The 127,404-nt window shown below is 41.4% G+C and overlaps 8 protein-coding genes across 13 annotated transcripts in view; 3 read left to right on the forward strand and 5 right to left on the reverse strand.

Annotated features, from left to right (window-relative positions):
- The window catches only part of LOC106590300 (ATP-dependent zinc metalloprotease YME1L1), a 22,288-nt gene extending 2,236 nt beyond the window's left edge, over window positions 1–20,052 (forward strand). Inside the window, exons 3-18 of one of the 2 annotated variants that reach the window (XM_014181151.2) lie at window positions 3,596–3,761; window positions 5,645–5,746; window positions 10,174–10,280; window positions 10,691–10,844; window positions 11,555–11,662; window positions 12,036–12,209; window positions 12,628–12,780; window positions 13,001–13,133; window positions 13,288–13,350; window positions 14,600–14,712; window positions 15,092–15,247; window positions 15,677–15,828; window positions 16,631–16,757; window positions 17,050–17,123; window positions 18,031–18,117; window positions 18,322–20,052. In XM_014181151.2, the coding sequence (XP_014036626.1) occupies window positions 3,596–3,761; window positions 5,645–5,746; window positions 10,174–10,280; window positions 10,691–10,844; window positions 11,555–11,662; window positions 12,036–12,209; window positions 12,628–12,780; window positions 13,001–13,133; window positions 13,288–13,350; window positions 14,600–14,712; window positions 15,092–15,247; window positions 15,677–15,828; window positions 16,631–16,757; window positions 17,050–17,123; window positions 18,031–18,117; window positions 18,322–18,465 (2,013 nt within the window). In that variant the 3' untranslated portion in view covers window positions 18,466–20,052. The remainder of the gene's footprint in view (window positions 1–3,595; window positions 3,762–5,644; window positions 5,747–10,173; window positions 10,281–10,690; window positions 10,845–11,554; window positions 11,663–12,035; window positions 12,210–12,627; window positions 12,781–13,000; window positions 13,134–13,287; window positions 13,351–14,599; window positions 14,713–15,091; window positions 15,248–15,676; window positions 15,829–16,630; window positions 16,758–17,049; window positions 17,124–18,030; window positions 18,118–18,321) is intronic. The other variant, XM_014181152.2, reaches the window with a different exon arrangement.
- A 1,077-nt stretch (window positions 20,053–21,129) lies between these two features.
- Window positions 21,130–28,883, forward strand: pks1 (polyketide synthase 1). Its single transcript, XM_014181150.2, has 6 exons — window positions 21,130–21,187; window positions 21,280–21,433; window positions 21,601–21,761; window positions 22,639–22,842; window positions 22,943–23,124; window positions 23,270–28,883. Exons 1-6 carry the CDS (start codon window positions 21,130–21,132, stop codon window positions 28,751–28,753), a joined length of 6,243 nt encoding a protein of 2,080 aa, XP_014036625.2. The 3' UTR covers window positions 28,754–28,883.
- A 1,104-nt stretch (window positions 28,884–29,987) lies between these two features.
- Window positions 29,988–37,353, reverse strand: ptchd3a (patched domain containing 3a). Of its 2 annotated transcripts, XM_014181148.2 has the most exons (5): window positions 37,314–37,353; window positions 35,735–36,435; window positions 34,774–34,895; window positions 34,489–34,634; window positions 29,988–32,904 (listed from the first exon to the last, which is right to left on the reverse strand). In XM_014181148.2, exons 1-5 carry the CDS (start codon window positions 37,324–37,326, stop codon window positions 30,944–30,946), a joined length of 2,943 nt encoding a protein of 980 aa, XP_014036623.1. In that variant the 5' UTR covers window positions 37,327–37,353; the 3' UTR covers window positions 29,988–30,943. The 2 variants fall into 2 exon arrangements, with proteins under 2 accessions (XP_014036623.1, XP_014036622.1); XM_014181147.2 differs by lacking the exon at window positions 37,314–37,353 and having other exon boundaries at window positions 35,735–36,700.
- A 907-nt stretch (window positions 37,354–38,260) lies between these two features.
- Window positions 38,261–50,216, reverse strand: LOC106590247 (phenolphthiocerol/phthiocerol polyketide synthase subunit C-like). Of its 2 annotated transcripts, none has more exons than XM_014181050.2 (7): window positions 50,166–50,216; window positions 49,920–49,995; window positions 48,966–49,119; window positions 47,305–47,465; window positions 44,976–45,182; window positions 44,327–44,508; window positions 38,261–44,231 (listed from the first exon to the last, which is right to left on the reverse strand). In XM_014181050.2, exons 2-7 carry the CDS (start codon window positions 49,975–49,977, stop codon window positions 38,676–38,678), a joined length of 6,318 nt encoding a protein of 2,105 aa, XP_014036525.2. In that variant the 5' UTR covers window positions 49,978–49,995; window positions 50,166–50,216; the 3' UTR covers window positions 38,261–38,675. The 2 variants fall into 2 exon arrangements, with proteins under 2 accessions (XP_014036525.2, XP_045566824.1); XM_045710868.1 differs by having other exon boundaries at window positions 50,150–50,170.
- A 30,397-nt stretch (window positions 50,217–80,613) lies between these two features.
- On the reverse strand, window positions 80,614–90,732 carry LOC106590296 (patched domain-containing protein 3-like). The gene is made up of 4 exons (XM_014181145.2): window positions 89,791–90,732; window positions 89,440–89,567; window positions 89,075–89,220; window positions 80,614–82,901 (listed from the first exon to the last, which is right to left on the reverse strand). The coding sequence occupies exons 1-4, from the start codon at window positions 90,481–90,483 to the stop codon at window positions 81,142–81,144; spliced, it is 2,727 nt and encodes a 908-aa protein (XP_014036620.1). The 5' UTR covers window positions 90,484–90,732; the 3' UTR covers window positions 80,614–81,141.
- A 540-nt stretch (window positions 90,733–91,272) lies between these two features.
- Window positions 91,273–94,879, reverse strand: LOC106590246 (patched domain-containing protein 3-like). Of its 2 annotated transcripts, XM_014181049.2 has the most exons (4): window positions 94,037–94,879; window positions 93,667–93,800; window positions 93,378–93,523; window positions 91,273–93,097 (listed from the first exon to the last, which is right to left on the reverse strand). In XM_014181049.2, exons 1-4 carry the CDS (start codon window positions 94,742–94,744, stop codon window positions 91,566–91,568), a joined length of 2,520 nt encoding a protein of 839 aa, XP_014036524.1. In that variant the 5' UTR covers window positions 94,745–94,879; the 3' UTR covers window positions 91,273–91,565. The 2 variants fall into 2 exon arrangements, with proteins under 2 accessions (XP_014036524.1, XP_045566892.1); XM_045710936.1 differs by lacking the exons at window positions 93,378–93,523; window positions 93,667–93,800; window positions 94,037–94,879 and having other exon boundaries at window positions 91,273–93,358.
- Window positions 94,880–98,094: 3,215 nt separating this feature from the next.
- Window positions 98,095–114,135, forward strand: LOC106590295 (highly reducing polyketide synthase 40). Of its 2 annotated transcripts, XM_045710626.1 has the most exons (7): window positions 98,138–98,287; window positions 99,858–100,011; window positions 100,254–100,414; window positions 100,516–100,722; window positions 101,203–101,384; window positions 101,794–102,123; window positions 113,624–114,135. In XM_045710626.1, exons 1-7 carry the CDS (start codon window positions 98,230–98,232, stop codon window positions 113,630–113,632), a joined length of 1,101 nt encoding a protein of 366 aa, XP_045566582.1. In that variant the 5' UTR covers window positions 98,138–98,229; the 3' UTR covers window positions 113,633–114,135. The 2 variants fall into 2 exon arrangements, with proteins under 2 accessions (XP_014036619.1, XP_045566582.1); XM_014181144.2 differs by lacking the exon at window positions 113,624–114,135 and having other exon boundaries at window positions 98,095–98,287; window positions 101,794–108,513.
- On the reverse strand, window positions 110,826–121,641 carry rdh12 (retinol dehydrogenase 12 (all-trans and 9-cis)). Its single transcript, NM_001141104.2, has 7 exons — window positions 121,467–121,641; window positions 120,967–121,082; window positions 117,804–117,959; window positions 114,464–114,568; window positions 113,146–113,355; window positions 112,685–112,877; window positions 110,826–111,111 (listed from the first exon to the last, which is right to left on the reverse strand). The coding sequence occupies exons 1-7, from the start codon at window positions 121,475–121,477 to the stop codon at window positions 111,009–111,011; spliced, it is 894 nt and encodes a 297-aa protein (NP_001134576.1). The 5' UTR covers window positions 121,478–121,641; the 3' UTR covers window positions 110,826–111,008.
- Between the last annotated feature and the right edge of the window lie 5,763 nt (window positions 121,642–127,404).

A 127,404-nucleotide genomic window follows, 5' to 3' on the forward strand; every position in this document is an offset into this window, starting at 1 on the left:
GCCAGTACTTGTGAGCTGGCCCTAGTGATTGGCCCTGTTTAACAGGTTTGTCTAAGCACATCTGCTCATGAAAAACAAGTAAGCATAGGTCCCATGCAATAACAAAATTAGCAGCTAATTTTGCAAGTCCTTGTTATTGCAGCCAGTCAGTAAAGCTGTCAGAGGAACTGTTTGCCACAGAGAAGTCTACCCAGATGACCTGCTGTGGAAGGTTAAATCTGTTAGCTACCAGGCAAATCTGTTGAGGAAATGATTTCCTGAACATTTTGAAGGTCTCCAGAAGATTTGTTCTCACCCACTGTTTCCTATCATAGCTTTTTCATTTGTATTATGGATAACATGTTTATTTGATACTGATGCTCTGCTTCAAACATTTGTTCTTATCATATCAGTGACATTTGTTTTTTTATCGTGGATAAGACGTTTGTACATTATGTACCTAAACAAATAACTTTTCTTTTTTTTCTATGTTATTTAACTAGGCAAGTCAGTTAAGAACAAGGCATTTAACAGTGGGTTAACTGCCTTGTTTAGGGGCGGAAGGACAGATTTCTACTTTTTCAGCTCGGGGATTCGATCTAGCAACCTTTCGGTTACTGGCTTAACGCTCTAACCACTAGGCTACCTGCCGCCCCATTATTATTTGTTTAATAACATCCGTTATTAGACAGTGGCAATGCGGAACATGGTCTTTTGCCTGGTAATGCCTGCAATGCAGTGAAGAAAACGATATGACAACAATAACGTCTAATGTAACTGGCCCCTCTAACAGTACAACTGGCCCCAGCTTGGCCCCCCCAGTTGAAATGGTTTAGAACTGCCACTGACCCCAATTCGGCGTGTGCTGCCCGCGAGTTGAATCTCCAATTTGCCGCGTGCGTCTGGTACTCTAAAAAGTTGGACAGGGTTGGCAGGTCTGCAATATTTTATTTTCCAATTAAAATTAGGTTAGGATTAAGGTTAGGGGTTAGGTTAAGGTTAAAGTAAGGTTCAGTCATAGATTTTGGCTAGTCAGGCTATCAATCAATAGGATGCTGGTTAGAAAAGGCCCCTTAGTCTCGCCCATAAAATAAGCCTACTTCGTGGCAATCGTAGGTGGTAAACAGTTCTAAGGGATTCTTCTTGTTATACCCTCTGCCTATTTCTGGCGAAACACTGTTGCAGTTCTCCCTCTGACTGGAGAAGCCTCTCAATTTACACAAGCTGTTTCAACCTTTGTGCTGTAGCTTGCATGAAAGCAGCTTAACTACACAACTAGCCCAAACCCCATACACAATCCTCAAGAGCCCCAGTTTGACTTTGGACTGACTAACGTGTAACATGCATAAAAGGTTTGTTTTTTTTACTCCTGGGGTGTAATCATTAGTCTAAAACAAGTTTCTATGGGACAAATTCAGGTAGGTCCCTCCCCGTTTTGTTCCGTTTGCGTCCGTGTTTGTAATGAATACGCCCATGGTGTGTGTGGTGCCACCAGATCTTACAGGCTCGGCGTAGCTCCCCAAGCGAACACGTGTCTATGTTGAGGTTAAAGATATGTGACGTTCACTAAACGTATCAATATCATGAGACATGGACACTGAGGATAAGTTACAGCATCATTGCAGATATGTCACTCACAGCTCTCCAATGTGCTGGTGTTATTTTGCCTCATCAATTGGCTAGAGATGATTATGGCCACCGGAGTCAAACATATTTGCAGATGTTTGGGCTCGTACAAGAGAACTTTCTTTATCTGTTGTAACTTGGCCTGAGGAAAGTCCCTTAGAAATGCAGCAGTACATCATTTCAAAGCCTGGCTTGCGTAGGTGGCGATACTCTCACATCACTGCTAGACCACGACCTTGTATATTTATAGCATGGAACAACATATACGTAACTAACGCTCAAACTCGGGGCGGCATTCTACCCTCTCCCTACAGTTTTCAGCTATTAGCTTCGCCCACAACTAGCTCACGTGACCTACAATCCCGTCTCTTTGTTAAAACGTTTACAAGCGTCAGTAGTCATCACTTGCGATGTGGCTTTTTAAAGCATATGGCCCTTATTTTTCATCAGGGAGAAAAGAATGCTTCAAATAAAAAATAAACTTAATGTAGCAGTTTTGCACAGATCCATACAGCTATGGATGCCTCCATCTGACAACTACATTTCTGCTACACTGCCCGTGTTATGCTTACACACAGGTGTTCGGAGCATGCTAGATGACTAATTCAAATCAAATGTATTTATATAGCTCTTCTTACATCAGCTGATATCTCAAAGTGCTGTACAGAAACCCAGCTTAAAACCCCAAACAGCAAGCAATGCAGGTGTAGAAGCACGGTGGCTAGGAAAAACTCCCTAGAAAGGCCAGAACCTAGGAAGAAACCTAGAGAGGAACCAGGCTATGAGGGGTGGCCAGTCCTCTTCTGGCTGTGCCGGGTGGAGATTATAACAGAACATGGCCAAGATGTTCATAAATGACCAGCATGGTGAAATAATTATAATCATCACAGTTGTCGAGGGTGCAACAAGTCAGCACCTCAAGAGTAAATGTCAGTTGGCTTTTCATAGCCGATCATTGAGAGTATCTCTACCGCTCCTGCTGTCTCTAGAGAGTTGAAAACAGCAGGTCTGGGACAGGTAGCACGTCCGGTGAACAGGTCAGGGTTCCATAGCCGCAGGCAGAACAGTTGAAACTGGAGCAGCAGCACGGCCAGGTGGACTGGGGACAGCAAGGAGTCATCATATCAGGTAGTCCTGAGGCATGGTCCTAGGGCTCAGGTCCTCCGATAAAGAAAGAGATAATTACAGAGTGCATACTTAAATTCACACAGGACACCGGATAAGACAGGAGAAATTCTCCAGATATGACTGACCCTAGCCCCCCGACACATAAACTACTGCAGCATAAATACTGGAGGCTGAGTATTATTAGCACAGGTCTTCTGTCTGTTTGCCATAAACAAACGCTGTAACATGGAGATTATGGCAGTGTGGGAACACTAACCCTATCAAGGTGTGTATCAATTTAAATGTTTGATTTTTGAAAATAATTTCTCGCTGATATATGCTTCCAAAACCGTTCCGTAAGCGACACTTGTTAATGTTCAAATTGAGCATTGGGGCTCTTAACAAAACTCCCCTGTACAGAAGATGCCTTTGTCCAATGACTCTTATGTGTAATGTAATGAAACTGAATCATGATCAAGGGCTTATACATAACATAGTTCCCCAGCATTGAGTACTGTCTTGTTTCACTTGGATGAGTGCCAACATATGTGCTATTTCAGCCTCTTAGGACATTGGTCAAGAAGCCTGATTTCAGTTCAAAGGGTTCAACTTAGCCTTGATCTCATGACTTTATTCTATAGCCATCTTTTTACTATATTCTGTCAAACTGTACTGGATTGCCATCAGACCAAATTATCTTTGACCAGTCCCTTTAAATTACTATTAAATGAGGGAACAGTAAGCTAGGGTACGGGTTGTAAAAGGCAACCCCTGTGGTGGTGAGTTGGCTATGCACACACCACTAACAGATCAGGGACCAGGCTAGCTAACGCTAGGTCATTACGCCAGTTGTCTCCTTCACACTGACTTCCTGTCCCCACAGCCCTCTGTGAACCTGAGGGACCTGGGGCTGTCAGACCTGAGGGTGGGTCAGTTGGATGAGCTGCTCAACAGGTTACTGCCATCACTGGGCTCGGAAGACGGCCCAGCCACCTCAAGATGGAGGACGTCCCATGTCTCCACAGAATCTTTTTTCCACAACAAACATGGTGAGGAGGTTTGTGGTTGGGTGTACACTGAGTATACAAAAGATTAAGAACACTTGCTCTCTTCATGACAACTGACCAGGTGAAAGCTATGATCCCTTATTGATGTCACTTGTTAACCTCTTGGGGCTAGGTGGGACGCTAGCGTGCCACCCGTGGTGCACTCCATCAACAGCAGGTGCATTTCAAGAGCGGCAAATTTGAATCCAAATAAATGTCAAAATTCAAATTTTTCAAAAATACAACTATGTTACACCATTTGAAAGATAAACATCTCCTTAATCTAACCACGTTTTACGATTTCAAAAAGGTTTTACGGCGAAAGCATACATTTAGAGTATGTTAGGACAGTACATTTACAAGAGTTGTGTGTAATGTTTTGTCAAGTCAAAGACAGGGTCACCAAAACCATAAAACCAGCTAAAATGATGCACTAACCTTTTACAATCTCCATCAGATGACACTCCTAGGACATTATGTTAGACAATGCATGCATTTTTAGTTCTATCAAGTTCATATTTATATCCAAAAACAGCGTTTTACTATGGCATTGATGTTGAGGAAATCGTTTCCCTCCAATAACCGGCAGTCAAGTCAGCGTAACAAATTAAATAATTAAAATTAGAAAACATTGGTAAAATATTATATTGTCATTTAAAGAATTATAGATTTACATCTCTTGAACGCAATCAACTTGCCAGATTTAAAAATAACCTTACTGGGAAATCACACTTTGCAATAATCTGAGCACTGCGCCCAGAAAAATACGCGTTGCGATACAGACTAGACGTCATGTTGGGGAGATCTAAAATCGAAAATACTATGTAAATAATCCATTACCTTTGATTCTCTTCATCAGATGTCACTTCCAGGTATCACAGGTCCATAACGAATGTAGTTTTGTTCAAAAAAGCTCATCATTTATGTCCAAAAATCTCCGTCTCGTTAGCACATGATGTAAGCCAGCCGGACTTCTCGTCATGAACGAGGGGAAAAAATATATTTCCGTTCGTTCAAACATGTCAAACGTTGTATAGCATAAATCATTAGGGCCTTTTTAACCAGAACATGAATAATATTCAAGGTGGACGAATGCATACTCTTTTATAACGTATTGGAACGAGGGTACCCAACATGAACTCGCGCGCCAGGTGTCTAATGGGACATCATCGTTCCATGGCTCTTGTTCGGTCAGATCTCCCTCCAGAAGACTCAAAACACTTTGTAAAGGCTGGTGACATCTAGTGGAAGCAATAGGAAGTGCCAAAATATTCCTAAACCCCTGTGTTTTTCAATGGGATAGGTTTAAAGTCAATACAACACATCAGGTATCCACTTCCTGTCAGAAAATGTCTCAGGGTTTTGCCTGCCAAATGAGTTCTGTTATACTCACAGACACCATTCAAACAGTTTTGGAAACTTTAGAGTGTTTTCTATCCATATATAATAAGTATATGCATATTCTAGTTACTGGGTAGGATTAGTAACCAGATTAAATCGGGTACATTTTTTTTATCCAGACATGCAAATGCTGCCCCCTAGACCTAACAGGTTAAATCCAATCAGTGTAGATAAAGGGGAGGAGACAGATTAAAGAAGGATTGTTAAACCCTGAGACAATTGAGACATGGATATTGTGTGTGTGCGCCATTCAGAGGGTGAATGGGCAAGACAAAAATGTATGTGCCTTTGAACGGGGTATGGTAGTAGGTGCCAGGCACAGCGGTTTGTGTCAAGGACTGCAACACTGCTGTGTTTTCACTCTCAACCATTTCCTGTGTGTATCAAGAATGTTGGTATATTTGCAGTCAAATTATAACAAGCAGTCATTAGCACTTGTGTATTTTTGGTAGTCTTATGTTGACCTTTTGTATTCATTTCCATAGGGTTGTCAAACACAAAGTTGGGTGTTTTTGGATCGCCAATGTTCCACAGACCAAACCAGAGTCCTCTACAAGTCGTCTGTTCAGAGCTCCAATGCTGGCCTGGTAAGGAACCATAACTGTGGTCCTCATCTGTGGAATGTACCCAGCAACCCTCATGAGAATTTTCAAATCAAACAATACATTTGACTTATTTTTTACCAATCTAACAATACTGAATAAAAATAATTACGCAACATGCACACATTTCAAAGATTTTACTGAGTTACAGTTCATAGGAGGAAATTGGGCAATTGAAATAAATAAATAAATTAGGCCCTAATCTATGGATTTTACCTGACTGGGCAAGGGTTGCAGCCATGGGTGGGCCTGGTAGGGCATAGGCCTGGTAGGGGATAGGCCTGGTAGGACATAGGCCCACCCACTGGGAGCCAGGCCCAGCCAATCAGAATGAGTTTTCCCACACAAAAATGCTTTTATTACAGATAGAAATACTCTTCAGTTTTACCGCAGGTGAAGAAGCTGTGGAGGTCCTGGGCTGGCGTCGTTACACATGGTCTGAGGCTGGTTGAACGTGCTGCCAAATTCTCTAAAATGACATTAAGAGGCAGCTTATGGTAGAGAAATTAACATTAAATTATCTGGCAATAGTTGTTGGACGTTCCTGCAGTCAGCATGCCAATTGCACGCTCCCGCAAACTTGAGACATCTGTGGCTTTGTGTTGTGACAAAACTACACATTTTAGTGGCATTTTATTTCATGCTGTTTTAATCAGCTTCTTGATATGCCACACTTGACAGGTGGCTGGATTCTTGGCAAAGGAGAGAGGCTCACTAACAGGGATGTAAATAAATTTGTGCACAACATTTTAGAGAAATAAGCTTTTGGTGCATATGGAACATTTCTGGGATATTTTATTTCAACTCATGAAACATGGGTCCAACACTTTACAAGTTGCGTTTTATATTTCTATTCAGTATACATCATTTTTATTTGAATGGTAAATCTCTTGATAAACTGTGTAAATTAAGACGGTATAGGCCTTCTTACAGGTGAATGCATATTCAATAGCAGTGTCTGCATGCATTGAGTTATTGAGTTTGTTTTGGCTGTCAGTGGAGTCTATGGTGCTACAGATGACAATCTGTTTCCCTTCCATTTGGGACTTACATATATGTATACTGAGATCATGTGGCACTTAGATTGCACACAGGTGGACTTAATTAGTTAAATAATGTGACTTCTGAAGGTAATTGGTTGCACCAGATCTTATTTAGGGGCTTCATAGCAAAGGGGGTGAATACATTCATTCACCCACCTCTTTATATATTTTTTTATTTTCTATTTTTTTTAATCAAGTTATTTTTTTCACTTCATCAATTTAGACTATTTTTGTGTCTGTCCATTACATGAAAGCCAAATAAAAATCCATTCAGATTACAGGTTGTAATGCAAGAAAATAGTACAAACGCCAAGGGGGTGAATACTTTTGCAAGGCACTGTGTGTGTTTGTATATATATATATCTTTCTCTCTCTCTCAGCTAAAAAAGAACCCTCTCGCTGTCAACTGCGTTTATTTTCAGCAAACTTAACATGTGGAAATATTTCTATGAACATAACAAGATTCAACAACTGAGACATAAACTGAACAAGTTCCACAGACATGTGAAACAAATGGAATAATGTGTCCCTGAACAAAGGGGGGGGGTCAAAATCAAAAGTAACAGTCAGTATCTGGTGTGGCCACCAGCTGCATTAAGTACTGCAGTGCATCTCCTCCTCATGGACCACCAGATTTGCCAGTTCTTGCTGTGAGATGTTACCCCACTCTTCCACCAAGGCACCTGCAAGTTCCCGGATATTTCTGGGGGAAATGGCCCTAGCCCTCACCCTCCGATCCAATAGGTCCCAGACGTGCTCAATGGGATTGAGATCCAGGTTCTTCGCTGGCCATGGCAGAACACTGACATTCCTGTCTTGCAGGAAATCACGCACAGAACGAGCAGTATGGCTGGTGGCATTGTCATGCTGGAGGGTCATGTCAGGATGAGCCTGCAGGAAGGGTACCACATGAGAGAGGATGTCTTCCCTGAAATGCACAGCATTGAGATTGCCTGCAATGACAACAAGCTCAGTCTGATGATGCTGTGACGCTCCACCCCAAACCATGACAGACCCTCAACCTCCAAATCGATCCCACTCCCGAGTACAGGCCTCGGTGTAACGCTCATTCATTTGACGGTAAACGCGAATCCGACCATCACCCCTGGTGAGACAAAACCGCGACTCGTCAGTTAAGAGCACTTTTTGCCAGTCCTGTCTGGTCCAGCGACGGTGGGTTTGTGCCCATAGGTGACGGGTGATGTCTGGTGAGGACCTGCCTTACAATAGGCCTACAAGCCCTCAGTCCAGCCTCTCTCAGCCTATTGCGGACAGTCTGAGCACTGATGGAGGGATTGTGCGTTCCTGGTGTAACTCGGGCAGTTGTTGTTGCCATCCTGTACCTGTCCCGCAGGTGTGATGTTCGGATGTACCGATCCTGTGCAGGTGTTGTTACACGTGGTCTGCCACTGCGAGGACGATCAGCTGTCCATCCTGTCTCCCTGTAGCGCTGTCTTAGGCGTCTCACAGTACGGACATTGCAATTTATTTCCCAGTTCACATCTGCAGTCTTCATGCCTCCTTGCAGCATGCCTAAGGCACATTCATGCAGATGAGCAGGGACCCAGGGCATCTTACTTTTGGTGTTTTTCATTGTCAGAAGAAAGGCCTCTTTAGTGTGCTAAGTTTTCATAACTGTGACCTTAATTGCCTACCGTCTGTAAGCTGTTAGTGTCCTAACGACCGTTCCACAGGTGCATGTTCATTAATTGTTTATGGTTCATTGAACAAGCATGGGAAACAGTTTAAACCCTTTACAATGAAGATCTGTGAAGTCATTTGGATTTTTATGAATTATCTTTGAAAGACAGGTTCCTGAAAAAGGGACATTTATTTTTTGCTGAGTTTATATACACATACATACTTTTTTAGAATATACCTTTATTATTCCCTGCAAAACCTACCACCCCTCCCCCAATTGGAGTAAACTAATAAACAATAACACTTAGGCTTCTACCTTCAGTTTATACATATTATACACATTTTACAGACAATTTATTTTACCTTACTTATATTTTTAGTTTTTCGTCCTTCCTCTATTTCTGATGTCCTTCCAGTTTGATTTCTATTTGTAACTGTAACATTTTACAGACCCTGTATGTTTTACATTGGTTACCTTGTTGTTATTAGTGTTAACTGTTAATTACTGTTCACAAAACAATGTCCATACAGGCTAAAACACTTGAAACGCATGCAAGAAGATACAGGTAGCTTCCAGTTTGTAGGCTAACTTTCCTTGCTAGCTATCAGCTGAAGCAAACATCAACTGACTATCCTAGTACTTTGTCTGTGATAATCTGCAAACCATAATGCAAAATATGCTGATTTGCAAGCTGATTGCATTGCTATCAAAATGTTATTAATTTGCTGTCTCAGTCACGTCATTCCCAAAGATGATCTATTGCCTCAGCAAACAGGGCTCAGACGGGCTGCCCCGCTCTTGCCTCGTGCATGTCATTACTGGTTAGAGGGCACACACTTTTCTAAAGTGACCTACTTCTATGCAAATGTTGTTGATCAGTACATTAAGTCCCCAATGGAAGTGAAACCAATTGTTTGTCATCTGTAGCCCCATGCAGTCATCCAAAACAAGCTCAGTAACTCAATGCATGCACACACATGTATTCACCTGTATTGTGAATAGGCCTAAGTTGCATCTTTATTTACCAATAGATTTACCATTCAAATAAATGATTACTGTTAAGTTATGTAGTTTGGTAAAAACAATCAAATGGATTGTGTTGTAGAATTGATTCATTAATGCGTATATGGCTGTCTCAAAATGTTGACGTGAAAAGTGTAATGATATTGAACTCAAGGCCCAATGGTTGTCGTTTCTGTTTGGGTTAAGTGCCATTCTGTGACTGGCATGTATATGTATGCATATATGTGTGTTATTATTTTTTGCGGTGTCGTGTTGCTGTCCACATCAAAGTCAAAATTCTGGTATCGTGACAACTCTGAGTAGGGCCTTGTGCTTTGCATAATCATGACATGCACCATCCTCAGACAATTGCTTTAATTTTTTTTTTGGTGTAATTGTCATTTCTGTATAAGGTTTACTCTTACTATGTTACATGATTGCGCAAAACACAGGGCTCTACACTGATATGTTCTGGGACAAACCACATTCCAAGATCCTGACCTAACTTGTATTGTGTTTGTTTTGCAATGCTGGTGTCTTGGGTGGGAGTAGTTTGCACATTTTATAGCATTCCATTGGTCCTGAAGTGAAATCTCCACCCACCTGGGGCACCGGGCGATGCGCAAACAAATTCGCCCCCCCCCCCTCTAAAAAGTGATCATATTTCCCCCCTGTGACATAACATAGTGAAATGTAATTTTGTGTTTGATCTCTCGCTCTCTCAGTAAGGGTCCAGAACCGAGGCTTCAAGACTCTGAGGAAGAGCAGACGCGTGCAGTCTGGTTATGCGGGGCCTGCGGAACCGGAGGGATACACCACAACCTTCATGAAGGTTAGCCAGTGTTGCACTACATAAGTCACATATCCACTCTCCAAATGCCCTCTTGGACAGAGTTTGGCATGAACCCACTGTATCTGTTCTGTTGTCTTCAACTTTACCGAACACACTAAAAGTGCAAAGTGAAGATGGACTTGTACTGGGATATGTTATAAAATTGTAACACCGTTTTAGAGGGAGTTTCATAGGCAAAACCCACTATCTCTGTGGCAGTTGTTCTTTATGGTGTAGTGGACATTTTCACTTATTTTATTTTTAACTGCGCTCCCTCATGTGGAAAGACCCGTTTTTATGTCTTGTGACCTTTAATCCCATTGTTTCATGTTCAACCTCTGCCCCCCCCTTCTTACACATACATTATGCTCTCTTTCCCACTCTCTCACAACACACACACACTGTCACAGGGTCTCCTCCTGAGACCAGACAAGGCCCCGGAGGCAGAGAGTCTGGACCAAGTGGTAAAGCTGAAGAACCTGCCAGGTGACCAACAAGATTCTTTCAAGTCTGGCTTCACAGAGGGCTTCATGAAGTCCCAGGCCTTCACTCAGAGGACACAAGGCACGTCGCACAACTCTCTTCATACATCACATAAATACATTTACTTCTTAGTCGCTTAGCATTATGCCCTTCCTAGAGTGACAAACAGGAAGTTTATTTTGCATATATATATTTTTTTAAAGAGGCAAAGCTGAAACAATAACAAAGATGACACGCCGCCACTGTTTTTAGTAAACAGCTGAGGGATGGGGCTGGAGAAATGTAACCACTCAAATTCATAGAGTATAGATGCAAGGACTGACCATCCATGACATCAACATTATAGTTTTAACCATGTTTTGAGGCTATACAGGATTTTACAATTATTGTTTGTAAACAATGGAATAAAACAATCTTATATTTTGGGTTTTGATGCCGTACGACAGTTGAACTCAGCTCATGAGGCATTTATAAGTTATATTCTTCAAGAATGAATAGGTAAATATGATTATTTTAAAGGTAAAACATGTGATGTAGATTGACCCTTTTTAAAGGAAATGTTAGTCATCATTGAGAAATATTTTAAAGTGAAGACAGCTAATTTTAACCATACCTTAGCTCCTAGCAGATGTGTTCATGCTTTATGTCAATCATGACTGCCAGTTACAGTGAAGCACTAAGCCCATGGTCACTACTAGCAGTTCCACCAAGTTTTCACAAGGTGGCACTGCAGAGTTGAACTAAATCACTTAGAAATATATAAATGTGATACTTCCATCTTCCATTGACAGACTCACTAAGGAGGACCAGGCTGATTCTATTGGTCCTCCTCCTCGTGGGAATCTACGGCCTGTCAAGAACCCCGTTTCTCTCGGGTAAAGGCTCCTTTTCTGATGCTGGTTTGTTTTCAATTCAATTCCTACGCTTGCATGAATCACCCTATTGTGATTTTTGTGTTGTGCTTCTTCATCAAGAGCAATAGTTGTAAGTGCTGCTGTTTGCCTGATCATGCTGAAAAATATACTTTAAATTATCAGTCAGCTGTCTGGAATTAGCTGGACTATTTAGCAGAAATGTAACCTTTGGTCATTAAACAATGAATGATTGAATAGTAAATGGTTATTTCAATTCATTTGTGTGGAAGATGAAAGTGGTATGAACAAAAGCAATAGTTCATGGAAAATTATAGTCTAGCATTGTTTCCATGATGAATAGAGATTCCCAGGTTTTGTCATTGGTCTGACTAAGTTGCTGTGGGTCTGTCCTGTACAGTGAGGTTCCGCACCACATCAGGCCTGGACTCGCAAGTGGACCCAGTCCAGGTGAAGAGTGTGACGTTTGAGCACGTCAAGGGGGCGGAGGAGGCCAAGAACGAACTGCAGGACGTGGTCGAGTTCCTCAAGAACCCCCAGAAGTTCACTGTGCTGGGAGGGAAGCTGCCTAAAGGTAGTCTGTTGGTCTGTCTTTCTGTAAATGCTTAGAATACACTTGAGGTTAGTGTCCGCCCTAAGATTGTAATGTTGGGATTTCGATCCCCGCCTGAGGCCAAGAACGAAACACAGACGGCAGCTCTTACCAAAGACAATAAAAATGGGACCTGGTGCGTCTCTGCTTGGCACTCCGAATTAAGGAGATATGTTTTGGGGTAAGGCCTTGCGATAGACTAGCGTCCTGTCCAGGGGGTGTACTTGTACATCAAGCTGCCTCACTCTACAGAAACGGGCTCCAGCGCCAGCTCACACAAGCTTCTTTCCTTCTACTTATTTATTGCATCCTGATCTGTAGGGTCCTTCCCTTTACCCATTGTTTCATTCCTTCAATGTGTCCATGTTGCACTCATTTGTGGCCTCTCTCGTTCTGTCAGGCATCCTCCTGATCGGCCCCCCAGGCACAGGGAAGACACTCCTGGCTCGGGCTGTAGCCGGAGAGGCCGACGTCCCCTTCTTCTACGCCTCGGGATCTGAATTTGACGAAATGTTTGTTGGTGTTGGAGCTAGCCGCATCAGGAACCTCTTCAGTAAGTCCCAGAAAAGGTTAAAAGCTGTGTCAATACACTGACTGACCATCCTTCACCCTGTCACTCTTGATGATAGCTGATTGGTGAAAGGACTTGATAGGTTTCCACCACATTACTTTCACATATCAAGTCCTTTCTGATCAGTGTCCACGAACGAGAAGAATTGAGCAAAGGAAGCTATCAAGACACCTAAATCTCTTTCCCGCTGTTTGGTCTGCAGAAGAGGCAAAAGCCAATGCACCTTGTGTTATCTTCATTGATGAGCTTGACAGTGTGGGGGGAAAGCGGATTGAGTCTCCAATGCACCCCTACTCCAGACAGACCATCAACCAGCTACTGGCAGAGATGGATGGGTAAGAAAAATTCTGAATATATATATATATATGTATGTGTATGTGTGTGTGTGTGTTGCATCGGAGAATTTGATAAATGAAGTTGGACTTAAGTTTCCCTGTTGCTAATCACAAGACTCGCATTGTCGTTATTCAATGTGTTGATATTTTACAGGTTCAAACCAAATGAAGGGGTCATCGTTATTGGCGCTACAAACTTTGCAGAGGCTTTGGATAAGTATGTTTACAGTGTGTAGTAACTGGTGTTTCTATGGGCTTTTCACCAGCCAGTCGGCTTGGTCCCTTTGTCAGGATCTGGCTGACTGGCTGGCCGCCAGGTCTTAAAGGTTCTACGGGTCGCTTTTACACTGCTGGATTTCAGCAGCTCAGAGATGCAAAATCACACATGAAATGTGGGTCACATGGGAATAAGGCTGGTGCTTAAAGGGATACTTTGGGATTTTGGCAATCAAGCCCTTTATCTACTTCCCCAGTCAGATGAACTCATGGATACCATTTTTATGTCTGCATCCAGTCTGAAGGAAGTTGGGGGTTTGCGAGCCAGTGCTAACAGTTATTATAGACTTCCGGTCATTGTGCTAATGCTAGTTAGCAATTGCGCAAAAACTAGCTAGCAACTTCCTTCAAAGTCCACGGTGAGACATCAAAATGGTATCCACGATTTCATCAGACTCTGGGGAGGTAGATAAAGGGCTTCATTGGCAGTCCTGAAGTATCTCTTTAAAGCGGCAATCAGCAGTTGAAATGATAACAAAGCGTTCTCCCGAGCAAGCTTATATTTTGGTTTCTGATGGGGTACAACAGTTGAACTAAGCGGCATAAGTTATATTCTTCAATAATCAATGGATACATTGAATTAATGAGTCCAAAAATGGATGTAGCTGCTGCGGTTTGCCCCTTTTAACTGAAGCAAATTGCACAGCGGGAACTACACTTCCCATGTGGCCGGAGATCAGATGCTGCCTTTGGCCATGATCCTCCTCGACGTGAATGATGTTGTTGGTGAGATTACTGGAAAAGTCGCCCTCAAAGTTCTCTCCTTGAGAGCTGGTCACGGGGCCGGAAAAAAGTGGTGTAAATGGAACAAACCCATTTTGAATGGAGTCGAAAATAGAGCCGCTCCTAGGGCTCTATTCAATCCGCATCGCTGAAGTTCAGCTCTACAGCGTGATTTAAATTCTAAAGACAATGTTCCCGTCTTAGCAGAGACTGCATTCACGGTAAAGGTTGCATATGTCGGCTCAATCGAAAATGACCTTTTACATTTTTATAGTGGAATCTGTAACCGTTAAGCTTTACAGATTGAATAGATTTCTTAAGCTTGCTCCATTGACAGAGAAGCTTTTCATTTGATTGTAGAATGCGTTTGTCATTGACACACTTCAGATTGGAGCAGTTACTTTGTTCTAAATGTATACAACCTGTCAGCAATGGAATCATTAACCCATTACTCCTGTTTTTGTTAGTGCGCTGGTAAGACCAGGGAGGTTTGACATGCAGGTGACTGTCCCTCGGCCCGACGTGAAAGGACGCACGGAGATCCTCAACTGGTACCTTCAGAAGATCAAAGTGGATCCTAGTAGGTTTCTTGTCGGTTGCTTAGACCAGCGGTTTTCAAACCTCTCTTCTGGGATCCCAAGATGTTTGACAGTTTAGTTGTAGCCCTGAACTAGCTCACCTAGTGAAGGGCTTGATGATTAGTTGACAAGTTGAATCAGGTGTGCTAGCTGTGGAATAGTTAAAATGCATGGAGTGGCTGGGGGTCCCGGAGGAGAGGTTTGAAAACCCCTGGCTTAGACAGTATATCAACTGACTCATGTATTTTAGCCATGGTAAACCTAGCAACCTCATTGAGAGGTTCCAATCACTTGGTGTCACGGCTGCCCCCCTGAATTCCTGCATGAAAGAGCCCACTGTTTGGGACTGACATTAGCCTCCTTTTGTCTCTGTTCATTCAGACGTGAACGCAGAAATCATTGCTAGGGGGACGGTGGGGTTCACTGGGGCGGAGCTGGAGAACCTGGTGAACCAGGCGGCCCTGAAGGCAGCGGTGGATGGCCTGGACCTGGTCACCATGAAGGAACTGGAGTTCTCCAAGGATAAGATTCTCATGGGTGGGTAGTCACACATGCATGTAGACACTCACTCACTCACAGAAATACAGATTCAGAAACACACACACACACACCCTGCCATGTGAGAGCGCTTAACGTTAGAGACATTCTAATCTAGACAGTAAGAATGTCAGGTCAATGAACGTCCGGTCAGGATCCCCCTTGTTCTCTAGGACAGATATTTTCTGAGGGATAGGTGGGCTTTCCTTCAGTTTGTTCCATACTGTTATAGGACCTACAGTTTGATAACTATAATGCTTGTTGTTAGGATTAGGAGCAGTCCTATCTCTCTGGTTGGAATTCAGTTAAACATGCTGGAGTAAACCTGCACCTCAGTAATGTGAGTGATGTTGAGTGTTTGACTTAATCAAAGGTGGACTCTTGAACTGTTAATGATGGACTAAATTGCTTTCTCTCTGTATACTGAAGGTCCTGAGCGCAAGAGTGTGGAAATCGATAAGAAGAACAAGCAAATCACAGCCTACCATGAGTCAGGCCACGCCATTGTGGCGTATTACACAAAAGATGCCATGCCCATTAACAAGGCCACCATCATGCCCCGAGGACCCACTCTCGGCCATGTGAGTAGGACTGGGCATTGCATTTTGATTGGCCAAAAGTGTTTGACGCCCTGGTATGTCTTCATGAAATGCTTGCACCTGCGCTGACATGACTTCTCTGATTAGCGATGCCATTGACAAATTAACAACCAGCATGTAAGATCAAAAGAAAAATGTTGATTGTTAAATTTCATACGTGTTTCGATTTGCTAAGCCATTTTCTTTATATACAAGGATCCCAGAATGTGCTCCATTGTACAGGAAAATACCTTGCAGAGTAGGTGCATTGTCCCTCTACTGTTACTTAGCCCAGGGGCTCCCCAAACTTTTTCACTTGGGTCCCCCCTTCCAGCATTGATTAACATCCCGCGCCATGAATGTTTCTATGGGCATAATCAATGTTCATGACATACACTTTTCACACCCCTCTTGTTGGTGGAGAGAATTTTGCAGGTTTAAAGCTGCAAAGTTATAAACAAGTTATAAATAGCTCTTTAAGGTATGCAATGACTGACATGACAAGAGGAACTGATGATGTACTACCCAATTTCCAAATTTCACCTTGTGCATTCTACTATTACAACTGTCAAGAGTAAGTTTATAGCTGGACTGAGTTCCCTTAAAAAAAATAAAAATAATAATTTGTGGGCAAATTTTGGGAACCACTATATTTCGAAGTTGGCAGCACTGTTTGTAGCTCCGGGGGGCTTCCGGGCCTGCCTTAAAACATTTCAGGAGGAACAGAGAAGTACTATTAAGCAATGGTTTACCTAAGATGGATGGTCTGTCTCTAAAAGGAATTTGTCCTCATCTGTCTGTTCAGGTGTCCATGCTCCCAGAGAATGACCGATGGAGCGAGACACGTGCTCAGCTCCTGGCCCAGATGGACGTCAGCATGGGCGGCCGCGTGGCCGAGGAACTCATCTTCGGCGACGATTACATCACAACCGGTGAGGAAAAGCTTTGATATATGCCATTTAGTAGGTGCTTTGTTCCAAAGTGACTTACATTCATGCGTGCATGCATTTTACATACGGGTGGTCCCAGGAATCGAACCCACTATCCTGGCGTTGCAACCGCTATGCTCTACCAACTGAACTACAGTTTAGAGCAGTTGTTAAATGTATTGCTAAGTCTGCTATGAAAATACCTTTTGCATGATCGATATTTCTATGATTCAACCATTTAAAAAAAATTGCTATCTCATCCTTACTCTTGTATTGTGGTGGCTCTGTTTTCCAGGAGCATCAAGTGACTTCGACGGGGCAACTAAAATAGCCAAGATGATGGTGACCAGGTTCGGAATGAGTGACAAGGTAAGGGATTATACCTCATGTGCATAAAATGTTGGATTGACGACAGTTATTGAAGACAAAAATCGTTCATAACTATTCTAGTAGTCTGCATATTAGATAATGCATTTAATATCGCGTCACAAGGCTTTTTCACCAATTCACCTAAGGCCCATATCTGTAAACCATGAAGGTAGCATTTGCCTTTGTGCAGAAATGCCATTCTCAGGCTTTGCACATGATTGGAGGGATCTCAGTGATGTGGCTGGTGTGTATGTGCCCACACATTCCAGACTTTCGTCCTAATCCTTTCCTCAGCCCTGTGTTCCGACTCAAAACGGAGAGATTTAATCTACTACCCACCTCGTATCCACAGTCCATAGGTCTACTGAGGTTATGTGCAGCTCAAACAGCCCAATTCTTGGTTCAAATTTAATTTTGAAGCACATAAGGGGGATCAATTTCGTAAGCGGGACAGACTTGTTTTTTGTCGATAGCCTAAATCTTCGCGGGTCATTTATCACTCTCCTCCAGCCGTCTAACTCTTTTGTTCCAATCATATACTTAACCTTCTCCGCCGACCATTAAATGAGGGATTTATTTACTGTGCCACAGACCTGGCAACCCACGCCGCCCTCCGCTGTTTATCCACTGTTCATAACGGAGCAGCTGTTGCATAAGTGTTCGTTTTTACATTTACTTTTCAGTCATTTAGTGGACGCTCTTATCCAGAGCTACTTACAGTTAGTGCATTCATCTAAAGGCAGCTAAGTGAGACAACCACATGTCAAAGTAAGTCAATTTTCCCCCAGTAAAGATGCTATCAGCAAAGTCCATGCTAGTAAGAAAAGACAAGTGCAAGAAAATCAAAATCGTTTATGATTTTTTGTTGTTGTTGCCCATAACCTAAGACTAAACTCCATTGTTTCAGCTTGGTGTCATGACCTATGCTGACCTGACTAAACAGAGCCCTGAGACTCAGGCTGCCATCGAAAAGGAAGTGAGGGTCCTGCTCAAGGTAAGCTTCCCCAACCTCCCCCCACTGCTCATGTAAGACCACATTTTAAATTCTATTTAGTTAAGGATCGTATTTACCCATCAATAATCATTCCACATTCTGAAGAGTAGTATTCAATATTCACTCTTTCTTTTGAAAATGTAGATTTTATAGGCTGCTCAGATTTTCTGTCCACATTCAATGATCATTCTCTATCTTATTCAGGACTCGTATGAGCGAGCCAAAAACCTCTTGAAGACATACAGTGACGAGCACAAGACGCTGGCTGAGGCTCTGCTAACGTACGAAACGCTGGACGCCAAAGAGATCAAGCTGGTCCTAGAGGGCAAGTCCCTGGACCCTAGATGACTCTGTGGCTGAGTCAGTTAGACATCAGGGTTGGGTTTAATTCTAGTTAATTCAGAAAGTAAACCAAATTCTAATTCCACATTTTTTTTTTCCTCAATGAAAAGCATTGACAAGAATTAGAATTTCAGTGTACTTCTTGAATTAACTGGAATTAAAATGGAATTGACCCAAACCTTGTTGGACAAATTATATGTATTATATAAATATGAAAATGTGCAATGGAGTGGAGGCCTTTGTAGTATTTTCTCTTTCTCAATGTAAATGACACACTGAATTTGTGTTTTAGCCAAAAATCACATTTTATTTTATCCATCTTGATTTTGACACCTCAAAGACATTAATGTTGGGCAGACATTCCCATATGGCAGCTTGGTCAACAGAGACAAACGCCTGTCGATAGATTATTTTTAACACCCCAAACTCAGTGCCCCCCTTCTGTTGCCATTTATTTGAGAAATATTGTCCTCATGCCCCCCCCCACACACTTGCAGTCTGAGATTGTGAGTTCGCCCCCTTTAAAAGTGTAAGTTGTTTCAATCAAGAAAGTGCTGTAGCAGTTTTGGGCATGGAAGCCTCATGCATTTGATATGTTATCAAAGTTATGAGAGGGGAAAAATGGTTGCTATTGGTCGCAGTCAAGAATGTAGTGGTGGGCGAACTCTGATCGCAGTGAGTAAAGTAACGCTCCCTATACTTTCAATGCATTCTTCCGCAAAAGGTGGGTAAATGCTTGGCCAAAATAAAAAGGTGCCTAAACTGCGTTCACCCTCCACTACACCACTAGTTGCAGATCTTATCCTACTAGACCTATAGCCTTTTCACTGCAGAATATTAGTGGTATTAAAAACCCATATGTTTTGTGGTAGGTGGTATCATTAAAGTGACAATCGGCAGTTGAAACGACCAAGCATCGCCCCTGTTTTAGTAAAAAGCTGAGGGATGGGGCTGAAGTGTAACTGCTCCAATTCATAGAGCTATGGATGCAAGGACTGACCATCCCATTGTATCAAAATTCTACTTTAAACAATGTTATCAGCCTATAGTGTTTGTTTACATTTACTTTGGTTACAAACATTGGAGTTAAACCCGCTTATGTTTTGGGTTCTGACACGGTATGACTGTTGAACTAAGCTCACAAAGCATTTAGAAGCTAAATTCTTCAAGAATGAATGGGTACGTATAATTAATTTAAAAGTCCAAAAAACTGCAGATTGTCCCTTAAAAATGTGTTTAAAAAAATAAACTTTCATATACATATAGAATGTAAATACAGAATGGCTGTAACAGTGTTCTGACCCCTTTATGATGCCTCAGTGAAATGTGGAACTGCTATGGTTGACTCTCTGAATGTGAAGTAATTCATCTGCATTCACTTTATGTAGTTTTCATTTATGTATGTACCCAAAGTGTGCCAGATTTGCCCTCTTCAGCTGTTTTAGGCCCACGTGCCCTCTTCTGAGCCCAATATGTAAAGGAAATATGAAGGGGGCTGTGTATATATGTGTGTGTAAGGTAGATATACTTCATCTCTTTCTCGTCATTGTAAATGGATCTTGTGGATGTTGAATAAAAGTTATTCTAAAATCATGCTGTTTTTCTTGACTGACTTCTCAGCTCTGGTTGTGAGATTTTGGCCGGGATTAATTCAAACCATTGTTGCAGCACTGCGCTGCTCATGTGCCTCACAATTTCCTTAAGGTTTGCATTCATGGTCAACACTGTGGATTTCAGCTCAAGTGCAAACTTTGAAGGTAGAGTTGGCGATGCAGGAAGTAACCCGCAATATTGGACTTCTGTAAACAACTCGGTGCGAAGCACAAAGCAGAACTTCGGGTGTTTTGGTCACGCAGTTATCATGTTGCAGCGGAGTGCACATGTACTGTGAGTGCATTGTCTTTCTATTCTTTGACCTTTAACAAACTGATGTTGGATATACTGACCTGAGACTGCACTCTTTCTGTTAGCCAAATTGCCCTCAATCACAAACAATCTTGGATGTCTACCATCACTTCCTGTCATCTTAGTATTGGTTCCCCTTGAGGGAGAAGCCTAGCTCTCCTTCCCCTCGTTAGATGCAATTGGTCTGATATTCTATAGATGACGATGGAACCGTATAAACCGTTTTAGTCACCACATCCATTTTTTCCGTGTAGTCTGTCTAGGTTTTGTAATAATGATAACTGAACAAAGAGATTTCAATAAAAAGTCTGGGCAACAGAAGAGAACATAAGCATCCATTGTATGCACCTGAACAACTTAACCTCATCTCAAGCCTGCAATTAGTGACTTCTGTTTCAAACTACCCTAATTAAAAATTGCTCAAAAGCTTCTCTAACAAATCAATCTATTGTTGGGGCCCCTGCTCCCTTTGTGTTGATGCATCTGACTGTGATCAGTGAGACGTTAGTTGATTTATAAAGAGGACCAGGGGTAGAATACGAAAGTTGTGGCCAGAGGACAAACACAGCTCCAACAGGAATGGTTCAGCTGCCAGTAAGGACTGGTTTGCAAAAAAATTGCGTTCGACAAAACTTTGAGGGACTTTGAAATGGCATCCTCCATTCATCAGTCTTTGGATAGGAGGTAAAACGCATGAAAGACTGTTCTCAAGGTCAGATGATTTTACATTTTGTCAAAGAAGGTCGGTTGTAATGAGGTGCAAAGATGGAGGACAACAAAGACGAAATTGCCATAGTTGGGATAGGATGCAATTTCCCTGGAGGTAAGAATGGATCAGATAAGGAGTTGATACATTTTGTTTGTCTAAAGATAACACAAGCCAGAGTGATTCCAAGTTTTGCCCTTTTGTTTTAGGTGAGGGGCTTGACAATTTCTGGAAGGTTCTATTGGAAGGGAGGAACTGTGTAGTAGACATTCCAGGCGAGAGGTTTGACAGCACTTATTGGTATGATCCTGATGATAGCAAACCTGGGAAGACGCAAACAACCAAAGCTGCTCTCATAGATGGGTAAGATATTAAGACATTCTTGCTCTATTCACTTGAATAGTTGTGAAGTTGCATGAATAATATTGAAAAATGTAACTTTCAAAGTGTTTGTTATATTTTACATTGAGGCTTGTCTTAATGGTAAGGTAAAGTAGAAATCTGTAATGGGAATATTTTTTATCTCCCAGGTTTAATGAGTTTGATCACAAGTTCTTTGGCATCACTGAGGCTGAAACGGATTTCATGGACCCTCAGCACAAGCTCCTACTCCAGTGTACATACAGGGCATTAGAGGATGCTGGAATACCAATGGAGAAAGTCAGTGGGACCAGAACAGGTGTTTACATAGGTAACCATCATGTAAAAAATTGGTCACTAAAAAAGTACATATCCATAAGAAAATGTTGTGCTTTCTATCTTGTTTTAAAGTATTTAGGGTTGTGAAATAAATTGTGGTAGTGACTGCAGTAGTAGTGGAAAAAGTTGGTAGATTGAAAGATTGATTGATTGGATAAGATAGGATAGCCTGAACATGTGAAAGTTGGTTTGGTTTCACTAGCTTGAACGTTTCAAGACTTACTGTTGGCAAGTTATTTAATGGACATTTATTTATTTATAGTTGCAAAAAAATATATAAGGATTTGAAGTTAGGATAGCCTTATTAATGTTTCAATGGTCTTGTAGCTTAATTGGCCAAGGAGCAGGACCATTTTGATTAGCTACTTATGTGCAGTATTTCTATGGTTCTCATTCAAACCCATGTTAAATTATACACATTTTAAATGGTTATAGTTGGAAAAGTATATATAGTATCAAAAATATTTTGGCAATCAATCTAAGTAGGGTCAGTCTCAACATCTCAATATTAATTTGGAGTTGATAGCTTAAACGGTCTATGGGCCTAGTTTTCCATTGAAATGCATTGGGAGCTCATTTAAATATTATTATAGTACAAAAAGCATATTGTTATAGTACAAAAAGTATAAATGCTACCAAAAATATTTTCTCAAGCAGACTACGTTGTCAGTCTGGGCATTTGGAAGTTGGTTTCGTGTTTATAGCTAAAATCTTTTAAGCTCCTGAGCGGGCGGAAGAAGTGAAATAATAATAAGTATGTAAGAAATCTACAGTTTTGCTTTGTCTTCAGCAAGCACACTTAATTGCATTGACACAATATAATGTGGGAGGACAGTGAATAACACTCTGCAATGGATGTGTTCTCACAGGTCTCATGAACAGGGACTATGAGACCCTCCTGAACAACAGACCCAGCACCATAACCCACTACAACGGCACAGGGACGGCTATGAGCGTGGCGGCCAACAGGATATCCTTCATCTTCAATCTCACTGGTCCCTCGTTTGCCATAGACAGTGCATGTTCCTCCTCCTTGGTGGCTCTCCATTCTGCCTGCCAGGCCATCAAGCAAGGTAGTTGTATTCATAATTACCATCAGAAGGACATATCATTTTTTGGCATATTTCAGTCATATTATTACCACTTAACTGTTATTCAATCTGCTTTACTCAGGAGACTGTGAAATGGCTCTCTGTGGCGGTGTAAGCTGTATCATAGAGCCGCGAGTCTTTGTCGCTCTCAGCAAGGCAAAGATGATTTCACCTGAAGGCACCAGCAAACCTTTCTCCAGCAGAGCAGATGGCTATGGCAGAGGAGAGGGCTGCGGGATTATTCTGCTGAAGCCACTGAAAAACGTAAGAGTATAATGTTTACTATGTTTTAAATTGAACTAATTTGAAGTTGTTTAATTTTGAACCACATAAATCACTAAGTTCCATTTTGTACCATAAATAAATAGTAACATTACAGCTAATGGTACCAAAATGTGTCCTTGAACAGGCTCTGAGGGACTTTGACAAGGTATGGGGCATAGTAAGAAGAACTGCAGTAAACCAAGATGGCCACACTGTCACTCCAATCACCAAGCCATCCATGGTCCAGCAGGTAGAGCTACTACACAGAATCTACTCGGCAGAGTCTGACCTGTCAACTGTCCAGTACATAGAGGCTCATGGGACTGGAACTCCAGTGGGGGATCCCATAGAAGCAGGCAGCATCTCCAAAGTCATTGCCAAAGCCAGACCCCCGGGTTCAGAAACACTCCGCATCGGCTCTGTGAAAGGCAACATTGGACACACAGAATCTGCAGCTGGAGTTGCAGGTCTAATCAAGGTACTCCTAATGATGAAGCATGAAATAATTGTCCCTTCACTGTTCTACTCTGAGGACAGTGCCAGTATTGACGCTAAAGCGCTCAATGTAAGAGTTCCGATCAAAGCAGAGAAGTGGGAAAAAACAGAGCCCATGGCAAGGCTAGCTGGCATTAATAGCTTTGGATTTGGAGGGACAAATGCCCATGCGATAGTAAAGGAGTATGTGCAGGGCAACAACACCAGATTGACTACTTATGACTGTCCCAAGTTGTTTGTTTTGTCTGCAGCCTCAGAGAACTCATTGGCAATGTCTATCACAGACACACATCAAAGACTTAGCAGAGATAAGAAAACTGACATACTCACTTTGATGTTTACCTCAGCATGTAGGAGGAGCCATTTGAGACACAAATACAGGAAAGCATTTATGACATCCTCTGTCCCCGACTTAGAGAATCAACTGCAGTGTGCGATGAACAGGAAGCTTGAACCATCAAGGTCAGATAACAGGTTGGTTTTTGTGTTTTGTGGGAATGGAGTGACCTACAGAGGAATGTGTAAGCAGCTTCTGAAAGAGGAGCCAGTTTTCAGAGAAAAGGTCAGAGAGGTTGAGAATCTCTTCCAGAATTACAAAAGTACTGGCATCTCACAAAAGATAGCAAACAATTTTGACAATGATGATTATACCAAGCCAGATGTTGTTCAGCCCCTCCTCTTTGCCATTCAGGTTGGCATTGCCAGTCTCTTCAAGCACTGGGGCATCAAACCAGATGCCATTCTTGGCCACTCTGTTGGAGAGGTTGCTGCTGCCCACTGCTCTGGTCTGTTGTCCCTTGAGGATGCAGTGAAGGTGATCTACTTCCGCAGTACTCTGCAGAGTAAGGTAACAGGAGGGAAAATGCTTGTGGTCAGTAACATGGCTGTGTCAGAGGTCCTGAAAATCCTTCCAATCTACTCTGGGAAGGTTTGCCTGGCTGCCTTCAACAGCCCACAGTCCTGCGCCCTCTCAGGTGATGCAGACGCTATAGACAATCTCCATCAAAAGCTGACAGCTTTGTTTAGAGGTAAGAATCTGTTCCTCCGTGTACTGGATGTACCTGCTGCATACCACAGCCATATGATGGATCCCATAGTGGACCATATTGAGGAAAGTATTGGTTCTTTGACAGCGAACAAAATGGATTGTGAGCTTTTCTCAACAGTGACCGGAGACATGTACACCCATGGAGACTTTAGCACAGGGAGATACTGGGCTAGGAATATCCGAGAGCCAGTTTCATTTGAGCATACAATGAAAGCAGCGACCAAAGACCAGAAGAATGTGGTCTTTGTGGAAATAGGCCCTAGAAGGGCTCTGCAAAGGTACATCCAGGAGACTCTGGGAAATGACACTATAGTTCTGTCCTCAGTGCAGCCAGAAAAAGATCATGAGACAATGCTGACCACTGTGTCCAAACTGTTTGAACAGGGGGTCCATGTAGACTGGGACAAGTTCTACGAAGGCTGTGAGGCATCACCAACACCTCTTCCAAGATATCAGTTTGATAATCTGACAAAAGAGGTGTATTTTGAGGCTGTAAGACAAGGAAACGAAAAGACAGCTTCCTCTCAACACCCACTGATATCTCAGACAAAGCATGAGAGCAAAGAGCACAAATGCAATCTTTCATCAGATACTGCAGCATATCTCTGGGAGCACAAAAACAATGGTGTTGCCATTGCTCCAGGTGCATTGTATGTTGAACTGGCTTTTGCCTCAATAATGGCAAGTTCAAGACCAAAGATGCCTATTTGCTCGATGCAGCTAAGTGTAACTTTTCAGAGCTTGTTTACACTCAGCACAAACTCTCATCATTTGAAAGTGGTACTGGAGGCAACAGAGAATGAGACCATGTTTAAGATACAGTCTCCCTCAGCAACACATGCATCAGGCACCATTTGTTGTCGAAGTGGGCGAACATTGGTTGAGGAACAAACCATTTGCCCCGATGTCATTTTCAAAAGGTGCAAATCAGTGGTAAAGAGGGAGGAGGTCTACTCATTCCTCTCCCGTGCAGGTTTTGAGTATGGTCCTATTTTCAGACAGCTGGATGATGTACATTTCGGCGGTGAATTCAAGGAGGCAGTGTCAGCAATTAAGGTCGCAGGTGAGGTGCTGAAACAGCTTCATGAGTACTTCCTTCACCCTGTGGTGTTGGACTATTTTCTGCAAATGACTGCTATGGTAGCTGTTGGAGGACTGACTACCAGGCCAGGTTTCCCATCTGCCATTGGCAGTGTGGTAATAGCAGCACCTCTGCAGGAGGACATGATTATGTATCTGAGAGCAATTCAAGAATCCTCAGACTACTTAGATGTATGTGGTTGCTTTTCCAATAAAGACGGACGTGTTTTAGTGGAACTAAAGCATGTGAGGATCTCGTTTTTAGGAAATTGCTCACACGTTGCAGAGTCATTCTTCTTTCACAATGAACTTTTCACCATCACTGACAATACCCGTGTAAGCTGTAAACCCAAAGCCTTGATCTTTGAGGACATCCTGGGAGTTGGCACAGCATTGAGGCCATACCTACACCAAACATCATTTTTTGTCTTGAACAGAGAGTTTGGGTCCAACCCACAAGTTCGAGACTTAGTGTCTCACTCTCTTCAAGGTGATGCTGGTGTAGATTTACAGGAGGTACTGTTCATGTGGGGTATACAAGACCTCAGTCATCTGTCGACTGAGATGGCATTGGAATGCTTGGTTGACTGCTGTGAGCATTATCGTCAGATTGTTCTTGCCTTGAAAGAAAACAAGTGTTCCTGCACAATCCGAGTCATAACCTACCGTTCAGCAGAGACGACCGTAGACCATGTCAGTCCTGGTTTTGTCCTGTCCGGCATGGCAAGAGCCTGTGCTGCTGAGATACCAGGCCTCTCCTTTCAGCTGATTGACCTTGCTTCTGTGTCAAGTGAAGACATTCAGGCATTGGTTCATGTGATTAACACCAGCAAACACCCAGAGGTCATGATTAGCAGGGGCCAGATATATTCAACAGTGATAGTCCGTACCCCCATAAAAGGGATTGCCAGCTCTGAGGGAACTGTCTACTCTTTGAGTTCTGGGCAGTTCATCCTTCAAACTGCTGATCCATACAGAATGACTAGCTTGTCTGCCATGCCTTGTGATGTAAAGGATAACCACATCCAGGAGAAATCAGTTGAGATTCAGCTCAGTGAGATTTGTGTTCATTCCTCAGACTACTTTTCTGTCAGCGTCTCTGATCTGAACTTTGGCCAGACAATGTACTGGAACAAACATGCATCTCAGAAACACCAGCTTTTGGCCCTTGACTTCAGTGGCACTGTCACAGCTGTAGGGAAAGATGTGAGCAAAATGAAAGTGGGAGAGCATGTCGTTTCATGTTATCCCATTGCTGCATCTTCTAAGGTTGTGATTCCTGAAGCAGCATGCTACAACCCGAAGAGGCTCCCATTTCTGAAGGAGGCTCCATGTGTGTCCTACTTTTTGCTGGCATGGGAAATCTTGTACAGAGCGTTATCCAGAGTCAAACAACAGAGGAGGTTGGCCATCATCTCCTCTGTACCTGACTCTGTTCTGCTGAAGGTCTTAACCCAAACGGCAAACAAATCAGGATGGAATGCCATCGTTCTGCCCCAGTTTAGTGGACAACTCCTGAACATTGATCAGTGTAATACATTTGTTGTATTGCCTCCCTTTGATCCATCTGTAGTGGTAAGAATAAGCAGCGGAGCCACAGCAAAGAATATTGTTGTAGTCTGTGACAACCAGGTGTCATCCTCAGCAAACATTTTTGCACATGAGAGTGAACATACACACATCCAAACACTTCACGTGTCAAATGTTTTCCAGAGAGCCAATATTAAGGCACAGAAAACAAAGATCCACAATTGGCTGAGGTCATTACATTTGGATGGTGTATCGCAATCTCTGCAAACCATTACCTTTCAATCGACAGACACAAGAGATCCTCAGCCCACTGTGCACTGTGAGTCCTACTTCAGAGCTAAGGCTGTGTCTCAAGTAGTTTTGGGTCATGCGGATTCAGAAAATACAGTATCTGATATCCCTTTGCTAATGAGACCACGGCAGCTCTTTAAGAAGAGTTGTGTGTACATTGTGACCGGAGGGCTCTCGGGTTTGGGACTTGAAACTGTGAAGTTCATTGCTCACAGGGGTGGCGGATGCATTACAACCCTCTCCAGAAGTCCTCTGTCAGCTGAGATGAAGTTTGAGATGGACACTCTCCAGAGGAGATGTGGGGTGTCTATCATGAGTGTCCAATGTGACGTGTCAGTGTCAGGGCAGGTTGTGAATGCAATCACAGCAATTGTACAAATGTTTCCCTCCTGTCCAATCAAAGGAGTGTTTCACAGTGCAGCTGTGTTGCATGATGCTTTGATCGAAACCCTTGACCGATCACACTTCAATAAAGTTCTTCGACCCAAAGTGAATGGGGCATTGAATCTTCACTATGCAACACTGCACAACAAATTGGATTACTTTGTGTGCTACTCTTCCATCTCTTCTTTCATTGGCAATGCTTCGCAGTCTAACTATGCAGCAGCCAATTCGTTCCTGGACACATTCTCTCATTATCGGCGAAACCTTGGGCTTGCTGGACAGTCCATCAACTGGGGGCCTTTGAACCTCGGTCTCTTGTTGAACAAAGACAATTTCCAAAGGTTTCTTGAGGCAAAGGGCATGATGATAATGGAGGTTTCAGAAGTCCATGAGGCCCTTGAAAAGTGTTTGTTGATGAACAACCCACAGCAAGTCATTTGCAAATTCAACTTCAGAAATCTGAGCAACCACGTTCTCTCCCAAAACGCATCTCTCAGAGGCAGGCTGACAGCTTTGGTCGAGCAAGAACTTGAGAACACCAACATGACAGAACCCATGGTCCAACAGCTTTCACCAGCACATGAGAATGTCAGGGCTATGCTAAGTGAAATCACCAATGTTAGCATAGATGAGGTAAATGACGACACTGCCCTGTATGCACTGGGTATTGACTCAATGTTGGCTATGACTCTGCAGAATTACATCTTCCAAGAGAGCGGTGTGAATGTTCCCCTGGTTAAACTACTGGATCCAAACACCACACTGTCTACATTGGTAACACTTCTGAAAGAGGGTGGGTAAGACAGCAAAGTGTACTAGCAACATTTAAATATTTGACTGAGTATTCTGGATTATAACACTGTCTAATATCATTTGTATTGGTAAATGTTCAGTTTATTTTAAAGGATGATACAGTGCCTTCGGAAAGTATTCAGACCCTTTGACTTTTTCCACTTTTTGTTACGTTAGTCTTATTCTAAAATGTATTAAATTGTTTTTCCCCTCATCAATCTACACACAATACCCCATAATGAGAAATGAGAATTTTTTGCAAATTTATTACAAATAAAAAACAGAAAAACCTTATTTACATAAGTATTCAGCCTCTTTGCTATGAGATTCGAAATTGATTTCAGATGCATCCTGTTTCCATTGATTATCCTTGATGTTTCTACAACTTGATTGAGTCCACCTGTGGTAAATTCAATTGATTGGACATGATTTGAAAAGGCAGGATCGAGCCAAAGATGAATGGAGCAAAGAGATCCTTGATGAAACCTACTCCAGAGCGCTCAGGACCTCAGACTGGGGCGAAGGTTTACTCCCCAAATACAGGTATTCCAAGTTTGTAGCGTCACACCCAAGAAGACTTGAGGCTGTAATCGCTGCCAAAAGTGCTTCAACAAAGTACTGAGTAAAGGGTCTGAATACTTATGTAAATGTGATATTTCCGTTTATTTTTTTATTTTTTTTAATTAGCAACAATTTCTGTTTTTGGTTTATCATTATGGGGTATTGTGTGTAGACTGATGAGGAAAAAAACGATTTAATACATTTTAGAATAAAGCTGTAACGTAACAAAATGTGGAAAAGGTTAAAGGGTCTGAATACTTCCCGAAGGCACTGTATGTTAACATTTTGTGAAATGGAGAAGGTTTAGAGTTTTGTTGAGTGTGGCTTAAAGTCTAAGTTGCAAAAATACCCCTACTCCATTGATACGAAAAGCTCATTGAATTATCCAGTGACATAATCAAAGCCTGAGGTTTTGTCAACTATATTATACTATATTACCAAGAATAAAGGCACATTTTCAGTCTGCTCCTGTTTTCTTTTCATTTTAGATCATTAAGCTCATTTTGCAGCTGCTTACATAGTCTTTAGCTGTAAACCTTGCTGCATAAATAATGAAAAGTTCCGTGCCATTGTCATTCTTCTAAACAGAGGCGTTAGCAAGTATGCAAAACCCACAGAATAAGTAGAACATTAAAGGAAGTACTCACATTTTGTCATTTGAGACAAAAAAAGTGCAGAGGAATATCCGTAAAGGATATGGTTTATTGGAAATAGTCTGAAAGCAAGTGAGATGATTTTTATTTCAAATGCATAGTATAGTACTCCACAAATGTTGTTTACAAGAGGTGTTACAGAAGCCATTGAGTATTATGAGGTCAAAATATAAACTCCTAGGTAATAAATTACATGGTGAACAAAACAAATATCAAACAATTAGATATCAGCACAAGTTTTCTTCACTGCATGTATTCACATTGCCACCTTGTGGTTTACAAACATCACCTGTAGAAATCAACTACCTAAACCAAGGGTAAGCAAGGACAACATCATTTATTTTAACATTAGAAATTGAATAAATGTGAAAATGAGTAAATACTGTTTTATTAGGTTTCAATACATAGTATAGTATGTGTTTTAACAGTATCAATAATTAACAGATGACAATATTAATTATCAATTGCAAACCCAACAGAACTGATAATGTTTCTAGGAAGTGCTATTGTAGTTATTTTAACATTCTATATCCTTTAAAGACATTGAGAGAAGAAAGTTAAATCAATTTCATTTTATACAAATATATTGGTAATAGTACACAATCTCAAATTGTACAGATCATGAACACTATTCTAATGTATCAGTAAAGCTTGGGATTCTTTAAATACAAATATGAACATGCTCATGGGGGTTTTAAAATCCATCAACAATGCCACATATATATAGTAACCCATCAACACCGATGCATTGCTGCGAAGTTAAATAATGTGTTTTGTAGAACTTTAACAGTTAACCAAATTGTATGGATATATTTTACATGATGGCCACTTGAAGCTTATATGTATGAGTGCCATCAACAAAAATCCAGTCAAAAAGGTTTAAACCATAAAGCATTGTGATTAGGGCTTTACGATTGACATAAACCTCATTTGTAAGATACGCCGCATGAAACAACAACACGTGCTTTATCACACAGTGGGGTGTTCAAGGAACAGGATCTGCAGAATCAGAGCAGTTGATAACCGGGGCATTACACTCCTGTAAAACTGGTGGTTGGTTATTTCCAATCACACAATGATGTTCACCAGACCCTAGATTTTGGTTGCAGTTGACCGTGACAGCGTCATTACTAGCTGTGTACATCTGAACTTCATATGTTTGACTATCAACTCTGAACATGGGAACTGTGCTTGCCATGCACATCTGACCACTTTGGGTGTGATGGGTGTTGACAGTCAGTGTCCAGACTGAGGGACAGGGCTGTGTCGGGAATAATTGTTGATTGTCTGGCAGGAAGGTGTGATTGTCATAGATTTGCTTGTCATGATCAATGGCTTTCTCTTGGATGTTTTTGGGCTGGCAGTTGGTCATGGCTTGGTTTTCCAGCGTCCTTTTCTCCTGAGGGCTGACATTGCCTGCATTGCTGCTGCAAAAGTCAAAGAATGTCAAAAAGACAGGGATAAAAGTTATGCCGTGGAACAGTCCGAAAAAGATGACAAGGAACATGATCTTGAAGAAGGTTCTGAAGATGTAGTTCTTGGAAGCAGACAGCACTATCACGCCCAGTATGGTTGACAAAGCACCCTGAAGTATGGGATAGCCCAAATGGAACAGCGCTTCCACGGCTTTCTCGTTTGCAGTCGGCTTCTTATTGGAAACAAAGGCATAGGAAATGTGTGCGGAGAAGTCCACGGAGAATCCAATGCAGACAACAAGAATGATCATGGATATGGTGTCTAAATTAACATCCCACAATGCCATGAAACCAGTGACGCCCACAATGACAGAAGCGATGGAGAACGTCACCCACAGGCAACAGAGAGGGTTTGGAATCAGTAGGAGGGAGATCAATAACATGACTGCTGTGGTGACGGAGATATTCTGAACGGTGTTACTCACTATGACAGCATACTGATCATGGTATATAAAGACAGGGTGATATACCAGTAGAGGGACAGAGCATCTCCTAGCAGTGTCTCGCAGATTGTTTAACATGTTCATTTCATCAAGGGCAGTAGTGATATTGACAGTCTGGATGAAGAAGCGTGAGGCGCGGATGGAATTATTCGTGAAGTTTACATCTTGCTTGAAGTCAGAGTAGGATCTCAGAAACGAACTTAGGTTTGTCTTGAAAACATTTTCAACACTCAAATTCAGATTTGTATGGTGCCCATAATATTTATACGATTTCAGCCAGGATGTAAAGATATCTTTCTCAATAAAGGACAGGTTTTTGAAGTCCTCTACACAAGATTCAAGATCCAACATATTCTTTTCCTCCCAGTATGCAAATTCACCCCTTATGATTACCATGATATTTGGCCCATACTCATAAAAGTAGGCTTTTTCGTCATCATAATACCTATTCACATATGAATCATCAGCAGCTAAATTGCGAAGGTCAATACCTTCCTGTATCTGGAAGCATCCATAAATGCTGATGGACAAATAAACTGAATAGAGCAGGATTACACACACCTTGGTCCAGGGCTTTACCAGAAAAGGGCCGTAGTGCTTCTTAAAAAACTGATTCATGGGCTGTACTTCCTCTGCTCCAGTATGGCGGTCGTAAGCTCCTCCCACACAGCACAGGTCGTACCATTTTGAGCGACCCACGGGGCAATCCTCTGGGACCTCCTTGCACGTCAGCCAGTGCTTGTTGCTGTTCTCACGCCTCCCATTCAGTACGAGGAACGCCCCGAAGAAGGTGATGCTGTAAAGGAAGCAAAACAAGATGGCCGTGCTGGTGTACAGGCAGAAGGATTGCACAGAGCGGAATGGAGTCATGAGCCCGATGTAGAACGCTAACACATCCGTCAGGGTGGTGATGGTAATAGAAATGGCCGCCTCCTTGTATGTGTCTGCTAAGCGGTCTTCCACCCGGGCGTGAACGTTGGTCTGCTGCCAGCAGGATATGAGGATGAACATGTCATCAACACCAATACCTGCAGAGGAAATATAATGTATACAAAATATAATATATACTGAATAAAAATAGAAATGCAACATATAAAGTGTTGGTCCCATGTTTCATGAGCTCAAATAAAATATCCCAGAAATGTTCCATATGCACTAAAAGCTTATTACACATTTGTTTACATCCCTGTTAGTGAGCCTTTCCCTTCGCCAAGACAATCCATCCACCTGACAGGTGTGGCATATCAACAAGCTGATTAAACAGCATGATCATTACACTGGTGCACCTTGTGCTGGGGACAATAAAAGGCCACTCTAAAATGTGCAGTTTTGTCACACAACACAATGCCACAGATGTCTCAAGTTTTGAGGGAGTGTGCAATTGGCATGCTGACTGCAGGAAAGTCCACCAGAGCTGTTGCCAGGGAATTAAATGTTCATTTTTCGACCTAAGCCACCGCCAACGTCGTTTTAGAGAATTTGGCAGTACGTCCTCACTCCTTGCCTCACAACCGCAGACCACCTGTAACCACGCCAGCCCAGGACATCCGGCTTCTTTACCTGCGGGATCATCTGAGACCAGCCACCTAGATAGTTGAAGAAATTGTGGGTTTGCACAACCAAAGAATTTCTGCACAAACTGTGAGAGACCGTCTCAGGGAAGCTCATCTGCGTGCTCGTCGTCCTCACCAGGGTCTGACCTGACTGCAGTTTGGCATCATAACCTACTTCAGTGGGCAAATGCTCACCTTCGATGGCCACTGGCACGCTGTAGAAGTGTGCTCTTCATGGATGAATCCCGGTTTCTGTACCGGGCAGATGGCAGACTGGTGTCGTGTGGGCGAGCGTTTGTTGATGTCAACGTTGTGAACAGAGTGGTGAATGGTGGCGGTGGGGTTATGGTATGGGCAGGCATAAGCTAAGAACAACAAACAATTGCATTTTATCGATGGCAACTTGAATGCACAGAGATACCGTGATGAGATCCTGAGGCTCATTGTCATGCCATTCATTCACCGCCATCACCTCATGTTTCGGCATGATAATGCACGGCCCCATGACGCAAGGATCTGTACACAATTCCTGGAAGCTGGAAATGTCCCAGTTTTTCCATGGCCTGCTTCCTTACCAGATATGTCACCCATTAAGCAGGTTTGGGATGCTCTGGATCGACGTGTACACCACCGTGTTCCAGTTCCCACCAATATCCAGCAACTTCGCACAGCCACTGAAGAGGTGTGGGACAACATTCCACAATCAACAGCCTGATCAACTCCTTGCGAAGGAGATGTGTTGCGCTGCATGAGGCAAATGGTGGTCACACCAGATACTGGCTGGTTTTCTGATCCACACCCCTACCTTTTTTAAGGCATCTCTGACCAACAAATGCATTTCTGTATTCCCAGTCATGTGAAATCTGTAGGTTAGGGCCTAATGAATTTATTTCAATTGCATGATTTCCTTATACGAACTGTAACTCTTTGAAATTGTTGCATGTTGCGTTCAGTTTTATTATATCTTCCATTTAGCTGAAGCTTTTATCCAAACCGACTTAAGAGTCATGCACCCAGGATTTGAACAAAACAATATGAAAAGTATCCATAGCTCCTTACCCAATATCAGGAAAGGGGAGTTAGCCACAGTCATTACAAAAGGCACTCCAATATGCAGCATCATCCCGAAGGCAGACAGCACAGCAAGCCCTGCAGATAAGACTCCAAAGGTGGCCACCCATACCTTGTTCCTCACACAATCAAACCTGTTGAAAAACAACCACATACCGGTCAGACCTTGGGCCTATGTGAATCAAAGAATCCTCAAAGGTCAGTCACTGATGAACGCCATAATAGTTTTGCTGTGTGTTGTATGTATATAGTATGTATATAACACATACATACCTTAAGCAAGACACAATGGAAAAGACTATGGCGATAACATATGTGATGGAAAACAAGGGGATAACGTCCCTGGTGTTGGCCTCGAATTCCACCTGCCTAGACAGTGATGTAGAATGTGTAACCTGGGGAAGATGAAATGCAAAATTAGTGCATGTCATCATTTATGCTGTCAACCTTCCCATCCAAACACACACGCACGCACACACACACACACACAAAGACATAAACCCGTGCCATAGGATTACTCTTCCATACAGTACAGTACAGTATAGTGCTGAAAAGCAATGTACTCAATAACAGTATACACTACTGGTCAATAGACGCTGCACTAGCTTGCTCTCTTCAGCAAGTGAACTGGCGGATCTCCCTACCATCTTCTCTCATCTCTGGCCTGCCGCCAAGAGACCCATCCAAGTGAAGGAAGAACAATGGCTATTGATTTATGTAAGACTTGGCCGTGCTGAATGAGCCACAATCATGCAATAGAGACCGCTTATGTGCAAGCAGTTCAAAGACAAAGATAACGGCTATTCAGTGTGCGATTAGTCATGCTTCATGGCCCATGGAATTCTGTCAGCACTACCCTCTAAACGAGCCACAAGCAGACTAATCTGTGTGAGTTTCTGTGGTACTCGTCATCATACGGTGGAGTAATTCTGGTGCAGGATCATTTTAACTCAAGAGGAAATATTCCACAAAACAAATGCGTTTTTTTTTTTCGTTGTTGTGTGTCCCATGTGTTAATCTGTGTGAAAGACTATGAGATGGGGATGCATATCTTACAAATGGTGCACAATCTCATGTTCGACATTTTATTTCTATAAAAACGAAGACATACTAATTAGGAGGTAGATATAGGAGGACCAAAAAGATTCAACATTCCGCCAATAAATAAATACATTCTATATTATGTATTAAATCCATGTCTGGCTACATTGTTATATGGCCTAGGCCTACTTACCGTGATGAAATTCAGTGACTGGTTGGAGGGGAAAACCTTGAGGAATTCGTTTAGCCACAGATCTGTTGTAGAGCGGTTACCTTCTTTCAGACAATAAAAAAGTCGTATTGCTTTAGCACTCTTTATGACTGTTGAGCTTACATTAACTCCACCGACAGAATATCCTAGAAATATTGTTGTGAATCCAAAACGGAAAAATGGAAAGGTGAGTTCAGTCTGGTCAATGTTGCTACCATAATGATTCATGATATCTAATATTTTATTGGGAATACATTTATTGGATTTTCTGGCGCAAAGTCCTTCATATGTAAGCTGTTCATGACCTCTCGAAAGTTTTATTTCCCGGACCTTCTTGTCTAAACGTAATATTTCTTTGATGGCTCCATCGGTGAAGATGTTGGGATCTCTTGAGACCGCTATGAAGGATGCAAATTCCCCCATGGTGTACAGTCTCTGGTTTGAATACACCGAGTTATTCAGCGGAAAGTTCTCTTCTACAAATTTCCTCTCAAGTTTTGCGGGTCCGTTTACTGGTGTAAATTGGTCCTCAATGTTGTTGGCCTCCATGTCCTCAAGAAAATAAAACCCAGTCCCGAGCGCCGTAGAGATGACCAGGGGACAGATAAAGAACCACCAAGGATGCCTTCCCACGAAACGGCCGAATTTCTGAAATCCAATGGAGAATGGCTTCTCAACGCAGTCTGTCCGACACCCAGCCATATTAAATACCGGCATTTTGGAGAGGGAGAAAAGAGGCAAAACTTATTAGTTTGATGTCTTGTTTGACATAAGGAATGAATTACACTCCCAACAAGACGCGACTTCAGTTTTGGTTTCCAATAGCTGATTTTAGGCTACTCAAACTTTATTCCCGACGAAAACTTCATTTTACCAGAGGCTTGAATTCATAATAGATTCGGACATTAGCATTTTCTGACGCACTAGCCTATGAAAGTACTGTGAAATCAGCCTAGAGCGACCACTCTTGGGAGCTCATAAAAGTGTCCCTGAGGGTGTGAAATTCACACGATACCCAGTTTTACATAGAAAATAATCATTGTTTTAATCGAGAAAAATCTTTCCCAGTTCATTATAACATTCATATGACCATGCTGAAGTTGGCTATTCCTAGATAGACTAGAGTCGGACTAACCATAATAATAACAATAATAATAATTATTATTATTATCATCATCATCATCCTCATCACAACTAGCTAAAGTGGACAAATATTGGCCTACATAGCATATACTGATATTACAGTATATGCTATGCTATGATTATATGATCATAGCATATACACTGATTTATTACACTGATTAGACACTCATAATTAATAAATTATGTATATTAATTTATCCGGTTTCACGATTTGAATATGCAAAAGAATAGGTTGTTTTTTTCTCTTAAAACCTTTCGACAGCAGGGACAAGGACAAATGTGTAATTTCTTTGAGTAGGCCTTTAGTCAAGAGATGTCCCTGTTTCAGAGGTTATGTCAGTTATATATAATATTTTACTATGTATATATTTATCTTAAGACATCAGCAGCTAATAGAAATCAATGAGGATATACTCACAGCGCCAGCGCATCTTGACGCGTCTGTCCTCACTCCAGCCAAATGCTATGGAAGATGGTAGGGTCATAATATTCTGAACAGGAACATTAATGAGAAGAATAACTCATTCATGGCTACAAAGTATGTGATTCAATTATGACGGTGAACTGGAGTTTGCAAGGCCAATAATTATTTTCAGCAACGTGATTTGGCAATCAATTCATTGGGCCAAGCATAGTTTGCTTGTGGATAACAAGTGCTTGCCATCACTGAATAGAAACTCACGAATCATCTATAATAGATTCCACTAAATAATACGTTATTATAAGATACATGAAAGTATAACACATAGTCGTCTCTTAAATTATAGGGCTACATGGATGTAGTTTCAATATAGGCCTCTCATACACATTATAGGCACACTAAATAACACAATTAACACATTTCTTTCGTTTAAAGGGGCAATCTGGGATGTAAATAACAACAATCCCAAAGAACGGTTTTTGTTTCAACCCCGTCACTTGTTGGTAAACAGCTGAGGGATGGTGCTGGCCACCCTCAAATTCATAAAAAGTATTGTTTTAACCATGTTTTGAAGCTATAGTGTTTGCTTGCATTCTTTACTAATAATTCAGTAAAACAAGCATATATTTGGGGTTCTGATGTGGTAAGACAAGCGAATGAAGCTCATGAGGCATTTAAATGTATTCTTTAAGAATCAATAGTATTTATTTTTAAAGTCAAACAGTTGATACCAATCCCAGATTGCCACTTTAACAAAAAACTTCAGATGATTTATGTGAAACATTCTGTCAGACTACTTAAAGATATCTACAGTATGACAAAGGTCAGGCCTATAACATTGTCATTACATGATTGTGCCCCTTCCCAGATATACAATTTTGAATAGTGTTTGATCCAAAAGCAGGAAATTGAGCACACCAAAAAATTGAATTTCCAGGGGCTGGTGACTGGTTCATTGGAAATACAATTTTATTTGACATTTTACAATAATACAATGAAATACAGTACACATTAGCACATGTGGTTAAGATTAATATAAGAATACAACAAGATCCAAACTTATAAACATGAAAAAAACACATTCTAAAATTGAAAAAAAAATATATTTTGTAATACTACCAAAACATTGCATAACATCTTCAACAAATATTATTAAATTTAGTGATAATTAACAACATATTTACCTTTGTTTCAATGTTATGTGAGGACCAGGTCATGCCAAAGGTAATTGCAGTCTTGTGCTAGTATTGTTTTCATGATATGTGTAATGTTTCTAAATGTTATCTGATCGAACATGCAAATATAATGGGAAAATCTGATATCTACATCTTTATTATCAATATTCAGCTTTTGAAATCTCTATAGTCTTGTGAACATGTCATCTATCATGCCCTCTTTCTGGTCATCATTCTGCGATTCACCCTCAGTGCCCTCCATCAGGTTTGATATCAATGTCGACAGTGTGCTGTTTGGGTCCAGCAATTTAACCAGTGGCACATTCACACCCCTCTCCTGAAAGATGAGGTTCTGCAAAGTCATGGCTAACATTGAGTCAACGCCTAAGGCAGAGAGAGGAGAATCGTCATTCAACTCATTCTTGTCAACACCGATTGTTTCACTGAGTATAGATCTGATATAACCACTTGGGGAGGAGGAAGCAGCATTATGTCCAGACCGGGACTCTTTCAATTTGGCTTTTTGCATTGCCTCTTCCACTAATGCAGTCATACGCATGGTCAATGAGGCATTTTGAGACATGACATTGTACTTCATGTTTTTGAAGTTGAACTTGCATATAGCCTGTTGAGGTTTGTTTAGCTGGAGGCATTGTTCCAGACTTTCGCGAATCTCTCTAACATCCATCACCATCAATCCCTTTGCCTCAAGAAACCTTTGGAAATGATCCTTGTTCAGCAAGAGACCAAGGTTCAAAGGCCCCCAGTTGATGGATTGCCCAGCTAGTCCAATATTCCGTCTATAATGACAGAATATGTCCAGGAATGAATTGGCTGCTGCATAGTTTGTTTGTGAGACATTGCCAATGAAAGCTGCAACAGAGGAGTAGCACACAAAGTAATCCAATTTGCAGTGTTTCGTGGCATGGTGTAGATTCAAAGCTCCATTCACTTTGGGCTTCAGGACTTTCTCATACAGAGATTTGTCAAGGGTTTCAATCAGGCCATCGTGCAGGACAACTGCACTGTGGAACACTCCTCTGATTGGACAAGAGGGAAACTTCTTGCCAATGAGACCAATCGCTTTGAGCACATGCTCAGAGACAGAGACATCACATCCCATACATATGATATGGGCACCGTATTGCTTCTCCAGATTGCAGATCTCCTGCTGTATGTCAGGTGTGGGGCTACTTCTGGAGAGTATGACAATGTACTCTCCACCTTTCTGAGAAATGAATTTCACAGTTTCAAATCCCAGCCCAGTGAGGCCACCTGTGACAATGTACATAGAATTCTTTTGGAAAAGCTGATTTGGTTTAGGCAACAAAGGAATTTTGGACAGTGTGCCTCTGGAATCATCTTTACCTAGTGCCACAACAGGCAGGGTCTTTGAGCTAAAATACGATTCAGACTCCTCAACAGGCAAGATGTCGATGCTTCCTGATGTCAACCTTTGAAAGGTAGAGTGTTCTAGAACAAATGACTTCCTGTCCAAATGCATGGACTTGAGCCAACGATAAATGTGTGGCTTCTGGGCAATGAGTGATCCCCTTTGTATGATGCTGGACATTTGAAGGGTTTGCATTCGAACACTATCCTTCACATTTTGGAAAACGCTCTGTGCCAGTAAGCACTGGGACTGGGATTCACAGACAATGACAATGTGTCTAACACCAGGGAAATTGCCTGCTTTTGCCAACAGAGATTCGTCAAATGGCGGAAGGAGGACAAATGCATCCATTTTATCAGCTTTTACAAACAGCCCATTGCACTGTGTCCCTACAATGACATTCCATCCTGATTTGTTTGCTGTTTGGGCTAAAACCTTGAGCAGACCAGAATCAGGAACAGAGGAGATGATCCCCAACCTTCTCTGTTCTTTGACTCTAGTTAACGCTTTGTACAATATTTCCCATGCCAGCACAAAGTAGGACACACATGGAGCCTCCTTCAGAAATGGGAGCCTCTTTGTTTTGTAGCATGCTGCTTCAGGAATCATGATCGCAGAGGACGCAAGTACAGGGTAGCATGAGACAACATGGTCTCCCACTTTCAGTTTGCTCACATCTTTCCCAACAGCTGTGACAGTGCCACTGAAGTCAAGGGCCAAAAGCTGGTGGTTCTGAGATGTGTGTTTGTTCCAGTAAATTGTCTTGCCAAAGTGCAGATCAGAGACACTAACAGGAAAGTAGTCTGAGGAATGAACAGATATCATACTGAGCTGAATCTCAACTGATTTCTGCTGGATGTCCTTTTTCTTGACCTCACAGCTAATGGCAGACAAGCTAGTCATTCTGTAGGGGTCAGCCGTCTGAAAGATACATGCCTCGGACATTGAATAGGACATACTTCCCCCAGAGCTCTCAATGCTTTCCATGGGAGTATGCACAATATCAGATTTAAAAATCAGCCCATCTTTCACAACCAACTCCTGGTATTTGCTGCAAGGGTATGACTTTAAGACCTCAGACAGAGCTTTGATGTCCTCTGTAGAGACAGAGCTTATGTCAATCAGCTGGAAGGAAAGATCTGCCATTTCTGCAGCACATGCTCTAGTCATGCCTGAGAGGACAAAGCCTGGGCTGATGCGGTCCACTGTGTTCTCTGCTGACCGGTAAGTAATTACTCTGATGGAGTTTGGGAAATGACTAGCCCTTAGTTCCAGGACTATTTGACGGAAAATCTCACAGCAGTTTACTATATTCTCCAGAACAGTCTCGGTTTTGACTGAAGTGAGTTCTTCCTCACCCCACATAAACAAGACCTCTTGAAAGTTTTTCTTGATATCTGAGATATTAAGGTTTGCCAGAAGTGTTGGAAATCCATGGTTTAAGAACTCCTTAGCATGTGCAAAGGGAATGTATTTAGACATTGAGCTCAAGTGTGGCTGCATGGCTTTGGAAACTCCTACCTGGTCAGAAAAGACCAAGGCCTTTCGTGCCCGAGAGGACTTGATGTCCTCAGAGACAACCCTGAAGTCATTGTGGAAGAAGTATTCCTCAACAACACGAGAATGGCTCCCAAGGTACTTGATCATCACATGCTTAAGCTCAACCAATATTCTTCCCTCTTTGTCTGTAAAGCAACCACACACTTCAAAGTGATCAACTCCTACATCAATTGCTCTCACATAAACAATCATTTCCTTTTGCAGAGGTTCAAAGACTGTCAAGCTGCCTATTTTGGCAGGAAACCCAGGCCTGGAAGAGAATCCGTGTGCTACTGTAACAGGAGCGAGTTGCATCAGGAAGTCTAGAACTACAGGGTGAATACAGTAGTCGTGCAACTGAGACAGCAATTCCTCTGGAACTGTGACAACTGAAAAAGCCTCCTTAAACTCTTCACCATAGTGTACATCACCCTTGTTCTGGAAAACAGTGCCGTACTGAAACCCGCCATGACCTATGTTGTAAAACTCCTCAGAGCTCACCACTGACTTGCACCTTTTGTAGATAGAGCTTAGCAAAATGTTCTGCTCTTCGACTAGTCTTTCTTGCTTGCACACTATTGTGCCTGATGCATAGGTTGAAGAGGAAGAATGTATCTTAATATGTGTCTCATCTTCTGCTGGTTCAAGTTGCACTTTCATCTCTGGTGCATTTTTGGTGAAAACAAATGGACTTTGAAAGCTGATGCTGATTTGCAGTGTGTTGAGTGGTACTTTTGGTTTGGCACTTAACATGAAAGCAGACAAACCCAACTCAGTATAGAAAGCACCAGGGACAATGGCAACACCATTGTGTTTATGCTCATGCAAGTAAGATACTGAGTCAGAAAACAGATCACAGCTAAAGCTATTGCCCTCACTTCCTGTCTGAGTTAGCACAGGATGAGTACCTGCTGTATTTATCTTTGATGCAGTAATGATAACATCTCTCTGAGTGGAATCAAACTGATACACAGGGAAATGTGTTGGTGATGCCTCACAGCCTCTGTAGAATTGATCCCAGTCGATCTGAACCCCAGACTCAAACAGTTTGGATACAGTGGTCAGCATTGTCTCATGATCTTTTTCTGGCTGCACTGAGGACATAACTATGGTGTCATTTCCCAGAGTCTCCTGGATGTTTCTTTGTAGAGCCCTTCTAGGACCTATCTCTACAAAGACCACATTCTTCTTGTCTTTGGTTGCTGATCTCACTGCCTGTTCAAATGCAACAGGCTCTCGAATGTTCCTGGCCCAGTACTTGCCTGTGCTGAAGTCTGGCTGCTCTACCTCCTTCCCTGTCACTGTGGAGAACAATTCTGTCTCAACATGATTCACCTGTAAAGAGCCAATACTGTCCTCTATTTGAGAGAGGATGGGATCCATCATCTGGCTGTGGTATGCAGCAGGGACGTCTAGAACATGGAGGAACAGATTCTTACTCTTGACTGAACTGCTTAGCTTTTGATGGAGACTGTCTATAGCATCAGCATCACCTGCAAGGGTGCAGGACTGTGGGCTGTTGGAGGCAGCCAGGCAAACCTTATTTAAGTAGGAGGGAAGGAGGTTCAAGACCTCTGACACGGCCATGTTACTGACCACAAGCATTTTGCCTCCTGTGACCTTACTCTGCAGAGTACTGCGGAAGTAGATCACCTTCACTGCATCCTCAAGGGACAACAGACCAGAGCAATGGGCAGCAGCAACCTCTCCAACAGAGTGGCCAAGAATTGCATCTGGTTTGATGCCCCAGTGCTTGAAGAGACTGGCAATGCCAACCTGAATGGCAAAGAGTAGGGGCTGGACAACATCTGGTTTTGAAAAGTCCTTACTCTCAGACTCATTCTCAAGTCGCTCTAAGATGCTCATGTTATTGAACATTTGGAAAAGTATCTCCACCTCCCTGATCTTCTCTCTGAACACAGGCTCATGTTTCAGGAGCTCCTTGCACATGCCTTGGTAGGTCACACCATTACCACAGAAGACAAATATTAACCTTGGATCTGAGTATGAGGGGTAGGGAGTTTTACTCAAGGCAGACTTGAGTTGATCTTTTAGATCAACCAGAGAGGAAGTTCTGAAAGCCTTCTTGTATTTGTGTTTTAAGTGACTTCTCCTACAAGCGGATGTGTATGCAAGAGCTTCTAAATCAACTTTGTTGTCTTTGTCTATCTGTTGAATTGTGTCCTCCATCATCATACTGATAGACTTTTCCGAACTCGCAGAGAGGACAAAATACTTGTGTGCTTTTCTACCACTCTTTCTAAAAACCTGTGACTGCTTGTGTTGCTTGACAATAACATGTGCATTTGTTCCTCCAAAACCAAAGTTATTTATCCCTGCAACCCTTTCAACAGAATCTCCCCACTTTTCTGCTTCAGTGGGAACCTTTACATTTAAGGCTTTAGCATCTATACTGGCACTATCCTCAGAGTAGAACAGTGAAGGGACAATTATTTCATGCTTCATCATTAGGAGTACCTTGATTAGTCCTGCCACTCCAGCTGCAGATTCTGTGTGTCCAATGTTGCCTTTCACAGAGCCGATGCGGAGTGTTTCTGAACCTGGAGGTCTGGCTTTGGCAATGACTTTGGAGATGCTGCCTGCTTCTATGGGATCCCCCACTGGAGTTCCAGTCCCATGAGCCTCTATGTACTGGACAGTTGACAGGTCAGACTGTGAATAGATTCTGCGGAGCAGCTCCTCTTGCTGGACCATGGATGGCTTGGTGATTGGAGTGACTGTGCGACCATCTTGGTTTACAGCAGTTTTTCTTATGATGCCCCATACATGGTCATTTTCTTTGAGAGCCTGGGTAATTAATACATAATCAGTGTGAAATATCACGTGTAGCCTGTCAGAAACATTGACAGCAATTTTGTGACAGTTAAACATAAAATATTTACTTGTTTCAGTGGCTTCAGCAGAATAACCCCACAACCCTCTCCTCTGCCATAGCCATCTGCTTTGCTGGAGAAAGGTTTGCTTGTGCCTTCAGGGGAAATCATCTTTGCTTTGCTGAGAGCGACAAAGACTCGTGGTTGTATGATACAGCTGACACCACCACAAAGGGCCATCTCGCAATCACCTGATAAATGAAAGCATATAAAATACCTAAGATTATATTTACGCAACAAGGCCCAAGAGGTTATGGTATATTTAAGCAATAAGGCACGAGGGGGTGTGGTATATGGCCAATATAGCACAGCTTAGGGCTGTTCTTACGCACGACTCAATGCAGAGTGCCTGAATATAGCCCTTAGCCGTGGTATATTGGCTATAAAAAAAAAAATCCAAAGTGGCTTATTGCTATAAACTGGTTACTAACATAAAAAGAATAGTAAATAATTATTTTTGAATCATACCCGTGGTATATTGTCTGATTTACACACGGCTGAAATGCTGTTTCAGACAGTCATCCAGGACCCAAACTCCCCGCTTTATAATTTGTAATGAGATACCGACCATGTTCTTTTAGTATTGAATTATGTCAGGTATAATTTTATTGACAAAAGGTCCCATGCACGTGCAATGTAAATATGATACATTACCAACCTTGTCTTATGGCTTGACAAGCAAAATGAAGTGCAACAAGGGATGAAGAGCATGCGCTGTCAATGGACATTGAGGGTCCAGTGAAGTTGAAGACGTAGGAGACTCGGTTGGATGCTAAACTCATAGCTAGTCCAGTGCCGGTGCAGTGGTTGATTATATTTGGGTTGACACTTCCAGCAGATTGTTCATAATCTCTGTTCATTAGCCCTTCAATGAAAATAGACATACTTTGTTACAGTTTGTTGAAAATAATAACATATTTTAATATTTTTCTAAATGGAAACATAAAGTTATCTGTGGTATGTTAATACTTGTGCATGTCACATAATGCAGTGTTGACTTTTGGTGTTTGCATGTTTGTTTTTTGTGTAAAACAATCAGTAAAAAAACTATTATTGTTCTGTCTTAAAAGTATGAAAATACACACTACCGTTCAAAAGTTTGGGGTCACTTAGAAATGTCCTTGTTTTTGAAAGAAAATAACATTTTTTGTCCATTAAAATAACATAAAATTGATCAGAAATTCAGCGTAGACATTGTTAATGTTGTAAATGATTATTGTAGCTGGAAACTGCAGATTCTTTATGGAATATCTGCATAGGCGTACAGAGGCCCATTATCAGCAACCATCACTCCTGTGTTCCAATGGCACGTTGTGTTAGCTAATCCAAGTTTATCATTTTAAAAGGCTAATTGATCATTAGAAAACCCTTTTGCAATTATGTTACCTGAAAACTGTTGTGTTGATTAAAAAAGCAATAAAACTGGCCTTCTTTAGACTAGTTGAGTATCTGGAGAATCAGCATTTGGGGGTTCGATTACAGGCTCAAAATGGCCAGAAACAAAGTACTTTCTTCTGAAACTCGTCAGTCTATTCTTGTTCTGAGAAATGAAGGCTATTCCAAACTGAAGATCTTGTACAACGCTGTGTACTACTTCCTTCACAGAACAGCGCCAACTGGCTCCAACCAGGTTAGAAAGAGGAGTGGGAGGCCCTGGTGTACAACTGAGCAAGAGGACTTGTACATTAGAGTATCTAGTTTGAGAAACAGACACCTCACAAGTCCTCAACTGGCAGCTTCATTAAATAGTACCCGCAAAACACCAGTCTCAACATCAACAGTGAAGAGGCGACTCCAGGATGCTGGCCTTCTAGGCAGAGTTGCAAAGAAAAAGCTATATCTCAGACTGGCCAATAAAAAGAAAAGATTAAGATGGGCAAAAGAACACAGACACTGGACAGAGGGACTCTGCCTAGAAAGCCAGCATCCTGGAGTCGCCTCTTCACTGCTGACATTGAGACTGGTGTTTTGCGGGTACTATTTAATGAAGCTGCCAGTTGAGGACTTGTGAGGCGTCTGTTTCTCAAACTAGACACTATAATGTACTTGTCCTCTTGCTCAGTTGTGTACCGGGGCACATTTGAGCATTTACGACTATGTAGATATTCCATAAAAAATCTGCCGTTTCCAGCTACAATATTCATTTACAACATTAACAATGTCTACACTGTATTTCTAATCAATTTGATGCTATTTTAATGGACAACAAATGTGCTTTTCTTTCAAAAACAAGGACATTTCTAAGTGACCCCAAGCTTTTGAACGGTAGTGTAGGTGTAATTACTATTACTATAGTTGCCATGATAATTAATGATTTACATATTACTTCCAAATGTTATTATTGAGCATATAATGACCGTGGTTCATAGTAGCAGTACTAAACATTACAATTATTGTAACTACACTCTTAAAAAACAAAATATGCTAGAACCTAAAAGGATCATTTGTCACGACTTCCGCCGAAGTCGGTCCCTCTCCTGGTTCGGGCGGCGTTCGGCGGTCGATGTCACCGGCCTTCTAGCCATCACCGATCCACCTTTTATTTTCCATTTGTTTTGTCTTGTCTTCCCTACCACCTGGTTTCAATTCCATAAATTACATGTTGTGTATTTAACCCTCTGTTTCCCCCATGTCCTTGTCCGGAATTGTTTCTTGTAGTGCTTATGTACGTTATGCTGGTGAATACCGGGTTTTGTTTGACCCATTCATTGATTGTTCTGTTTACGGTGGTTTTTATGTTTATTAAACGACACCGTTGTAAATCAGTTTTCGCTCTCCTGCGCCTGACTTCTCTGCCGCCAGTACGCATCCCGTTACATTATTTGGCTGTCCCCATAGGAGAAAAGAGTTCTACCTGGAACCAAAAAGGGTTCTCCTATGGGGACAGCCAAAGAAACCTTTTGGAACCCTTTCTTATAAGAGTGTGATTTACTTTTAAAATGACTAAATGCCAGTTGTATAAGAGAACAGAATATTGTTCACCTTACCCAAAAACACCCCTGTCCTGGTCCCACTGGCCTTCTCCATTGGCATCCCAGCATTTTCTAGAGCCCTGTACGTACACTGAAGAAGGTATTTTTGCTGGGGATCCATTTGTTCCACTTCCGTTTCAGTGATGCCAAAGAACTTGTGATCAAACTGATTGAACCTGTGAAAATGATTGGAAATGTAAAGTTAGTTTGATTTAAGTCTCTGGTGACAGATTGCTAACATAATTGGGACTAGCCACTGCTACCTACTTCTGATAATATTCAATGTCTGCTTTTTTTTTTTACCCATCTACCAATAGGTGCCCTTCTTTGCAAGGCATTGGAAAACTTCCCTGGTCTTTGTGGTTGAATCTTTTTTTTTTAATTCACTGCTTGACTGAGGGACCTTATGTGTGGGGTACAGATATGAGGTAGTCATTCACAAATCACGTTAAACACTATTATTGTACACAGAGTGAGTCCATGCAACTTAAGTGACTTATTAATCACATTTTTACTCCTGAACTTATTTAGGCTTGCCATAACAAAAGGGTTGAATACTTACTGTCTCAAGACATTTCAGCTTTTCATTTTGAATTAGTTAACATTTTGAAAAACATAATTCCACTTTGACATTATGGGGTATTGTGTGTAGACCAGTGACAAAACATTTAATCCATTTTAAATTCAGGCTGTAACACAACAACATGTGGAAAAAGTCAAGGGGTGTGAATACTTTCTGAAAACACTATATCTACCATCTATCACTCCAGTATCCCTGCACATTGGAATTATAGTATTGGAACTGACTCTGAATATAGCTTCTTACTTTCTTGTGTTCTACCTATTTCTTATTTTTATTTCACGTGTTTTTGTTCTACCTTATGTTATTTTTAGTGCTACATTGATATTGATTAATGCATTGTTGTGTTTGGAGCTTACGAGAAAGGCATTTCACTGTACTTGCGCACGTGACATTAAAACTTTAATTATAGAGGGTTAAGTTGCTTCCTGAAGGGCACAACGGCAGGAAATGGTATCTAGGATGATGCCTTATCTTAATACCAAGTATTTCAATTGCCATAATAAATAGATACGCCTCAATATGACATAATATCCAAATGTCAACATTTTTGCATGTGGGGTTGCTGCACATGAACCTGTTTTATTAGAGATTTTGATTAATCAAATCTAAACAGCCATTTTCAAATTCTGCTCTACAAATGAAGCCATCATTTTTTAAATTTGATTTGACATTTTTAATGTCTTATCTTATAACTGATGTTTTGGGGGAAATTGAAATTGAGTTTCTGAGGTATTACAAAAAGAGTAGCTAGAACTGTGTTTCAATGTTGATCCTGGGGACAAATGCACTTTTTGTAATGAAATTTGCTCCAGCTAAGCATTAATTATTTTAAGGGCTCTCAGTTGGCACAGTGGTCTAAGGCACTGCATCTCAGTGCTAGAGGCGTCACTACAGACCCTGGTTTGATTCTAGGCTGTATCACAGCCGGCTGTGATTGGGAGTCCCATAGTGCGGCGCAGAATTGGCCCAGCGTCATCCGGGTTAGGGTTTGGCCGGGGTAGGTCGTCATTGTAAATAAGAATTTGCTCTTACCTAGTTAATTGAAAATGATTTCTTATTTATTGAATGCAAGGAACAAGGCAAAAATGCATACCCATCAATAAGTGCAGCCTTCGCTGTGCGCGATTTCCCCACTTTGTTGTCATCAGGGTCATACCACTGGGAACAGTCAAATCTCTCAGTTGGGATTGGCACTGCACAGTTCTTCCCCTCCAATAGAACCTTCCAGAAACTGTCAAGCCCCTCTCCTGTACAGACACATAAATGTTTCATTCAAAGTTGGAAAGTTAATATCATGATAGTTATTTCATATTTCACATTAGAACTACTATTGCACCAGTGATGCAGCCGGATGGAAAGCTGGCACAAGTTAGTGTTCCAAAGTCAAGAGATCTTTACATTTTGGACAGAATTTGGATTAAATTAAATTCAGATATAATTGTAAATAGTGATCGGTTGGTAAACTCTGATCCCCGGTCACACCTAAAAAACACACCAATACCATCAATTCATTTTTCCGCAACATGTGGGTACAGATGTAGGATCTTAATTTGATCACTATTATGTTGTGAGAATTGTAAACTTGTAGTGTATTTGTAAGCTTCTAACGTGTGTAATTTCAACTTTGAAATGTTTGACTTTATAATCCACATAATAATTCACATTTCCTGTTGCTGCAGGATTATTTTCCTACTGTAGCAAACTGGCTCAAATTAAGAAACCTTCATCTGTAAACTGTTATGCAATCAATAAAGGTGGGTAAACTGCATTTACTTACATTTACCCTCCACTGGTTGTAAACATGCACACCAAAACAGTAAGACAAATAATTAACACATACTAATTACATACTATCACTTTGATGTCTCAAATTAATAGATTTTTGTCTGTTTTTGTCAAATCAATCTCAATTGAAATAGAGGGAACAACTTTAAGTAATCAGACAATGCCAAATGTGACATTGCATGTCCTGTAGTGATTTAACACATCAAGATTATTTAGATATTTTTTCAGAACCCTTTTTTTATGCAAAAATGTAAAGTTTTACCTCCTGGGAAATTGCAGCCAATACCGACTACAGCAATGTCGTCCTCATCATCTCCCATCTTTACACCTGTCAGAAACTGCAAAGAGCGAACTGGCATGAGTTCATGATCTTCAGGAAAATGTTATTGACTATGCGATCAAACAAAAAATAGTTGATGTTCTTGCAATAAAATATAAAAACATTGCCTTCCAATTGTATTAAAATAGTACTATTCAGATCAATGAACTTACTTTAACATGCACCTACCTCATGAGTCTTGAATCTTCATTTGGCAATAAAATCAATGTCTCAGTTTAACTTTTTATAGTTTTTCTTTCAGTCGTTTTCATAACATCTTAGGTTAATCATTACCTAAATGTCTAAAAGATTTAGAACTTTCACCCTTACATTGCTTCCTTCAAATGGTGGGAAAGTACCCTAGGACACAAGGAAAGTGCAATTTTAGATAAGAGAACTGATGTGAATTCGGATTTTATCTTTGTTAATAATTGCTACATGCAAGTAAGACGTTGGATATGATCTGGACCAACACACTACAGGTGAACTCTTTGCTCTGAAGGTCATTGGGAAGCAAGGCCGGACTACTGCATTTGGGGCACCGACATCCCCGAGTTATCTGTCTGGTTATTTTAAGGAGCATGGCTGGAAAAAGCTCTTTCCTTAACACTGGTGCAGAGGAATGGAATGGTGCACCAACCAACTAAAAGTCATCCTTTTGCTAGGGAGTTTTAAGGCATACCTTAAGAAATGGTTAATGGGCAAAATGCTTTAAGACAGAACAGGCTAAGAGAAAGTATAATAGTATTAATGATTGTTACTTGGTCATCTGTTTGATACATTGGACTCTTTCCTCCCTATTGATGAGATGACAGGGTTTCTTTCTGGATCAAAAAGGGGCTTAGGGGCCTCCCGAGTGGCGCAGCAGTCTAAGGCACTGCATCGCAGTGTTGCGGCGTCACTACAGCCTGGGGTTTGATCATGTTTCAGAGGATGCATGACTCGACCTTTGCCTCTCCCGAGCCCGTTGGGGAGTTGCAGCGATGAGACAAGATCGTAATCACGAAATTGGGGAGAAAAGGGGGGTAAAAAAAATAGATTAAAACAAAAAAGTGGCATGGCAGGGCTGGATTTGAAAGATCATGTTTGAAGCCTCCATCTTGGCGGTGTAGAGACATTTCTGAATATTTAAGCCAATTTCCTGCAATTCTACGAATGTATCTATGGAGATGGGAGAAATGGTTTCAGCTTTAAAGCTAATTTCCAACAATTATACACATTTTCCCATGGAACTGAGAGAAAATCTTGCAGTTTTTAAGCTAATTTCCTACGATTCTATATATGTTGGCATGTAGTTGATACACATGGTAAAAAAAAGTGATCTGCTGAATATTGACTGAACTTTAATAAAGCTTAATATTGTCATTATATTTAAAGGTTTAGAAAGTAAGATTTTTGTTGTCACGATCATCGTACAGAGCGGACCAAGGCGCAGCGTGAGTTGAGTTCCACATCTTTATTTAAAGTGAAACTTAAACAAAAACAATAAACAAACAACGAAACGTGAACTAAGTGGTGCTGAATGCACTCACACCAAAACAATAACCCACAAATGCAGGTGGGAACAGGGACACCTTAAGTATGATCCCCAATTAGAGACAACGATAATCAGTTGCCTCTAATTGGGAACCATACTCAAACCCAAACATAGAAATATATCAACTAGAACACCCCCTAGTCACGTCCTGACCTACAACAGGACGTGACAGTACCCCCCCCCAAAGGTGCGGACTCTGACCGCAAAACCTGAAACCAAGTGGGGAGGGTAGGGGGGGTGACTAGTGTCGGTGGCGGCTCCGGTGCGGGTCGTAGACCCCACCCAGAACCCGGATCCGGCCTTGGGGCGGTACTGGATGCCGTGCCTGGACTGGGCACCGGCGCAGAGGAGGGTTCCAGCCATGGAGCTGGGTTGGACGCTGTGCCTGGACTGGGCACCAGCGCAGAGGAAGGCTCCGGCCTTGGAGCGGGACTGGACGCCGTGCTTGGACTGGGCACCGGCGCAGAGGAAGGCTCCTGCCATGGAGTGGGACTGAACGCCGTGCCTGGACTGGGCACCGGCGCAGGAAGCTCCGGGCCGTTGACCGTCACTGGAAGCTCTCTGACTGAGTCTGCGATACCTACATCTTTCAAGCAGACTACCATAGTCCGTGTGCCCAAGGAAGCGAAGGTAACCTGCCTAAATGATTACCACACCGTAGCACTCACGTCGGTAGCCATGAAGTGCTGGTCATGGCTCACATCTACAGCATCCTCCTGGATACCTTAGACCCACTCCAATTTGCATACTGCCCACACTCCACACTGCCCTTTCCCACCTGGACAAAAGGAACACCTACTTGAGAATGCTGTTCATTGACTACAGTTCAGCGTTCAACAACATAGTGCCCACGAAGCTCATCACTAAGCTAAGGATCCTAGGACTAAACACCTCCCTCTACAACTGGATTCTGGACTTCCTGACGGGCCACCCCAGGTGGTAAGGGTAGGCAACAACACATCTGCCATGCTGATCCTCAACACTGGGGTCCCTCAGGGGTGTGTACTTAGTCCCCTCCTGTGCTCCCTGTTCACCCACGACTGCGTGGCCAAACACGGCTCCGACACCATCATTAAGTTTGCTGATGACACCGCCAACGATGAGACAGCCTATAGGGAGGAGGTCAGGGAAATGGCAGTTTTGCGCCAGGACAACAACCTCTCCCTCAATGTGAGAAAGACAAAGGAGCTGATCGTGGACTACAGGAAAAGGCGGGCCGAACAGGCCCCCAATAACATCAATGGGGCTGTAATGGAGCGGGTCGAGAGTTTCAAGTTCCTTGGTGTCCACATTACCAACGATCTATCATGGTCCAAACACACCAAGACAGTTGTGAAGAGGGCACAGCAAAACATTTTCCCCCTCAGGAGACTGAAAAGATTTGGCATGGGTGCCCAGATCCTCAAAAAGTTCTACAGCTGCACCATCGAGAGCATCCTGACCGGTTGCATCACCGCCTGGTATGGAAACTGCTCGGCATCTGACCGTAAGGCGCTACAGAAGGTAATGCGTACGGCCAAGCTTCCTGCAATCCAGGACCTACATAATAGGCGGTGTCAGAGGAAAGCCCATAAAATTGTCAGAGACTCCAGTCACCCAAGTCATAGACTCTTTTCTCTGCTACCGCACAGCAAGCTGTACCAGAGTGCCAAGTCTAGGACCAAAAGGCTCCTTAACAACTTCTACCCCCAAGCCATAAGACTGCTGAACAATTCATCAAATGGTCACCTGACTATTACATTGACCCCCCCATTTGTTTTGTACACTGCTGCTACTCACTGTTAATTATCTATGCATAGTCACTTCACCCCTACCTACATGTACAAATGAACTCTAACCTGTGCCCTCGCACACTGACTCAGTACTGGTATCCCCTGTATATAGCCTCGTTATTGTTATGTTATTGTGTTGCTTTTTATAATTTTTTACCTTAGTTTATTTGGTAAATATTTTCTTTGGTAACTTCTTGAACTGCACTGTTGGTTAAGCATTGTATTCGGCGCATGTCACAATTAAAGTCTGATTTGATTTGAAATATTAGATGAAATCTTATTTTTTCAAAGCCATTTTAGCTGTTGTGCTAATTGTTCACTCCGAATCTAGCGTAGAATCATGGATTTGTCATATGCAGACGTTGCCTTCCTTCGGGCATGCCTGCTCCCTCCACAGCTAAAGCCAGTGTGAGAAACTTGCTAGCAAACGTTTGCGCTTTGAAACAAAATAAATACTGCACTCTGAAACATAAAACTTAGTTGCTAGATTCATGATACTGTCTTAGACAAAGAAAGGAAAGTCACCTTCAAAATGTGATATAGTTTTATTGGAATTTGAAGTGGTTGAGATAACTTACCCAACCTTTAAAGAACAAAAGATACAGAGGAATTGTGAATATATGCCTTTGGCCAATAATTATTTGTCAGATGTAAATACGTTGGGTATCATCAACTTTGTCTTGTAATAACCAAATATGTAGCTGGACATTTTTTGCTGAAAAACTAAGTAATTTTAACATTGAGTGTACAACACATTAGGAACTTCCCATGACATAGACTGACCAAGTGAATCCAAGTGAAAAGTATGATCCCTTATTGATGTCACCTGTTAAATCCACGTCAATCAGTGTAGTTAAAGGGGAGGAGATGGGTTAAAGAAGGATTTTTAACACTAGAGACAATTGAGACATGGATTGTGTATGTGTGCCATTCAGAGGGTGAGTGGGCAAGACAAAAGACTTAAGTGCCTTTGAACGGAGTATAGTAGTAGATACCAAGCGCACTGGTTTGAGTGTGTCAAGAACTGCAATTCCGCTGGGTTTTTCAAGCTCAACAATTTCCTGTGTGTCAAGAATGGTCCACCACCCAAAGGACATCCAGCCAACTTGACACACCTGTGGGAAGCATTGGAGTAAACATGGGCCAGCATCCCTGTGGAACGCTTTCAACACCTTGTAGAGTCCATGCCCGACAAATTGAGGCTGTTCAAAAGCGGGTGTTACTCAATAGTAGGAACTGGTTTTCCTAATGTTTTGTACACTCAATGTAGTATGTAGACACATACTACTAACTCTAAAGTCTTTAAATTGTATGATGTATGTAGTTGCTATTTTCCAATGTATATTTGTAATTTTGAGCATAATTTGATATGTTCCGCCCTGTTGAGATATTGTTGAATTATATAGCATATTGATCCTTTGAATCAGCAGTGTCAAACTCAATTCCTGGAGGGTGGTGTCTGCTGGTTTTTGTTATTTCAATTCCATTGGTGTTGAATTAAGACATTAAGACACAACCAGGTGAGAGGTTGACAATTAAGACACAACCAGGTGAGGGGAATTTCTAACTAATTAATTACTTTAATTGGTCAATCAAATACAGGGGAAGAGTGAAACCCAGCGGACACACCACCCTCCAGGACCTGAGTTTGACACCCCTGCTTTGAATTAAGAAACTTCTTTTCAAATCTACCATTTGTATAAAACATGAAGTTGAAACTAAGCAGATACTGTATATATATTCTCAAATATGTAAGACAATGTTAGAATGATATAATGCCTGTTTGTTAAACTTAGCTAGTCTATCCTTCGCCATAAAATGTTGGGCAATTTTCAATACTGTATGCCTTGCGTAGGTTACATCCTTATTGCCATTGTTACTATTTCAGGGGCTGCCCCTGTGATAATGACTTCCCTGTGAAGAGTCCAGTTTAATATGGCAATAATATAGCTTTTTTTCAACTTCACAAGCCCCATCTAATAAAATAAACTTTTATTGGTCACATACACCTAATTTACAGTCTGACTGCCTTGAGATATAAGCTGTTTTTCAGTCTCTCGGTCCCAGCTTTGATGCCCCTGCACTGACCTCGCCTTATGGATTATATTTTCCTGGCACCACTCCGCCAGGGCCCTAACCTCCTCCCTGTAGGCTGTCTCGTCATTATTGGTAATCAGGCCTACTACTGTTGAGTGGTCTGCAAACTTGATTATTGAGTTGGAGGCATGCGTGGCCGCACAATCATGGGTGAACAGTGAGTACAGGAGGGGGCTAAGCACGCACCCTTGTGGGGCCACTGTGTTGAGGATCAGCGAAGTTGAGGTGTTGTTTCCTACCTTCACCAGGAGGGTACTATGGTGTTGGATGGAAATGGGCTTCTATGCCTCTTTCTTGCCTGCTTGCTTCTTAGCTCCATACCTGTTGATGTTAGACACCAGCGAACCAATAACTGACAAGGAGAAAAACATCTGGAAAAGATGAAGGGGGCTGTAATTTCCAGTCATGTCCAGCTGAGGTCCTGGCTTTCATCCTCTAGTACAGTGTGGCAATGGTCCTCTCCCTCGGTGGTAGTTGCCGCTGGTGGACTGGCCCTCTTCCGCTTCTGGGCTGGCCTCTTCACACCTCTAGATGGCCTTTGACCCCCTCTCAATCAGAAAGATTTCTGGCTCCCAGGTGTCTTTTTTACAGGTAACGAGCTGAGATTAGGAGCACACTCTTAAAGGGAGTGCTCCTAACCACAGCTTGTTACCTGTAAAAAAGACACATGTCCACAGAAGCAATCAATCAATCAGATTCCAAACTCTCTACCATGGCCAAGACCAAAGAGCTCTCCAAGGATGTCAGGGACAAGATTGTAGACCTACACAAGGCTGGAATGGGCTACAAGACCATCGCCAAGCAGCTTGGTGAGAAGGTGACAACATTTGGTGCGATTATTCGCAAATGGAATAAACACAAAAGAACTGTCAATATCCCTCGGCCTGGGGCTCCATGCAAGATCTCACCTCCTGGGGTTGCAATGAACATGAGAACGGTGAGGAATCAGCCCAGAACTACATGGGAGGATCTTGTCAATGATCTCAAGGCAGCTGGGACCATTGTCACCAAGAAAACAATTGGTAACACACTACGCCGTGAAGGACTGAAATCCTGCAGCGCCCGCAAGGTCCCCCTGCTCAAGAATACATATACATGCCCGTCTGAAGTTTGCCAATGAACATCTGAATGATTCAGAGGACAACTGGTGAAAGTGTTGTGGTCAGATGAGACCAAAATGGAGCTCTTTGGCATCAACTCAACTCGCCGTGTTTGGAGGAGGAGGAATGCTGCCTATGACCCCAAGAACACCATCTCCACCGTCAAACATGGAGGTGGAAACATTATGCTTTGGGAGTGTTTTTCTGCTGAGGGGACAGGACAACTTCACCGCATCATCTGACGGGGCCATATACTGTCAAATCTTGAGTGAGAACCTCCTTCCCTCAGCCAGGGCATTGAAAATGGGTCGTGGATGGGTATTCCAGCATGACAATGACCCAAAACACACGGCCAAGGCAACAAAGGAGTAGCTCAAGAAGAAGCACATTAAGGTCCCGGAGTGGCCTAGCCAGTCTCCAGACCTTAATCCCATAGAAAATCTGTGGAGGGAGCTGAAGGTTCGAGTTGCCAAACGTCAGCCTCAAAACCTTAATGACTTGGAGAAGATCTGCAAAGAGGAGTGGGACAAAATCCCTCCTGAGATGTGTGCAAACCTGGTGGCCAACTACAAGAAACGTCTGACCTCTGTGATTGCCAACAAGGGTTTTGCCACCAAGTACTAAGTCATGTTTTGCAGAGGGGTCAAATACTTATTTCCCTCATTAAAATGGAAATCAATTTATAACATTTTTGACATGCGTTTTTTTTCTGGATTTTTTTGTTGTCATTCTGTCTCTCACTGTTCAAATAAACCTACCATTAAAATTATAGACTGATAATTTCTTTGTAAGTGGGCAAACGTACAAAATCTGCAGGGGATCAAATACTTTTTTCCCCCACTGTATTTTATTTCACCTTTATTTTAGCAGGGGTTGAGCCCTGCATCAATACTTTTACGGAAGAGCCCTACATCAATACATCAAATACACAACACATATCTATAAACATATATATTATATAGAGCATGGGGAACACAATGACTATAATGAAATATGTGGACCTTAATTGGTCAATGAAATACAGGGGAAGAGTGAAACCCAGCGGGCACACCACCCTCCAGGAACTGAGTTTGACACCCCTGCTTTCAATTAAGAAACTTATTTTCAAATAGAAACTGGGTGGTTCGAGCCCTGAATGCTGATTGTCTGTTTATACTGCTCTAATTACGTTAGTAACCAGTTTATAATAGCAATAAGGCACCTTGGGGGTTTGTGGTATATGGCCAATATACCATGGCTAAGGGCTGTGTCCAGGGCTGTGTCCAGGCACACGCAATCCCATCTGGTTTGCGCTTAGCGGGACTATCATTTGTTTTTCAACAGGACAATGACCCAAACACACCTCCAGGCTGTGTGAGGGCTATTTTACAAAGAAGGAAAGTGATGGTGTGCTGCATCAGATGACCTGACCTCCACAATCACCCAACCTCAACCCAATTGAAATGGTTTGGGATGAGTTGAGGGAAAAGCAGCCAAGAAGTGCTCAGCATATGTGGGAACTCCTTCAAGACTGTTGGAAAAGCAATCCTCATGAAGCTGGTTGAGAGAATGCCAAGAGTGTGCAAAGCTGTCAAATCAAATCAAAGTTTATTTGTCACGTGCGCCGAATACAACATGTGTAGACCTTACAGTGAAATGCTTACTTACAGGCTCCAATCAACAGTGCATAAAAAAGTTTTAGGTGAACAATAGGTAAGTAAAGAAATTAAAACAACAGTAAAAAGACAGTGAAAAATAACAGTAGCGAGGCTATATACAGTAGCGAGGCTATAACAGTAGCGAGGCTATATACAGGCACCGGTTAGTCGGGCTGATTGAGGTAGTATGTACATGTAGATATGGTTAAAGTGACTATGCATATATGATAAACAGAGAGTAGCAGTAGCGTAAAAGAGGGGTTGGCGGGTGGTGGGTTGTGGAACACAATGCAGAGAGCCCGGTTAGCCAATGTGCGGGAGCACTGGTTGGTCAGGCCAATTGAGGTAGTATGTACATGAATGTATAGTTAAAGTGACTATGCGTATATGATAAACAGAGAGTAGCAGCAGTGTAAAAGAGTGTTTGGGGGGAGCACACAATGAAAATAGTCCGGGTAGCCATTTCATTACCTGTTCAGGAGTCTTATGGCTTGGGGGTAAAAACTGTTGAGAAGCTTTTTTGTCCTAGACTTGGCACTCCGGTAACGCTTGCCATGCCGTAGTAGAGAGAACAGTCTATGACTGGGGTGGCTGGGGTCTTTGAAAATTTTTAGGGCCTTCCTCTGACACCGTAGAGGTCCTGGATGGCAGGCAGCTTAGCCCCAGTGATGTACTGGGCTGTACGTACTACCCTCTGTAGTGCCTTGCGGTTGGAGGCCGAGCAATTGCCGTACCAGGCAGTGATGCAACCAGTCAGGATGCTCTCGATGGTGCAGCTGTAGAACCTTTTGAGGATCTGGGGACCCATGCCAAAAAATGTTTGTTTCCTGAGGGGGAATAGTCGTACCCTCTTCACGACTGTCTTGGTGTATTTGGACCATTGTAGTTTGTTGGTGACGTGGACACCAAGGAACTTGAAGCTCTCAACCTGCTCCACTACAGCCCCGTCGATGAGAATGGGGGCGTGCTCGGCCCTCCTTTTCCTGTAGTCCACAATCATCTCCTTAGTCTTGGTTACGTTGAGGGATAGGTTGTTATTCTGGCACCACCCGGCCAGGTCTCTGACCTCCTCTCTATAGGCTGTTTCGTCGTTGTCGGTGATCAGGCCTACCACTGTTGTGTCGTCTGCAAACTCAATGATGGTGTTGGAGTCGTTCGTAGCCATGCAGTCGTGGATGAACAGGGAGGGGAATGAGCATGCACCCATGAGGGGCTCAAGTGTTGAGGATCAGCGTGGCAGATGTGTTGCTGCCTACCCTCAACACCTGGGTGCGGCCCGTCAGGAAGTCCAGGATCCAGTTGCAGAGGGAGATGTTTAGTCCCAGGATCCTTAGCTTAGTGATGAGCTTTGAGGGTACTATGGTGTTGAACGCTGAGCTGTAGTCAATGAATAGCATTCTCAAGTAGGTGTTCCTTTTGTCCAGGTGGGAAAGGGCAGTGTGGAGTGCAATAGAGATTGCATCATCTGTGGATCTGTTTGGGCGGTATGCAAATTGGAGTGGCTACGGATGTGAGTGCTAAGGGTCTGTAGTCATTTAGGCAGGTTACCTTTGTGTTCTTGGGCACAGGGACTATGGTGGTCTGCTTGAAACATGTTGGTATTACAGACTCAATCAGGGACATGTTGAAAATGTCAGGGAAGACACCTGCCAGTTGGTCAGCAAATGCCCGGAGCACACGTCCTGGTAATCCGTCTGGCCCCGCAGCCTTGTTGACCTGTTGACCTGTTTAAAGGTCTTACTCACGTCGGCTATGGAGAACGTGATCACACAGTCGTCCGGAACAGCTGATGCTCTCATGCATGCCTCAGTGTTGCTTGCCTCAAAGCGAGCATAGAAGTGATTTAGCTCATCTGGTAGGCTCGTGTCACTGGGCAGCTTCTGGCTGTGCTTCCCTTTGTAGTCTGTAATAGTTTGCAAGCCCTGCCACATAAGACCAGCGTTGGAGCCGGTGTAGTAGGATTCAATCTTAGCCCTGTATTGATGCTTTGCCTGTTTGATGGTTTGTCGTAGGGCATAGCAGGATTTCTTATAAGCTTCCGGGTTAGAGTCCCGCACCTTGAAGCAGCAGCTCTACCATTTAGCTCAGTGCGAATGTTGACTGTAATCCATGGCTTCCGGGCTGGGGTATGTACGTACAGTCACTGTGGGGACGACGTCCTCGATGCACTTATTGATAAAGCCAGTGACTGATGTGGTGTACTCCTCAATGCCATCGGAAGAATCCCGGAACATGTTCCAGTCTGTAATAGCAAAACAGTCCTGTAGTTTAGCATCTGCTTCATCTGACCACTTTTCTATAGACTGAGTCACTGGTGCTTCCTGCTTTAATTTTTGCTTGTAAGGAGGAATTAGGAGGATAGAATTGTGGTCGGATTTACCAAATGGAGTGCGAGGGAGAGCTTTGTACGCGTCTCTGTGTGTGGAGTACAGGTGATCTAAATTTCTTCCCTCTAGTTGCACATTTAACATGTTGATAGAAATTAGATAGAACTGATTTAAGTTTCTCTGCATTAAAGTCTCCGGACACTAGGAGTGCCGCCTCTTTGTGAGCGGTTTCCTGTTTGCATATTTCCTTATACAGCTGACTGAGTGTGGTCTTAGTGCCAGCATCCGTCTGTGGTGGTAAATAAACAGCCACGAAGAGTATAGCTGAAAACTCTCTAGGCAAATAGGTCATCAAGGTAAAGCGTGGCTATTTTGAAAAATCTAAAATCTAAAATATATTTTGATTTGTTTAACACTTTTTTGGTTACTACATGATTCCAAATGTGTTATTTCATAGTTTTGATGTCTTCACTATTATTCTACAATGTAGAAAGTAGTAAAAATAAAGAAAACCCTTGAATGAGTCGGTGTGTCCAAACTTTTGACTGGTACTGTATATTCGCAAATATTTGTGTTAGAATGATATGATGCCGCTTTGTTGAACTTAGCTAGTCTATCATTAGCTGTAATCTGTTGGCCTATTTTCAATACTCTTTGTCTTGCTGTTCATTTTTAAGGATGCAAGGTTACATCCTTATTGCCATTGTTTGGATAATGTTACAAAATACTATTTCAGTACAGGCTGAGCCTGTGTTGATGACTTCCCTGTGAAGTCCAGTGTGATAACGCATGGTGATATATTACTCTAAACTAGTGATATACCGGCTTATAAACACACACGTCTGATGTTCTGAGAACGTTCTAAGAATGTAACGTGATGGTCCCAAGGGAACGTTCTCGGGGACCTTTGTCTTGTTCCATGTAAGTTCCCAGGACTTCACAGAGGACCATGTCAGGACCTTTTTAGGATGTTCATTTTATTAGTCCTTAGGACGTCATGAGATGGTCCCAAGGGAACGTTCTATGGGGGACCATTATCTAGTTCCCTGTAAGTTCCCAGGACATCACAGAGGACCATGTCGTGAGCTTTTTAGCATGTTCTCTGGACTTTCATTTTAATAGTTCCCTGGGGGGGACCTTTTTCTAGTTCCCGCTTTGTTCTTGGGACATTGTCATCAGGACCATGACACATCGTCCCAAGAAAGTCAGTGGGGACGTCCACTGGACAAACCGGGAACTTGACAAAACCTTCAGGGACCATGACACAATGTCCCAAGAATGACCTAAAAATGTCCTCAGGGACATCCCTGGGACCATGACACAACGTCCTGATGACTTTAGGAGACCATTTCCTGATGTCATGTGGACGTCCTAACGACTCATTATTGTTTGCAGGGTATACATAAAGAGAACATAAAAAAAAGATAAGTTCAAAGTATATACATCCTCTTTATACATCCTTATTGTCATGTTGTGAAGCATGTGTCATGAGGACTTCCTTGTCCAGTTGTGTAGTTCAGTATCAGATGATTGACTCGTTATTGTACCCACATACAGCGCCTTCAGCAAGTATTCACACACCTGGACTTTTTCCACATTTTGGTATGTTACATCCTGAATTTAAAATGGATTAAATCTTGATTGTGTGTCACTAGCATACACACAATACACAATAATGTCAAAGTGGACATTATTGTTAGAATTAAAGTTAGAATGCTTTACCTATTAATGAAAAATGAAACGCTGAGTCAATAAGTATTCAACCCCTTTGGCATGCCAAAATAAATTCAGGAGTAAACATTTCCGTAACGACCAGGGAAGTTTTACAATGCCTTGCAAAGAAGGGCACCTATAGGCAGATGGGTAAAACAAGCAGACAATTAATATCTCTTTGAGCATGGTATATCAATAAACCCAGTCACAACAAAGATACCGACGTCCTTCTTAACTCAGTTGCTGGAGAGGAAGGAAACCACTCAGTGATTTAACCATGATGCCAATGGAGACTTTAAAACAGTTACAGAGTTTAATGGCTGTGATAGGAGAAAACTGAGGATGGATCAACAACATTGTAGTCAGTCCACAATACTAACCTAAATGACAGAGTGAAAAGAAGGAAGCCTGTACAGAATACAAATATTCATAAACATTCGTCCTGTTTGAAATAAGGAACTAAAGGAGGATCCTGCATGGAATTCTGGGGAAAGCCTGAGTGCTGATTAAGTTCTGTGACAATTTTGGCCTAAATTGAACTTCACGAGTTAAAAGTAAATATTTGACCTTCTAAATCGGATGGACAATGAGTAAGGTGTCACATGTGTGTGTAGGAACGGACCAAGGCGCAGCCTACGTATCGTTCCACATCTTTATTATATATGTGAAACTATGCAAGACATACAATAAACTATAAACAAAACAACAAACCGTGACAAAGAGGTGCAACAGGCACTAACTCAAAATAATCTCCCACAAAACCAAGTGGGAAAAACAACTACTTAAATATGATCCCCAATTAGAGACAACAACCAGCTGCCTCTTATTGGGAATCATACGAAAACCCCTACATAGAAAAAAGAAACTAGAACATAACATAGAAAATCTAAACTAGACAAAACACCCCAGTCACGCCATGACCTACTCTACCATAGAAAAATATGAGCTCTCTATGGTCAGGACGTGACATAAGGATAAGTATTCAAGTGAAAGACGGCATCAAGAGAAGATACTCTGCTATCTTCACTGTGTTTAAGGCGCTCACCGAGCCAAACTCCACGAGGTGGTAGAGGCTGCCATCACACTCAAAACAAAGACAGAGATGGCAGAGGTTCCTCTCTCATGGCAGAACTGAAGTTATTTCAATGAGAAACAGCCACCTCACTTGGCAAAATGCAAACCTCTATCGATGGCATGAAGGCTACGCTAGAGAAACATTATAAACGGATGACCCACATTGAAAGAAAAATTAGGAACATGACGAAAAGCTAATACAACAAGACCAAGCTATTAACTACCTGATGGGCCAAGTAGAGGAATTACAAAATAAGGGAGACTTGTTGGAAAACCTTTCGCGTAGTAATAATATTCCCATCTGATTTGATTTGATTTTTGTGGTCGAAACCAATGCAGAAAGGGGGCATAAAATGTCTACATTTGTGGACAAGATGCTGAGGGAGGTCTTGGAAATCGATGCTGCTTCAACTTTGGTCATGGAGAGGGCCCACAGAATCGCACCTGCAGCCCAGAGCATGCCCGGAGCGAAGGACACATGGGATTGCGCTATCATCGTGCACCTTCTCAACTTCGAAACGAAACAGAAGATACTGCAGCTGTCGAGAACCAAGGTAGAAGTATTCTACAAAGACAAGCGCATATGTATCTTCAATGACTATTCTGCAAAGCTCTTGTGGAAGAGAAAAGATTACGACGGGATCAAGAGAGAATTCGCAGCCAAAAACATCTCATACTCTCTGACGTTCCCTCTGATTCTGTACCTGATGCCAAGTCCTACCTGTGCTCCATTGGGATTACACCACCCTCCAGACCCGAGGACAGGGTCCGAAAAAATATGTGGCAAATTGTTGGGCCCTGAAGGAGTGAGAGACAGAAGGACTCGAGACCCAAGAAGTAGCCTAAATCTACCGCGTAACATTGTCCAGTCCACCTTGACTACTGAAGCGACCCCCTTTCCTCATTCCCACTTTCTCTTTTAGTAGGATATTGTTTTTTACTTTGTTTTATGGCAATTATATATAGGCTACCCAAGTGTAGGTTACTGAACATATTAGCCTAAAATTAGCTGATCCTTTATTGATTTAGACAATGCTTTAGGATTACATTTAATTTCCAGCATTTAACCCTTACTGTTTAAGCTTATCTAAGATGGCGTAGCAGTCAGACGTCTTTTTGTTCTCGTCCTGTCGTGTCCCGTGTATATATCTTTTTATATCTTTTTCTTCGCATATCTTTTTTATATTTTTCCTAAACCTCAACTTCAATATACTCTCCTGCAACACGCCTCACCCAATGTGGTATAGATCTGCTATTTTCAAAAGTTTTTTTTTATTTTTTTACATTCGAACCAGAATCCCCCAACAGAAGCTAGCCAGCTAACTAGCTACTGGCTAGTAGTCAGCTAACCACTGCTAGCGGTCATCAGCTAACCTCTAGCTCGGAAATCTCTCGCCAGTTTGCACAACACGATTCAAACCAGAGCATACCGGACTTATTTTCTCTCCATATCCCCGGATTCCTACCGCAAGCTCTGAACCTTTTCACCTGGATCATCGCAGCTAGCTAGCTGCAATCCGAGTGGCTTCTCCTGGCTAACGTCTCTGTCCCGAAGCAAGCACCAATTAGCCTGGAGCTAGCGCATGCTAGGCCCATCTCACGGCTAGCTGAAGAGGTCCATCAGCCACTCCTTGGGCTACAATATCTATTTTGCCAATTGGCCTGGACCACTTTTACTACACAAAGCCCTGCTAATCCATCACGACTACCGACGTAATCTGCCCGAGGGTTCTTTATCCAACAGGCCCCTCCGTCGCGACGTCCCCTGAATGCCCATCTGCTAGCCTGCTAACCGTCTAGAGCATATCGGACTGTTAGCTGAAACGATCCATCGGCCAATTTCTTGGGACACTATACCTATTTTGCCAATTGGACTGGGCACCTTTACTACATGGAACCCTAGTAATCCATCACGGCTGGTCTGCCGACGGGAGCGCACGAGGAGGCTACAACAGACTTCTTCCGTCGCGTTGTCCCTCTAAGGCCCTTCTGCTAGCTTGCTAGCCCCAGCACGCTAGCTGTCTGAATCGCCGTGTCTCCAACCAGCTTAAATACTCACTGGACCCCTATGATCACTCGGCTACGCATGCCTCTCCCTAATGTCAATATGCCTTGTCCATTGCTGTTCTGGTTAGTGATTATTGTCTTATTTCACTGAAGAGCCTCTAGTCCTGCTCAATATGCCTTAGCTAACCCTTCAGTTCCACCTCCCACACATGCGGTGATATCACCTGGTTTAAATTAGGTTTCTAGAGACAATATCTCTCTCGTCGTCACTCTATGCCTAGGTTTACCGCCACTGTATTCACATCCTACCATACCTTTGTCTGTACATTATGTCTTGAATCTATTCTATCGCACCTAGAAACCTGCTCCTTTTACTCTCTGTTCCAAACGCACAAGCGACCAGTTCCTATAGCCTTTAGCCGTACCCATTATCCTACTCCTCCTCTGTTCCTTTGGGGATGTAGAGGTTAATCCAGGCCCAGCAGTGTCTAGCCCCACTCCCATTCCCCAGGCGCTCTCATTTGTTGACTTCTGTAACCGTAAAATCCTTGGTTTCATGCATGTTAACATTAGAAGCCTCCTCCCCAAGTTTGCTTTATTCACTGCCTTAGCACACTCTGCCAACCCGGATGTCCTAGCCGTGTCTGAATCCTGGCTTAGGAAGACCACCAAAAACCATTAAATTTCCATCCCAAACTATAACATTTTCTGACAAGATAGAACTGCCAAAGGGGGCGGAGTGGCAATCTACTGCAGAGATAGCCTGCAGAGTTCTGTCATACTATCCAGGTCTGTGCCCAAACAATTTAAGCTTCTACTTCTAAAAATCCACCTTTCCAGAAACAAGTCTGTCACCGTTGCCACTTGCTATCGACCACCCTCTGCCCCCAGCTGTGCCCTGGACACCATATGTGAATTGATAGCCCCACATCTATCTTTAGAGCTCGTGCTGCTAGGTGACCTAAACTGGGACATGCTTAACACCCCGGCCATCCTACAATCTCAGCTTGATGCCCTCAATCTCACACAAATTATCAATGAACCTACCAGGTACAACCCCAAATCCATAAACACGGGCACCCTCATAGATATCGTCCTAACCAACTTACCCTCCAAATATTCCTCTGCTGTCTTCAACCAAGATCTCAGCGATCACTGCCTCATTGCCTGCCTCCGTAATGGGTCTGCGGTCAAACGACCACCCCTCATCACTGTCAAACGCTCCCTAAAACACTTCGGCAAGCAGGCCTTTCTAATCAACCTGGCCCGGATATCCTGGAAGGATATTGACCTCATCCCGTCAGTAGAGGATGCCTGGTTATTCTTTAAAAGTGCCTTCCTCACCATCTTAATAAGTAAGCATGCCCCATTCAAATAATGTTCAACCAGGAACAGATATAGCCCTTGGTTCACTCCAGAACTGACTGCCCTTGACCAGCACAAAAACATCATGTGGCGTACTGCATTAGCATCACATAGCCCCCGTGATATGCAACTTTTCAGGGAAGTTAGGAACCAAGCACAAGCAGTTAGGAAAGCTAAGGCTAGCTTTTATAAACAGAAATTTGCATTCTGTTGTACAAACTCAAAAAAGTTCTGGGACTCTGTAAAGTCCATGGAGAATAAGAGCACTTCCTCCCAGCTGCCCACTGCACTGAAGCTAGGAAACACTGTCACCACCGATAAATCCATGATAATTGAGAATTTCAATAAGCATCTTTCTACGGCTGGCCATGCTTTGCACCTGGCTACCCCTACACTGGTCCACTGCCCTGCACCCCCCACAGCAACTCGCCCAAGCCTCCACCATTTCTCCTTCACCCAAATCCAGATAGCTGATGTTCTGAAAGAGCTGCAAAATCTGGACCCCTACAAATCAGCCGGGCTAGACAATCTGGACCCTCTCTTTCTAAAATTACCTGCCAAAATTGTTGCAACCCCTATTACTAGCCTGTTCAACCTCACTTTTGTATCGTCTGAGATCCCCAAAGATTGGAAAGCTGCTGCTGTCACCCCCCTCTTCAAAGGGGGAGACACACTAGACCCAAACTGCTACAGACCTATTTCTATCCTACCCTGCCTTTCTAAAGGTCTTCGAAAGCCAAGTTAACAAACAGATCACTGACCATTTTTAATCCCACCGTACCTTCTCCGCTATGCAATCTGGCTTCCGAGCTGGTCATGGGTGCGCCTCAGCCATGCTCAAGGTCCTAAACGATATCATAACTGCCATCAATAAGAGACAATACTGTGCAGCCGTATTCATCGACCTGGCCAAGGCTTTCGACTCTGTCAATCACCACATTCTTATTGGCAGACTCAACAGCCTTGGTTTCTCAAATGACTGCCTTGCCTGGTTCACCAACTACTTCTCTGATAGAGTTCAGTGTGTCAAATCGGAGGGCCTGTTGTCCGGACCTCTGGCAGTCTCTATGGGGGTGCCACAGGGTTCAATTCTCGGGCCAACTCTCTTCTCTGTATACATCATTGATGTCACTCTTGATGCTGGTGAGTCTCTGATCCACCTCTATGCAGACGACACCATTCTGTATACTTCTGGCCCTTCTTTGGACACTGTGCTAACTAACCTCCAGACAAGCTTCAATGCCATACAACTCTCCTTCCGTGGCCTCCAACTGCTCTTAAATGCAAGTAAAACTAAATGCATGCTCTTCAACCGATCGCTGCCCGCACCTGCCCGCCCGTCCAGCATCACTACTCTGGATGGTTCTGACCTAGAATACGTGGACAACTACAAATACCTAGGTGTCTGGTTAGACTGTAAACTCTCCTTCTAGACCCACATTGAGCATCTCCAATCCAAAATTAAATCTAGAATCGGCTTCCTATTTCGCAACAAAGCATCCTTCACTCATGCTGCCAAACATACCCTTGTAAAACACACTATCCTACCGATCCTCGACTTCGGCGATTGTCAATTACAAAATAGACTCCAACACTCTACTCAACAAATTGGATGCAGTCTATCACAGTGCCATCCGTTTTGTCACCAAAGCCCCACATACTACCCAGCACTGCGACCTGTACGCTCTCGTTGGCTGGCCCTCGGTTCATACTCGTCGCCAAACCCACTGGCTCCAGGTCATCTACAAGTCTTTGCTAGGTAAAGCCCCGCCTTATCTCAGTTCACTGGTCACCATAGCAGCACCCACCCGCAGCACGCGCTCCAGCAGGTATATTTCACTGGTCACCTCCAAAGCCAATTCCTCCTTTGGCCACCTTTCCTTCCAGTTCTCTGCTGCTAATGACTGTAATGAACTGCAAAAATCGCTGAAGCTGGAGACTCATATCTCCCTCACCAGCTGTCAGAGCAGCTCACAGATCATTGCACCTGTACATCTGTAAATAGCCCATCCAACTACCTCATCCCCATACTGTATTTATTTATTTATTTTGCTCCTTTGCACCCTAGTGTCTCTACTTGCACATTAATCTTCTGCACATCTATCACTCCAGTGTTTAATTGCTATATCGTAATTACCTCGCCACTATGGGCTATTTTATTGCCTTTCCTCCCTTATCTTACCTCATTTGCACACACTGTATATATACATTTTTTCCTACTGTATTATTGCCTGTATGTTTGTTTATTCCATGTGTAACTCTGTGTTGTTGTATGTGTCGAACTGCTTTGCTTTATCTTGGCCAGGTCGCAGTTGTAAATGAGAACTTGTTCTCAACTAGCCTACCTGGTTAAATAAAGGTGAAATAAAATAAAAAAACTGCCTGGTTTTTAATGAGATGCCTATTACTATGCCTGCCCGTATATGCTTGTATTTTTTTGGGGGCGTTCCGTTTTCTTATAGCCTAATATTATCTGAGTTGGGAAAACATTTAATAGGCTATGGGGCTATATTTCCTAGTTTATAACAGAGTGCAGGGAATGTCTCATCCATGCGGGTTTGTTTTTGGGCTCCTCCCCTTTTTTCTTTCTTATTTATTTATTTTTGAATCCAGGCTACTCTTTATTAAATGATAGGTCGCCGAAGTGAAATTGTCTAGTGATAAATATTAGGTCAGATATACTAAAATATATATGCCGAAATACCACTTAGTTTCCACAATTTCCCCGCTACTGGATCTTGTGAGGAAACCCCATTGTTTAAAGATCACCACACCACCAAGATCTGCCACCCAGGGTGCAGTCTTGTGTGTTCTACTTTTAATTTCACTGTTCGGGCTCCCTTCGTTCTAGTGGAGACGCTTATATTTGTATTGATGTTCTTGTTGTTTCTGCATGTGTTTTGTGTTGAAATGAAAAACAAAGGAGTATTTCTGTCTGCAGTTATGGTACAAGGAAAAGGTCAATTCAAATCAAGGTCTGTCGTGTTTTATATTGACACTTTATACTGACAATGAAATGACTTCATATTTTGATTTATAACATGAAGGGCTTAAACCATGTGATTAAACAGAAAAGAATATTGATTCAGATGACCAACCTACTCATGCTAGATTACGGTGACGTAATCGGCAGGTAAGGGTGCTCTCGAGCGGCTAGATGTTCTTTACCATTCTGCTGTCAGATTTGCCACCAATGCTCCTTATAAGACACATCACTGCACTCTATACTTCTCTGTAAACTGGTCATCTCTGTATATCCGTCGCAAGACCCAATGGTTGATGCTTATTTATAAAACCCTCTTAGGCCTTACTCCCCCCATCTGAGATACCTACTGCAGCCCTCATCCTCCACATACAACACCTGTTCTGCCAGTCACATTCTGTTAAAGGTCCCCAAAGCACACATATCCCTGGGTCCCTTGTCTTTTCAGTTCGCTGTAGCTAGTGACTGGAACGACCTGCAACAAACACTCAAACTGGACCGTTTTATCTCCATCTTTTCCTTCAAAGACTCAATCATGGACACTTACTGACAGTTGTGGCTGCTGCGCGTGATGTATTGTTGTCTCTACCTTTTTGCACTTTGTGCTGTTGTCTGTGCCCAATAATGTTTGTACCATCTTTTGTGCTGCTACCATGTTGTGCTGCTGCCATGTTGTGTTGCTACCATGTTGTTGTCATGTTGTGTTGCTACCATGCTGTGTTGTCATGTGTTTCTGCCATACTATGTTGTTGTCTTAGGTCTCTCTTTATGTGTGTTTTGTCCTATAATTTTATTTTATTTTGTATTTTATTTTGTATTTTATTTTGTATTTTAATCCCAGCCCCAGAGGGTCCCTGCAGGAGGCCTTTTGGTAGGCCGTCGTTGTAAATAAGAATTTGTTTTTAACTGACTTGCCTAGATAAATAAAGCTGAAAAAATGTATTGTGACATTGCCCTCCTCCAGGAGACCCACTTATCAGATGAGGAGCACAAAAAGGTTCAACGGGAATGGGTAGGTCAGACTTTTTTCTCCTCTCACTCCTCCTCAAAAAGAAATGGTGTTTGTATACTGGTTAATAAGAGTTTGTCTTTTACATCGAAAATTAAGGTAACTGATTCAGAGGGTCGGTTTGTTATTATTCAGTGCCTATTATTTGGCATAAATTGTACTTTTGCTAATTTGTATGCACCAAATGATGATTCCCCACAATTTCTTATTATATGTTTCTTAGAGATTGCTAAGCATTCAAATACACATTGTGTAGTTGGAGGTGACTTAAAGTGCACATTATCTCCACATTTGGACAAGTCACGGCCAGGTAGTCCCATATTAAAAATGTCTAGAGCAGTTCAATTTCACTCTGACGAACAGGGGTTTAAAGGAGAAAGTTAAACCCAACAACAAAATATTAAACTTGATTTTCAAATCCTCATGGCACTTACTCTAGGATATATTTGTATCTCTTAGCTCATCAGGTAGAAACAGTATTATTAATAACATCACCATCTCAGATCCTAATCCGGTATCCCTAAAACGTTAAAAGATTGACAACCTGATATATACAGGTGGAGGCTAAACACTTCTTTTCTTGGAGAAACTTGTTTTCAAAAGGTTATTAAAGCTGAACTTACGTTTTTGGAATTTAACTCCACAGAAGCTATTAGCCCAACCCTTTTATGGGAGAGTGTTAAGGCTTATTTTAGGGGTCAAATCATAGCCTATTCATCTCTGCTCCAAAAAATAAGTATACAAAAACAAGATAAGATTGAGAGGGAAATCTCCCAATTAGAAGAAAGACATAAGAAACAAAGGGATGGGGACACTCTAATTTAGTTGACTGCAGCGAAAGGGGAGCTTAATACGCTTCTTACTTATAAAGCTGAGGGTTCTATACGATTTGCCCTAGACAAACCAGGGAAGCTTCTTGCACTGCAACTTAAAAAGGATGCAGCTGAACAATGTATTCCCAATATCAGAACAGTGTTGGGCAAAGTTACTTCTTGTCCCAAATAAATTAATAAGACATTTGCCGAGTACTACGAGACCCAATATAAGAAAACTAAAGATGCTTCTTCTCCGAAGGACTTTCTCACACATTTGGAGCTTCCAGAGCTATCGCGTGAAGGTAAGGAAATGATAGACGCTCCAATTACTGACTCAGACATATAAGTACCCACCAGAAGCATGCAAAATAGTAAGTGTCCAGGTCCTGACCGGTTCCCATGCGAGTTCTATAAAACTTTCAGTAAATAACTAATACCACTGATCAGAGGGGTTCTTCATGAGGTGATAGAGCACGATAAATACCCAGATACCTGTTGTGAAGCAACCATCACCCTGTTAACATGCAAATATTATCTTTAGATAATCTTAGGAACTCATTGCAGGTTGAATTACATGTGCAGATATCAGAGGAGAGTTGGGGGAATATATGGAAAACCCTATATAAAGACATGTATCCGAACAAGGGAGTTTCAATTCAAAGTACTGCATTGTTTTTTTATGAGCCCTGATAAACTTAATACAATGAAAGAAGAAATATCCGCTACGTGATGGAGGCAGTGTGGACAAATAGGTACTTTATCACATATATTTTGGCTAGGTCTGAAAATCCAGTCTTTTTGGTCTAAAATTCTCCATGTTATACAGGACATCACAGCTATTATTATTCATCCAGACCCATGGAATCTCCGCCTAGGTATTGTTCCTGTGAATACACTCCAGTCCTCTCCACTTAAATTTGTAGATTATCTTTTAGCAGCAGCAAGGAAATGTGTAACAAAATGCTGGAATAATTAACATGCACCCTCAAAAGATAGCATAGGTATGGTGTCTGGTCAGAGTTCCTGACATATCTTACTGGTCTTATTCTATCATTTCTGTTTTTATTGTTTGTTTCTGTTGTTTTTCTGTGGCTTTATCCAAATTGTATTCTTATTCAGACTCTTGAAATATTTGCTCTATACAGGCTAAATTTACCCAGAGTGGCGCAGCGGTCTAAAGCACTGCATCTCAGTGCTAGAGGCGTCACTACAGACTCTGGTTCGATTCCAAGCTGTATCACAACCAGCCGTGATTGGGAGTCCCATAGGGCGGCGCACAATTGGCCCAGCGTGGCCTGGGTTTGGCCGGGGTAGAAGTACTTGTTCTTAATTTTTAACTCACTTGCCTAGTTAAATAAAGGTTAAATAAAAAACATGTGAATGTAATTACGCTCCTTTGTAAAGACAGCAAAGATATGTTGTGTATGTATGGTACATGTTCTTTATGTGCTCTTTTTTATTGTTTTTATTTAAATGCACTAAAGTAAAACTACCATAACTTTATGTCCTAAAACCTATGTAATGTTTGGGGCAAATCCAACACAACACATCACTGAGTACCACTCTTCATATTCTCAATCATGATGGTGGCTTCATCATGTTATGGGTATGCTTGTCATCGGCAAGGACTAGGCAGTTTTTTAGGATGGAAAGAAGTGGAATAGAGCTAAGCACAGACAAAATCCTGGAGAAAAACCTGGTTCATATTGCTTTCCAACAGACACAGAGACAAATTCACCTTTCAGCAGGACAATAACCTTAAACACACGGCCAAATATACACTGGAGTTGCTTATCAAGATGACGTTGAATGTTTCTGAGTGGCCTAGATACAGTTTTGACTTAAATCAGCTCGAAAATATATGGCAAGACTTAAAATTGGCTGTCTAGCAATGGTCAACAACCAACTTCACAGAGCTTAAAGAATTTAAAAATGAATCATGTGCAAATATTAAGAAGGCACTCTTCATATACTTAATAAAAATGTCTTCATGGCAAGTTCAATGGAAACAAAGATTAAAACAACAAAGATCTGACGCGTTTCTGCTGCATGGCCTTCATCAGGGTCTACAAAGATATGATAATACAATGTCCTCTTTTGAACAGCTTTTTCCAATCAAACCTGATAAGCAATACTATACACATTAAAAAGTGAAGTACTGTAGATATGTTATCAAAATGCAAATCAAGGCTAGAAGCATAAGAACCCCTAGAAAAGTAGTTCTAACCTTGAATATGACTGGGCAAAGTGGTATGAACAGGAGAGCCATCTATTTTACAGTACACTAGATCACAGCAGACATGGACCACAGCAGTCTAAACATAGCTGAGGGCAATAGAGAAATATGTCCACTAGATTAGAGCAAATGGACCTCTCACGCCCCTACAGGAAAGGTGAGAAATGATTTCAACCAGGGTACTTAGTGGCCTGGTTTGTAAATCCCAAAATGTTCCCTTTGGGTTAGCTGTTTAAGACAGTCCCCTTTTCTAATTGAGCCCGGAACATGATCAATACCCATAGCTTGTAGGGAGGCAGGGTTGCCATGGTGTAAGGACTTGTAGTGCCTTGCCATGGGGTAGTCTTCATTGCCTACCCGTATGGCGTACTTGTGTTCCGCTAAGCGGTCTTGAAGGGGTCTCTTTGTCCATCCAATGTAGAACACCTTGCACTGTGGACATTCCAATCTGTAGATGACATGAGCAGTGGCGACCCGTCATTCAGGGCAGAGCCCCACCTGTTTTTAGCCCCACATGTTTAGCACAAAAAAAATGTATCTATATATATTTTTTTTTCTTTTTTGGGGGGGTGGAGGCTTGCCTATTTTGCATGTTATTTTGGCATTAATACGTGTCACATATCAGTTTGCAAATAATGTAAAAAATATATAACTCATTTGAGTTAATATAGCCGCATACAAACATGGTCTCTTTTTTTGTTTTCTAGAGTAAGGCAACTCCAAAATGCAGGTGTTTCAGCCTAGCTCAGTGCTTTCTGTGGTGGTGGGGCAAGCCAGGAGAAATTAAGAACATTGCGCCGTGATTGGCTCAGTTTTCTGTCACTTATGGGGACACTACGTCACAGGCCAAGTCTAATTCCTTAGTAAGGGTAGACATCGAACATTTAAGCCCTTTGGATCCTACCATAGAGTTACATTAGAAGAGCCCTTCCAAGAAGGCTCAAGGTCATTGGCCACAGATAAAATGACGTCAAATCATGTTATATGTACAGTAGCTTTGATTGGACTGATCATGTAAACATCTTAATTTCAAAATCTTAGCTAGCAGTCATCATCATGAATCAAGCCGACAATCTACTGGCAAATCCTTTTTAATCCTTGTCATATGAAGAGAAATAATGGAGATAAATTATAGATAAAACATATTGGTGCTCATCGGCTATTGGACATAAACATTACACAACAAGTTGGAAATCGCAAATTCAACAATGAGTGATTTGGAAGGAATCAGTGGCTAACTGCTAGAATTGCAAAGCAACCACTAGTCTGCTAGTCATTGGAGTGGCTGTGTGTTTTTTTCCAGAGTTCCCACCATAAATCCAGAGAATGCCAGACTTTGATGACAAAATTTGCCAACGCCAGGACCGCCGCTCCACTTTCCTGTTTAAGTGGGCACAGCACAAGGTGAGTCCAAAAATGTCTTGTAACGTTATGCTGCTGCATAAATGATGTAATATGCAAGGGAGATATGTATATACTATGTGTATGTTGTGTAGTAAGCTGTTAGCCCATGTGCCTCAGCCTAATAATTTAGTCTATTTTCACCAACGCGGTATTGTAAACACATCGTTCGTGGCCGGTGTGTGCTTGTTTGCATACTTTTTTTGTACAGCTTTGACAGTGCTACTGATAGTAGTGGTGGTGCTTGACTTGCACGTGCAAATTCAGCACACACAACATTCTATAGTAGAATTGTGTTATTTGACGTGTCAAATTAAAAGCTTATTAAACACAAAGACCCAAACGGCGTTCAATGTGCCTCACCCTAATAATTTGGTCTATTTTAATTTGGCCTACTGTTCCAAGTTGGTGGTGCACATGTAGCCTATATCCTGTTTTAAAGAAATGTAATAATTGAATATTGTAAAAGCTTTCATTGTCAGCTTAGATACCCCCTTTATTTATCCTATGGTTCTGACTTGGTGTACAGGGAGTACACTGTAAGAACAGCCCAGTTCTGAATTATATCACTGTACATTTCAAAAGTGCTGAACAAATAGTTATAATGACTACGTCCGTCGTCGCTCGCTCATTAATGTCTTAATCGAAATGACGGATTGCCTCTTATCTGCTTGTCGTTCCCTTATGCCATAGTTTGTACATTTCAACTGTCAGTAGAAACCACATTTGTTTAAGCAAGTCAGCCATATCAGCTATGTTTTTTTTAAATGCAGTAAACGAGGCTGAATGAACTGTTTCGCTGCCAGACAAGGCTCCGCTGATAGCCAGGTGTAGCAGTGGTAAGGTGTTGGGACTGTTGTTGGGACTCGTGTAGGCCCTAACAGTTTGTGGGCACCATTTGTCACCGTTATAGTGCAATTAATGTATTGTTTAGTGGCTTTGCTGGCATGCATCCCACATTTTTTTACATGCTAAAATCGCCGCTGGACATAAGTGGTTTTGCAGTTAATGAAATGCTTGACTTGATACTCCGTTTTAGAAGCTGTGTCAACAAAATACTTTTTCTGTGCAAACTTTCTGCAATGGTTGGACTGGTTGCATTTAAAAGAGTCACCAGGAAGATGGCTGTGGACTAATTTGTAATTTAGGGTAGGACATCTCTTAAAGCTTATGACTGGTGGCTTTGGAAGACTTTGCATAGTAGCGTATCACTTTGGATGATTCCCCAGTTCTTTTTAATGATTACTTGAATGTTCTCTGCTTCAGTGCTGTATTTTGTAACAAAATACACTCTCTCTGGTGCATCACGAGGCGCTCAGTCCATTTTACCCTTAAACAGATTCTCCACGTCAAAATTAATCTTCTTGGCAAATGTATTTAATGTGGCATTCTTGACAATGGGACAAAAGGTGGACTTGGGCTTAAAAGGTGTTTTTGATAGAAACTGCTTGACCTGAAACACTGGTGTCTGTAGTTGGAGAGGTGTTCCGCTTGTACCAGGCCTTCAGATGTAGATTGTAGCTCTTAAAGACTTACCCAGAAAGACTCATAGCTGTAATCGCTGCAAACGGTGATTCTAAAATGTATTGACTTAGGGGTGTGATTACTTATGCAAATAAGATATTTCTGTATTTCATTTTCAATACATTTGCAAAAATTTGTAAAAACATGTTTTCACTTTGCCATTATGGGGTATTGTGTGTAGATGGGTGAGAATCTTTATTTATTTAATTCATTTCAAATTGAGGCTGTAATACAACAAGGTATGGAATAAGTCAAGGGGTATGAATACTTTCTGAAGGCACTGTATTATCACAAACACCAAAAAGTACATGAGGTCCTTGTCCTTAGTGAATCATTGTTGGTTTGATGTCTTTAGAGGATGTATGACAAGCGTAACATCCTTAACCAAGTGTTTTATGTATCCCTCCATTTCCCAGTGGCTTGAATACCCTGAGATGTAATTAATAAAAATGATACAATCTAGACATTTATGCTATTTATGTTTATGCTATTAATCTCTATTGACCCACATTACATGATATCAATGCAAAGGCAATAAGGATTGGTATTTATAGGAAACACATGGAACGTGATATGATACTGCAACTTTGGGAATTGGAATCATTTTCAGATTTGAGTAAATGTTGTATTTCTATGAGTCAATAAAGGATTTACATTCTATAAGTATTGGCGTGATTGTCATTGTCCAAATTAGAAACTACTTTGCTGTGAAGCCACATTATTTTTAATGCTTCATTACTCTCTTATTTCCACACACACAATATAACCCTAACTTCAGTTTCTCTAACTACTAGTTACAAGGAATGTTTGTTTTCTGTCATTTTGAAACATCCAAAAAAGTCAGATGCTTTTGTCTAACAACCTCAAATACTCAAGACGAATAAACATCCCACACCATTGGTTGCGTGTAAATTCATCAATATGCCTTACCCCAAAATGAATGGAAAAGGTAAGCACAAACTCAAAACAGGAAGTTGTAAGTTACTAACATTTCATTCATGTTGTATTGAAATATACAGATGGCCTTGGGAATGGCTTTAATTTTAACATCACTTTTGCAGATGTCTGAAAACATCTGAAAGACTTTGATTTTGGAGTGAACTGTCTTGACCTGCTGTGGTATGCTGACTAACTTGTGAGACTGGATCAAAATACAACCGTACATCATCATGCATTTCCTTGATTAACAAAACTTTTGGTTATAAAACAAAAATGTTGTCCTCACTACACATTTTAAAGAAAGTGTGGAAGGATCTACCTTAAAAAAAAGGCCTAATGGTCAATACCTTTATTTAAAGTGTATGAAATTATTCTGCATTTGCATCTAATGTATAGGCCGTATGGTGTGGATGTTGGCAACACTCTGTCACTGAGAAGACTTTAGTCATTCTTGCTACCTAAATCTATCATCAAAAAGTCTACCTGCTTGTAGGTAATACAGGAAAAGAAGAAACATAGAATGAGGAATTCCTTCATTTCTTTATTAAAAACACAACAGAAACATCTTTATCCTTAAACATATTACAATAACATTTCACAATTAGAGTCAACTAAATAAAAATGAAATTTCACAAAATGAACAAATTAACAGTCAATTTTATGTTACAGTACTTCTACATGAAAAAATGAATGACAGAATCAGTGAACATATTTCCTACCTTTTCAATTTACGATTACTTCATGTGGAAATGTTGTGCAATGATTTAGGGATTTGAAACACAGTAAATCATCAATGATTGATGTAATTTATAATTGGTTACTTTGTAGATTAATTTCATCACTTTACAACATGGCATTGAGGAGTACACCACATCAGTCACTGGCTTTATCAATAAGTGCATCGAGGACGTCGTCCCCACAGTGACTGTACGTACATACCCCAACCAGAAGCCATGGATTACAGGCAACATTCGCACTGAGCTAAAGGGTAGAGCTGCCGCTTTCAAGGAGCGGGACTCTAACCCGGAAGCTTATAAGAAATCCCGCTATGCCCTCCGACGCACCATCAAACAGGCAAAGCATCAATACAGGACTAAGATCGAATCGTTCAACACCGGCTCTGATGCTCGTCGGATGTGGCAGGGCTGCCCAGTGACACGAGCCTACCAGATGAGCTAAATAACTTCTATGCTTGCTTCGAGGCAAGTAACAGTGAAACATGCATGAGAGCATCAGCTGTTCTGGACAACTTGTGTGATCACGCTCTCCGCAGCCGATGTGAGTAAGACCTTTAAGGCCAGGCACCACAGGCTAATAGGGATAATTTTTTCCTTTACTCTCATCAGACTGAAACTTTACCAGTTGAAAGTATACATAAATACAATATATTATTGTATTACAAGTTTTATTTATTTTAAAATTAAAATATGCAAATTAGGCAAACCGTCCTTAAATGTGCGCTAATTATGAGAATCTGTTGTGTGTGCATATTATGTGCATATTATGAGAATCTGTTTTTCAACACATTGCTTCAAGGCAGAATGTTTTTTATTTTTTTATTGTGATAAGACACTCAATGGTCAGACTTTTACAGATCAGTTCATCAAAATATTGTCATTTCATGGAATTATTTAAAAAACACTATTCACATGTATGACGGATGCATATTTTGCATATATTTACACATAAAATGACACTTAAAATCAAAACAACACAAGGTATAAAAAAAAGCCTCTGCAAAAGTCTGACTATAAGACCTAAGAACCTGGGTGTGGAATAATGGGAATGTACGTCCTTTGAAGACTGAGAAAAATGAATTGGCCAATAAATATAGGCTAATGCAATTAAAATGTACTTTCCATAAATATGATCATTTCTCATATAACTTTGCTCAATTTGTCACATACAAGGAGGTAACCTGCCTAAATGACTACTGACCCATAGCACTCACGTCTGTAGCCATTAAACGCTTCGAAAGGCTGGTCATGGCTCACATCAACACCATTATCCCAGAAATCCTAGACCCACTTCAATTTGCATACCGCAACAACAGATCCACAGATTATGCAATCTCTATTGCACTCCACACTGCCCTTTCCCACCTGGACAAAAGGAACACCTATGTGAGAATGCTATTCATTGACTACAGCTCAGTGTTCAACACCACAGTGCCCTCAAAGCTCATCACTAAGCTAAGAACCTTGGGACTAAACACCTCCCTCTGCAACTGGATCCTAGACTTCCTGACGTGCTGCCCCCAGGTGGTAAGGGTAGGTAACAACACAGGGGCCCCTCAGGGGTGCGTGCTCAGTCCCCTCCTGTACTCCCTGTTCACTCATGACTGCATGGCCAGGCACAATTCCAACACCATCATTAAGTTTGCTGATGACACAACACTGTGATCACCGACAACGATGAGACAGCCTATAGGGAGGAGGTCAGAGACCTGACCGTGTGGGGCAAGGACAACAACCTCTCCCTCAATGTGATCAAGACAAAGGAGATGATTGTGGACTACAGGAAAAGGAAGACTGAGCATGCCTCCATTCTCATCGATGGGGCTGTAGTGGAGCAGGTTGAGAGCTTCAAGTTCCTTGGCGTCCACATCACAAACAAACTATCATGGTCCAAGCACACCAAGACAGTCGTGAAGAGGACATGACAAAACCTATTGCCCCTCAGGAGACTGAAAAGATTTGGCATGGGTCCTCAGATCCACAAAAGGTTTTACAGCCGCACCATCGAGAGCATCCTGATGGGTTGCATCACTGCCTGGTATGGCAACTGCTCGGCCTCCGACCACAAGGCGCTACAGAGGGTAGTGCGTACGGCCCAGAACATCACCTGGGCCAAGCTTCCTGCTCGCCAGGACCTCTATACCAGGTGGTGTCAGAAGAAGGCCCTAAAAATTGCCAAAGACTCCAGCCACCCTAGTCATAGACTGTTCTCTCTGCTACCGAATGGCAAGCGGTACCGGAGCGCCAAGTCTAGGTCCAAGAAACTTCTAAATAACTTCTACCCACAAGCCATAAGACTCCTGAACAGCTAATCAAATGGCTACCTAGACTATTTGCATTGCCCCCCCCCCCACGCTGCTGCTACTCTCTGTTATTATCTATGCATAGCCACTTTAATAACTCTGCCTACATGAACATAATTACCTAAATTACTGTACCTCGACACCAGTGACCCCCCCACATTGACTCTGTACTGGTACCCCCTGTATATAGACCCGCTATTGTTATTTACTGTTGCTCTTTAATTATTTGTTACTCTTATCGCTTACTTTTTTAGGGATTTTCTTAAAACTGCATTGTTGGTTAAGGGCTTGTAAGTAAGCATTTCACTGTAAGGTCTACACCTGTTGTATTCGGTGGATGTGACAATTAACATTTGATTTGAACTACTGTACTGGCCCCATCAGCATAGAGCTGAATGAAATAAAACAAAGGTAAAACATGAATGTGTGTTCATTTACACTTGACCATAATAGGTTATTCCCTCTTGTAAACGTTATTTGTACAGTTTTTAACCCATTTGTTCTACCTTTAATATTTAATTAATTCCATAAAAACAAAAAAACAGGTACAGTGGAAATGCCTTGTAAATCTGGCCTCAAGACAACAGTTTTAGGGGCAGTCTTCAATGTTTTCGTAAACACTATTAGCTTTCCCGTTGACACAATGTGAAGAATAATGTGAGCTTTGGTTAGAACTGATTGACCATACTTTTGAATTAGCTGCTACAGCCCTTAATTCATGCGTATTCTTCATGTTGAAATCACCTGTGGTTTGGGTGACCCACCTGTGACCACTTTGAGACAAGGTGTTAGACCTACCATCATCTTTTTTATCACTGACTTTGCCTCCGCAGATTCCAAAGAAGGTCAGAAACACTGGGATAAACACTATACCATGGACCGCCCCAAACAAAATGACCAAGAACATGATCTTAAAGAAGGTTCTGAAGATGTAGCTCTCAGCAGCAGACAGCACCACCACTCCTAAGATAGTAGACACAGCTCCCTGTATGATGGGATACCCCAAGTGATAGACAGCATCTACAGCCTTCTTATTAGCGGTGACCTCTTTGCTAGAGACAAAAGCATAGGAAATGTGAGCAGAAAAATCCACTGAGAAACCAATGCAGATGACAAGATTGATCATGGAGACAGAGTCTAGATTGACGTCCCATAATGCCATGAAACCAGCAACACCCACTATGACAGAGGCAATGGCAAAGGTCACCCACAGAGAACATATGGGGTTGGGGATCAACATGAGGGAGATCACCAGCATGGCAAGAGTGGCAACTACAATGTTTTGGATGGTATTACTAACAATGACTGCATACTGGTCAAAGTATATGAAAGCAGGGTGGTAAACAACCAACTTTTCTGAACAACCATTAGCTGTCTCTCGAAGCTTATTCAACATGTTCTTTTCATCAACAGCTGTACTGACGTTGATTGTCTGAATAAACATACGTGAGGCAATTATGACTTGTTTTGAAATATTCACATCTTGTGTGAAATCTGATAGTTGTAAAAATGCAGGTAAACTATCCATGAAAATGGTTTTGTTATTTGGATTTGAAACTTGACCTGATTTCACATATTCATTAAGCCAAGAGAGGATCATATTTTTAGCAACCAATGATCGACCATCCAACGTTAGACTCTCAAAACGTTCAAGACAAGTATCAAGACGCTCTCGAGCAGTTTTGTCCCAATATTGAAACTTACTGTCAGTCACAACAACCATAACATTTGGACCATACTCTGAAAAGTATTGGTCCTCATTATCGTAATAGCTACCCACATATGAGCTATCAGCTGCTAGGTTTTTAAGGTCTATGCCTTCTTGGATTTGGAAGCAACCATAGATACTTGAGCCCAAATATCCAGCATAGAGCAGGATCACAAACACCTTGGTCCAAGTATTTGTTAGAAATGGCCCATAGTACATCTTAAAGAAGTTGTTAATGGGCATTGGCTCCTCTTTTCCCGTTTCATGATCATAAGCTCCTCCTACACAGCAGAGGTTGTACTTTTTAGAGTTCTCCTCTGGTTCTGGAACCTTCATGCATGTCAGCCAGTGTCTGTTGCCCTTTTCACGACTCCCATTCAATGCCAGAAATGCACCAAAGAAGGTAATATTGTACAAGTAACAGAACAGGACAGCTGTACCAGTATACATACAAAAGGATTGTACAGAACCAAATGGAGTTAACAGACCAATATAGAAGGCCAGGGCATCAGTTAGTGTTGTGATGGTGATAGAGACAGCTGCGTCTTTGTATGTAGCTGCCATTCGGTCCTCTACGTTGTCATGAACTTGAGTCTGCTGCCAGCAGGAAATCATGATGAACATGTCGTCAACACCAATTCCTGTGGAGAAAATGCACTCTCTTATAAAATGTCAAACCTAGTTTATACCGGTGTTCACTCCTGTGATCACATCAGAGTACTGGTAAATCGGGAGGTGCCGGAACAGAAAGTGAGGTACTGGAATGCATAAATATTTATTTATTGTATAATAAAGCATTGCATGCATATCATTGCATTTTCGTAAAGAGCAGTAGAGTAGAGGCACATATGGGGAACATTTTAAGCCTATAAAGTCCGGGAAAAGAATTAGCATTTAATAAAAGGATTTCATCCAATTCTAAATCATTTTACATGACTGGAGACTTTAGCAGAATATTTTTTATGCCAAACAAAGGATGGAAATGACAGGCTACTTTGATACTGACAAACTGAGATCAATAAAAACAACCTCATCTTGAATCCGTCAATAGCCAATGCATTGGTGTGTGGATACACACATATTGTACAATATGAGGAGGAAAATATAGTCCTGAAAAAGCTTTCCAGTTTCACTGACTCACTCACTGATGTGCAGCTCACTCACCGGCGATGGCCGATGCGCTCATGCCGAAAACCTATCCCACTGGGCACACACTGGTTGAATCAACGTTGTTTCAACGCAATTCGCCAACGTATTGTGACGTGGAATCAGCGTGTTAAATACATGGGATTTGAAAAAAGTAATCAACCAGTACTGTTTCAGCTCATTTCAACCAGCGTTGTAAACATTGAAATTAGGGTAAAACTTCAACTTCAATACATTGATTTAACCTGACTAACAGGTTGTTACATCAATTCAATTGCAACATAATCGTCAGAAGAACTATGTACACTACCGTTCAAAAGCTTGGGGTCACTTAGACATTTTTGAAAGAAAAGCAATTTTTCTGGTCCATTAAAATAACATCAAATTGATCAGAAATACAGTGTAGACATTGTTCATGTTGTAAATGACTATTGTAGCTGGAAACAGTTGATTTTTTATGGAATATCTACATAGGCATACAGAGGCCAATTATCAGCAACCATCAATCCTGTGTTCCAATGGCACATTGTGTTAGCTAATCCAAGTTCATCATTTTAAAAGGCTAATTGATCATTAGAAAACCCTTTTGCAATCATGTTAGCACAGCTGAAAACTGTTGTGTTGATTAAAGAAGCAATAAAACTGGCCTTCTTTAGACTAGTTGAGTATCTGGAGCATCAGCATTTCAGGGCAGCAGGTAGCCTAGTGGTTAGAGTGTTGGGCCAGTAACCGAAAGGTTGCTGGATCGATTCCCTGAGCTGACGGGGTAAAAGATCTGTTGTTACGCCCCTGAACAAGGCAGTAAGCCCACTGTTCCCTGGTAAATAAGAATTTGTTCTTAACTGACTTGCCTAGTTAAACAAAATTTGTGGGTTTGATTACAGGCTACAAATGGCCAGAAACAAAGACTTTCTTCTGAAACTCGTCAGTCTATTCTTGTTCTGAGAAATGAAGGTGAGAAATTGCCAAGAAACTGAAGATCTTGTACAACGCTGTGTACTACTTCCTTCACAGAACAGCGCCAACTGGCTCCAACCAGATTAGAAAGAGGAGTGGGAGGCCCTGTTGTACAACTGAGCAAGAGGACTTGTACATTAGAGTGTCTAGTTTGAGAAACAGATGCCTCACAAGTCCTCAACTGGCAGCTTCATTAAATAGTACCCGCAAAACACCAGTCTCAACATCAACAGTGAAGAGGCGACTCCGGGATGCTGGCCTTCTAGGCAGAGTTGCAAAGAAAAAGCCGTATCTCAGACTGGCCAGTAAAAATAAAAGATTAAGATGGGAAAAAGAACACAGACTCTGGACAGAGGAAGATTGGAAAAAAGTGTTATGGACAGACAAATCTAAGTTTGAGTTCGGATCACAAAGAAGAATATTTGTGAGACGCAGAAAAAATGAAAAGATGCTAGAGGAGTGCTTGACGCCATCTTTCAAGCATGGTGGAGGCAATGTGATGGTCTGGGGGTTCTTTGGTGGTGGTAAAAGTATGAGATTTCTATAGGGTAAAGGGGATCTTGAAGAAGGAAGGCTATCACTCCATTTTGCAATGCCAAGCCATACCCTGTGGACGGCGCTGAATTGGAGCCAATTTCCTCCTACAACAGGACAATGACCCAAAGCACAGCTCCAAACTTTGCATGAACTATTTAGGGAAGAAGCAGTCAGCTGGTATTCTGTCTATAATGGAGTGGCCAGCACAGTCACCGGATCTCAACCCTATTGAGCTGTTGTGGGAGCAGCTTGGCCGTATGATACGTAAAAAGTTCCCATCAAGCCAATCCAACTTGTGGGAGGTGCTTCAAGAAGCATGGGGTGAAATCTCTTCAGATTACCTCAACAAATTCACAACTGGAATGCCAAAGGTCTGCAAGGCTGTAATTGCTGCAAATGGAGGATTCTTTGACGAAAGCAAAGTTTGAAGGACACAATTATTATTTAAATTAAAAATCATTATTTATAGGGAGAAATTTACCATGTGAATTTGTTAAAGAAATGGAATGCATGTGATGTAGTCTACTCTATCCTCCCGAAGGCCAACACAGAGACCAAGCCGGCTGAGGTGCCACTGGGGGAGCAGCTGAGACAAGAAGCAGGAGCTGACGGAGTTGCTCGGCCGGAACCAGGATGTGTTTGTTCTCCAATGAATCGGGACACACCTATCTGGCACAGCATCATCACCAAACCCGGGAAAAGGGTGAAGTTGAGACCCTACCGCATACCAGAAGCAGGGAGAAAGACCGTCAGGACCGAGGTAAAAACGATGTTGGAAGCTGAAATCATCGAAGACTCGAATAGTGAGTGGTGCAGCCCCATAGTGTTGGTGCCGAAACCAGACAGCACCATTCGCTTCTGTAATGATTTTAGAAAGTTAAATGAAATATCAAAGTTTCCACGCCTACCCCACGCCCCGAATTGATGAACTAATAGAACAGCTAGGGACCTCCCGATTTATCAGCACGCTCGACCTGATGAAGGGTTATTGGCAGGTGCCCTTAGCTCCCAAGGCAAGGGAGAAAACTGCTTTCGCCACCCCTGACGGGCTGTTCCACTACAGGAAGCTGCCCTTTGGGTTGCACGGGGCCCCGGCCACCTTCCAGAGGTTGATGGACTGGGTTCTCCGTCCCCATCGCGAGTACACGGTGGCCTACCTCGTTGATATTGTAATCCATGGGAGCGAGCGGGAGACCCATCTAAACCAGGTGAACGTGGTATTGCAGGCCTTACAGGGGCAGGGCTAACAGCCAACCCATGGAAATGTTGGCTCGGCCTACGGGAGGCTGAGTACCGGGGGTACATGATCCGGAGGGGATGTGTAAAACCCCAGGTGAAGAAAGTGGATGTGATTCGGGACTGGCCCCGCCCCCTCACCAAGAAGCAGATACGCACATTTGTGGGGTTGACTAGTTACTACCGGAGGTTTATCCCCCACTTTGCCTCCCGAGCCAGCCCTCTGACAGATCTGACTAGGTTGCCATCTGCCCACCCAGGTGACGTGGACTGAGGAGTCGGAGAAAGCCTTCCAGGACCTAAAGGGAGCCCTGTGTTCTGGACCCATGCTGGTGACCCCGGGCTTCTCCAAACCACTAGTGGTACAGACCGATGCGTCCGAAACAGGGGTGGGTGCCGTCCTATCACAGCTACAAGAAGGAGAGGAACACCCAGTCGTATACATTAGTCGGAAGCTGTTGCTACGGGAACAAAGATATTCCACTGTGGAGAAAGAATGTCTAGCGATCAAGTGGGCGCTGGAGACGTTGAAATATTACTTACTGGGATGGCACTTATGTTGAAATTGAGTTGAAAATTACACAGACTTCAAAAATTGTTTTCATCCTATATTAAATAGTGAAAGTCTAAACATTCCTTGCACATTCTTCAATTTGCTGTCTTAAAATTCTGCCGATCCTACCGATCTAGAGAATCTACAGAACATAAAATATATATTTTTAAAGAAGATTAATTGCGTATGTCTTCACACCCCCAGAGTTAATACTCGGTGGAAGCACAAATGGCAGCCATTACAGCTGTGAATCGTTTTCCATAAAATTCTACCAACCTTGCACAACTCTTAGGGAAACAAATATTCATTGTTTTTGTCATAATTGATCAAGCTCAGTAAATTCGGAGTGAGGATGGGTTTTTGTAGGCTACATTGACATCTGATTTGCTCAAAGGACACCATCATTAAAATATTGAAGCTTTATTGGATATTTGGAAGTTTAGTAAGATCCCAAAATTCAAGATATTAAAAACAATACACTTTTACCTTTGAATATTTAATATGTTATTAATAATATGCAGTACACTATCCAAACAGAAGGTACATCTCTTTCAAATATATTGAATATTGATATTTGGCTGCGTTCACAATTCAATATCCAGTTTTTCAGATTAATGATTGACATGTTGGATTGACGTCTCCATCTTAACCTAAAATGTGATTTTATTTAGTCCTATTCTTCAACTTAGATTATTGGTTGGGATGGAGATGTGAATAACTTGTAGATTCAATGTGAAATCAAACAACCATCCTTCATATACAAGACAATATCCAAAGATAAAAGTCTTGTCAGTTCAGGGATTCAAACCTTTTGGTTAATGTAATGGCCCAACGCTCTAACCGCTAGGCTACCTGCCGCACTTAAATATACCAGTAGGAGTCAATGTTCAGGCAGAAATCATTGGATTGTGGCTTCATGTTTCATTTCAATATACCTCATTATTTAGGTTGATAGCATGACATTGAAACAATGACGTTGATTCAAATAAAATGTGTCTAATCAAATCTAAAATTCGATATCATTTCAACCACACAATATATCTTGAATATAGAATGAAAAAGATTTTTGTGGAATTTTCAATGTTTACAACGCTGGTTGAAATGAGATGAAAACAGGTTGATGACTTTTTTCAAATCCAATGTATTTTCCACGTTGATTCCACATCACAATATGTAGACAAATTCTGTTCAAACAATGTTGATTCAACCAGTGTGTGCCCAGTGGGATCTTCCTCTTGTTTTACTTTGTACCTAGGCTACTGTTTGCTCAATAGGCCTATTTGGAAGTTGCTAAAATATTTTAGTAGCCTACAGACAGATTAGTGTCTTCTCTTTTCAGCAGGAGCCATTTGCTTTCCAACCTGTGTTTCCTGCAATTGTATTTGAAATATTGCGAAAGGCCTGTTTAGGCTGTATGCTGTTCACTGACAGATTTGCTGCACGTTCCTGACTGTAGGCTATGCTTTGTGATTGGGCTACACACAATTCACAGCTAGGCTATTTTTAAAAAGAAGCTATTGCTCCTCTATGGCTAAATTATAGGCCTATTAGTAGTATTCTGTAGTTTTACTCTGTAGTATTACTAATATTACTACTATTGTTACTATTATTAGTAGTATTATTATTACTACTATTAATACTACTAGTATTGTAGTATTAGTAGTATTATGATTTATTACATTTCTTCCTGAACAGACAGCAGTAATTCTATAACTTTGGGAAATGTATTTCAATTTATCAGGGGTGCTGTAGCACTTCCAGCACACTTCCTGCGGCTATGATTCTATAAGGAAATAAATGATGAAGTGCTACACTGGAGAGATAAATGTTGCAGACTCGTGTCTATCAGAGCAGAGAGAGGGAGAGCAATCATAGAAAGTTAATCTCATTCTAGTTCTGTGAGAGACACAGGCACGCTTCTCTCTCTCAACACAGCAAGGACTATGCGTTGGTCTCAATTTAACATAGGCTAGCTACGATGTTGCGCAAACCATAAGCCCGGGCCGATGTTATGATAGATGATTTGTGCCACAGATGGTTTGTTTACGTTTCTACCATTGTGGCTATATGGAGTAGGCTTACAGCTCTGTCTAGTGGCCGCTTCATTGACAACTGTAGGATTCTAGCGAAACCTAACCCTTTCCCTAACCTTAACCTCATTCTCCTAACCTGCTACGTTAATTCACCTAACTTGCTGTGTTAGTTCTCCTAACCTACCATGTTAATTCCCCTAACCTGCCATGTTAATTATCCTTACCTGCTACATTAGTTTTCCTAACCTGCTATGTAAACAAACCATCTGTGGTGACAAATCCTTAGTATCACCACACCGGCTCAAATTAAGAACTGGGTTTATTGTATAACAATGAGAGTTTGTAAGCTTACCCAGAATCAGGAATGGAGCTGTTGCCACAGTCATAGCGAAGGGCATCCCACAGTACAGCAACAACCCAAAACTGGACAGCACTGCCATACCAGCTGAGAGGACACCAAAGGTTGCCACCCACACCTTGTTCCTCACACAGTCCAACCTAGGGAAGAAAAACACAACATTCGTCCCTGTAGGTAAATGCTGATAAGTAGTCCTAGTGCTCTCTGATATGCCTTAACATCAGCAATGCAGTCACATTGTGGATTAGTCTAGCTTCAGTTAGACCTAATGAACACTGTTATTATGATTTTCAATTGAGGTGTCCTATGTTGACTGATCATTTTGAATGGTATTGAAATGTAAAAGTTACAAAACCTACCTCAAACAAGATATGATAGAAAAATTGATGGCCAGGGCATATGTCAATGAGAAGAGAGGAATGATTGAGTCAGAGCTCTTCTCAAACTCTTCATCCCTTGATATGGATGTAAAGTAAGATATTGTCATCTGCAAAGACAAATACGAATATACAAATATCAGATATCCAGTTAACATATTAGTAAAACAACTAAAGATATTCAAATAATCAAATCCTCATGACACTACATGGTTTATATGGAGCTTAATGTGGAGTGTGATCAATTCTGCAGGTCACTTGGTGAGAAGACACCCATCATACACAAGTTGACCATTTTCTTTATTTGTTTCATCTCTAAAACAGAGTACTCACGCCTTCTTCTTTTGTCATCTTGGAAGCAGTCTCTATAAACTTCTTTAGCCACATGGTATTTCTAGTTTGGTTGTCTTCTTTTAAGAAGTAAAATAGTCTAATTGCCTCTGCGCTTTCAATTTCAGTTAATCCACTTTTCAGTTTCACACCACCAATTTCAGATGCAATGAAAATTCTGCCATTATATGGGTAGTTAATCGTTGTCGTGGTAACATCACCAGGATTTTTTACAATATCAAAGATTGAATTTGACACACACCCACCACCTTTCTTAACACATAGATCTTTAAAAGCGAATGCACCAATTGTCATGTCTGTTACATTTCTGTCCATTTCAAATATGTTTGGTAAAGCAGTAGATGTGAGGATATTTTGTCCAGGCTTCACAATTATGAGAGATGCAAAGGTCCCTTCAGTATAGAGTCGCAGACGAGAGAAGTTACTATCACTCTGTGGAAAGTACTGTTTGACTACTTGTCGTTCATGTTTGGCAGGTCCATCCATAGGAGTAAACATCTCTTCAATGCCATTTGCTTCTCTGTCCGCAAGGAAGTAAAATCCTCCACCAAGACCCGCAGAAATGAACATGGGAAGAATCAAAAACCACCAGGGGTGTCTACCAACAAAGCCCCCAAGTATTTCAAATCCCCTAGCTATAGGCTTTTCAACGCAGTCTGTTTTGCACCTAGCCATTTTCTATTCTCTTTTTCAAGTCGTACTATGAGAAAAAAAAACTTGGCTTGAAATATATCTGCATCTCTGTTGATATCACAGCCATAAACTATACTTCATCTGAACATAGCAACACGATAACGTTCCTCTGAAGAGCTCTAATCAGTAATAGAGCTGACAGCACTGGATGTGATCCTTTAACAACCACGATGACTGCGTCAGGGCAATTCATATGGTTACATATTAACAAATAAGGTGGTTACCTATCCAGTTTACTTATTGTAGCTATGGAAAGTACTTCTCTGGTTTCCTTATAATAGTCCATCCATTAGTCAAGCGATTAGAGCGTTGGGCCAGTAACCGAAAGGTTACTCGAATCCCCGAGCGGACAAGGTAAAATCCCACTGTTCCCCGGGCGCCGAAGACGTGGATGTCGATTAAGGCAGCCCCCCCCCGCACCTCTCTGATTCAGAGGTTGGGTTAAATGCGGAAGACACATTTCAGTTGGAGGCATTCAGTTGTACAACTGACTAGGTATTCCCCCCAAAGTATTCTGAAGATGAAGGAAGTAAACTGATTGCCATGCAATGATTGATTGTTAAGTTGATGAACACTGACGCACAGGTTCATTTGAAAAGTTTATGAAGAGCGGGTTTCTCTAGAATAGGTGAACAGATAAATAGATGACATCATAAGTTTAGTATGCAAATTCTGCACTGTTACTAACCATAATAATAATTCCCATTATTGATGTGGTCATAATGACAACCGAGAGCATCTGCTGTTTGAATAAATATATAAAAGACAATATATAATTTAAGATAATTTTATTAGCTTTTTAAAACACAATTACAACAAAGGTAAATATAAGCACACTGTAGTAACAATCAACACAGCATTTACATGAGAAACTATTTCTACAATTATTCAATAAAAACAAAAAGATGACTCATAAAAATACATATTTTGATTCCATAAAAGTAAAGTATGACATAATCACAAGATTAGAAGTAAGATAAAAAAGTCAGTTCATTAAAACAATTTAACTACTATTCTACTAACCCTTTCAACCATGATTAGTGTGTTGTGTGTGTGAATCTTGGTCAATTAAAATTGCATATGCCAAAGAAGGTCAGAAACACAGGGATGAAAACGATGCCATGAAGTACCCCAAACAAAATGACCAAGAACATGATCTTAAAGAAGGTTCTGAAGATGTAGCTCTCAGCAGCAGACAGCACCACCACTCCTAAGATAGTAGACACAGCTCCCTGTATGATGGGATACCCCAAGTGATAGACAGCATCTACAGCCTTCTTATTAGCGGTGACCTCTTTGCTAGAGACAAAAGCATAGGAAATGTGAGCAGAAAAATCCACTGAGAAACCAATGCAGATGACAAGATTGATCATGGATACAGAGTCTAGATTGACATCCCATAATGCCATGAAACCAGCAACACCCACTATGACAGAGGCAATGGCAAAGGTCACCCACAGAGAACATATGGGGTTGGGGATCAACATGAGGGAGATCACCAGCATGGCAAGAGTGGCAACTACAATGTTTTGGATGGTATTACTAACAATGACTGCATACTGGTCAAAGTATATGAAAGCAGGGTGGTAAACAACCAACTTTTCTGAACAACCATTAGCTGTCTCTCGAAGCTTATTCAACATGTTCTTTTCATCAACAGCTGTACTGACGTTGATTGTCTGAATAAACATACGTGAGGAAATTATGATTTTGTTTAAAATATTCACATCTTGTGTGAAATCTGATTGTTGTAAAAATGTAGGTAAACTATCCATGAAAATGGTTTCGTTATTTGGATTTGAAACTCGACCTGGTTTCACATATTCATTAAGCCAAGAGAGGGTCATATTTTTAGCAACCAATGATCGACCATCCAACGTTAGACTCTCAAAACGTTCAAGACAAGTATCAAGACGCTTTCGAGCAGTTTTGTCCCAATATTGAAACTTACTGTCAGTCACAACAACCATAACATTTGGACCATACTCTGAAAAGTATTGGTCCTCATTATCGTAATAGCTACCCACATATGAGCTATCAGCTGCTAGGTTTTTAAGGTCTATGCCTTCTTGGATTTGGAAGCAACCATAGATACTTGAGCCCAAATATCCAGCATAGAGCAGGATCACAAACACCTTGGTCCAAGTATTTGTTAGAAATGGCCCATAGTACATCTTAAAGAAGTTGTTAATTGGCATAACTTCCTCTTTCCCCGTTTCCTGGTCATATGCCCCTCCTACACAGCAGAGGTTGTACTTTTTAGAGTTCTCCTCTGGTTCTGGAACCTTCATGCATGTCAGCCAGTGTCTGTTGCCCTTTTCACGACTCCCATTCAATGCCAGAAATGCACCAAAGAAGGTGATATTGTACAAGTAACAGAACAGGACAGCTGTACCAGTATACATACAAAAGGATTGTACAGAACGAAAGGGAGTTAACAGACCAATATAGAAGGCCAGGGCATCAGTTAGTGTTGTGATGGTGATAGAGACAGCTGCGTCTTTGTATGTAGCTGCCATTCGGTCCTCTACGTTGTCATGAACTTGAGTCTGCTGCCAGCAGGAAATCATGATGAACATGTCGTCAACACCAATTCCTGCGATCAACATAGAGTATATTGAACATCAGTAGATCATAGATCATTAGAGGGAATTAACACTGTAATAAATATCACCAAACTTCATTAGTTACAATGTTACTACATGTTAATGCAACGTTGTTAATACAGTTATTACTGTGTAGTTACATAGGTATAAGGGCAACATAAGTGTTACCGTCTACGTAGTCTTGTGACTGACAAAAACATTAAAATCATGTGAGATTTGGTTGTGGGTTGTTAAGATTACTATGGAAAGGTTTCTGATAATAAACCTGACCCAGTATTAAGAAAGGAGCAGTTGCAACAGTCATGGCAAAGGGCATTCCACAGAGCAGCAACAACCCGAAACTGGACAGCACAGCTAGGCCTGCAGATAGAGCACCAAAGATGGCCACCCACACCTTGTTCCTCACACAGTCCAACCTGTAGATGAAAATATTCTTACTTCGTACGGAACATCACATGTAGCAATGAATAAATAGTAAGTTAAATTAGTGTTTTAACACGGTGCACACATTTGCTGATTTTGATTCATTTAAAAGATGACACATAAGACATCAAATTACCTCAAGCAAGATATAATAGAAAAACTTATGGCCAGGAAGTATGTGACGGAGAAGAGAGGAATCACAGATTTTGAGTTTTCCTTAAACTCCTCCTCTCTAGAATTAGATGTGAAGTATGAAACTTGAATCTGCCGCTATAAAAACAAATGCAAGAACTGTGAGACTAAGTGAAAACTGTAGAGGGTTACATTTAGGAACAGATTATTTTACAAAACATACATTTTTATATTTCAGTGAATATGAGCACTCTAATTATATATGGCTCAAATAAGTAAAGCCACGTGTGTGCATATGGACAAGAGTATTTTACCAAACCTGGCAGTATGCCCAGACAGTTCTGAATCTGTAAAATATAATAAACTGTACTTACCTTATTCAATTCATCTGACAAGTTGGAAAACACTTGAGTAAACCCATGTAGCCAATCATCATTTTCCGCCTTGTTGTTTTCTCTGAGAAAGTAGAAGAGTCGAACAGCCTTTGCACTAACGATGAGACTTGAATTCAAAACTACTCCACCAAGTTCTGTCCCCAAAAAGATGGTGTTTGACGTTGAAATATGATAAGGAAAGGTCAAGTTTGCCTTCTTAATTGTACTAGCTGTGCCATTAACGATATCTAACAAGTCATTTGAAAAGCACCTGTTACTTTTCATGGCACAAAGCTTTTCATAAGATTTTCCTTTTTGCCCTACCATCTCTCTAACTGTTCCATCTAAATATATGATCTCCTCAAATGCCTTCTCACTCAAGATATCGGATGACTTTGAAACAGCGATGAAAGACCCATAGCTCCCCTCGGTATACAGCCGCAAACGATAGAACTCTGAATCATTCTGAGGAAAATGTTCTTTGACAAAATGTCTCTCCTGTTTTGCAGGCCCGTCCTTTGGAGTAAACTGGTCCTCTATGCCATGCGCCTCTCTCTCTTCGAGGAAGTAAAATCCTGCCCCAAGCCCCGCAGAGATGAACAAAGGGACAAGTAGAAACCACCATGGATTTCTCCCAACAAAACCTCCAAGTTTATGAAACCAATTTGACACCGATTTTTCAATGCAGTCTGTGTGACACGAAGGCATGGTCACCGGTTAAGATTTAAAGAAGTTATTATCAAAATGTACTATTTTGTATGTATAGTCGAGAAAAAGATCTGTAAGGATCTTGCAATGAGCACAGGTGCTTCAAATGGAACCCTTCACTAACTGGCAGCTATATTGTGAGCTGCAACCTTAAAATACTCATTCAAAAAGAGGAACTTGTTGTCATGGAAACATGTTCTAACTGTAAAGAGCATCTGTGAAAATGACCAGGCCAATCATTAACTATTAAACCTGATGTGTTACTGCTTTATATCATTTGCTGTCATCTTCCATGAACTAGGCCTACAGTCTATGGCTATGTGAGCCATGAAAATAAGCTTTGTTGGTGCATGTTCCCAGTTGAAAAGGTAGGACTCCGTTTACCAGGATGTTGTATTCTACAGTACATACTAATGTGATCATGGATTCTTACGAACAGATAGCACCCATTTTCTGATGCTCAGCATCAAACTTCTTATCACGGGAAGTTGTGTTACACCTGTAAAGTTTACGACCATAGCAGAATGCACTGTCCTTCCGATGCATTCTATTTAAGCAGTAAACCTCAAATTGGCTACCATGTAAGTCAGGTATTGGCAGATTGTCACCCTATTACCTCGCCTTGAGTTTTCCATGCCCTCAGCAAATGTCTCTCTCCTCAGTACAAAATAGTACCACCCATATTATCACCAACACTACTAAAGGTTCGTGGAGAATGGAATGAACAGCTAATTAGTAATGACTCATTCGATCATTACAGTCAAATCAAATCAAATCAAATGTATTTTTATATAGCCCTTCGTACATCAGCTGATATTCTCAAAGTGCTGTACAGAAACCCAGCCTAAAACCCCAAACAGCAAGCAAAGCATGTGAAAGAAGCACGGTGGCTAGGAAAAACTCCCTAGGAAAAACTCCCTAGAAAGGCCAAAAACCTAGGAAGAAACCTAGAGAGGAACCAGGCTATGAGGGTTGGCCAGTCCTCTTCTGGCTGTGCAGGGTGGATATTATAACAGAACATAGTCAAGATGTTAAAATGTTAAAATGTTCATAAATGACCAGCATGGTCAAATAATAATAATCATAGTAGTTGTCGAGGGTGCAACAAGCACGTCCGGTGAACAGGTCAGGGTTCCATAGCCGCAGGCAGAACAGTTGAAACTGGAGCAGCAGCACGGCCAGGTGGACTGGGGACAGCAAGGAGTCATCATACCAGGTAGTCCTGAGGCATGGTCCTAGGGCTCAGGTCCTCCGAGAGAAATACAGAAAGAGAGAAAGAGAGAATTAGAGAGAGCATATTTAAATACACACAGGACACCGGATAAGACAAGAGAAATACTCCAGATGTAACAGACTGACCCTAGCCCCCCGACACAAACTACTGAAGCATAAATACTGGAGGCTGAGACAGGAGGGATCAGTGACAGTTCTTTTGAACGGTAGTGTAAAATGACAATTACGTTTGTTTGAAAAACGGATTATCCAGCCACATTTCTTCAAAAGAGCTTATCTGAGATCCATTTTTCCTTTTCCTGATATAAAATATGTTAATTCTATATCAGGAAAAGGAAAAATGGATCTCAGATAAGCTCTTTTGAACAAATGTGGCTGGATAATCCATTTTTCAAACAAACGTAATTGTCATTTTACACTACCGTTCAAAAGTTTGGGGTCACTTAGAAATGTCCTTGTTTTTTTTAAAGAAAAGCACATTTTTTTGTCCATTAAAATAACATCAAATTTATTAGAAATACAGTGTAGACATTGTTAATATGTTAACCAGAACTGTCTTTATGGTTCTTGACTACACCCCAAATATTTTAGTTTCTAAACGTAATTAACATATTCTATATCAAGAAAAGGAAAAATGGATCTCAGATAAGCTCTTTTGAACAAATGTGGCTGGATAATCCGTTTTTCAAACAAATGTAATTGTCATTTTATACTACCGTTCAAAAGTTTGGGGTCACTTAGAAATGTCGTTGTTTTTTAAAGAAAAGCACATTTTTTGTCCATTAAAATAACATGAAATTGATTAGAAATACAGTGTAGACATTGTTAATGTTGTAAATGACTATTGTAGCTGGAAACGACAGATTCTTTATGGAATATCTACATAGGTGTACAGAGGCCTATTATCAGCAACCATCACTCCTGTGTTCCAATGGCACATTGTGTTAGCTAAGATTATCGTTTTAAAAGGCTAATTGATCATTAGAAAACCCTTTTGCAATTATGTTAGCACAGCTGAAAACTGTTGTGCTAATTAAAGAAGCAATACAACTGGCCTTCTTTAGACTAGTTGAGTATCTGGAGAATCAGCATTTGTGGGTTGGATTACAGGCTCAAAATGGCCAAAAACAAGGACCTTTCTTCTGAAACTCGTCAGTCTATTCTTGTTCTGAGAAATGAAGGCTATTCCATGCGAGAAATTGCCAAGAAACTGAAGATCTCGTACAACGCTGTGTACTACTCCTTTCACAGAACAGCGCAAACTGGCGCTAACCAGAATAGAAAGAGGAGTGGGAGGCCCTGGTGCACAACTGAGCAATTGGACAAGTACATTCGAGTGTCTAGTTTGAGAAACAGACGCCTCACAAGTCCTCAACTGGCAGCTTCATTAAATAGTACCCGCAAAACACTAGTCTCAAAGCCAACAGTGAAGAGGCGACTCCGGGAAGCTGGCCTTCTAGGCAGAGTTGCAAAGAAAAAGCCATTTCTCAAACTGGCCAATAAAAAGAAAAGATTAAGATGGGCAAAAGAACACAGACACTGGACAGAGGAACTCGGCCTAGAAGGCCAGCATCCTGGAGTCGCCTGTTGACGTTGACACTGGTGTTTTGCGGGTATTATTTAATGAAGCTGCCAGTACATATTCCATAAATGTATATATTCCATAAAAGAATCTGCTGTTTCCAGCTACAATAGTCGTTTACAACATTAGCAATGTCTACACTGTATTTCTGATCAATTTCACGTTATTTTAATGGACTTTTCTTTCAAAAACAAGGACATTTGTAAGTGACCCCAAATCTTTGAACTGTAGTGTACATTTAAGTAATTTTTAGCAGACGCTCTTACAGAGCGACTTAGAGTAGAGTGTACTATTGTGAACGATGAGATGACTTTCCAGTTAAGGTTATGAGTAATAAGGAACTGTATCTGAAAAGGGAAAACCTGTGTGATAAAAATGTGGATAATGTTATAAATTTACCAAGGAACTGTTTGACAAAATTAATAACTCATTCACATCCTGGCTTTCATTCAGAGCAGTGATTGCACTTCGGTATTTCTGGGGAACTGAATCAGCATTTCCTTAGAGGGCTGCTATCAGTCCTTGCGTATATAAAGGCAATACAGGTGAGACAACGAGCCAAAGGAACAGGAGGCAAATCGAGCACCTTCTATCTGAGCTGAGTTTATACTTGAAGTTTAGAAACATTTGCATGCATTTCAGTGTCCAGCTGGTGTGACAGACAGCCAGGATGGAGGAGGAAGAGAGAGCCATTGCAGTGGTTGGCATTGGATGCAGCTTCCCTGGAGGTCTGACAGTTAACCTTTTTTTGTGATGAAGCTAGTTCTCTCAAGTATTGTAATTAATTTCATTTTATATTTTCAATCACTTTGAAGCTAGATTCTGCAGTTGAAACAATAACAAAGCGGTTACCCTGCTTCTGTATTGGTGAAAAGCTGCGGGATGTGCCTGGAGAAATGTAACCACTCTCAAATTCCTAGACAGAGCTATGGATGCAAGGACTGACCATGATATCAAAAATAATAGTTTTAACCATGTTTTTAAGCTATACAAGTGTTAATATACATTTACGTTGTTTTCAAACATTGGAGTAAAACAAGCTTATATTTTGGGTTCTGATGGGGTACGACAGCTGAGCTAAGGTTATGAGGTATTTATAAGTAATATTCTTCAAGAATCAATGGGTATACAGTCAGGTCGAAAACTATTGGCACTCTTGATAGATGAGCAAAAAAGCTATATTGCATTCTTAAACATTTTAGAACATTATATTTTTATAATAATGCAATTCCTCAAAGAAACATATATATTTAAATATATATATTTATATATTTTAAGATAGGGGTCATAATTATTGGCACCCCTGTTTTTAATACCTTTCAATACCTCACCTTGCGAGGATAACGGCACTGAGCCTTTTTCTAAAATGTTTTATGAGATTAGAGAACACATTTTAGACCATTCCTCCATACAGAATCCTTTGAGATCCTTGATATCCTTCGTCTGCGCTTATGGACTGCCCTCTTCAATTCAAACCACAGGTTTTCAAAGGGTTTCAAGTCCAGAGACTGAGATGGCTATTGAAATAACCATTTCTTTGTGGATTTTGATGAATGCTTGGGATTATTGTCTTGCTGGAAGATCCACTTGTGGCCAAGTGGTCCACTTGATCTAAGATCTCTTCCAACGTGTTCTCCAATCAATAACTTTTCACTTCTTATAGCACCATCCCACTGGGCACAGACATCAGTTCAACGTCTAGTTTTGGTTTACATTTGGTTGAGTTGTCAACTAAAGTTGATTTTAACAAGAAATCAACAAAACATTTCACCATGTCATTGAATTTAGGTAAAGGTTTGGTGGAAAAAAAATACAAAATTCCGTTAAATGTATGATTTTTTTCAAATCCAATCAGTTTTCCACATTGATTCAATGTCATCACAACGTAGATTCAAACAGTTTTTGCCCTGTGGGATATGAAGCTGCTTAATTTAGGTTTATTAATTAAATAGTTACAATGCCAGCAATGAAGACACCAGACTACAGAGATTACAACTATTACGAAACATCAGCTAATTTGGATTGATACATGCAATAACATGAATGTAGAAATGTTTATCTATGACCTAAAGATCATTTTTTATCAAAAACCTTTAACATCTGTAGCTATAACTTGTTATGTTTTATTTATAGACAAGCTTTTGATGAAATTTGATTCAAAATTGATATACAATGTTATGAAAAACATTTTGTTAAAAAAAATATAAAAAAAAATACAATAATATATATATATATATAGGTTTGTTAAAACAATTCCAATGTATTTCCCATTCTGATACAACACATATTCAATTCCAGGTGAGGGGCTTGACAATTTCTGGAATGTACTTCTGGAAGGAAAGAACTGTACATTGCCAATCCCTAACGAGAGGTTTAACAGTACTTTCTGGTATGATGCTGACAATAGCAAACCTGGAAAGTCTCACACTAGCAAAGCTGCTCTCATAGACGGGTTAGTATGAAGTTTCCCTGACCCTCACCATTTTTTTTGTTGCACTGCTACGGTTACTCATAATTTAATAATGTACTGCAAATAATCAAAGATGCTATACTACAGTATACTGCAGAATTATATTCCTGGTCATGTGCAGTTGACCAACAAATGCTCTTGTCCCTGAATTCCCAGCTTCTAATTGCCTTTGTTGTATTGAATATTTTCCACTCTGGTTTACTGGTTAATGTTTTTATTCTTAGCTTTAACGAACTAGACCTGAGGTTTTTTGGTGTCACCGATGCGGAGGCCGACTACATGGACCCTCAGCAGAAACTCTTGCTGCACTGCACCTATAGGGCACTAGAGAATGCTGGGATTCCAATGGAGAAAGCTAGCGGAACTAGGACTGGAGTATACCTAGGTAATGTTACTTTTTTTTCTTTACAGATAAGTGTGAAGTTGTGATTCGTGACACTATGATTGATACTAATAGCACGTTCAATTCTCTATGAAACTCTGTAGGACTAATGAACAGAGACTACGATCTCACAACCGCCCAGTACAATCCAGGCTTGACTAACCATTGGAGTGGCACTGGTAAAGCCATGAGTATTGCAGCCAACCGGATATCCTACACCTTCAACCTCACTGGTCCATCAGTTGCCATAGACAGCGCCTGCTCATCATCTCTTGTGGCTCTGCACTTTGCTTGTCAAGCCATAAAACAAGGTACAAATCTTATCAAATTGTGCGTAAGATAATTGCTTTACTAATCATTAATAATTATGGGCTCCTGAGTGGCGCAGCGGTCTGGCACTGCATCTCAGTGCAAGAGGCGTCACTACAGTCCTTGGTTTCGAATCCAGGCTGAATCTGGCAGTGATTGGGAGTTCCATAAGCAGCACACAATTGGCCCAGTGTTGGCCGGGGTAGGCCGTCATTGTAAATAAGAATTTGTTCCTATCTGACTTGCCTAGTTAAATTATATATCTTTTTTTTTATAGATTGCTATATTATTTTACATTGCTTCTTTTAATATGTAACCTAGATTTCATGCACACTACCCCTGTTACCTACCAATTGTGCCCAGAGGGAAATGTACAAACAATAAAGCAAAAGTTAGAATCATATGTTTGACTAATTAGCCCAGTTTCAGCTACATGAAAAAATGGCACCTGCAATTATATAAAAATGTGTTTGTCCTACCAGGTGACTGTGAAATGGCTCTCTGTGGCGGTGTAAGCTGTATCATAGAGCCACAAGTCTTTGTCGCTCTCAGCAAGGCAAAGATGATTTCACCTGAAGGCACCAGCAAACCTTTCTCCAGCAGAGCAGATGGCTATGGCAGAGGAGAGGGCTGCGGGATTATTCTGCTGAAGCCACTGAAACAAGTGAGTTCTTACGATTGATTTAGTTTTCACTCTTTGCAGTACAGTTCAAACATATTCAAACTGGCCAAACATTTATCACAGTTGGCTATACAATGTGTCTGGGAGTATTTGATGCAATGACTGAACTCTCAAACTTTAACTTTGTCAAAACTTCTAGAATACGACTAACATATTACATATACTGTATTTACCATCCCTTGTCACCAATTTGACTTAGACTGCAATAGACAAGCTCTTGTTTCTAGTTTTATGACTTTACTTGACAGTTTTATTTGCAGATCTGCATATACTGTACAATTTGACGCACCAACAGCCATTTAGGGTGGAGCCCAACAGTTCCATGCAATAAAAAGTTGGCACAGACACTGGTCTATCAAACATGTTCCGTTGAATTTCAAATCTTTTACAGGCCTTGAAAGACTGTGACCATGTATGGGGCATCATAAGCAAAACTGCAGTAAACCAAGATGGCCACACAGTCACTCCAATCACCAAGCCATCCATGGTCCAGCAAGAGGAGCTGCTCCGCAGAATCTATTCACAGTCTGACCTGTCAACTGTCCAGTACATAGAGGCTCATGGGACTGGAACTCCAGTGGGGGATCCCATAGAAGCAGGCAGCATCTCCAAAGTCATTGCCAAAGCCAGACCCCCGGGTTCAGAAACACTCCGCATCGGCTCTGTGAAAGGCAACATTGGACACACAGAATCTGCAGCTGGTGTGGCAGGGCTAATCAAGGTACTCCTAATGATGAAGCATGAAACCATTGTTCCTTCACTGTTCTACTCTGAGGACAGTGCCAGTATAGACGCTAAAGCCTTAAATGTAAAAGTTCCCACTAAAGCAGAAAAGTGGGGAAATGCAGGCTCGGTCGAACGGATTGCAGGGATCAATAATTTTGGTTTTGGAGGCACAAATGCCCACACAATTGTCAAACAGTACAACAACACTCACACCCAAACAGCCGGGGTTGATAGGTCTTATGAGTATTTTATCCTCTCAGCAGCATCAGAAAAATCTCTTACCATGATGGTACAGGACACAGTTGAACAGATAAGTGCAGACAAAACAGTGGAACTCCAGGGTCTGTCATATACATCAGCCTGTAGAAGAAGCCACATGAAACATAAATACAGGAAGGCATTCACAACATCCTCTCTGGTTGATCTGAGAAACCAGCTGAAATCTGCTTTGAACAAAAAGATTGCCCCCTCCAAACTAGATCCAAAGTTAGTGTATGTTTTCTGTGGGAATGGTGTCGCCTACCGAGGCATGTGCAAGCAGCTCCTGAAACAGGAACCTGTGTTCAGAGAAAAGATCAAGGAGGTTGAGGCACTTTTTCAAATGTACCAAAGAATGTCCATCACAGAGAGACTGGAAAGTGCATCAGTTGATGACGACTTTTCAAAACCAGATGTTGTCCAGCCCCTACTCTTTGCCATTCAGGTTGGCATTGCCAGTCTCTTCAAGCACTGGGGCATCAAACCAGATGCAATTCTTGGCCACTCTGTTGGAGAGGTTGCTGCTGCCCACTGCTCTGGTCTGTTGTCCCTTGAGGATGCAGTGAAGGTGATTTACTTCCGCAGTACTCTGCAGAATAAAGTCACAGGAGGCAAAATGCTTGTGGTCAGTAACATGGCCGTGTCAGAGGTCTTGAACCTCCTTCCCTCCTACTTAAATAAGGTTTGCCTGGCTGCCTCCAACAGCCCACAGTCCTGCACCCTTGCAGGTGATGCTGATGCTATAGACAGTCTCCATCAAAAGCTAAGCAGTTCAGTCAAGAGTAAGAATCTGTTCCTCCATGTTCTAGACGTCCCTGCTGCATACCACAGCCAGATGATGGATCCCATCCTCTCTCAAATAGAGGACAGTATTGGCTCTTTACAGGTGAATCATGTTGAGACAGAATTGTTCTCCACAGTGACAGGGAAGGAGGTAGAGCAGCCAGACTTCAGCACAGGCAAGTACTGGGCCAGGAACATTCGAGAGCCTGTTGCATTTGAACAGGCAGTGAGATCAGCAACCAAAGACAAGAAGAATGTGGTCTTTGTAGAGATAGGTCCTAGAAGGGCTCTACAAAGAAACATCCAGGAGACTCTGGGAAATGACACCATAGTTATGTCCTCAGTGCAGCCAGAAAAAGATCATGAGACAATGCTGGACACTGTGTCCAAACTGTTTGAGTCTGGGGTTCAGGTAGATTGGGACAAGTTCTACAGAGGTTGTGAGACATCCCCAACACCTACCCCAAGGTATCAGTTTGATTGTGTGAAGAAAGATGTCATCTTTGAGGCAGCACAGAAAGGTACATCGGGCAGTCATCCTGTGTTAACTCAGACAGGCAATGATGGAAAAACCTTCAGTTGTGATCTGGCCTCAGCCTCAGTGGCTTACCTGCAGGACCATAGAAACAATGATGTTGCCATTGTCCCTGGTGCCCTCTACGCTGAGTTGGGTTTGGCTGCCTTCATGGCAAGTTCCAAATCAAAGGTGCCACTCAACATGCTGCAACTCAGTGTCAGTTTTCAGAGTCCATTTCTCATTGCACCAAATTCTCCTGAGATGAGTGTCAAACTGGATCACTTTGAAAACGAGACAACGTTTAAGATACAATCTCCTACAGCAACGTATGCATCAGGCAGCATATCATGCAAGCACAGGAGGTTGGCTGAGGAACAGTACATCTCTCTAGACTCAGTTTACAAGCGATGCACATCAACTATGAGTACTGATTACTTTTATGATTACCTAAGTAAGAGAGGGTTTCAGTATGGTTCTGTTTTCAGAAACAGGGGAGATGTGCACTATGGTGCAGACTTGATGGAAGCCATCTCTGTCGTAACTGTCCCTGAAGAACTACTGCCTCAGTTGCATGATTTCTGCATTCACCCTGTAGTGCTAGACTACTTGCTACAACTGACTCCAATCACAATAGTGAATGCATTCATGGCAAGGCCTGGCTTCCCTGCAGAAATAGGCAGTTTGACTGTTCACGAACCCCTGCAGCCTGAAATGGTTCTTTATTTGAGAGCCGCAAATGTTGCAGCCGACCATTTCGAAGTATCTGGCTGTTTCACCGACAAAACAGGTCGGGTCTTGGTTGAACTGAAGCATGTTATAGTCAAGTATCTTGGGAGCCAATCTAATGTTGTTGAAGAGTACTTCTTCCACAATGACTTCAGTGTTGTGTCTGATGACTACAAGGCCATTAATAAACCCAAGGCATTGGTTTTCGCTGACCAGATGGGTGTATCTGAAGCCATGCAAAAACATTTGAGCTCACAGTCGCAATACATCTCTTTCACACATGCCAATGATCTCTTGAGCCGTGGATTCAAAGCGCTGTTGTCAAAATTCAAAATCTCAGAATTGAAAAGCTTTGCAGAAATCTTGTTTGTGTGGAGCAATGACAATGTTACCTCCCACGAAACAGAGGCTATCCTGGAGAACATGGTAAACTGCTGTGAGATGTTCCGACAAATAGTCCTGGAACTGAAGGCTATGAAATTTCCAAATTCCATCAGAGCAATAACCTACCGGTCAGCAGAGAACACAGTGGACTGCATCAGTGCAGGCTTTGTCCTGTCAGGCATGACTAGATCATGTGCTGCAGAAATGGCAGATCTTTCCTTCCAGCTGATTGACATTAGCTCTGTCTCTACAGAGGACATCAGAGCTCTGTCTCAGGTTCTTGACTCATTCCCCTGCAGCCAATACCCAGAATTGGTGGTGAAAGATGGACAGATTCTAAAACCTTACATAGTACGCACTCCCACTGAAAGCAGTGACAACTCACAGGAAAACGTCCACTCTTTGAAGTCTGAGGAGTTCATCCTTCAGACTGCTAACCCATACAGAATGACTAGCTTGTCTGCCATTCCCTGTGATGTTGAGCATAAGAACATTGAGGAGAATTCAGTTGAGATTCAGCTCAGTAAGATTTGTGTTCATTCCTCTGACTATTTTCCTGTCAGTGTCTCTGATATGAACTATGGCCCGACAATGTACTGGAACAAACACACATCTCAGAACCACCAGCTTTTCGCTCTAGACTTCAGTGGCACTGTCACAGCTGTAGGGAAAAATGTGAGCAAACTGAAAGTGGGGGAGCATGTAGTTTCATGTTATCCAACTGCTGCATCTTCTAAGATTGTGATTCCTGAAGCAGCGTGCTACAAGACAAAGAAGCTCACATTTCTGAAGGAGGCACCCTGTGTGTCCTACTTTGTACTTGCATGGGAAGTCTTGCATCGTGCATTACCCAAAGTCAAACAACAGAGGTTGGGCATCATCTCATCCGTTCCTGACTCAGGTTTGACAAAGGTCTTAGCCCAAACTGCAAACAAATCAGGATGGAATAACATTGTTCTGCCACAGTTTAGTGATCAGCTTCAAAATGTGAACAAGCTTGATGCATTTGTCCTTTTGCCTCCATTTGACAAATCTCAGTTTGAAAAAGCATGCAATGTTTCCGGTGTGAGACACATTGTTGCTGTATGTGAAAATGAGTGGCAATCCTCCATCTCACAAAATGGCTTCAGATGTGGCAATGACAATGTTCGCATTAAGACTGTTCAAATGTCTAGCGCATTGGAAAAGGGATCTATCAGAGCAGAGAATTCTCACATTTACCGTTGGCTCAAATCAATGCATTTGGACAAGAAGTGTTTAGATTTCGAAACCAGCATCTTTCAGAGAGTGTCATCCGGTAGCATTGAGTTCCTGCCTGTTGAAGAGTCTGAATCGTACTTCAGCTCAAAAACCCTGCCTTTTGTGGCACTGGGTAAAGATGATTCCAAAGGCACACTGTCCAACATTAAGTTGTTGCCTAAACCAAACCAGCTTTTCCAGAAAAACTCTGTGTACATTGTCACAGGTGGTCTAACTGGACTAGGGTTAGAAACAGTAAAGTTTATTGCACAGCGAGGAGGAGGGTATATTGTCATTCTTTCCAGAAGCAGTCCCTCGACCGACTTACAGCAGGAGATAAGCAACATTAAGAGTCAGTCTGGCGCCACAGTTGTTAGCTTGCAGTGTGATGTTTCAATCTCTGCACAAGTAGTGAATACCATTATTGCGATTAAGGAAAGTTTCCCCTCTTGTCCAATCAGAGGGGTCTTCCACAGCGCCGTCGTCCTGCATGATGGCCTGATTGAAACTCTTGACAAATCTCTCTATGAGAAAGTCCTGAAGCCCAAAGTGAATGGGGCTTTGAATCTGCATCACGCCACAAAACTCTGCAAGTTAGATTACTTTGTGTGTTACTCCTCCATCTCTGCCTTTATTGGCAATGCAGCACAAACAAACTATTGTGCAGCCAACTCTTTCTTGGACACATTCTGTCAGTATAGGCGAAACATTGGACTAGCAGGACAGTCCATAAGCTGGGGAGCTTTGAACCTTGGTCTCTTGCTGGACAAAGACCATTTCCAAAGATTTCTGGCAGCAAAGGGGATGATGGTCATGGGGGTAGCAGAAATCCATGAGAGCCTAGAACAATGCCTTCTGCTGAACAGACCACAACAGGTTGTCTGCAAGTTCAGTTTCAAAAACCTGATGCGTCATGTTCTTGCTCATAATGCCTCTCTAAACATACGTTTAGGTGCACTGGTGAATGAGGGGATAACAAAAGAAAAAGGGGAAGTTGCAGGATATGACCAAACTACCGTGTCCATGTCACCAAGTGAATACGTCAAGTCAGTGCTCAGGGAAACGCTTGGTGTTGAGAATGATGAGCTGAATGACGATTCTTCTCTCACCGCATTAGGCATAGACTCAATGCTAGCCATGACTTTGCAGAATCTTCTCTTTCAAGACAGGAGTGTGAATGTTCCCCTGGTTAAATTACTGGACCCCAACAGCACACTGTCTACTTTGGTAGCAATGCTGGAAGAGGGTGCAAACCAGGAATCTGAGCTTGGTGATGACCTTGCTTTGGATCTGATGGAAAAGAATGAGGAAGAAAGTTACATGTCTACTGTACTTTAGAGATCAATCAAATTTGATTATTCAATCAAATTTGAATTATTTAAAGCCCCAATGCAGTCTTTATGATTACATTTTTTGAATCACTGTATGTCTAATAAATCAGTGTGTGTTTATTTCACGACAATAACTCCAAATTTATATTTTTTTAATCATTGATTTCCCTGAGCCTCCTTTTGCCATTGAAATGCTCAGTCAGATTGTGTAGGCGTGTTGATACAAATGTAAATATATTTACATACACAGCACTGTCTGGACTGCTTACCCCTTCAAAGTAGGAGAATACATACGCAAATAAAATATGACTGGTCATTGGTAGGAATAATCAGATCAGATTGTGATGTCATGCATGGGCCAAAAACGTCTTCCCACCTGAACAGGCTGAAATTCCAGGTGGTCCCCCCCCCCCAAAAAGATCTTAACTAAAAGGACATTATCATAATTTTCACAATTTCAGAGTGTTATTTCGACCTCTTAGTGTGAAAAAATATATAAATGTTTGCCTGCACTGCCCAGTCAGCGCTCTTTCATTGCATTCAGTTTACCTTGATTTGGTCTTGATGTTTAGACATACAGAAGGCTAACCTTAGAGATGTTCATATTATTTGAACGATTAAATATAAATTCTGCATACATTGTTACTTGAATAAAAATGATTTATGTAAAACTAGTGCAATATATGAGATTTTTACAAGAGAAGACAGTGTCCAAAATACTTCTGCGAAACAAAAATACTATATCAGGCTGAATTATTTTCACTCTTTTTCTTTTATGGTAAAACGTTGACAACCTTTCAAATATATATTTTAATTTTTTACAAAATACATATGTATTATTCTGACATAATCAACTTTTGTTATGTTTTGATGATAGTTTAATCTGCCATTTTTCTTTCAACCTTTCTGAGTATCATAGTCAATGTTAGATAATCTTATAAGTACTATATAATGCTTCTTTCATCTCATGCTATTCTTGTTTATTCTGGTTGTGTTCAATCATTTTTGTAGTGTGCAGCAGGTGGAGTAGCAATGAAATATCAGTCAAATATTACAAAACTAAAGATTGGAATGTTAAAAATGGAGCAGAGGTTTAGTGATCTGGAAAATATCTATGTTCATGTCTTTAATAAACAATTAAACAAAATATTGCAAATTGTCCAGATCTGATCACTTGTATAATTTACTGTATCCAACAAAATATAAATTATAGAAAAGGAAACACACTTACAATCATGTTGGTAGATAGATATTTTAATGTTCTATCATAATAGAAAAATAGACCACATTTAACAAGGAAATTACATGATGCTAAAGGCATCCCTTTGTAATCGTAAGGGTTTAGAAAAATTATTGTATAATTTTAGAAAACTGTTTTAGTTAGAATGTTTTTTTTCTTAAATGTAAAAAATATTATTTGAAAGCCACTGTAGAGTGGAAATTCATTATGAAATGCTGAGTTGGTAAATACCCTTAAAGGGGAAATCTGTAGTTGAAACAATAACAAAGCGACAATCCCGCCACTAATTTAGTAAAGAGCTGAGGGATGGGGCTGGGTTAATGTCACCACTCTCAAATTCAGAGCTATTTGCAAGGACTGACCAGCCATGATATCAATATTATAGTTTTAACCATGGTTTAACGCTATACAGTGTTTGTTTACAATTACATTGTTTACAAGCAATAGAGTAAAGCAATCTCATATTTTGGGTTTTGATGGGGTACGACAGTTGAACTGAGCTCATTAGGCATTCAAGTTATATTGGGTATACAGCACCATTCAAAAGTTTGGAGACAACTACTCATTCCAGGGTTTTTCTTAATTTTTTACTATTTTCTACATTGTAGAATAATAGTGAAGACATCAAACCTATGAAATGACACACATGGAATCATGTAGTAACCAAAAAAGTGTTAAATCAAAGTCAATTTTTCTATTTGATATTGTTTAAAGTAGCCACCCTTTGCCTTGATGACAGCTTTTCACACTCTTGGCATTACCTCAACCAGCTTCATGGGGTAGTCACCTGGAATGCATTTCATTTAACAGCTGTGCCTTGATAAAAGTTCATTTGTGGAATTTATTTTCTTCTTAATGAGTTTGAACCAATCAGTTGTGTTGTGACAAGGTAGGGGTGGTATACAGAAGATAGCCGTATTTGGAAAAAGACCACGTCCATATTATGGCAAGAACAGCTCAAATAAGCAAAGAGAAACGACAGTCCATCATTACTTTAAGACATGAATGTCAGTCAATTCCGAACATTTCAAGAACTTTTCAAATTTCTTCAAGTGCAGTCGCAAAAACCATAAAGCGCTATGATGAAACTGTCTCTCATGAGGACCGCCACAGGAAAGGAAGACCCAGAGTTAACTCTGCTACAGAGGATAAGTTCATTAGAGTTAACTGCACCTCAGTAACAGACACATCTCAAAATCAACTGTTCAGAGGAGAAGGTGTGAATCAGGCCATGGTCAAATTGCTGCAAAGAAACCACTAAACGACACCAATAATAAGAAGAGACTTGCTTGGGCCAAGAAACACGAGCAATGGGACATTAGACCAGTGGAAATCTGTCCTTTGGTCTGATGAGTCCAAATATGAGATTTTTGCTTCCAACCGCCGGGTCTTTGTGAGATGCAGAGTAGGTGAATGATCTCTGCCTGTGTAGTTCCCACCGTGAAGTATGGAGGAGGAGGAGGTGTGATGGTGCTTTGCAGGTGACACTGTCTGATTTATTTAGAATTGAAAGACCGACTTAACCAGCATGGCTACCACAGCATTCTGCAGCGATACACCATCCCATCTAGTTAGCGCTTACTGGGACTATAATTTGTTTTTCAACAGGACAATGACCCAAAACACACCTCCAGGCTGTGTGAGGGCTATTTGACCAAGGAGAGTGATGGAGTGCTGCATCAGATGACCTGGTCTTCACAATCACCCAACCTAAACCCAGGAAAAGCAGCCAACAGGTGCTCAGCATAATTTTTGTGGGAACTCCTTCAAGCTGGTTGAGAGAATGCCAAGAGCGTGCAAAGCTGTCATCAAGGCAAAGGGTGGCTACTTTGAAGAATCTAAAATAACACTTTTTTGATACCTACATGATTCCATATGTGTTACTTCATAGTTTTGATGTCTTCACTATTATTCTACAATGTAGAAAATAATAAAATAAAGAAAAACCCTTGAATGAGTAGGTGTGTTCAAACTTTTGACTGGTACTGTATGTCGATGGGTATATATATATCATTAATTTAAAAGTCCCAAAATTGATGTAGCAGTTACAGATTAGTGATTTAATGTTGGTGTGATTACTTATCGACAATAAAAAGCAGTCTAATAATGCGCAATATTATATGACTATATAGATGTATAGTACGGTAAAAAAAAATAATATCAACCATATATTCCATCTCAAATGCCAGTGGCAATGAACCATGTTAAAAAAACAAAAATGTTTAATGTTACATCTACAAGTACTGTCAACTACATCATTTCAATTAAAATACCACATCATAATATGATATGTTAGAATGTACCCATGGGACAAAGGACTTTCATTTAAAATGCTGTACATTTGTTATATTCTTCAGTGCTCATGCATCTCAAATGCAAACCATACACTATTTCGGAGTTATTCAATCCCATGACAGAGAAAGCATCCGGCAGCTTAGCTCCCACAGTTTCTGGGCCGTGTCATCATCTGAAGCAGAGCTTGAGCAGTTGGCTGGTGCGCAGTCACTGTGGGCACACAGACAAACGATCATGTATCTAACACCGTTTAATATAAAATACTACATACAAATGCAATAATATTAGAAGAAATTATATGTATTGATGAAGCTGGAAGAATCGCACTCATCGATGTACTCTTTAAAACTAAATATCCTGCATGTGCATATCGACTGAGTATACCTAACATTAGGAATACCTTCCTATACAGAACAAAAATAACATATATAACATGCAACAATTTCATTGATTTTACTGAGTTACAGTTCATATGAGGAAATCAGTCAACTGAAATAAATTCATTAGGCCCCAATCTACAGATTTCATATGACTCCTTGAAGTGCTCCTTGATCTCTGGCTTTCCCTTTAAAAGCCACACTTCTCAGAATAATGGACATTTGCTTCTGGTGACTAATGTCAGGTGTACAGTCCAAGATAATGGAGGAGTACTTTGAGTCTCTTACTTGAGTCAATAATTGCTTCCAGAATCTTGTCACTCACAATCTGTATGAGCTCAATCTGTGTACGCTTCCCAAGGTAATGAGCATGTGTCTCTCCATCTTTAATTTTGCTGAGATGATTTTCCATAACGGGGTCAAATTTTGCCAGTAATTCAACCTCTAAGGAAGTTTCCATTATCTGGTTGGAAGAGTTTGTCTGATGAACCCCTAAATGCTAGGTTTCCTTCAGCCAGAGACTGGGTGATACTTAAACGTGTATTTTTTCATTTTATTTATTTATTTCAGCCTCCAAAATTGTCATTTGTATCTGGTCAAGAGTCTGTCCCCAACTTAGGCACAGATCAAGTTCTCTCCACTTAATCAAATTGTTTGTGTGGTCAGGACTACTCTCATGGTGTTTCAGAATGGCGTTGATATTTGACCAGTCATTCACGCCTTCCTTTATTATTCTGTAGTCTTTTTGGAGAAAAGAGACAGCAAAAACAATACACAGCATTGTTTTTGATTGAGTGTGAAAGCCAGCTCCTGGTAATCTTTTCCCCATTTGACAGTTGTCTCTGTAATAAGCCTGAATGGAAACCTCTTCTAGACTTGTCTTTACCAGTCCTGGTTTGAATGGACCTCTTGGCACTAACTCAGTCCTCATAAAGTCTGTTAAGACTGGGGGCCAGTCTGCTGGGTCATTTGGTGGAGCAGCAACTGTTCTATTAGGGTCTGAACTGCTTGTATCTGATGCTGGCTGTACACCTCTGGTTGTGCTAGTACTGGCTGAGGCTGCCTGTACTTCACCTGGGTCCGTGTTAGTACTTGCTGAAGACGGCTGTATTGGGTCTGTGTTAGACCCAGTCCAGCTGGCTTCAGCAAATACTAACACAGACCCAGTACTGGCAGCTTCAGCAAGTACTAACACAGACCCAGTCCAGCTGGCTTCAGCAAGTACTAACACAGTATTTGCTGAAGCCAGCTGGACTGGGTTGGTGTTAGTACTTGCTGAAGCTGCCAGTACTGGGTCTGTGTTAGTATTTTCTGAAGCCAGCTGGACTGGGTCTGTGTTAGTACTTGCTGATGCCAGCTGGACTGGGTCTGTGTTATATATATATATATATCACACACACACTCACCTGTAATATCCACCACTCTCGGTTTCCAGTTCAGGTGCCACAGCACAGTAGATAGTGGTCTGAGCTCCCTGCACGGATGTCTTGGTGAAGGGACTGATCATCTTCATGATAGCTGCCTGAGGTGTGCTCAGGTGCCGCCACAGGTCAGTCTGAACCATGCCAGGGTGGAGGGAGTATGCCGTCACACCAGTGCCTGATAGAGGACAATTCAATTCAATTCTTTTGACAAAAGGGTTGCAGCTTCAAAACACCCTTCGGAAATCCTGTGGTAGCACTTTATTTTACGGTAACAGATAAGACCACGCATTTGTTATGAACTTGCATGGTAAAATGGTAATCATGCAGTAATAACATAATATTCATTATTGTTTGATTCTTTGGGACTGCATGATTATAACTATGACAAACACCCAGAGAAACAGCTACAGTTTAAGCCTCAGTAGTAGTGGACAAATCCAAACCTTGTAGCTTCTTGGCCAGGGAGCGGGTGAAGAGGATGTTAGCTAGCTTGCTCTGGCTGTACGCTTTCTTCTTGTCATAGCCCTTCTCACTGTTGATGTCGTCCAGGTTGATGGTGCCCCAGGAATGAGCCATGGAGGACACATTGATGATCCTGGCCGGGGTCGACCTTTTGATCAGGTCAACCAATAAGTGGGTCAACAGGAAGTGACCTAAGTGACAAGATGGGGTGCTTTGAAAGCTTTTGATTGGTAGATTTGATGTTGATTAGTTGTATTGGATTCATGCATTTGAACTGTGATTGTGCAAAAATCATGTTCTGGTGATGGTCATCTTCAATCCAGTGGATTAGTTAGTATCACTTGTGATCTGACCTTTCACTACATCTCCTCTATATAAAACTTTAAAATGTGTCGACTGAACTTATAATCATAAGAAAGACAATAACTGAATTCATTATCGCACTTCCTTATGTTACAGGTGGGTTAGCTGACAACATCCCGAAAAAGATGTGTGCGCTTCCACGGGGCAGAAGTCAGCCTGTTGTTGTGGTTCTGGATGGCCAGGTTGCTAGCAAGAAACTGCCATGTGGGGGATCGTAACTGGCTCGTTTCATCTTGTTCTTGACACCAAGACTTGTTTTGAGGCGTTTTGACTTATTTCATGTCAACGTTAATATGGCCCAAAAATACACTGCAGTAGCTAGCTAACCAACAACTGTACCGATGTATTTGAGAGACAAGTGCTCATTGTGCAAATGTATTTACGTTTTCAATAAACATTGGAGACGAAAAATAGCTTACATGTTGTATACAATCTAAGCCAACCCAGTTCGTTGTTCCCCATTAGTTGCGCCTGCGTCTGTTTTGCTACTAAAAAGAAACCAACCTGTCTACAGCTGCACGGCTTCCTGGACAGAGATTTACATAAAGTGTAAAACTGTAGTAAAATATAAATAAATGGGAGATCAGTACGTACAAGTCACAACTTGTATGAAATGCTGTGTGGTATGGAACTTTGCTCATCTGCCTTTGGTGTGAATCACATGCATTCATCTGTGTGGTTAATCATTAGTAAATGATACATTTATTTAGTGAGACGTCTGTCAAAACATAACCACATTTCTGTCCCCAAGGAAGTAAGCAGCTAAATTGCCACTTCCTTATGGGAATGGGTAATGTTACTAGTACAGCCGTTTCGCAGTTAAACACTCATCTCATTTATCAATGATATGTCGTACGTCCGTGCCCTTTTAGAATTATGTGGTCTGCCCGAAGGGGAATTTTACTCTGCTTCCTTGTGCTACATAGAGTCACTTACCCATGTGGTTGACGCCAATCTGCATTTCAAATCCATCAGCCGTTTTCCCATGCGGACACACCATGACACCAGCATTGTTGATGAGGATGTGGAGTTGTGTCTCCTCTACAGAAAAGAGTATTACAAATGTTAAACATCTAACTGTTGGTCAGGAGTGCAAATGAATCAATCCATTGTATCAATTAAGCTGTGATACAATCAAGCCTGTATATGTTGAAAAGAGCATCTGAGGTTTGCATTAAGCAGGTGGCTATGGTAAAATAACAACAGTATAGGGTAAATCAATTTGAATTCCATCCCTTTTTAACAGCATTCCTTTTGGATTTAAACAACAAAAAACTTTCCATACATGTTTGTCCATGGAAGAAGTGGTCAGAATTGCAAAAAGAGAGAAGGTGCTCAAAGTTGATCCATTTTGTATTCCCCACAATACCATGAGACATCCATTATCACTGGAAACGAGAAATGATTGAGTTTGACATCATTTAAAAGCTTAGTGTTGTCAAACTATTTTATATATTGAAGAAAAAAAAAATCATACAAATTGACATCTAAAAACAACTAAACTTAGATATTTTTCATATTCGCATATGTTGTAGCTTTGACCCCATTTCACATCTGAAGTTTTTGTATTGTGCCCCGCCATCAGTTGAGACCCAAAAATGAATACAGGGTGGGTGTCATTTCAATCATATAATGGACCTATACATTCAGACCACTGTAATTTAGCTGGTGCACCATTGAAAATGTACATTAAATTTACAAGTACTACCACAAAGATGACCGCCGGTCCACCCACTGTCGAAAAGCAATTTAAAATGGTAATGTCTATTCTATTGTCTATATTTCAATAGGTTTCTTATGGAGGATAGACAGTGTCATTTAAAACAAATATTCCCATTCAGATCAACATTCTCTAATGTGTGGACCTCCAACCATCATTGTCCAATCAAAATGTATTTGTCACATAAGTGTTTAGATGTTATTGCGGGTGTAGCAAAATGCTTGTGTTTCTAGTTCCAACAGTGCAGTAATATCTAACAATACACACAATCCAAGTAAAGGAATTAAGAATATATAAATATTTAGATGAGCAATGTCAGAGTGCCATAGACTAAGATAGAGTAGAATAGGACAGAATACAGTATATATGAGATGATGCACCTGTACTGACCACACTTTCTGGATGATAGAGTGAACAGGCAGTGGCTCAGGTGGTTGTTATCCTTGATAATATTTTTGGCCTTCCTGTGACATTGGGTGGTGTAGGTGTCCTGGAGGGCAGGTAGTTTGCCCCCGGTGATGCGTTGTGCAGATCGCACCACCCTCTGGAGAGCCCTGCGTTTGTGGGCGGTGCAGTTGCCATACCAGGCTGTGATACAGCCTGACAGGAGGCTCTCAATTGTGCATCTGTAAAGGTTTGTGAGGGTTTTAGGTGCCAAGCCAAATTTCTTCAGCCTTCTCCACTGTGGTCCCGCCAATGTTGATAGGGGGTGCTCCCTCTGCCGTTTCCTGAAGTCCACGATCAACTCCTTTATTTTGTTGACGTTGGGTGAGCGGTTATTTTCCCGGTACCAGGAAATGTTTGAGGCGTGCGTGGCCACGCAGTCAAGGGTGAACAGGGAGTACAGGAGGGGGCTGAGCAAGCATCCTTGTGGGGCCCCAGTGTTGAGGATCAGCGAAGTGGAGATGTTGTTTCCTACCTTTACCACCTGGGGGCGGCCCGTCAGGAAGTCCAGGACCCAGTTGCACAGGGCAGGGTTCAGACCCAGGGCCTTGAGCTTAATGATGAGCTTAGAGGGTACTATGGTGTTGAATGCTGAGCTATAGTCAATGAACAGCATTCTTACATAGGTATTCCGCCTGTCCAGATGGGATAGAGCAGTGTGCAGTACGATGGCGATGCATCGTCTGTGGATCTGTTGGGGCAGTAAGCAAATTAAAGTGGGTCTATAGTGACAGGTAAGGTGGAGGTGATATGATCTTTGAATAGTCTCTCAAAGCACTTCATGATGACAGAAGTGAGTGCTACAGGGCAATAGTAATTTAGTTCAGTTACCTTTGCTTTCTTCGGTACAGGAACAATGGTGGACATCTTGAAGCGTTTGGGGACAACAGACTGGGATAGGGAAAGATTGAATATGTCCGTAAACACTCCAGCCAGCTGGTCTGCGCATGCTCGGAGGACGTGGCTAGGGATGCCGTCTGGGCCGGCAGCCTTGCGAGGGTTAACACACTTAAATGTCTTACTCACATCGGCCACGGAGAAGGAAAGCCCACAATCCTTTGTAGCGGCCTGCTTCGGTGGCACTGTGTTCTCCTCATAGCGGGCAAAGGAGGCGTTTAGCTTGTCCGGAAGCAAGACATTGGTGTCCGTGACGTGGCTTGTTTTCCCTTTGTAGTCCGCGATTGTCTGTAGATCTAGCCACATAGGTCTTGTGTCTGAGCCGTTGAATTGCGACTCCACTGTCTCTATTCTGACGTTTTGCCTGTTTGATTGCCTTGCATTCGGCCAAATTCCCAGTCACCTTGCCATGGTTAAATGCGATGGTTCGCGTATTCAGTTTTGCACTAATGCTGCCATCTATCCACGGTTTCTGGTTAGGGTAGGTTTTAATAGTCACAGTGGGTACAACATCTCCTATACACTTCCTGATATACTGATACGGTGACAGAGTTTATTCGTCTATGTTGTTCTCGGAGGTTACCCGGAACACATCCCAGTCGCGTGATCAAAACAATATTGAAGCATGGATTCCGATTGGTCAGACCAGTGTTGAATTGTGGTACCATTGGAAAGTTTAAAATGTATTAAAATGGGAATTACATTTTTTTTTCAGTCAAAACATGACACCCACACTGTATTCAAGAGCAACCAATGGCAGGCACAACACAAAAACCTTGATGTAAAATAGGGTCTAAGCTACAACATATGCAAATATAAAAACATTTTTTTTTTTTTTTATCTGAGTTTACACATTTTTAGATAAAGAATTACTATTTTGATTAAAAACATTCTTTCCCAGATATTATTAAATAGTTTGACAACCCTGTTTGTAAGCTTTAAATTATACCAATCTGAACTGTTGGTATAACTGTGAGGTATGCAAAATGGGTCAACTTTGAAAATCTTTCTCTTGTGAATGTTGTCATTCAGGTCCAAAAAGTCACTTTCTGAGCACTTCTACAATGGGCAAATATGTATGGAAGGTTTTGTTCAAATCAAAAGGGGTGCTGTCAAAAAGTGATTGAATACAAATGGATTTTCCCTATAGAGATACCATGAGGAGTAACTAAGAAACTGAAAAAAAGTTTCAAGACGTGTCTTATTTTCCCTCACCCTTGTTGATGGTCTCTGCAAACTCACGGATGGACTTGGTGTCTGACAAATCAAGCTTCTTGATGACAACATTTTGGCTGCCAGAGCCTTCTATGACTTCTTTCAGGGCCCCCTCAGCTTTCTCCATGTCTCTGCAGGCCATGATTATCCTGGCCCCTATGAAGAAATTGTGGGGGGGAATATTATTAAATTATTCCAGCCCAATCAGAATTAAACTCAGGATGTCAGTCATACAGGCTTTTCAGGAGGATATTGGACAGAACATTCATATCTACATTTAAAAAAAACAAAAAAAAGATTATAAAAATGTAAGGATCTCACAAATATCTGTGTAAAATAACCATTAGCAACCCCTGCTGGACAGTCACACACACCACCAGGCTGTCTGGCATAAGATGCTATCCAGTGGTGTATTGCTATTTTTTTAGGTGATGTAATTAATCGTTTAAAAAAGTAAATGTGTCATCATTTCCTCAAAGTTTGTACTGACAGATGTATCCAATTGAATAGCATATCATTAAAGAATATGCATAAAATGCATCCTCTGCCCACACATATCTCAATCAGTTTCATGGGAATAAGCATTTATGTCTCCTTGGATGACTATTTCTCGAGTGAATTAGAGCAGATGGTGTTAAACTATTAGCCTTTCTTGTATTTTGTTTCAATCAAAGCATAGTCCATTCGGAAAGTGTTCAGACCCCTTGACTTTGTCACGTTACAGCCTTATTCTAAAATGGATTAAAATGGTATTTTCCCTGCATCAAGCTAAAACACAATACCCCATAATGACAAAGCAAAAACAGGTTCAGATATTTTAGCAAATGTATATATAAAAAAAAAAGTATTATAAAATATCACACTTACATAAGTATTCAGACCCTTTACTCAGTACTTTGTTGAAGCACCTTTGGCAGCAATTACATCCTTGAGTCTTCTTGGGTATGACTCTACAAGCTTGGCACACCTGTATTTGGGGGAGTTTCTCCCATTCTTCTCTGCAGATCCTCAAGCTTTGTCAGGTTGGACAGGGAGTGTCGCTGCACAGCTATTTTCAGGCCTCTCCAGACATGTTCGATTGGGTTCAAGTCCAGACTCTGACTGGACCACTCAAGGACATTCAGACACTTGTCCCGAAGCCACACCTGCGTTGTCTTGGCTGTGTGCTTAGCGTCGTTGTCCTTTGGAAGGAAAACCTTCGCCCCAGTCTGAGGTCCTGAGCGCTCTAGAGTAGGTTTATCATGGAGCTCTGTACTTTGCTCCCTTCATCTTTCCCTCGATCCTGACTAGTCTCCCTGTCCCTGCCGCTGAAAAACATCCCCACAGCATGATGCTGCCACCACCATGCTTCACTGTAGAGATGGTGCTAGGTTTCCTCCATATGCAATGCTTGGCATTCAGGCCAAAGAGTTCAATCTTGGTGTCATCTGACCAGAGAACCTGGTTTCTCATGGTCTGAGAGTCCTTTAGGTGCCTTTTGGCAAACTCCAAGCGGGCTGTCATGTGCCTTTTACTGAGGAGTGGCTTCCGTCTGGCCACTCTACCATAAACGCCTGATTGGTGGAATGCTGCAGAGATGGTTATCCTTCTGGAAAGTTCTCCCATCTCCACTGAGGAACTCTGGGGCTCTGTCAGAGTGACCATCGGGTTCTTGGTCACCTCCCTGACCAAGGCCCTTCTCTCCCGATTGCTCAGTTTGGCCAGCTCTAGAAAGAGTCTTGGTGGTTTCAAACTTCTTCCATTTAAGAATCATGGAGGCTACCGTGTTCTTGGGGACCTTCAATGATGCAGAGATTTTTTGGTACCCTTCTCCAGATCTGTGCCTCGACACAATCCTGTCTCGGAGCTCTACAGACAATTCCTTTGACCTCATGGCTTGGTTTTGCTCTGACATGCACTGTCAACTGTGGGACCTTTTTATAGACAGGTGTGTGTCTTTCCAAATCATGTCCAATCAATTGAATTTACCACAGGTGGACTCCAATCAAGGTGTAAAAACATCAAGGATTATCAATGGAAACAGTATCTGTTTTTTTATTTTTAAAACATTTACAAAAATCTTTTCACTTTGTCATTATGGGGTATTGTGTGTAGGAAAAAAAATAATTGAATACATTTTAGAATAAGGCTGTAACGTAACAAAATGTGGAAGGGAAGGGGTCTGAATACTTTACAAATGCACTGAATATCCTGCCAAGTGGCTCTGAGCTGTCTGTTTAAACTACCAGCACAGAGCTCAGACACCCATGCATACCCCACAACAGGTACATGAGAAAACTATTCAGCTTCAGCTAACCATCCTAAAATCTCATTAGAAACGAGGGTTTTTTGGTGTGACAGTAATGTTACAGGCCTACTATGCTATGGTATTTGGTTCTGTTATGTACAATGCTAATGAATCGTTATGTGCGAGTCATTGAGTCAGCTTTAATCTAATTTTACTAAATGATCACCATTGTTAGAAGTGGTCATTTATTTGTAATAATAATGATCTTCTATTTGTATTAATAATAATAATAATAATAATAATAATTGATGAGTATGACTATTAGGAGTAGGAAACCGATCATGTGTCATTTTACAGCCAAGCTGCACCCCTTCCTGGTGCTGAAAGGAAGTGAACATAAATCATTGCACAGACACCAGAGAGAAGAAACCACCGTCTACCTACTACGCATATTTATTTGGTTTATATAGTTTGTCATGAAATGTGTGGTAATTAATATAATTTATTTACAATGAATCAGAGTTCATTTCCCAGAAATAGTTTTACCAGCTCCGCTCCTCCGCGCTCCAGCAGCACTACACTCCTGCTGCCATGTTGGACAAAGGTTGACATACTACTACGTGTTGTATTATGACTACATAGAAGCTTCAGCAAATTGATGTGAATCTGTAATACAACTGATTCTACAAATTGCAAACTATGATCAGTTGATCATGTGTTTTACTGCTTGGCACCCCAACATACATGAGCAAATATGGGCTCCCAACGCGTTTTGACTAGGAAGCGAGGAGAGAGGATTTGAGGAATCAAGAAAAGAACAATTGAGAAATAGCCCAAGACACATTCAACAGGTCATGGTGAAACATCTTGCATAACTGTTACAACACATTCCTGTATGGAAACAATATCAAGGATTATGTATCACTGTAGACCTACCTCTCTTTGCCAGGTCCAGCGCTGTCTCTTTGCCAATACCAGTGTTGGCTCCAGTTATGAGCACTGTTTTGCCATCAAGTCTGTCTGTGGATGACCATGTTCTCCGGAAGAGATTTCTAAGACATTGAGGGAAATCACGTTTTTCCTCTGCAATGACTCAGTAGGCCATAGGGTGTGGACCCCTGATAATAAAGAAGTGCGGAACAACTCTACCTACAAGGATAATGAATTTAAATGGAAAGACAATTTTCCAACCACTGTTGAGCTAACTTTAGAGAAATATAACGTTAGGTAATTATCCACACATATGCCAACAAGCCAGGCTATGGCAGTTTTGATAACATATGTAACATTATACACAAATATTTTCCACAACATAAGCAGCTCAGTGATTATACTATACGTACTTCTTGGTCGGGTACAATTCGTTGTGAAATAGATACAAGTTAGTAAATTTGCCTATGCCAGAACAAAATTGAAATAATTGCCGCTATACTCACCCAAACGGCATTTCGAAACAGAGCTACAAATGACGGTGGTGAAATAATTCCGAGCTCTTAATCCTCAATTGATTCGCCTATATTGAAATCAATACATCCGCAATTGCATCCAATATTTCGTATCTGATTTACAGCCAAGCTTCAACAGCATGCCGAAAGTAAAATTCTACTCATTAGCAGGTAACTCTGATGAATGCGGAAGCAGACGTTTCATTGGCTGTCACTGTGTGACATGGGTGATTTTAGCCAATAGAATCGTTGCAGGGAAATACAATACTTGGATTTTGACGAGACATGAGGCAATTCTGATACCTGGCCACAAGAAACAAGAAGAAGAAGAATATAATACACTTTTTTATAGAAATAATATAGTTTTTTAGATAAAGGTACATTTTCTACCAAACATTTGTTGTATTTATATTTATATTTAATATGGATCCCCATTAGCCAAGGCAGCAGCTGCTCTTCCTGGGGTCCAGCAAAGATTAAGGCAGATATCATTTTTTAAACATATACATTTCACAACACATTAAGTCTGTGCCCACATACCACTACTCTACTACCACATATCTACAACAAAAAAATCTATGTGTACGTGTGTGTGCGTGCGTGTGTGCGTGTGTCTCTTCACAGTCTCCACTGTTCCATAAGGTGTATTTCATCAGTTTTTTAAATCTGGTTTGCATGAGTTACTTGATGCGGAATAGCCATGTAGTCATGGCTCTATGTAGTAATGTGCGCCACCCATAATCTGTTCTGGACATTGGGGACTGTGAAGAGACCTCAGGTGGCATGTCTTGTGGATTATACATGGGTGTCTGAGCTGTGTGCTAGTAGTTTAAATAGACAGCTCAGTGCATTCCATATGTCAATACTTTTTAGAAATACAAGTAGTGATGCAGTCAATCTCTTCTCTACTTTGAGCCAGGAGAGATTGACATGCATATTATTAACGTTAGCTCTCTGTGTACATTTAAGGGCCAGCCGTGCTGCCCTGTTCTGGGCCAATTGTGATTTTCCTAAGCCCCTCTTTGTGGCATCTGACCACATGACTGGACAGTAGTCCAGGTGCAATAAAACTAGGGCCTGTAGGACCTGCCTTGTTGATAGCGTTGTTAAGAAGGCAAAGCTGCGCTTTATAATGGACAGACCTCTCCACATCTTAGATACTGTTGCATCAATATGTTTTGACCAATAACAGTTTGCAATCCAGGGTTACTCCAAGCAGTTTAGTTTCCTAATCTTCCTTCATTAATTGTGCATGCTCCATTAATCAAAATTATGTTTTTATAGTAGTGTAGTAATTGGCTGAATAAATAGGCCTGTGCATGGGACAGTAGATTAAATACGTATGCTTCCTGTAGGGATGAGGGAAATTATGATGGATGTCATCAGCTTTAGAAGAATCAACAATAGTATTGTTTCGTTGGCTCATAGCTAAGGGACTTAACTCCAAGTTAGACTTATATAACTTAGAGACAGTATATATGTCAAACCTGAAGTTAAGTCCCTTAACAAGTTGGCTCGATGATGATACCTGTTTGGACTGTTAGCATGCTAACAATGATGAAGTAGTATATCCTTGTGATATATCGGTTATTTAAGCCAATATTTCCTAATGTCTGACTTTTAAAGAGAGTGGGATGAAAGTGCTCAGACATTTCTCATGAGATCACATCCTGTCTTTGGTGACGTAGGCCAACGCCTATCTGTAAAGTTACATGTAAATGTATGTAAATTAAATGCACGAGTAGCTTTAATTCATAGTCAAGCATAATTGGGCGAATTCAGGTTGAAGAATTTATTGAAGATATTGACTGATAAAACCTACTTAATCGTTGCACTGCGTGGCCATTAATGCCCACTAGATGGAGTACTTCAATCAATAAAACCTTTTGCCTTTCAAATCAAATCAAATTTGTTATTGGTCACATACACATATTGAGCAGATGTTATTGTGGGTGTAGCGAAATGCTTGTGTTCCTAGCTCCAACAGTGCAGTAATATCTAACAATTCACAACTAAACACACAAATCTAAAAGTAAAATCATGGGATTAAGAAATATATAAATATTAGGACGAGCAATGTCGGAGTGGCATTGACTAAAATACAGTAGAATAGAATACAGTATATACATATGAAATGAGTAAAGCCGTATGTAAATATTATTAAAGTAACTAAGGCATTATTATTCCCGAGGGTCTTTCACTTGATATTACTTTTTTAGCTGGAAAAATTGCTAAACACCACCTTAATTCATGTGCAAGTTGTTGATGAAGAGAAAAATAGTTGATGCAATTCTGATGAAAAGGTGGTCTGGTAGGAAATTGAAAACATTTCAACATGTGAAATGGGGTAAAGCACGGCGATGAAAACATGGGGCTTCATTTGAACTTCATGCTGACTTAGTTAGAGGACAATAGCAATGGATTATGGACAGGACAGTCACACTAGCTGTGCCAATCATTGCTTTAAGCCTATGGCCATGCTTTCTTGGCATCATATGCCTTTTGTCCTACAGTATGTGTGGTTCATTGACTAAAAAGAGGTTTGGATTCTCTCCAGTGTATGCAGCCAGTATGCATAGCATGGGCATGGGCGTGATGGTTGGTTTTGGAAAGGTGCAGACATCACTGCTGTGGATACCCCAATCTCTGACACACAGTTTGTGAGAATGTATCCTCTGCGGTTTGTCCATTTTGGGCTCCAATCGCCGTATAAGATGTGTAAGCAATTTTCTGCATCTAAAGCAGCTTGATTGGGAGCCATGTTTTCAGTCACTGTTGCTACTGTTAATGTATTTCAAGGGCATTTGAATAATCCGACTGTATGTGTGAGAGTTTTAACGTGTTTCATAAGTCACCTTTTCTACCTGACTTGAAGTTCGAGTTTCATTCAGAGTAGTCAGGATATAACATAGTCTTTGCAGTTGTTGAAGTTTAGTAAAGTGTTACCTTACATATAGCTTTAGTCACTGCCTGACCCCTCCAACATAATTTTTTTGTCATTGCCATATGAGAGATTTCCATATGGAAATAATGTTACATTTTATAACAACTTTCATAAAAATGCAATTTTAGCAACATTTTTATACATGTTTTATATTATAAATGCTTATAAATTGCAACGCTTATAATGCTTATCGGTTGTTCCACTAACATGAAATAAATAATAATCTGCAGAGATGATTTTGTCAAAGCAACAAAATAACGAGGGCTTTACAATGATGGTGAGACATGGATACATTTTTGGATTAAGAGGGTTGAACTTTTCCTGGAAGTGACACAGTGTTGACGGAGAGACATGCCAAAATGCTGAATTTTGGCACTTTAGCAAGCCTTTATTCAAATTCATTTTTTATTGCATTCTCCATGTGTTCTATATTAAAGAGCACTTCATTTAATATAACAGGCTTAGAAAAGTATATACTGATGCACAATTTCTACTTAAAATATAAAAGGGACACAAAAGGCACTAATTTTGTGGAATGACCCTTATACATGCTCATAAATGTTTATAAATATGTACAAATAATAAAATATTTATGAAATAGGCCTATTAATTATTTTTTTATGAAAGTTGTTATAAAGTGTTACCCTAATACTGATTACTGGCATGTTTTCACTTATGTCTCATTGTTTATGATGTCTTACTCTCAGACGACATGGATACTATTATGGCCTGTTGTGTTGATTGAAAACAATGACTTAGTGTCGAAAATGTTTCCTTCTGAGCATTCAGCGTCTGGTGTGTTAGGATACAAAATCATCTTGCGAGGTAAGACCCCATTGACAGCCCAGAAACATTTGGAATGAGTTAGCTTCTTCCTGACATATGGGCTTCCTGACATATGGGCTTCCTGACATATGGGATACAAATGTAATGAGTCACTCCTCAAAGTGTATTTTCTTGCTATGTAGTGCATTACTTTTTAAGAGCCAGTTGTTTTTTCTGTGTAATATAGTATGACATAGTACACACCAACCGTTTAAATCTAACATTTAAGTTTTAGCTAAAGTTCCTTGTGGTTGAGACAGATCTTCTGAAGGGAATAGTGAACCCAGAGGTATATCAGATATAAAATTGATAAACCAGTTTATTAAGACATATAACCACTGCTCCAAATCTAGCTTTGAACAGAGCAGATTAGAAACAGAAACCATCATCACCGGATGGATCTTCCTTTAATTGCTACCATCCCTGTTTGAGTTTGTTTGTTTTCTAATGGTTCGCTCACATTTGTTTTTCATTTGCCAGATTTACAACTTCACGACTAGGAGGACCCCTCCGACTTGATCCAAGATGTCACCCACTAGGGGAAGTCGTCTTGTGTGTCAGTGCAAAATGTGCTGATGGAGGGAAACTGGGTGTCTGTCTGGGTCAGGACCCAGGAGCCTAGGTTCTTCTTTCTGAGTTATGACCTAATGTAAACTGCCACTTGGAGCTCATATCCATGTGTGTGTGTGTGTGTGTGTGTGTGTGTGTGTGTGTGTGTGTGTGTGTGTGTGTGTGTGTGTGTGTGTGTGTGTGTGTGCGTGTGCATGAAACACACATACAATTATCACATTTAATAGAGGTGTGTTCTTTATTGAAGTCATTATCTCACCCTACAGGATAGACAGAAAAATATACAGCACACACAAACACACACTGTTATGGTGTTTTGTGATTTTAGGGATGCAAAATATTTGGGTGGTGACATGCAGAGCAAATTGGAATCTCAAAGCAGTAGTATACAGTAATGTGTTGAAAGGTTCCAGGTACTCTTTGTGCCAGGTACTCAGAGCACTGCCTAGCATGTTGGCCCGGTGCTGTGTCAAAACAGACACCCTGAGAATGGAAGATCCCCTCTATTACCACGCCTGACTGCCACTAACAGGACTAGACAATGTAGTTAAAACCACACGGCACCTGAGGCAAAAGCTTTAAAGCCTGTAGCATGTGTGGGTGGCGTGTGTGTGTGTGTGTGTGTGTGTGTGTGTGTGTGTGTGTGTGTGTGTGTGTGTGGTGTGTGTGTGTGTGTGTGTGTGTGTGTGTGTGTGTGTGTGTGTGTGTGTGTGTGTGTGCGTGCGTGTGTGTGTGTGTGCGTGCGTGGCGTGTGTGTGTAAGTGAGAGTGGCCGTACAGCAAAATATTTAAAGCCTGTAGCGTGTGTGTGTGTTTGTGTGTGTACCACTTCACAGCATGCAGTGGTCTGTTTGATGATAACGTGTGAGACAAAACATGTCAACGCCAGGTCTTTGGTAGGGAAGCTTAGATCCATTCAAAAGAGTGCAACCGGCTTGCAACACAAGAAGAGATGAAAGAGAAGTGTGCAAACATAGTGTGTGAAATGTTGACAACTATTTAAACTATTTCTCTTCATATTTAGTCAGTTATTCTTTTGTCATTCCAATGGTATTTATTCAATGTCAATTCGAAGTGAAAAGTCTTGGTCTATAGACTAGACCCTACATTGTGTATGCCCTCCTGAGGTTTCTTACTGAACCCATTAACCTTGTATCTAGAGATTTACTTCCACTATGTTGCTCCTGGCACATTTGGTCAATCACAAGCCTGTAGAATATAATATCAGTTTATAAATGTACTGTGGATATTTTGTTTGCTTTCATTCTTTCAAAGGATATCATTGAGGCTGTGAATACTTTGTGAGATGTCACAAGTCATTCTTTGTTGCTTTGCTGTCCGTTGTCCTTGGTTGTGAATCTCTAGTCTTGATCATTGTCTTGTTCTACGTCATGGGTGCACTACTCATTTTGACATGAGGTCAAATACACAGAATGGAACTAAAAAGGTTGAGAAATAGAACAGAGGCTATATAGACTAAAGATACAAGATAATGTGCATTCTCTTCCAACTGTTTCCTGCAGAGTGCTGGTTGATGTGAGTTTGCATACAGGCCTCTTTTACTGAGTTGTGTGACTGAATAGATTAAAGA

This window comes from Salmo salar, chromosome ssa29, assembly GCF_905237065.1.
Source record: "Salmo salar chromosome ssa29, Ssal_v3.1, whole genome shotgun sequence".
Classification (NCBI taxonomy): domain Eukaryota; kingdom Metazoa; phylum Chordata; class Actinopteri; order Salmoniformes; family Salmonidae; genus Salmo; species Salmo salar.

Bases quoted from the DNA above. Each gene is read 5' to 3' on its own strand.
- rdh12 (NM_001141104.2), bottom strand. The intron at 117,960-120,966 runs GTAGGTCTACAG...ATTTCTTCATAG, and splicing joins GCTGGACCTGGCAAAGAGAG to GGGCCAGGATAATCATGGCC. The intron at 113,356-114,463 runs GTAAGTGACTCT...CTTGTCACTTAG, and splicing joins GATTGGCGTCAACCACATGG to GTCACTTCCTGTTGACCCAC.
- LOC106590296 (XM_014181145.2), bottom strand. From the start codon at position 90,483: ATGGCTAGGTGCAAAACAGACTGCGTTGAAAAGCCTATAGCTAGGGGA. The intron at 89,221-89,439 runs GTAGGTTTTGTA...TTTCTTCCCTAG, and splicing joins TCTATCATATCTTGTTTGAG to GTTGGACTGTGTGAGGAACA. The intron at 82,902-89,074 runs GTAAGCTTACAA...TTTTCTCCACAG, and splicing joins AGCTCCATTCCTGATTCTGG to GAATTGGTGTTGACGACATG.
- LOC106590295 (XM_014181144.2), top strand. From the start codon at position 98,230: ATGGAGGAGGAAGAGAGAGCCATTGCAGTGGTTGGCATTGGATGCAGC. The intron at 98,288-99,857 runs GTCTGACAGTTA...ATTCAATTCCAG, and splicing joins TGGATGCAGCTTCCCTGGAG to GTGAGGGGCTTGACAATTTC. The intron at 100,415-100,515 runs GTAATGTTACTT...GAAACTCTGTAG, and splicing joins TAGGACTGGAGTATACCTAG to GACTAATGAACAGAGACTAC.
- ptchd3a (XM_014181147.2), bottom strand. From the start codon at position 36,469: ATGCCGGTATTTAATATGGCTGGGTGTCGGACAGACTGCGTTGAGAAG. The intron at 34,896-35,734 runs GTAAGTAGGCCT...CATCTTCCCCAG, and splicing joins AGTCACTGAATTTCATCACG to GTTACACATTCTACATCACT. The intron at 32,905-34,488 runs GTAAGGAGCTAT...TTTCCTCTGCAG, and splicing joins CTCCCCTTTCCTGATATTGG to GTATTGGTGTTGATGACATG.
- pks1 (XM_014181150.2), top strand. From the start codon at position 21,130: ATGGAGGACAACAAAGACGAAATTGCCATAGTTGGGATAGGATGCAAT. The intron at 21,188-21,279 runs GTAAGAATGGAT...CTTTTGTTTTAG, and splicing joins AGGATGCAATTTCCCTGGAG to GTGAGGGGCTTGACAATTTC. The intron at 23,125-23,269 runs GTAAGAGTATAA...GTCCTTGAACAG, and splicing joins TGCTGAAGCCACTGAAAAAC to GCTCTGAGGGACTTTGACAA.
- LOC106590247 (XM_014181050.2), bottom strand. From the start codon at position 49,977: ATGGGAGATGATGAGGACGACATTGCTGTAGTCGGTATTGGCTGCAAT. The intron at 44,509-44,975 runs GTTGGTAATGTA...TTCATTTATCAG, and splicing joins TTGTCAAGCCATAAGACAAG to GTGATTGCGAGATGGCCCTT. The intron at 44,232-44,326 runs GTAAATATTTTA...TTAATTACCCAG, and splicing joins TGCTGAAGCCACTGAAACAA to GCTCTCAAAGAAAATGACCA.
- LOC106590246 (XM_014181049.2), bottom strand. From the start codon at position 94,744: ATGCCTTCGTGTCACACAGACTGCATTGAAAAATCGGTGTCAAATTGG. The intron at 93,801-94,036 runs GTAAGTACAGTT...TTGTTTTTATAG, and splicing joins TGTCAGATGAATTGAATAAG to CGGCAGATTCAAGTTTCATA. The intron at 93,098-93,377 runs GTCAGGTTTATT...TGTTGATCGCAG, and splicing joins TGCTCCTTTCTTAATACTGG to GAATTGGTGTTGACGACATG.